This window comes from Nothobranchius furzeri, chromosome 14 (assembly GCF_043380555.1).
Source record: "Nothobranchius furzeri strain GRZ-AD chromosome 14, NfurGRZ-RIMD1, whole genome shotgun sequence".
Classification (NCBI taxonomy): Eukaryota; Metazoa; Chordata; class Actinopteri; order Cyprinodontiformes; family Nothobranchiidae; genus Nothobranchius; species Nothobranchius furzeri.
The window spans coordinates 33,209,914-33,326,904 of NC_091754.1; the positions used below are offsets into that span (position 1 = coordinate 33,209,914).

Genomic DNA, 116,991 nt, shown 5'->3' on the forward strand with positions numbered 1-116,991 from the left:
TCCCTTCTCCGCCAACCTGGGGCAGCTCTGTTCCAGTACACGGCAGCTGATCTCCTCCTGCTACGCGGGCATCTCTCTGTTCCTCCGCCGGTAGCATTACAGCTCCACCCAGAGATCGTCCTTCCTGCCCGCCGGAGATACATCCATCACGCTGCTCTATCGCGAGAAGTGGAAGGTGCTGCCTGTCTCCACTCGTGCCTTCAGCTCCATGGAATCTTCTGTTTTTCAAATACCCGGTCCCACTCCTACAGTTATTGCCCTGATCTACCGCCCACCCAAGCCCAATAGTAACTTTTTAAATGACTTCTCCTCATTACTCACCCAGCTCATTACCCTTTCCCCCAATGTCATTCTGCTTGGTGATATAAATATTCATATGGACAACTTGAACCACCCCCTCACCAGAGACCTCCTCCTGCTTCAACAGCTTCCTTTTTCAAACATATTCTAATTTTCCCATGCACATTAAAGGTCACTCTCTAGATCTAAACTGCTGCTCTGGTTTAACCCCATCTAACTGTCCTGCTAATGATGTCCATATATCTGATCACTTTTTTCTGTCATTCAACATCCCCCTCTGGTCTTTAAGAACTAAGCCTATCCGTCACATCTCATTCCGTAATATCAAAAACATTAACCCAGATACCCTGTCACCTATTATTAACACTATATCCATCCCGAGTTCTGCTTCTCCTGACCATCTTGTTTCTCATTATAACTCCACACTCAACAATATCTTGGATTCTCTTGCCCCAGTCAAAACTCTCTCCGTGTCCTTTACTCACTCTGCCCCCTGGTTTACCCCTGAACTCCGATGGATGAAAGCCAAAGGACGTCAACTCGAACGCCTCCATAAACGAACTGGTCTTGCAATACACAAAGAAATGCACAAAACTCATCTGCTTCAATACTTGAACTCTATTAAACATACAAAATCTGCTTTCTACTCTGGATTGGTTTCCTCCAATGAAGGCATACACACACCCCACCTGTATTCAGCTGACTCATGTAACTCTTTAATAACCTTCTTTACTCAGAAAATTGCTTCCATACACCAGCAATTAATTCCAAGCTCTCCCCCTGAGATTCTTTCCCTCCACCTGCCATTTTGTTCCTTTCTTATTCCCACCTCATCCGAAATATCTGATCTTATCTGTAAATCCAAGCCCACCACATGCTCTCTCGACCCCCTCCCTACAGTTTTGGTTAAAACATGTCTCACCTCCCTTCTCCCTCTCATAACCGCCATAATCCACTCCTCCCTCTCTACCGGTATTTTCCCCTCACTTTTCAAAACTGCATCTATTACTCCAATATTTAAAAAAACCTGGCACTGATCCCAATAATTTCAATAATCTTCGTCCACTCCATGCTCATCTCACCCTCAATAGCCTCTATGAGCCCTTCCAGTCTGGTTTTCGCCCTGGCCACAGTACAGAAACTGCACTCATAAAAATCACTAACGACCTCCTCACTACTGCCGATGCTGGACAGCTCTCCATCCTCATCCTCCTCGATTTGAGATCGGCCTTCGATACCATCTCTCACACCATCCTCCTCCGTAGATTGTCTTCCCTTGGCATTTCTCATAACCCGCTTGATTGGTTCCGTTCATATCTCTCTGGCCGTACTCAGTTTATTCAACTCAAATCCTTCACTCCCCGTCCCTTCCCTGTCACTACCAGCGTCCCCCAAGGCTCTGTTCTCGGTCCACTCCTTTTCGTCACTTACCTTCTTCCCCTGGGAAATATTTTCCGTAAATTTGACATCCATTTTCATTGTTACGCGGATGACACCCAGCTCTATGTATCCTCCAAACCCTCCTCTTCACTCCCTCCTTTCTCCCTCACCAATTGTTTATCTGAAATCAAAGACTGGTTCACATCAAACTTCCTCAAACTTTACAGTGATAAAACAGAAATGCTACTTGTCGGCACTAAATCCTTACTATCCAAAATCCACAGCTTTACACTTCCTGTCGACAACTCCTTAGTTTCCCCCTCCCCTCTGGTCAAGAGTCTGGGTGTCATCCTCGACTCCTCACTATCCTTCCAGTCCCACATAAACAATATTACCCGGTCTGCCTACTTCCATCTACATAACATTAACCGCCTACGCCCCTCCCTCACTACTCACTCAGTCGCCATCCTTGTCCACAGTCTCATCACTTCCCGTATTGACTACTGCAACTCTCTTCTCTACGGTCTTCCTCACAAATCCCTCCATAAACTCCAACTTCTCCAGAACTCGGCAGCCCGCATCATAACTAGAACTCCCTCCTTCCACCACATCACCCCTGTTCTTCAGCAGCTGTTCTTCTTTCTGTGCTAAAGTCCTAACAAATGAATCCATATCTAGGTCTAAAAGTAATTTCCCCCCCTCTCCTCAGCAGGAACTAGTCTGCATGAGATATTGTTCAAGGTCTCATGCTCTGCTTCTAAACTGTTTTCCTTTCCAGCCCAAGAGAAGAATGAAGACAAAGAACTCTTTATTTTTAATAAATCAAAGAACTCTATTTTTAATAAGCTAATCAAACAAAGTGTTAGTCAATAACAAAATGTGAACCAATTTGTGAAATGAAAATATTAATCACTTGATATTATAATCCTACAGAATATAATAAGTAATATAACTTTAAATGTTTCCACTAGGACTGATCTCACGTAGCGTTAAGAGACGACACGTTGTTTTACTGATCCAATCAGAATCTGCCAGATCTGACGGAGGCGTGGTTTTGGTGGTGCTTGGTAAATCTGTCATTTCATTCGACCATAAACCAAAACATCCGAAGTATAAAACTATGCCCACGTCATCTTTAACGCCAGTTCAAAGCGTTCTAGAGAAGTGTCGGAGTGGCCAATCCGTAACTTTACTCTTCAGCCAAAAGAACCAACGACAAGCTGGATAAAATCTGTTGCTGTTCCAACTGCTGCAACGGTTCCTTTCAGAATAAAAGTTGAACCAACACGACCCTGTTTTGGGTCTTGCTAGATGCCAATAAATTGTCGTGACCCGGAAGTATCTCAAGACTGGACTGGTCAGCGGCCGCGTCTGTGCTACGGGCTTTGGCTCCAGAAGGGTCCAAGCTGGACCTCTACACCTGCTGATCTAGACGGGGATTTCCGATAAGGGTATGTAGGCCGACAGAACTGCATCTTAATGTGTTTATGAATCTCCAAATCAAAGCTTAGCGCGAAGACATCACCTTCACTTCCCATCAGAACTAATCGTTTCTTCGGATTTGTTGGTTCTGAACAACATTCCACATTACACCATTCTCCGTCTCACTCACCTTAGTTACACCATACATTTAGTGTTTAAAGTTAGTCTAGTTTTAATTTGTTTAGTAATAAATCTTTAAACTTTTAAAACTCGACTCGACTCTCCTGTTGTCTCTGAGTGAATATGAAGTTGTTACATAATCCCTGCAATAAAAAGTTCCAATCTTCTGGTTAAACAGTACCCACAGATCCATAAGATTGATTTCATATTTCCTATGGAATCTCATGTCTTATGGTTCATTAAATAGATGTAAATTAACCCTTTACAGTGCGTTTACTTAATTTTTGAGGTTTGAAATTTCACAGTAAAATGAAAAACTAATGTTTTTGTGTCACCAGTACCTTTGTAATGTTTTTGGACTGGAGTTAAAACATTCTCACAGAAATATGACCTTATGAGAAACTATTTTTAATTGTCCTTTCTTTCACTGTGCTTTAATAATGCAAATGCAAAGATTTCACTGCAGGCCACCATAACATCTAAAAAAATTCCTCCACAATACCTGAACAAATTAAAGTTAAAAGAGGACTTCGATAGGAGTCTTGGAAATGAATGTAAGGGCTCAAAAAGATTTTAGAAAGCTACAGCTGAGTGTTATTAGTCTACTGCTCTTTTTATTTTCAGTCTTAATCTTGTGTGGCATTTTTCTGGTCCGATGTGTGCAAAACAGGAAGTCAACTTTTATTTTGAAAACATAAAAATGAAGGGCTAAAATGAATTTAGGGCTTAATCCTTATGTGGAAGATATCAAAATACATGTTTGAACAACTGGAACAAATTTATTTCATTTAAGTACATCTAGCCCTGTTGATTACTGATATAAAGTAAAAATGTCCACTTTCACCACATCTCAGTCTTAAACATCCCATAATTGCAGCTGTGAAACATTTGCCCTCATCTGGGTTTTCTGGTTCTGGACTCAAAGTGGATCCTCCGCCTCACAGCAGCTGGGAAGGATAGTTCACAAAACAACGAAACTCGTTGGACAGGTTTCTGTTGTGTTTGGGCAAAAAGCTGCACATTCTTACATCCAGCAGTTGTTTGGCGAGAACCTCCATGATGGCTCCTGCAGACACAAACAGAATGTTGATAAATGTCAAGAGATCTGACTTTTGCAAACACAAATGCTTGTCATCCCACCTGTGCACAGCAGCACTTTGCCTTTGCTCAGGTACTGGATGGTCTGGGCCACTTTTCTCAGGCACTCCTCAGACAGGTAGGGGGGGTCAGCGAGGACGATGTCGAAGCTCTGCTGGGCTACGCTGGGAGGTAGAGCCAGCGGCTCGTTGTAGTCGTAGAAGATGAAGTCCTCTCCATACGTGGCAAAGCGGCGGTCGTATTCGAACACAGAAGCACACACCCCGTCAGAACCAGCCATCACACCCTGCTTCAGCTTCTGGTACACACTGGGCGCGCACACACACGCTATCCTGAGAGGAAACACAAACGCTGAACCTGGGACAGGTGTGCTTATTATAGTTCTGCTTCCTCCTGGATTCTCCAGGTGGAATATTTTTATAAGGATGCTTGGATTTTCACTGAGTTTATTTTGTAGCGCTGATTGCCTGTAATAAAATACCTGAAAAACAACCAATTTGTGAGGGAATTCAATGTGCAAGATCAGCAAAATCAACAGGACAGCATAATTAAAATACACAAGTTTAGATCAAATTAAATTCAGATTAAAGGGTGAGCAGTTACAGTGCAGAGGGTGCAGCACAAGAAACGATCATTCATAGGCTAATGAATACATGAACATTTTCAATTATGATTTAAAGGTTACTATCCCAAACCCTAACTCTTCAAATTTGCTGATTTAAATGATTAACAGTAAAACAAATATCTCCTTGGGCTGCATTGTGTATTTACTCTTTCACTTGGTGATAAAAAAGTTGAATTTCAGGGTTAGATTATAAAGCTCCTCTGTCACCAGGACACTAGAGATGAGCAACAAGGACCTGCTAATATTTTTCAGTATACAGGGAGTGCAGCATTATTAGGCAAATGAGTATTTTGTCCACATCATCCTCTTCATGCATGTTGTCTTACTCCAAGCTGTATAGGCTCGAAAGCCTTCTACCAATTAAGCATATTAGGTGATGTGCATCTCTGTAATGAGAAGGGGTGTGGTCTAATGACATCAACACCCTATATCAGGTGTGCATAATTATTAAGCAACTTCCTTTCCTTTGGCAAAATGGGTCAAAAGAAGGACTTGACAGGCTCAGAAAGGTCAAAAATAGTCAGATATCTTGCAGAGGGATGCAGCGGTCTTAAAATTGCAAAGCTTCTGAAGCGTGATCATTAAACAATCAAGCGTTTCATTCAAAATAGTCAACAGGGTCGCAAGAAGCGTGTGGACAAACCAAGGCGCAAAATAACTGCCCATGAACTGAGAAAAGTCAAGCGTGCAGCTGCCAAGATGCCACTTGCCACCAGTTTGGCCATATTTCAGAGCTGCAACATCACTGGAGTGCCCAAAAGCACAAGGTGTGCAATACTCATAGACATGGCCAAGGTAAGAAAGGCTGAAAGACGACCACCACTGAACAAGACACACAAGCTGAAACGTCAAGACTGGGCCAAGAAATATCTCAAGATTGATTTTTCTAAGGTTATATGGACTGATGAAATGAGAGTGAGTCTTGATTAGCCAGATGGATGGGCCCGTGGCTGGATTGGTAAAGGGCAGAGAGCTCCAGTCCGACTCAGACGCCAGCAAGGTGGAGGTGGAGTACTGGTTTGGGCTGGTATCATCAAAGATGAGCTTGTGGGGCCTTTTCGGGTTGATGATGGAGTCGAGCTCAACTCCCAGTCCTACTGCCAGTTTCTGGAAGACACCTTCTTCAAGCAGTGGTACAGGAAGAAGTCTGCGTCCTTCAAGAAAAACATGATTTTCATGCAGGACAATGCTCCATCACACGCGTCCAAGTACTCCACAGCGTGGCTGGCAATAAATGGTATAAAAGAAGAAAAACTAATGACATGGCCTCCTTGTTCACCTGATCTGAACCCCATTGAGAACCTGTGGTCCATCAAATGTGAGATTTACGAGGAGGGAAAACAGTACACCTCTCTGAACAGTGTCTGGGAGGCTGTGGTTGCTGCTGCACGCAATGTTGATGGTGAACAGATCAAAACACTGACAGAATCCATGGATGGCAGGCTTTTGAGTGTGCTTGCAAAGAAAGGTGGCTATATTGGTCGCTGATTTGTTTTTGAATGTCAGAAATGTATATTTGTGAATATGGAGATGTTATATTGGTTTCACTGGTAAAAATAAATAATTGAAATGGGTATATATTTGTTTTTTGTTAAGTTGCCTAATTATGCACAGTAAGTCACCTGCACACACAGATATTGTATCCCCCTGAAATAGCTAAAACTAAAAACTACTTCCAATAACATTCAGCTTCAATATTAATGAGTTGTTTGGGTTCATTGAGAACATGGTTGTTGTTCAATAATAAAATTATTCCTCAAAATTACAACTTGCCTAATAATTCTGCACTCCCTGTAAAAACTTGATCCAAAGCCCCCCATAGAGCAGGTGTGCAAGTGCCATTCTGCAGGTTTTTACCTTCCGCCCTCTCCGGCCTCTCGCATGACCTCCTCTGCTAGCCGCGCAGCCGTGTCGTCACTGTACCAGAACTGGCTCATCCGCTGACAAACACACAGGTGTCAGCATGAACTCATCTGACTTCATCAGGGATGGTAAATACATAAAGAGTCAGATTTTCAAAATACAATGCAAACACCAGTAAAAGTTTTAATAATCATTATTGAGCTGATAAAATACCCTGTACAGTTAACTAAGTTAAAGAAAGCAGTGGGGAACCACTTCCACAGACCTGGGATCAGCCACACACATCCAGAGCTCTAGAGCCCAGTAAACCCACCCAGTCCTCCTCCACTGCTCCCACAGCAAACGGATCTGAGGGTGTTGCACTGTGATCCGGACTCGTCCTGGTCTCATTGTAGAACTCCTGCAGGGCAGCCAGGGTGTGAGCAGACAGGGTGGGAACATCATCATCATCACTGTTGCTCATGGCTACCAGGAGGAAGAGGAGGTGGAAATGAGCTTCTGCAGTAGCTGAACACCCAAAACATACAAAAAACAGAATAAACAAGAAGTAAGATTTATTAAAATCAATGATTTTTACTGCATTAAAATGTAAAACTCTGACACGTATAGAATTATTAATGTTTGACTGCTTATGACTTGAATTTGCAGGTTCAGGAAGAAAACATTCTGTTGTAAATGATTAAAAAACAAATAATCACTAAGCTATAAAATAATAACTGTTGTTTTTCATGTTTCATCTGACCGAACACTATCTTACATGTCTGTCATCTAGGAGTTATTTTATTTACACGATGAACCAATAAATGGCTTATTTTATCGGATTCTGAATAAATGCTTCCATAGACGGACGTGTTGCTGAGTGAAAAATCAGATACAAATCATTTCTAAACGTAAAAAAGTTAAAATACGCAACAATTTATCAACATACCTGAGAAAACCTCTGCCCGCTGTCAAAACACGTGAAGAGTCGCAGGAAGTTGACGTAATCTTCAAAACTACGGCTTCCGCGGTAGGACAAAAGAGCACATTTGTAAATAATCCTGCCGTGAATAATTAAACCCCCGGATTAGATGTTTGTTCGGTCACTTATTTGTTTTGCACTTTCTAACACGTTCAAGACACCGAAATGTGTGATACCATAAACACAGAAATGTAACGCGAAAATAAAATCTGAAATAAAACGCCCTCTAGCGGCTAGTTGGCAGAAGCCGAGCCTCTCAAGCCTCAACGTTCTATTTGTATTTATTTGTTTTGGAAGTTATTTACCAGTAAAATACGTCAAATTAAAAGCATACCTCTTCACAGAAAATAGAAAAAAGCAAGAAAATTATCTTTTATATAGCGTCTCTCAAGATAAAAATCATGAGGCGCTTCAGAAGAACAAAAAAAATCTAAATATACAATAAGAACATCTTAAGAAATTATTTAAAAATATGGTTAAAAATAGAAAAAATAATGAGAAAATGAAATACCATCTATCTATCCATCCATCCATGTGTAAAGTGCGTTACAAATAAAATCCACTATTATTATTAGTTATTTGAAAAGCTCTCCAGAGATTACCTAAAGATAAAACTCATCTTTAAATGCAGTATAAATGAGAGTTAAGATCTAACCCGTGTTTACGTGGAAATCTCTGGCAGTTTTAGGAATAAAAGCTCTAAATTCAGCCACAGATTAATCTCGTAGACACATCTGCACAATAAATTATCATTAAACATGAAACTTTAAAGCAGAGAAAAGACGACAGCAGACCAGACATGTAAAGAAATGTCAGAGTCGATAATATTTTATACAACAATTTTTATGTACACTTTTACACTTCAAGAACAAAACAGCCATCTAAAACCAGTGGGATGGGGCTCTAACAGGGAGGTCCGTCTCCAACATAATGCTTCAACAAGTGGCTCTGCTCCTTTTATTTGGTTTGTTATTGCTGTCCTTAAAACAGTCTCTGCTATATCCAGTGTTTGTTGAAGGGTTGTTCTGTCCATGTACTCCTGTAGAAAAATACTACTGAAATGCACCTGCTGCCCAACACAGGCCAGATTTGTGTCAGGCCTTTGAGTGAAGGCAGGTGGGGTTAAACACGAAAAAAAAAAAAACATAAAAAAAAAAGAAAAAAAAAAAAAAGAAAAGCTCAACACAGCAAAATTGCTCCCTCTTTAGTTGTATTGGTAAATTGTTGAACTTGCCTTCTACCGGCATTCTGAGTCATCCCTAAACAAACATTTCTGGAGGTTTCTGTCTGAAACAACAATTTTAACACTGTATATATGCATATTATATACACACACCATATAGGGAAACAATCTAATTTTGGTTTTCAACAAGCAAACACCCCCCCTGTGCTGTGCGGCTGGGACACCTCAGAGAGAGCCAGACACATCTGTTGTCATGGCAACTCCTTGTGCATGCATTTAGTGTGCATCTGCAGAAGTCCTGGTGAACGGCAGGCACAATGTTGTTTGTTCTTCGATTGCTGTATGACACGATTTATTCATACGCAACCAAACACAACAATCAGCTAAACAAAGGCACTCTGGGAAGGACAGGGGTGTGTGTGTGTGTGTGTTTCACAACACTGTCAAAAATAAATAAAAGGCCGCTGTGTTCATGTCAAATTACCACTACATCTTTATTAAAACTGTCATGATCAGGTGTAAAAGGAGGGGTCTGGAAACAAAAACGAACAAAACCCCGGGTGGAATCAGGCAAAAGTTCAGTCCAGTTCTGAGTCCGGTCCTTATTTCATACAGAGAAGGCCGCCCACGTTGGCCACAAACTCCTCTAGGCTCTTAAGGAAGGCTAGCTTCTGCTTCCGGTCCATGGTGGGCGGCGTGCTGCTGTCCGTTAGCTTGCTGAAGGCATCAGCAAGCCGCTGGTGGATGATGGCGTCCCTTTGAGAAGATAACAACGTTTCCACCAGCCCAGAGTACTCCGCCTGATGGAGCAGGAAGATCAAGTTTTAAATCAGGTGAACAACCTTTAGCCGTAAACTTCTGCCGACGTGGGACAAAAACCAAAAGCTAAAGTGAATCTTGTGACAAACGGCTTTGGTTAAAAACAGGTACATTGTTCACATTGTGTTTATAAATTTAAAGCATTTTAAACAAATCACACCGTCTTGTTTAGATGTCAACATGTTTATGACTCCGTACACGGAGCTTTAACTTTATAGCTAACGTCCCTGACTAACTGCTGCAGGGATCCTATCAGGTGATCCTTAACCCTCTGGGGTCCAGGGTATAATTAGCCATTTTTGACTAATTTAGAGTTTTCCATCGTATTTTCAAAATAAAAACCATAAGCACTGCCTTATGTGTTATCAATCTTTTCAGCACAACCTGGACTTTATGAATTTATACTTATTTTTTATATTTGGACATAAAGGGGTTGCATATTAGACCTAAAATCACTCAAAAACATAAAATCCGAATTGGAAAAAAGTTGTTTATTTTACTGTGAAACCAACAAACATTTATGACAAATGTTTTTTATAATTTAGAATGGTAATCTAGACTGTACATTTATAAAAAATATGAATACCGGGTACATATAGCAAATAACAAATGTTTACAAAAATTATTAGCCCTCTGGGGTCCAGGGTGTAAATCACCGTTTTTGACTCATTTTGGTTTTTCTTTTGTATTTTCTAATAAAAACAATAAATATTGCCTTATGGGGTATCTTTTTTTTTCAGGACAACCTGGACTATCTGAATTTATACTTATTTTATTAATTTGGCAATAATGTACATGCATTTTGGAGTGGGGAGTGGCTCTGTCTCACACCGAGATCTGACAGCTGCGCGGCTCCGCCCACTCCTCTTGTTGGATCTCTGAGGAGCTGCATCTCTACCTTCATCCTCTACCTCATCATGACCCAGCTCCTCTATGAGGAAGGATGGATCTGCCACATCATCAACATCCTCGCTATTTGCCTCAGACTCCGGCTGTGAGTCTCCGTCCACTTCCTCTGCTTCCAGTTCAAAAAACAGCCGTACTATCTGAACTGCCTGGTGGACATTTATCCTTCTCATCATCCTTTATATAAGCCTAATAAAAGCCTACTAAACTGCAGAGACAATATATCTGTCCGGATCGCTCCAAAATATGAAGTTTACCGTCAACATCTGTCTAATTGTTTGTTGTTACTCCGTTCGCACCACTCCTTTCCTCGCGAAGCGGCTTTTTGCGCACATCTCGTTACTCGTGCGGCCTTCCTCTCTCTCTCAGCTACATAATGATACTTTTTATCAATTGAATATGTGAGACTTCCACCAACAGCAAAAGGATCTCATGTGTTTGTGGGTTTTTTATGTTCACAAGCACATTCCCTCTCACGGATTACTAAACTGCTGTTTTGACAAGTTATCAGATTGTCTAAAAATAGGTCGTTTTTTAGTTTAGTATAACCCCGCTTTTGCCTATTAACAAAATTTAAAAACTGGGGTGTAGTTTATAATCTCCTTTTTAAAGCTGAATTGAAACCAAAACTCAGGGAGGCGGAGTCTTGCTGCTACAGCGTCCCAAATCAGACCTGTTCAAAAGACGCGGATACACGTCTGTGGACCCCAGAGGGTTAAACGTAGAAAACATCCTCAGATTAAGACGTTACAAATATTTATTCTGCTAAGAGAACACAGATCAGTCCAGACAAAAGCAAACATCAAGTATTTCTTATTTCATCATCCAACTGAAATTCTTTAGGATCGGCTACGGTATTACCGTATACACGCGGTATTACAAAATAGCGACTGTGTCAGTTCCAATACCGTCATGAAAAACAGCTGTGCGACTGACCAGTTCCTCTATCCTCTCCATACTCCAGCTCTGCAGGGAGAGCGTGTTGGCTGTGTCAGAAAACGACCTCCAGCTTACAAAGTCAATAAAAACCACAATTCTAAAAAAGCTGGAGGCCAAGTATGAATCTGATTCAGTGCGCAAATTAATGCGAAAATGCACTTTCCTCGATCCTCGTTACCGTGGCAGATATGAGCTTGATGACAACGCACTGGCTGAAATCAAAGCTGGATTACAGGCTGAGATCGTGAGCTTAGAGGGGCAAACAGCACCAAAAGCAGTGGCCATCCGAACCATAGAGGAACGAGCACAACCTGAACCCCCACGCAAAAAGATGTCTCTGGGGGCTCTCCTGCAAAAACGAGCCGCTGACGCTGCGCCGGAGGGTCCCGTCAGCGCAGAGCAACGAGCTGGAGCTGAAATAACAGCGTACTGTTTGGAACCTGTTATTCATGGGGACGAAGACCCTCTTCTCTGGTGGAAATATGCTGGCAGTCATTTTCCCCAGACGTCACGACTGGCCCGGAGGTATCTATGTATTTGTGCCACCAGCTCACCATCGGAGCGGGTTTTCAGCACCGCAGGTAAAGTTGTTGGTCCACAATGATGCTAACTTGAACCCAGAAAAAGTAAACATGCTGGTTTTTCTGGCGAGAAATCTTAACTAGATTTGCTGCAACGTGCTGTAATGTTCACACTCCTGTGTGTGTGTGTGTGTGTGTGCGTGCGCACGCGTGTGGCCGTGTGACGGAGTTTTCTTTTTATAATTTTAATGCAGTTGTTTTGGTTGCAATACTTTTTATAATTTCAATGATTATGGTTATTCAACGCTTGTTGACTGTTACGGCTTATTTGCACTGTTTCACGCTGCTCGTTGATAAGTTGTTCACTTGATTTGCGCACAACAGCTGTCCTGGGTTTTTACGTTGATTTATTGCTGTTGGACTGTTGACTCTTTGCACTTGTTTATAAGCTGCGTTTTTTGTGTTAATAAATGTTGTTAATAGTATGTGAGTTGCGTTGTTATTTTTTTTAGTAATTGTTTGGTATTCGGATTCAGAAAGGTGAAGGTCCACTTGAGGCTTACGTCATACTTTTTAAGTATTCACGGTAATACCGTATACCGGGGTAAAATTAAGTGGAAGTTAGACGATATTCAAATATGGATACCGCCCAAGCCTGGTTCACACATAGGAAGCCCCCAGAGAACGCGTAAACCCAGCAGAAGGGCGTACAACGGGACCAGCCTGGGTCTGCTACCCACCTGATGAAGGCACACGAGTGTGTAGAGGGCTTCTCCTGCTGCCACCGTCATCTCCGTGTTGTGTTTCTGCAGGACCAGCATGTCAAACACCAACTAGACACACAAGAGCCAGCCAGAACAAACATTTAAAACCCACTCGCCAATTAACACGTCGTGTTTTTAAACGCAGAAAAAACCCCAGCATCAGGTTAATCTACTGAATCAAAATGTCTCCAGGTAACAGAACAGGTGACTCATGGAGCAGGTGTGAGGGCTACCTTGAGGAAGTGGCGGGTGGCGATGAAGAGGGGGGAGTCCTTCTCCTGGTTTTTGGCACACTGCTCAGCCAGAGGAGACAGCGCCTCCAAACACAGCTGGCTGATCTCTGAACTCATTCTGAGGACAAACGTTAAGGAGCTCCAACCACAACAATGACCCCAGAAGAACCAGCTGCTCTTCACAGGGTGGGGGTCAAGAGACTAGACACCCTGGATCTCTAAACAACAGGAGGAATAAAACCCTGAATCGAGCAGAGAGAGAGGATACGAGGTCATTCCTAGCTCCAGTGAGAACATGAGGCTCTTAAAAAGGTCTTCTGGCAGCTGTGGGATCTTCTCAGGGAAGATCTCACAGATGAAGGTGATGAGCTTGTAGTACTGGTTACACAGGGAGGGGAACTGGAGCATGAAGAGCACAGGGTCAGTTTAACACGGTACTGCTGCTGACTGAAAGCAGAGCTCACCTGTTAGGTGTTGGTTTACCTTCAGCAGGTCCTGAGACATGAGGGGAAGAACGATGTTGACTCCATAAAGAACAACATCGGCTGCAGAGACGGTCCGATTTGACGCTGGCGCTCCCTGTTCCTGATTTCTAAACACCTCGTCTTGAACACAGAGCAGTTTGGGCCGAGAATCAGAATCACAGCTTTATGAAATCCTTCCAAAGGCAAAGGAAACTCACCGTTGTCACTGAAGTCTATGAACTCTTTGGACAGCAGGTTAGTGAGCAGCTCCATGATGAGCAGCAGGTCCTGGTACTGGTCCTCCTCGGCCGTGGCGTCGCTCCGCTTCCTGCCCTGGTTGTTTTTGGAGTAGACCTGCAGCAGGGTCAGACACGCTTCATACAGCTTCATGGACCTGGTCTGAAACACAGAAAGCTTCTGTATTTAGACGCAAACATCATGGTCGGGGTAAGCGCTTCGGCGGCCTCGCTCACCTCTCCCAGGTAGCAGATCTGCTTGTGAGCCACTTCCACAAAAACCTCAATGATGAGGTTGATCGTCTGTGGTGTGTTGCTGTAAACCTGGGAGGCACAAACACAAGCCAGCTTCACTTTAATACTCATTATAAAGCTCTAATCCAGCTCCATCTCCGACACCTAAATCCCACAGACCCAACCAGAAGCTCCGGTTCTGTCTCACCTCCATCAGGCCGATGCAGCTGGACAGGAAGTCCATGAGGAAAGAGAAGAGAGACGCCACGTTGTCTATCTGCGTGGCCTCGGCGATGCCGCACAGTGCCTCCAACGTCGCGACAATTTCCTGTTTGACAGCTTCTTCCTGGCTGATCTGAGCAAAGTTCTCCTGGTTGATGAGGTTGAGAAAACGCTGCTGGAGCGGGTGAAGCACCTGGACACGTGGGCGGAGTCTTCATCAGTGAAACCGCTGTTATGATGGACCGTTTTAACAAAGGCTGCTGCTCTTCCTCCTCGTCTGCGCTCAGACTCAACATGAACTTGATGCTAAGAACGAGTTCGGCGCGTTCCTGGTTTACAGCCAGAGCCAATCAGGACAGAGACGGGATCTCCTAACAGAACGTGCAGCGGCGTGCCTCTAAACTAACCGTCCACATGCATGAGTGAGTTACCTCTGCCCAGTATTGCTGCTTGGTGTCAGAGTCCATGTTGGCGAAGCCCCCCAGCACCAGAGCTTTCATCAGGGACCTCTGCACGGAGCTGGACAGCAGGTGGAGGGGCGGGCTGCGGCTGGCGAACTGCTTCGCCAGGTTCCACCAGCTCTCACACTGCACCACGATGTTGGCTCTGATCAAACGAGGAGGCAGAGTGTGTCGGTCTCATGTGAAACACACCCAACACTGCACCGGCAGACCCAACCCTCACCTCTCCCTCTTCTCCACCAGCGTCACCAACAGTTCCACCGTGTCGTTAGTCAGCGCCGTCTCCGAGCTCCACACCGACAGGTTGTTGATCACCTTCTCCAGCAGATATCCCACAATCCACTGGGCGCCCTCTGTGTCAGCACCAAATGCTGTGCTTAAGGGCATGCTGATCTGGACGGCAACAGAAAAGATGAGGATTAATAATTGGAAGACAAACAGGGTACCTGCAGGTTTAAGGGAGCCAAATTTAAGACTTTTTAAGACCCTTTTTTAAGGCCACTTTGACCAAATTTAAGCTATTTTTAAAATTAAATTTAAGCTATAATTTACAGCTATTGCCTGGAAACGGTGCTAACCACGTCGCAAACGTGGGATTAGCCATCCAGTTACCATTAAACTTGCACTTCCCCATGGCGCAAGCTCCCACTAGCTTAACCAGCTAATGTGCTCATCTAAAAATAGCCCCCTTTCACAACCAGCTGAATGTGTACGGTTCCGCTTACGCCAACATCATACACAAAAAATGCTGAACACTAACTAGAAATTCACGAAAATTTTATAGAAATGAAAGCATCTTGTTTATTGGGTCTTTGGTAATTTAAGACCTTTGGAAACTGTATTTAAGGATTATTTGTCATTTTTAAGGATTTTCAAGGCCTTAAATTTGGAAAAGCTAAATTAAGACTTTTTAAGACTTTAAGGACCCGCGGATACCCTGGACAAATGTCTCACCTGAACTGTCCCGGCTGTATCTCACGACGCTGCGGTGGGAACGTACCTGCTCGTAGAGCTTCTCATCCAACAGCAGGTACGTCTTGGCCCATCGTCTGAGGAACCACACGATGTCCTTTCCCATCTGCGGACTCAGAAGCTCCGTCAGGCTTGCTCTGGTTGCCCTGGACTCGACCTCCGATGTCCTCAACACTGCAGACAGCAGCCTGGGACAAATAAAGCACAAAACTAAAAACACAGCCGGGTTGTTCAACAAACCAGATTATAGGTAATCCATCTGTGACAGATTTTATATTTTGTTTTCATACATTTGAAACTAAATCGAGAACCACAACAAAAGTCCAGAGGAATGTTTAAGCGAAGGCCACCAGTGGAAGTTCATCTCAGCCCCGCGTTAAACCAACGACCTCTTCCAGCGCAGACCCACAGGCGGTCGGTAAAAGGACAGAAAAGACGGAGAGCTTAGAGCAGCTTACGGCTCCATCCTTCTCACCCGGAGACCGTGCAAAGTTTCACATTGTCTGCAGAAAACAAAACCACGCTGGCATTTACGGGCCGAGGTCGGACGCTCGTTATTAGGAAACCTGATGCCGGCAGCCACTCGCCTCCGCAATCCTCTGTCATCACCGTCATCTCCCCCCCACACACACACACACACAGATGCACACACACACCTATATAATGAACAATCACCGGGGCACGATGACCTTCAGCAGACATTCAACTGGCTGTTTGCGGGTTTCTGTTGACCGAGTACGAGAGGAGCATCCAGAACGACCTCCAAAGTCCAGAACATCACAGATTTTAGGCACCAGAGCAAAAAATAAACCTGGATGGTTCCAGAAATTTAAGATCTACTTTGTGGGCTTGGTTAAATTTAAAGGGACTTTACGGACTTTTGAATTTTTATGCTCGCGATTGCCCCTTCAGGCCAAAAGTGTAACGGCAGCTTCAATGGTAGGCTCGTGCACGAGGCGCGCATGCTGTACGTGCACACTCCTTAACGAAAATAACAGCTGAGACAGTCCCTTGTATGTGTGTGTGTGTGTGTGTGTGTCCTGGAGGACAGAGGACAGGAGAACACGCAGCTAATTAATTAAATAATTTGGTTCTGTACCTTTCTCTTCAGCACAGCCGACAAAGGTTTATGATGGGTCAGTCGTCCTGCATGCTCAGATCATTCCCTTCCCTTGCTTGAAAAATTGTTCCAAAATGAAAGTTGAACCCACATCTTTTTTATCTGTGAATTCAATGCCGTTCGGCGAGTCTCAAATCAAAATTTGGGCATCTTAATGTAAAAAAAAATACCATTAATGTAAAAAAGAAACTCTAAATTAACTATGTTCACACCCAAAATCGAACCCAGGTCTTCTGCACAAGAGTCCGACATCTTCCTAGGTGAGCTAAAGCGCCAGTGACATATTTTATATCTGTAACATTTATATCCTTGATGACAGCTGAAACAACGTTCAAAGAACGGTTCGGAGCGAAAATGGCTATTTTGTTGCTAATTTGCAGGAAATATCTAGAAGAAAGTTCTACAGAAAGTAGCTAAGGGTCCTCAGAAATGTAGCTAGGTTTGTCACTAGGCGTTAGGAACAGCAACAAAGTGGCACTACCTCTCTCTCTGCTGCTAAAGCTACGGATAGCAAATGCTACGGGCTATGCCTGAGCGTGAACGCGCATGAAGCAGCCTGCTCGACCCGAGCAGCTCTCTTTTTCTGTGATTTTACAGAAAAACAGGCAATCACAGTAAAAATGCCAGGGCTCATTCTACAGGACCAGGGCATTGCAGGAGAATGTATGAAGACATTTATTATTTCTATACATGTTTTGGCTGTCAAACTTCCATAATGTCACTTTAATAATGTGAGTATTTTTAGTGTGGAGCTTTCACTAAACATGGAAAACAAGTGAATTTGCCCACTGTGGGATGAATAAAGTCTATTCTACGATAACGTTTCGGGTTACTTCATCACAAGGCCTGATAACGTCTGAACAGCTGCAGATGCGTTTGCTATTCACTTCCTGCTAAAGCAGACAGACAATTACTGCGCGGGGTACAAAATGCTTTTTTCTCACTTATCGAACTCTGGGGAATAAGGCAACGGACAAAACTTCACTTAGGGGTGGAACAAACGCATCACATATGTGAGGATGAAATCATCATTCAAATAATCTGGCCCTTCTGGGATAATTTTACAAATTAAAATAAAGAGGTAATAATAAAAACATACAAACAGAATAAATCAGTTCATGTATAATAGAGATGCTGTTTGATCAGAAGGATAACTTGTTATTGAGTGTCATGGCTAATTTAAATAGTGTGAATACATAGAATAATATGCTTCTAAAGATTAATGGAAAGTCCACCGGCTAGCTCCGATCAGCAACAACGTCTGTGTGAGGAGCTTTTTGGGAATCAGGAGGGATGAGCTCCGATAAGAAAGGAACTCTGAATACAAACGAGCTGTAGTCCTGGTTTAGGAGGCTTGTTGGTTAAAAACGGAGTCAGCAAATGAGTGAGTAGACTGTTGTATTAGCCAACAGCGGTAGTGAAGCCCAGCCCAGCAGAACCAGTACCTGATGACCGAGTCTGTGCGGTTGCAGCCCGGTATGGAGGAGGCCTTCTCCCCCGGTGAGCCGAGGATCTGTAGCGTTGTGTTGATGTCCACCTCTGTGGCGTGTTTAATGGAGAACTCCATCACCTCAGAGGGGACCAGAGGGGTCTCACCCTGAGGGTCGTATGCCAGCAGATAGCCTAGACATACACACACACACACACACACACACACACACACACACACACACGCACACGCACACGCACACGCACACGCACAAAATGAATTTCTTATTTTTGAACATGTGATCTCCCCTCTCTCATCTAGAATGTAAACGTTTATCATGTCCTGCTGCTTGTTGTGTTGGTGTGTAAAACCAACATTAGAGTGGTTTATTAGGGCGGCACAGCCAGTCTAGAGAGGGAGGTCATGGTGAGAGATCCTCCCCGTCGTGTTTTTTAACGATGCGGTCACTGTTTCACAGACCTGGGTGGAGTTTCTGCTTTCTGTTCGTGTTACAAATAAAGTTTAATCAACGGTCTGGAAAGTTCCTTATGAGCACAATAAAAACATTACTATTGTTTTCGTTTAGTCACACAACTCCTTGTTAAATCAGTTTATGACACACACACACACACAACCCGGTTAAGTCAAACACAAAGTCTGTCTCGCTGCTGACCTGAGACCAGTATGAGCCAGTGGATATCTTCATAAAGGTCGTCTAGGACTTTGCGATCCACTGATCCCAGGTCAGATGAGGCCATTAGGTGCTGCTGGGTCCTCTGGAGCTGACCGTGTAGTCTGTTGACGCGGTCCTCCAGCAGGCTGCAGCGTGATGACAAAAACACAAACACCACTTTTTTTAACACGCATCAGAAAACTTAGGATTTCTGACCGACTGTTGTTATTGTTGCTGCACCAGCAGAAGGGCAGCTCTGTACTATTTCACTAACCTTGTGAGCAGAGGGATACAGTGATCTGCAGCCACACGCCCCAACATGCCGATACTGGACAGCTGATCTGAGAACAGTTCTCTGTCGTCCTCCTGCAGCTCATTGATCTCCTCCTCATCGTGGGAGGAAATGTCATTCACTGACTGAGGGTTGACAGGAACAGGTCGGGGTTTAATAACCACAGCTAAGCAGAATCAGGGCTGAGCCGGCGGTGAAGAACCTCACCAGATTGCGAGTGCCGTCGGGAGCAGCCAGGTGACACTGGATGTACGAGTTAAAGACCTGGATGGCCGGCTGGACGAAGCAGCTGCGTGGAAAATGTTCTTCGTCCTGAACAAGAGTGAGCCACGACTCCAGCAGCTTGTCGTAGGCCTCCATGTAAACCATATCGTCCTTATCCAGCTGAGGAAAGAACAGAACAGCAGAGGGCTGGTGGGCGAATGGCGTCACAATAACACCAGACAGCAGAGAGAGGGTATAAAACAGGCAATCTAGGAATGGCTGATATGGCCTAAAATCCATTTCACCATATGACCTGAAGCACGTGCAACAACAATATATATCACCACCTTTTCTTCTGTTTATGAACATTCTTATGAACCAGATAAATTGCAGCAGAACAAATATTTCTACATAGTGTAAAATGCCTTTTAAATAATGGTTATTGTGTAAAACTGATTTAAAAAATACAAAACCTTTCCTGTAATTTTTATGTTGTTTTGATTATATTTCCAAATAAAGACACAAAAATGTTCATAAAATGAACAGAGGCAAGGCAGCTATATATATATGGTATATATACCATATATATATATATATATACCATATATATATATATATATATATACCGTATATATATACACCGTATATATATATATATATACCGTATATATATACCGTATATATATATATATATATACCGTATATATACGGTATAAATATATATATATAAATATATAAATATATATATATAATATATATATATATATATATATATATATATATATATATATATACGGTATAAATATATATATATAAATATATAAATATATATATAAATATATAAATATATATATATATATATACGGTATATATACGGTATAAATATATATATATACGGTATATATATATATACATATACGGTAAATATATATACAGTATATATATATATGGTATATATATACGGTATATATATATACTGTATATATATATATACTGTATATATATATACCGTATATATATATATATATATATATATATATATATATATATACTGTATATATATATATACTGTATATATATATATATATATATATATATATACCGTATATATATATATATATATATATATATATACCGTATATATATATATATATATATATATATATATATATATATATATATATATATATATATATATATATATATATATATATATATTCTGCTGCTCCGAGAATAATTATAAATTTATGACATTTTCCCAAATCTGCAAAACTCACTGGAAGGACACAAACCGAGGACGATATTTTCCTGGTATAGGGTTTATTACTCAAGTAAGGGTAAAAAAAGTATCTGATTAGAAGGCTACTTGAGTACTGAGTATCATCTGATCTAATATTTTTAAAATGATGACATCAAACAGACAAAAAATAAGAAGTTATGGGCAAATATTGGTATTTTAAAGGCTAAAGGGGAAAAAATGTAAACAAATAAACAACATAATTACAAAATAACACATTTTAGGCAAACTTTAGACACAAACTGAGGACGATATTTTCCTGATATACAGGGTTTATTTAGTTGTCTGAAAAAGTAACACGTTTAAAAAAATACCGCGATAATACCGAAAACCGTGATCATTTTGGTCACAATAACCGTGAGGTTAAATTTTCACACCGTGACAACCCTACCCACACCGTACAAGACCTCTGAAGAGGAGAAACCTTCAGGGAAGCTGGTTGGAGACACTGAGCAAAAGTATTGGGAGGAGTTCTGCTAGATGCTGGTGGCATCAGTACTCACCACTTCCTCCAGGGCAGCGCTGCGTCCAAATGAGCAGGTGAGCAGTGTGAGGCAGTTGATGAAGGAGGTGAAGAGGTCGCTGGGCAGTGCTGTTAAAATGCTCCGTGGAAACATAGTGATCAGATTTGAGATTATATTGGAAATGCCCACAGCTTCTGAGTCTTCAATCTCAATCCTGAAAACACAGAAAATAAAGCCCAACCTCAGAAATAAGAAAACTCCATGACTGTCAGAAAAGCCTTTTATTTTCTGCTCTGAGCCATGTTTTGGCCTGAAGAAGGAAAGTTTCCAGTGTCCAGACTGAGGCTGAACCGGGGTCACTTTCCAGTTTACCCACTGGTGAGTAAAAGTTGGAAACTTCAGTGAAAATCGATCCTTGCCCCAAACTCGTAGGCAGCTTGACCTGAGAGCTTTTCCCCCCACACAGCTGCACCGGAGGTCGTTTTTACGGTTTACTTTAATGCTTGTAATAAAACATTAAATGTTAAACATGTTTACTGAGTGAAACTCGTTAAGCTTTGTTTCTTTACATTTAGTGTGATTGAAGCTGAAGAATCACCTCTTTCCGTTTTTGCTGCAATAAATGGTTCAGAACATTTAAAGCTCTCATTCACTTGTTTTTTCAGCAGATCTGCAGGGTCTCTAGTATAGACGGGATGTCCTGTGAGTCACTCTGTGGGGAAAAAAAAGCTCTGGCGCTACTGTTTCAGAAAGTGGAAGATAGCTGGAGGAGAAAACGGCAGGACCTGGCATCTTACTCATCCTTATTGATGATATTCTGACATCTCACCTCTGATGGGCCAACAGCAACGTGACTCTACCACTGACTCTGTATGCGCTGCAATTCTGATGTTTTATCTCCACAAATAACACAAGTCTGGAGGAGTTCTGCTGTGTGGCGGAGTTGCTAATGCTAACAGTTAACTTCTACTAGCCTAGACGAGCTGTTTCCTGGATGCTAAACCAACAACAGCCTTCCCTGCTGCGAGCCAACATGGGTGAGTTCATGAATGTTTAGTGACAGTGTGACGTAGATCTGTCAGGCTTTTCTAGTCCTAGGTTTTCACTGTCTATTTTCTATCAGAGGCTAATGCAGGAGATAGGTGTAGGAGACTTTTTTATGTCCAGGCTGCATCATATTTCAAAAATAACAAGTGAACCTACTCATTAAATGGACTTGTCGGACTTTTTAATTTTTATGCTCGTGATTGCCCCCTCAGGCCAAAAGCGTAACGGCAGCTTCAATAGTAGGCTCGTGCACGAGGCGCGCATGCTGTACGGGCACACTCCTTAACGAAAATAACAGCTGAGACAGTCCCGTGTGTGTGTGTGTGTGTGTGTGTGTGTGTCTGTCTTTGTGGCCCGGAGGACAGAGGACAGGAGAACGCACAGCTAATTAATTAAATAATTGGGTTCTGTACCTTTCTCTTCAGCACAGCCGACAAAGGTTTATGATGGGTCAGTCCTCCTGCATGCTCAGATCATTCCCTTCCCTTGCTTGAAAAATTGTTACAAAATGAAAGTTCAACCCACATCTTTTTTATCTGTGAATTGAATGCCATTCGGCGAGTCTCAAATAAAAATTTGGGCATCTTACTGTAAAAAATATACCATTAATGTAAAAGAGAAACTCTAAATGAACTATGTTCACATCCATAAACAAACCCAGGACTTCTGCATGGGGGTCAGACATCTTACAAGGTGAGCTACACTCTAGTAATATTCACAGTATCTGTAACTTTTATATCCTTGCTGACAGCTGAAACAACGTCAAACCAAAGAACGGTTCGGAGTGAAAATGGCTATTTTGTTGCTAATTTGCATGAAATATCTAGAAGAAAGTTCAACAGAAAGTAGCTAAGGGTCCTCAGAAATGTAGCTAGCTTTGTCACTAGGCGTTAGGAACAGCGACAAAGTGGAACTGCCTCTCTCTGCTGCTAAAGCTACTGATAGCAAATGCTACGGGCTATGCCTGAGCGTGAACGCGCATGAAGCAGCCTGCTCGACCCGAGCAGCTCTCTTTTACTGTGATTTTACAGAAAAACAGGCAATCACAGTAAAAATGCCAGGGCTCATTCTACAGGACCAGGGCATTGCAGGAGAATGTATGAAGAAGACATTTATTATTTCCATACATGTTTTGGCTGTCAAACTTCCATAATGTCACTTTAAGAACACTTTCGGTCTTCTTAGCTACCTTAGTTCACTAATCATTCTCCAAACTGCTCACACATGTGTGCACTTTCATGAGGCTAATGTTGCAGAATCAAAGCAGAGGTGGTGTGTGACGTGAAGAAACATGCATACACCCTGCTGTTTTACAGACATTTCACAAACATCTTGTTATTAAACACACCAGGCTGATCAAACCAACGAGTGGCATTAACCTGATAAAACTGTTATCCCACTTTGAGTGCAACCACTCTTGAGAACTGCATCACTGATTGTGCTGGTTTTAGATAAATGCTACAAATATTTTGAGAACACGTCCACAAAAATCTAAAAGCTTTCCGTCTCCTCTGTGTTTAATCTGCCACTCTGCCTCAGTGACAGAGCAACACAGAGAAGCCTTGCTAAACCCTATCTGATGGGGCTAAATTGCGTGCAGAACTGTTCAATCACTGCAGATCGGCCATCCCTCTCCACATGGTTTTCCGATGAGGCAACTGGAAAAAAGCTCCAAGAATAGGTGATTACAGACGTAGCAGGAGAGCAGGGAGGAGGACGGAGAAAACGGGACAGCAGAGGAATAGAGACCACTTCTCAGTTAGGTTGAGAGCCTGATACTCATGCATGCTGAGGGTGGTCAGATCAACACATGACTGGCTGAAAAATTAACCACAAATAAAATGACTTTCTTCACACACTGGCCTCAAGAGCCTTTTTAAAAAGGAAATAAAAAGCTGACAGATGCTTTAACATCTGTAGGAGACATCTGTAGGAGACAACGGCTCAGGAAAAATGCAGGATAAGTCATTCACTTTGGAGACATTCTGACATAAAACCCACGACTGACACCATTATGTTCTGGTCACAGTTATGCTAGTATGTGGATCTGCTAACTCCACTTGTGATATGTCAACAGTGAAACCTCCCACAAATCTCTGCTAATGCATTCTCCACAGACACTTCCAGGCTGCACAAGATGGAGCAACAATCAATGGTTTCAGGCAGGAAACACACTCAACACACCTTCGAGAGAAGTTCTACACAAGCAGGAGGCCCTTTGACAAATTCCAGGTGGCGCTGACTTAAACTGATGTCAGTAGGAGATAAATATACATGAGACGCTAATTCTGGAGATCCAAAGTCCTGTTATTAGTGACATCACATCCTGGTATGGCCTGCTGTTGAAAGTGTCCTGAAAGGAACTTTCAAATTAAATTTATTATTATTGTTGTTATTATTATTATTATTATCATCTAGCAGAAGCACTGGATGTACGTCTATAACTGATTATTGTTTGGAGTCAGCCCTATCCAAGATGGCTGCCACAGAAAAGCAACATTATCTACAAAAATGGCTACAAGTCAGTTAATTTAAAAACATTTTGTTTATGAAAATGTTGAAAGCTTCATGTATGTTTGTGTGTGTTTATAGACATGCAAATGATGTAATCATCAATCAGCACGGACACCACGGCACCTTCATTTCCTACTGGCATCAAACTAAACCATGTTATTTGTTAATTCTGAATCAGCTGCTACTGTTATGTTTATTACATTCTGCAGCTATTTTTAGCAGACGTTAATTATTGGTTAGGATGTGTTTCGGTCTTTACTTTAAACCTGATCTAGGAAATATGCCATAAAAGAAAAAGTTTTACTGCAATCTAGCCTAAACTTTCCAGTACTGAAATGGTAATTGACACCATTTTATAGGTTTAGTGGATGTTTAACCATCAACCACAGCACAAAGTGCAACAATCCCTCTTCAGTGTTTGTGTAATAATCTGTGAATGTTTATTCTACTGAGTTTTTACAGCAGACCCACGTTTGAATGGCTGCTAATGAAGGTTATTTGTTTTAAGGAAACCAAACAATTTGATCTACTTGAGCATAAATTTGGTTTCAGAAACATCTGGGAAAAATAAACCTGTGGTTCCTCTATTTACTTTATTTGTCATTGAACTGCAAGACAACTTTCCCATGATAGAAGAGGGTGGCATTAAACGAAGACTCAACAAGCAATTAGTTCCTGTAAATAAAGCTGAAATGGTTCAATATGCGTCACCCTCAGGTTGACATCGGCCTCCATCCCTTGTTGTGTCTCTGAATTTAGTCCTTGAGCTACATGTGGGCTCAGAGCTGAAATAAAAACATGAGCAAACTTTGAATCCTTTCTTATTTAATCTCCGAGTTGCCTCACAAACAGCCTCCTTTTCTGTGATGGTTGAAGGTTTAAAGATGTAAATCAATATCGGAAAGGCTTTCACCTTAAAAGCACCGTGCATTTGAGAGAAAAGCTAATTCAGGGTACGGCAGCTCACGCTGAGCAGTCTAACAGCCCCTGCATTCGTGGGGCGGCTGCTTTCACTTGGCAGGTTTAAATTAGCCCCATCAGTGTGTGTGTGTGTGTGTGTGTGTGTGTGTGTCAGAGGAAATGACTTGGTGGATTTGCAGATTATAAAACACAAGACTTGTCAAACTGTCAAAGAAAAGCATGAACAGAATAAAAGTGACTTATAATAATGATATTAAAACTAAGTGAGGATTTATTTTTCCAAACAATGTAATGTATGCTGGTCTGCGTGTTTCAGGGTCTTGTTACAGGTGATGCGTTGAAAGGCAGCGACAGAAAACTCAGCAGACAGACAACAACAGGTAAACCAGCCGTCTTCAGACCGAACACCAGGACCTGCATCAGGAAAGCACCTTGAACAAACCTGACATAACAACAGTTGCTTTTAGGAAGGTGAGATGTTTGATAAAATTCCCCATTCGTTTTTCCACAACCAGCCCAAACATGACACCTGCCACCACCGGCCTCGTGCTGGACATGAGGCGTTTCAGCCAGGACCAAAGACGCTATCCAATCATAAATAACCCACTTCATCATCATTTCCACATTGTGTCGAGCTCTGTGCAACCAGGATCAGCTGACAGCTCATGAACAGAACGTAAATGGGGAAAACACTTTTCTACGTGCAATACTGAACGTATAAATATCCCATCCTGTAAAGGGTGTGAGTACGCCACCATCACTCACCCGTTAATCATGCTGAGCAGCCCTTCCACCATGTGGGCCAGGTAGGAGATCTGGGCACTTTCGTCTGGGAAGATGGGCCCATGCATGGAAGCCAGCTGGGCCAGGCACTGAAGGGAGTCCTGGGCCATGTCTGAGTCCTCCCGAATCTTCCGGTGTATCTGAAAACCAGAGAAAACATTCACGGCTCTGCTTTCGGAATACAACATGCAGATCTCTCAGAGTTCAATAGTCCTGCAGCTTAAATTGTTAGGATGAGCAAAAACTAGAGGGAAAAGTCCTGCAGTATCATGCTGCCTGAAGGCAGAGTCATACATCTGCTATGATCCAGGAAATGTGTAAACATCTCAAACAAAGTTGGTCCCTCTAAAAACACAACTGTGGGTTAGCCATATGAAACCCTGTCCCCGCAGCAGAGGTCTGCCAATGACCAAAACTCCAGCTGATTCCCTAAAAAACTCAGATAAGCCAGAATAGAGACACACCTTTTAAACATAACATGTTATTAGCAGGAATGAAAAAAATATGCTATTAAATTTACTCATAAAACAAATGGGCAGCAGGTTTTAAAATACAGACCTTCAGTCGGACACAAAAACTCAGACTTTTAGATTTGTGACAGAAAGTAAAGTAACTGTAATCCTAAAGCAAAACCCTTGGTGGTAACAGCTAGAGGTGGCTGATATGGACGATATCACAATTTACTTTTTGCAGAATCACAACCATGATTTTCTTATGATCTTTCCCATTTAAAGGGACATTATGGAAGTTTGACAGTCAAAACATGTATAGAAATAATAAATGTCTTCTTCATACATTCTCCTGCAATGCCCTGGTCCTGTAGAATGAGCCCTGGCATTTTTACTGTGATTGCCTGTTTTTCTGTAAAATCACAGAAAAAGAGAGCTGCTCGGGTCGAGCAGGCTGCTTCATACACGTTCACACTCAGGCATAGCCCGTAGCATTTGCTATCAGTAGCTTTAGTCTTTGTCGCTGTTCCTAACGCCTAGTGACAAAGCTAGCTACATTTCTGAGGACCCTTAGCTACTTTCTGTAGAACTTTCTTCTAGATATTTCCTGCAAATTAGCAACAAAATAGCCATTTTCACTTCGAACCGTTCTTTGAACGTTGTGTCAGCTGTCATCAGGAATATAAATATTACAGATACATAAGACATCACTGGCGCTTTAGCTCACCCAGTAAGATGGCGGACTCTCGTGCGGAAGACCCGGGTTAAAGTCCCTTTAAACAATTCAGATGTTTTGGAAGTTATTTACCAGTAAAATACACCAATTTAAAAGCATACCTCTTCACAGAAAATAGAAAAAAGCAAGAAAAGCAAGAAAATTATCTTTTATATAGCGCCTCTCAAGATAAAAATCATGAGGCGCTTCAGAAGAACAGAAAACTCTAAATATACAATAAGAACATCTTCAAAAATTATTTAAAATATGGTTAAAATAGTAGAAAAAAATAATGATGAGAAAATGAAATCCATCCATCCATCCATCCATCCATCCATCCATCATCTCAGTTAAGAGCTAGAGATACATATCTTAAATGTCCCACAGGCAGTTTTATTAATTATATATTTATAATTAATGCTAAATTATTTAAATTCCATCTAGAGGTGGCTCCTATCCTATCATCCACAATATTACCAGTAATAATTTCTTGTCCCGAGAGATAAGTTTATCATGTTAAGCAAAATTTAGGAATGCATATTGGTGAAATTCTAGCTATACGATACGTATCACAATACAGGGGAGACGACACGACGTATCACAATATATTGCGATACACTCAGTCAGACGATATTAGCAATTTTTTTTAGACTGAAATTATTGTAGAAAATAAAAAAAAACTGTCTAAACTGATACGTAACATGTTTAACGTGAGGTATCTGAACCATAACAGAGGGATTTACATTTCAACGGTGGAAACAAAACCCATTGCACACTGCTGCCAACTAGTGGTCCGCGTTTGAATTGCACCAAAAGAAAAAAAAAACACACAAATGTTTGCATGTAAATTCTTCCAAAAATTCAATACACAGCTTTTATATATTTTGTTATATCGCCGAAAAAAATTTGCAATATGTTGCCATATCGATATTTTCTTACATCCCTAGCTAAATACATGATGTATTTGCATGCACTACTCAGAGGATTACACTCCCAGTATTTAGGCTTTGCTGCTGTCAGTAGCTTTTTCCCGACTATGCGATGGCGGGGTTTGGCCCGTCTTTCTTTACACAAACAAAATAAACAGAACTATGGTTGGCAGCCACAATAAAAAGGCTCGCTAAAACACAAATGAACGTCCCCAAATTATAAAAGCCATGAAGCCAAATGCAAAGTTTAGAGCAGGACATTAACCCTGAGGTTTTCTGATTGAGCAGACGCGTGAGAATACATGTAACGACTGCTCAGAATCGACGCAAACTAGCGGCTAACCGCTAGCGCTATAATGATGTGCTTCTTCAATCAATGATTCATATTTGTTCATGTTCGCATCTTAATGCATCTATTATTAAAATATTTTTCTCGGCTCTACTAAGCACCCCAGCCAAACAAACCAATACGCTGCCAAAAACTTGATCCGACTGGTTCATCTGTGTGTCTGTCAGGCTGAGAGCTATGACCAACAGAAGCAGCTTAACAAATGGCATGACTCGGCTGAGAGAAAAAACCAAATGTGAGCCCGTAGACATGTCCAGAAACAAAGGCAGACGGGTGATGAAATGCAAATAGACAGTTCTACGATCTCCGAACTTCGGCAGATTGTCATCACTTTACAATCCTTAACGATCTTATATCGTCACATCGCACGGCCCTAGTAACAGCTTTAAAAATCAGTCACCAACGCAGCCAGATGTTATTTCATTCTTAATAGTAAATGATGGAGTCATTCATTAATGGTACTGCACACCTTTTTATGGTGCTCAGAATATTACATTTAGGATAATTTATTTAAAAAAAAACTTTTTATGCGGCTGAGCAGGAAATCGTTAGTTTTAGATAAAACGTAAACTTTTATAGCCATGGGGGACTTTCTGTAAGCATTCTACCAAAAGATGTTTAAAACCAATTCATTTTGTTGTCTGGTTTTAAATAAGTAACATTTAAAAACAAAGCTGCCCTGTAAAAAAACTGCTCAAAATAGAAAAGCCTTGGGTCAAAAGAAGGCGAACCTGCCTCATGCTCCTCTCAACACGAGTCAAACGCCATCAGCTGACAGCGAGCAGGATTAATACTCACTGGTTTAACAAACAATCACACCCAGAAAGAAAATCCAGTAGTTGTAGGTGTGAGAGTGATCCAGTCTCAAACAATCGCTGCACTAGTCTGAGCTCTCACACAGACTTCTGATGAACAAACACTTGATGTGGACTCATAGCAGCTCTGAGCTGTCCCTCACAGGTCCAGACTCACTCCAGCAGGACAACAGGCATGGTGGGTTGTCCTAAACACCAGCACAGCAGATCCGTAGCAGTAGAGTCGCAGCAAATCATCATAGCAACATGTGTTTCCACTATACAGATGTCCCGAGCTTACATGCCTCCCTCCTTCGAGCCCTTCTCCTCCATCTCTGTCCTCTCCCGTGTCTTGAATTGTCATCCTACTAAATCCACAGCCAGTGTCACTTCACCAGCTCGTCACAAACCCACGTCTAGCCTCATCCAGGAGGCAATCAAACTTTCAGCCTCCTTCTCCTCATCTGCTTCCTTTAAGATCTTCTCCCCTTCTCAGTTTCCCTGCTTTGAATTCTTTGTTGCTGCGTCTCCTCACTCCTCCTCCTCCTCTCGTTCTCCTGCTCTACAGCTGTGGTTCCCTGCTGCCCAGTTGGTCTCCAGCCACACTGCTGCACGCTAGAGCCTCAGATGCTAGCGTGGTGTAGCCACCACACTGCTGCTCATTTTCTTCCAGAGCGTGAAGTCATCCTCTGGAAGAGCTCAGCAAGAGGACAGGGGGGAGGAGGAGAGGGTAAAACTGGTGAGGGAGGGGGAGAGAAAGGAAAGGGGAGGAGTAGTAGATCAGCGCAAGGCCAGCTGACTGAACAGCGCCCGCTCTGCAAGGCAGCTGCTTCAGCGAATGAGCCATACCATGCCAGTAAAGTCAGCCGCCTCCAGCCTGACTATAGTTAGAGATACAGTGTGTGTGTGTGTGTGTGTGTGTGTGTGTGTGTGTGTGTGTGTGTGTGTGTGGTATGAATGGAGTAACAACACATGAGATAAACAGTCTAAAACATTTTTACCATTTCCAGTTGGAAAAGGCAAATAATAAATAAAACTAAACCTAATGACAGATTCTTTTCAGGACTCTGCTTTGTCTGAGATGATCCATCATGTTCACCTGAACCTACCCACCTTATTTTACATGTTCCTTATGGAGACACGATGATGTAAGCAACATCTGGTGAGATACCAGAACTAGAGTATACCCATTCATTTACATGGTGAGGTTTTGTTGCTAGTAGCAGTTTATTTGACCATTTCAAGAGGATTTTTAAAACGATTGAACCCTGAAAAATGTACTTGCATGGCTTGGGAAGATGTCGTACTTTTCGCGGCAGTACGAACAACCAGAGAAAATTGAATTTGTGTCAACAAGAGCGATGTTTATACCACGCAACCTGGAGTAAGAGAGTGTGGCTGCCAGCGTCGGCGCAGCTTTCACTGCCTCCCCCAGAGGGATGTGGCTGAAAAATCTTAATTTGAAAACCACTAGAAACTTCAATTGTGCATTCCTTTCCTTTTATTATGAAAAACCCAGGGAGGAACACTTGCATCCAACTTTGTTGTTGGATATGACAAACCTCCGGAGAAGAGACGCTGGGTAGTAAAGAGATTTGACACCAGTCTCAAAACAACAACAGGTACGATTTTATGTACAATTCTCTGAATAGTTTTAATGTAATGCGCGTTTAGACTGCTGTTGTTAACCTAAAAGTGTCCTCATGCAGTTTGATGTAGAAACTAAAACCCCGGCTTGTTACTATGTAGGTATTGATAAGCCTCGGAGCTTTAAGATTGTTTATTGCCTTGCTGTAGCTAAGTAGCTAAAATGCTACTGTTTGTTAGCCTTGGCTAGATTTTAAGACTGTTTCTTAAAGGGACATTAAGGAAGTTTGACAGCCAAAACATGTATAGAAATAATAAATTTCTTCTTCATACATTCTCCTGCAATGCCCTGGTCCTGTAGAATGAGCCCTGGCATTTTTACTGTGATTGCCTGTTTTTCTGTAAAATCACAGAAAAAGAGAGCTGCTCGGGTCGAGCAGGCTGCTTCATGCGCGTTCACGCTCAGGCATAGCCCGTAGCATTTGCTATCAGTAGCTTTAGCAGCAGAGAGAGAGGTAGTGCCACTTTGTTGCTGTTCCTAACACCTAGTGACAAACCTAGCTACATTTCTGAGGACCCTTAGCTATTTTCTGTAGAACTTTCTTCTAGATATTTCCCGCAAATTAGCAACAAAATAGCCATTTTCGCTCCAAACCGTTCTTTGGTTTGACGTTGTTTCAGGTGTCATCAAGGATATAAAAGTTACAGATACTGCGAATGTTACTAGAGTGTAGCTCACCTAGTAAGATGTCCGACTCCCATAAAGAAGACCCGGGTTCGATTCTGGATGTAAACATAATTTATTTAGAGTTTCTTTTTTACATTAATGGTATATTTTTTTACAGCAAGATGCCCAAATTTTTATTTGAGACTCGCCGAACGGCATTGGAACACAGATAAAAAAGATGTGGGTTCAACTTTCATTTTGTAACAATTTTTCAAGCAAGGGAAGGGAATGATCTGAGCATGCAGGAGGTCTGACCCATCATAAACCTTTGTTGGCTGTGCTGAAGAGAAAGGTACAGAACCAAATTATTTAATTAATTAGCTGCACGTTCTCCTGTCCTCTGTCCTCCGCGCCCCGCCCCCCCCCCCCCCACACACACACGGGACTGTCTCAGCTGTTATTTTCGTTAAGGAGTGTGCACGTACAGCATGCGCGCCTCGTGCACGAGCCTACTATTGAAGCTGCCGTTACGCTTTTGGCCTGAGGGGGCAATCGCGAGCATAAAAATTAAAAAGTCCGTAAAGTCCCTTTAAACAACATTAGGCAGGTGCAACATTTGGACACTGCTGACTTTTTATTGATTTCAAAATCTTTAGAACTCAGGATTGGATTGGTAAACTCAGTGACCCTTGACCTCCATACACAGGTGAATCCAAAAGTAACTTGAGATGTTTTTAGAGCTGACTATTTGTTTCTAAATAACTGTTAGCATTAGCCCAATGTTAGCATTAGCTTCTAACCTTCTTTTCTCCATATAAGAGTAAAAAAATGGCTTCTTAGGGGTACAAGAACTAACTACTGGGGCGCTCCTTTAACTGGCTTCAGTTCTTTACACAACTCTGAGGTTTTCTACAAATGATGGCGCAGCAGTGTTAGCTAGCACAGACTTGGCAACTAAATGGCTTTTTTATGACTGGCTCTAAAACCAGGAAGTATGCAGGCAGGACTGATTGTAAACAAAGACAATGTCCCTCTTTGGCCTTTTTAAAAGGAGATAAACTGACAACCTCCAGTGGGCTGAGAATGAAATCTGTTTCCGTTTAACGTTCCTTCTAATAGGACTTACACATTGGACTGTTTTGTGGTTATTACACATATTGTTCCTTTAATAAGAAAAAAAACTGTTCAAAGACCAACAACATTAATGTTAAGTTTAACGACACATGATGTTTGATACCCGTTGAAAGAATGACTGTGGAGACGGGGAAGGATGAAAGCTGATGAACAGAACAAGCAGCAAGAAGATGAAGAAGAAACAAACCAGAACACCAGAAGAAGAGGAGTACAGAAGGAATACAGAAGGGGGAAAGCGGGGCGATGGTGGGAAAGCCAAAGCCTGGTGCCTGGTACCTGTATTTATATAGGTGGTGGGGGGTGTCATCTTTCTATTCTTACAAATCAACCCCATCTTTTCTTCCATCATCTCTCTCTGATTAGGTTAGTGTCTGCCTGCAGCCTCCTGCTGCAGCCCTCTACACTGATTGTGTTTACTGGATAAACGCGTAACTCTTCAGAGCACGTACACAAACCGGTTCTCCCAGAAATTACAGTAACAAAGGAAAAATGAGATGTGCCACAGTGGCTGATGGGTGAGACACCACTGGACTTTATTGTGATAACTTCCTCCGTGGTAAAATAAATCTTGCTATAATGACAGCGCTTAGACCATTCGTCCTCCAGAAAACTGCCTCTACCATTCACCTCCTCTGAATTACATTTTTCCGTTTCCCCTAAAAGAATTGACCCCTCTACTCATTTCTGAACACCAGTACCTTTATTTTCTTCTTATTTTATCCAGTCTTTCTGCTATTGTTCCTTCATACCCATAGCTTTCCAACCAACATGTATTTTCTGAATCCCAGAGCCATAACGGTCCGTAGATGAAGCGAGGGAGGAGATACGGCCTCTCTAACAAATCCCCCGGGGCCAGAGTGACAATTTGTTGTACGGAGCATCTCTTCAGCAGTAAAATGGATGCTACACAGAACAATAATTACCGAGGACAAGCTTTTGTCCTGCCAGTGAAAAACAGATCTCAGCCTTGAGTCTAGGCTGATACCATCAATAAGGGCCCCAGTATGATCTCACTGATTCGTTGAATCGTTGCAATTACTATGAGTGAACATGCAGCTTAACACAAACCGCCTCCTTCCATAACAACCTCGTCCATTTAAAGGAGACGTCACATTTCTCATATTGTTCTTTAAAATTCTCATAATCATTTCTACTAAAACACCGCAGTAAAAAAGCCTTTCATTTTCAAGTGACTCTTGGAAAAAACAACGCCTACGACAATCAAGTTCCTGTTTCTAATTTGTGTAATAATTAAATAACACGAACAAGCCAGACTGACTGGAAAAGTAACATGTAAAGGCAGGAAATATTAGGAAGACTAAATGACAAATGGTGTTAAATCGATTTCCTGAACACAATTTGAGCCTCATGGCTGCAGAAACTGACAACAGTCTCTTGTTAGCTCACAATGCACACGAGTGGAGGCACACAGGAGCTACATCATGGGAGGCTGACAGACATCCACCCTCTGGGGGACGGAGACTCCCTGGAGGCCTTCTGCAGGGCGACGTGTGTTATGCTTCAGTCACTGCGGCTGTTAACAGGGGCCCCTAATCCTGGGACCGGGCTCTAAGCTCACCACTGGTCGGCTGTGGACTGTGAACGTGATGGCGCGTGTCTGTATGCACCCCCTTTACACACACACACACACACACACACACACACACACACACACACACACACACACACACACACACACACACACACACACACACACACACACACACACACAGGCAGCTGACAGGAGCCTTACAATAACAAACCGTTGGGCTACTAGAAATACCGCAGCTCGAGATGAAACTAGATGCCTGAACAAAGAAACCAACACAAAACACGTCCTCCACATTCCAGCAGCAAAGACGCCCGACTGAAAAATGACAAACATTTTTATCTAATGCCAGGCAGTCGCCACGGTAGTCCAATCAAGCCTGATTAGGGCTCTGTAGTTTCTGTAACATGTGTTACGTCGGTTATTCACCAAAACACAGCATCACAACGCTTCTCGCCCTGTAGTATGAATATTAACTGCATGTAAATGTACTTCTTACTGGTTACTTCAGATACTACAGATATACAAAGGTAATCAGGCTCTGTTAGGTTCAGCAAAGACTAAGAAGTTTTCCTGTTGCCTCTGATTGTTCGAGCTATTCCAAAGCTCCACACACTAAATCACAAATCAATAATCTAGCTACAAAAACAAACACCTGAGGCTAGGTGTGTGTGATACAGTCTGCTAAGCCACAACGACCTAATCCGTCCCAAGCCAGGAAACAGAAACGAGTCAGCTGGATCCTTGTAAACATGTGGAATCCTTTCAGAAGGCTCAAACAATTAAACGAAAAACTAAATGAATAATTTCTGCTCTAATCTCAGTCCACGGCAGTCTGGTTTCACCATGGAGAAGCAACCCTGCAGGGATTATACCATAAACAACTTCTGTGTGTCGGTAGAAACCAGCTGTGAAACAAACTGGACTGGAACAAATGAAGAACATTAAACAATCAGTTAAAATAATGACTCCTCTTCCAGAACTACAGTAACTTTCTGTCCTCTGGTGCACGACGTCCTGTTAAGCCTTTTACAGAAATAGTTTTTGTCTGTAGTGCGTTCGTCTGTCACTGGTGTTCAAATCAGAAGTTTGGGACACCATCTCTAAATAAGGACACAGACATTTACAGGGCATCTGCAGGTTTAAGGGAGCCAAATTTAAGACTTTTTAAGACCCTTTTTAAGGCCACTTTGACCAAATTTAAGCTGTTTTTAAAAATAAATTTAAGCTATAATTACCAGCTATTGCCTGGAAACGGTGCTAACCACGTCACGAACGTGGGATTAGCCACCCAGTTACCATTAAACTTGCCCTTCCCCATGGCGCAAGCTCCCACTAGCTTAACCAGCTAATGTGCTCATCTAAAAATAGCCCCCTTTCACGACCAACTGAACGTATACGGTTCCGCTTACGCCAACATCATACACAAAAATGCTGAACACTAACTAGAAATTCACGAAAATTTTATAGAAATAAAAGAATCTTGTTTATTGGGTCTTTGGTAATTTAAGACCTTTGGAAACTCTATTTAAGGATTATTTGTCATTTTTAAGGACTTTTAAGGCCTTAAATTTGGAAAAGCAACTTTAAGACTTTTTACGGATCCGCAGATACCCTGCATTTAGTATGAAAGCTGAGATTTCAGGACAGCTTAAAGACTTAAAAAATTAAAACGAACATTTCTTTCATTATTTTGGGTCATTAAAATACTTTCCTCTAAAAGTAACACAGTGACACACTGAGGGCCGATAAAGACGAGCAGATTAAATCACAGCCCTGAACGGTGGTGAGTCTAAAGTTTTCTACCTCTTCTGTCCACGTACAACTACGGCTAACATCATCCTGCTCTTTTATTACATTTTCCTCTGAATACAGTTTGTTTCTCTGTGCTGAAACCTCGCCGTTTCAGAAATATTCAAACCTACCTGTCACTTAGAATCACCCCACAATCAAAGTTAGATTAGATGGAGTAAAGAGTGCATGAGGTAAAAAATAATACAACAGCTGTGTGTGTGTGTGTGTGTGTGTGTGTGTGTGTGTGAGTGAGTGAGTGAGTGAGTGAGAGAGAGAGACAGAGACAGAGAGAGAGAGAGAGAGAGTGAGTGAGTGAGTGAGTGAGTGAGTGAGTGAGTGAGAGAGACAGAGAGAGAGAGAGAGAGAGAGTGAGTGAGTGAGTGAGAGAGAGAGACAGAGAGAGAGAGAGAGTGAGTGAGTGAGTGAGTGAGTGAGTGAGTGAGTGAGTGAGTGAGAGAGAGAGAGAGAGAGAGAGAGAGAGAGAGAGAGAGAGAGAGAGAGAGAGAGCGAGAGAGTGAGTGAGTGAGAGAGAGACTCTAATCTGGAGAAAGAAGAGCAGAGGCTGAAGGAAGAATGGGATATCTGGCAGGTAAAAGATGGAGCATCCTCTGTGGGCGGAGGTTAGATGGAAGAAGAGCTGACCTGTTTGTTCCACTCTTCTATTCCACACCATGAGCTTGGCCAGCATGAGCCGGCTCTTTGAGCACACCGAACAAAAATACACATTTACTTCACAGAGCAAGCGCTCTTCTGGATGGTAACACAATAACACAAACTACCCATAAATCCCTTTGATAGTGCGTTCACAGAACAAGAGCAAAGTTAAGACGGGCCAAACAGAGGAGGTGACACCGAGGCTCCACTCGCTCCGCTCAGAATAAATAAACCAGAACTCAAGAGGTCGGCACAAAATAAAATAAAATAAAACACCAGCAGCACGGCTGAGGCAGGGGTGAACAGGGAGAAGAAATGAGGAAGTGATGGATACTCACAGAGAAGAAGAGATCCATGACGCGGGTGTCCAGCAACGCTTCCCTCCAGGACTCAGTCGGCTTCAGCATGACGTTCTGCGTGGCCTCGAACATGGCGATGTAGTGGCGCCCCAGTGATCAGCCACCGGTTAAGGCCAACAACGGCATGAAAAACAGGAGGAGGGAGACTCAAAGAGCAGCTCCTGTCAGTGAGCTCCTTCTTAGTGGCTCTTCTGGTTTCTTGTGTGGCAGCAGCAGATTCCTGGTGGACACTTGCTAACCAACTCTTCCTCTCATTAACCCCGTCAATCTCTCACACACTCACCCTCCTCCTCTGAGCTGCTTTTTTGTTGTCTCTCTCTCTTTCTCCCTCGTCAGCTCTTTTTTTAAACAGCAAATCCTTCCTTCTTTCTCACCCTCTCGTCTCCCCGACTTTCCCCGCCGGTGCCCCGACTGCTCTGACACCCTCAGTGCTCCTTGTCCCTCTGCTCACCCCCTCTTCCACCCAACCCTCTCTCATCTGCTTCCTGAAGGTCTTAAACACACAAGACACAAGCTTTTGTCAGCCGATCCAGACGCCACTCCTCTGCAAGACGTCTGAGACTCTTAGCTGGCCTGAACCCCTCCCTCTGCTCTCTCCTCAGCCAATCACCAATCATAGACTCCTAAACATCTCTGAAGTCTTCGTCTCTCAGCATTGTTCTCACACCGCCTTGAGTTTAAAACTTTCACAATGACCCAAACAAACTTTCTCAGCACCCTAACAACACACGGCACTCATTTAAATGTCCTCAACACCCACAACAAGCCTTCCCACAACAAGCCACAGAACACAATCTCACACTACAAAGCCACAACACTTCCTGTCGTTATTCAAAACTTCTAACCAACAACCAGCTTTCCCTAAGAGAAAGAGCTTCACACACCCACAACACACTGGGTGATGTAATTCTATGGCTCTTCACAAAGCCTGCTGTTCCGTTTATCCAAACGTCTTAAAATGGTCAAACAAAAGGAACACACACACACACACACACACAAAGGAAATTTTCAACCACGGTGGACAATAGAGTTTTATTCTATTCTATTTTAATCTGGACATTAACTTACTTTTCCCCCTATTTTTAATAAGGGGTAATATTAATGTCAAAACGTCTTTTTTCCCCTTTTAAAAACAGAATAATAACCTGGAGTTCAAGTCCAACACAACTGACAAGCAGTTAATGCAAACACTATTTTATAAACCTTTCCACAGCTGCTGACCTGACTGCCAGAGATGCAACTTCCTGCTGCTCAGCTCAATAAGCAGAGAATCTCATGTAAATAAACATTAAATCTGAAAATGACAAAAGGTTTTCTTTTAGTCGATTCACTCGGTACAACGAAGCTACTATGGGACATCACGTCCTCGTGTGGCCTGGCTGAAGACACATCTAATCACCTATAAATGGACTGTGTTTGATATAGCACCTTCTAGAGTCCTGGAACCCCCCAAGGCGCTTTACAACACAACCAGTCATTCACCCATTCACACACACATTCACACAGTGGTGGTGATGAGCTACGATGTAGCCACAGCTGCCCTGGGGCGCACTGACACAGGCGAGGCTGCCGAGCAATGGCGCCACCGGTCCCTCAGACCACGGCAAGCAGGCAAGGGGGGTTAAGTGTCTTGCCCAAGGACACAAACACAGCGACAGACTGAGCGGGGCTCGAACCGGCAACCTTCTGATTACGGGGCGAGCACTTAACTCCTGTGCCACCGTCGCTCCACCTATAAGGTGGAGCGACGGTGGCACGGTGGAACGTGAATTTCCACCTCTGAGGCCGATTCGATTCGTAGCTCGATTTGCTGCCACTGATACGACACATTAATGATATGGTGAAACCTACGATTCGGTTCATTATTGATTTGAAAACGATTTTCGATTCGATACAAATCACGATGCGATATGAAACGATTCAACACATTAAAATGAATTTACAAGCTCAAATATGGTTTTTAAACGTTATCACAATGTTTTCCCTCTCCTCTATGAAGGATGTATTTAATCCTCTATTGTTTATCAATAAATTCAACATGAAAAGACAAACTTTATCAGTGATATCTACCTATTATACATATTTTTATTTCTACGAATACTTTGAAAAAGGAGGGTTGAAATGAGGTTTAGACAGTCACTCTGCTCAGAAAAATCAACAGAATCAGAAAATAATTAGCGTTCATCTTATAATTATTAGGATTTAATATGAAACACTGTAAGCATCTGAACATAACTTTTAAATATTGTAATGATCCATAAGGGGCTATTGTGAGAGCTGCTGTAGCCTAATGTTACTGTTCCTTTAAGAGAAACGTTAATGTTGGAGATGCAGGGAGATCAAATCAAATCAAAGATACTTTATTAATCCCAGAGGGAAATTAGAGTATCAGTACACACAATTCAGAGATCAGACATACATGGGCAAGACACATGACAAGAATTGGTGACTATGGTCATTCGCAACCATGAGTCGCGCCACCTTAATAGAGATAAGAGGGTTACATGAGGATTGGTTCAGGTGGAGGGAAAAAAAGGCACTTCAAAGTTACCCTCCCACCAGGAGGGCAGCTTTGCTCTGCAAAAAAACCCCACCTCAGACAGACAGATATGTTGTGTTGTCTGAAGTCTGTTGCATAAGTGTCCACTAGGTGGGGTGGTGGGTTGGGACTATCCCAACTTCAGATCCTGCAGCCACGATGAAGCAGCGCATGTCACCTCAGTGTGGATAGGGGAAGGAGCATTGAGGGTTGGAGGGTTGCAGTGACCCTGGACGCTTCAGCGGCCTTCCCGCAGTCCTGCCCAGGCTGGGAAAGGAGACAGAGTTGAGTTGCCATAGTGATGGCATATTCCACATACCTTCTGAGGGGAGGAGTTTTTGTTGGAGCCTTGCAGGCTCAAGGACGCCAGATTCTGATTAGAAATTGTTTTGGGGCCAGACAGAGATAATTTCCTCTCTGTCTAACAGTTTTTTGGTCCTCATCCTCTCAAAATCCCATAATGGATGTTAATCTATCCCAATCCGTGCATATTCGTCTACTCTCTCCTTGATGGCATCCATCTTTTGTGCCAAAGAATGTGCCTTACGATTCATCTCAACAATTATTTGAGTCTGTGAATTCACAGCGCGGTGCAAACCATCTCTGAGCTCCGGGATCAGGCCAATATTCCTCGACAGCTCCTTAATTTTCCGGTAAGCCAGGTAGCCTCCAAGGCCAATGAGCAGGAAACCTGACACCAACACCACGAATATTCACACGTCTTCAGAGTCCTCCACAGACAGCCGAGATAAACAAATCAAGTTCCACTGTTTCCAGGAGTCCATGATGTGTCCAAATGGGTCTGTACCGGCAGGACATCCGGGAGCCCCTTCTCCCATTCTCATTGTTGAAAAAAATTTATCAATCGTGTTGAGAGACCAGCTGACGAGATCCATTTAAATGTATTTCAGTTTCCAGTTTCCAGAAAAATGCAGAAGCAGCCATGCACCCAGCACACAGAGACAAAGGCCTTGAGGATAAGATATGGAGGAGAGGAGGAAAAAGTGTCTGCACCCACCAAGAGCCGGAAGAAGAAGGATGTAAGATGTAAGTTTATCGAACTTCTCTGAACCACTGTTAAGGGCAAAATGTCCTTCCTTCTGGAGTTTTTTTTATATCTGCACAAATGTTACGATAATAAGGAATTTTCTTAAAATTACCTCACAAAAAGCTTCAGGTGCACAGGTCAATAAGAATGCTCTTAAAAATGTGCTGCTGCAGAAACTAGAGACCGTAGAAACACCGCGTTTCATGGAGAAGTTTATTCATTTTGGCTATTTGAGACAGGAAGCATGAACGTCAGTTAATGTTGTCCCAATATGCTCCCACTGTGTCTGCGCAGTACGTGTCTTTAGCTGAAAGAGACGAAGTGTTCAATGAGCCTAAAAAAGGGAAGACATAGTAGGTAAACTAAGAAGTAATCGATATAACCATGGTTTTACTGACGAGAAACACGCATGGAAAGATACATTTTGATAATGCCATCGGTTGTAACCGATGCATACCGAAGCTACCGGTGCAGTCACATTGCTAACGTCACGAACGAGCCACCGGTTTAGATCGGTGAATCTCTCCATCCCTAATAAATACCCAGCATCCCTGTAATTTCTCAGTTATTACGCTCTTACCTCGCTGAGATCACATCTATTGGTAAGCACGCAATTGAAAAGTTAGCTTAACTGCTCGCTGGTGTTGACTCTGCTGCCTTCTGGCTGGCGTTCACCCACTGAGCGTTATCTTTTCGTGGCTCTTTTCTTCCTGCCTTCATTCTTTTGTCGTTTGCTTCTAACACTCCACTCTGTGTCTCGCCATTATGTTGTAAACCTGCTAAGCATAAACCTACTTCTTGTCCCTGTGCTCAGGGCTGTGGGTTCTTTCTTCATGTGAAGGACCTGCACAAAGTCTGTTCTGTCTGCCTGGGAATTCTTCATGCTAGTAGAGCACTTTCGGACCCAGTGGCGTGCGAGTTCTGTCGCCACCTCCGCTGCCCCACGCTTGAACAGCATGTTAATTTCTTCAACATCTCCTGGGGGAAGTTGTGGCCTTGAAGCAGGACCCCATGCTCTCCAAGTTGGTTTCTCCGGCTTCCCATGATGATGGCCTTTCGATCAAAGTCCTTGTTGCTAGCGGGGCAGATCAAATGGCTTACTGAATCTGACCTGGAGGAAGACACACCTTTGGCTGACTCTATCCAATGACCTGGACCGAGACAGAGCTTCCTACTTGGATGAACCTGCCTCCTCCAGCAGCCTGTTTGGACAGTCCCTTGATGCTATTCAGGCTAAGTTCGAGATGCAGAAGAAGCAGACGGATGCGCTGCGCTCCATCATCCCCAGGTGGATAGTGATACATAAGGCTCCCGGAAACGATCAATGGGCTGTCTTCTCGACCTCCTCGCCTCAGAGGATGGTGAGCACTGCTGCTGGTCTGACCCAGCCCTTGCCCCCCAGCCAGTCCGTCGGAAGAAAGAGACCTCCTACGGCCTCACAGAAATGCTCTGTGAACCGTAAAAAGAAGCCTCAGTCATCCCGATGTCAGGACCAGATTTTGTTCAGGACTTGCACCTTGCTGGACCTCCAAGCCTCAGATTTCAGCGGTTGAAATGTCCACGTTCGGTTGCTGTTCAACCCTTAGTCCCAAGACACTTTGTTTACTGCCCCAACTGGTCAAAAGTTTCACTGTTTCCACAGTTTTGCACAAGGTTCCAATAAAGACTGCAGTTTGCACTAAAAACACCGTCGATTTGATGTGTCTAAACACTATATCTCAAATTGGTCACATAAAGCTGTGTCAGTCCACTCTGCTGGTGACCGACAGCTAAATTTTCACTACAAACCCTGTCTGCAAACATCTTTGAGCGAAGCAAGAGAGGCTGTTTTCTCCTGTTCTGGAAAACAGCGTATTTCAAGTTTGTAGACACGATGGTCAGAGCGTGTCATATGCACGGTGCTGTGTCGTCCCGCTCTGCTAGAGGGCAGCGTCTCCACCATGACAGCACTGAGCAGCCATCTTGTAGCAAACCTTCCTCTCTGGTGCACATGCGCTGTGTCTCCTTGGGTTGAACGAATGGTTGCCGTAGGTTACCGTTTACAGGTCTGGGTCAGACCAACTGTGTTCACCGTGTTTGTGCAAACGATGGTGAATGATGATGCAGAAGTCAGAGGAAATTTGAATGCTATTAACAAAAGGAGCTGTTCAAGTGGTCCCCCTCAAAGGTTGGTACAGCCTTTGCCTTTACTTTGTTGTCCCCCAAAAAAGCGAAGGGCTTCATCCCATTCTGGATCTCCCCGTGTCAAACAAGCATTTGCACATGTACAGACTCAAAATGTGAACACTCAAGCAGCTGCTCAGCCTCGGGAATTGGTTTGCTACGATTGATCTCATGCTTCCATGTGGGGATTCATCCCTACAGGCAGTTCCTGCACTTTGCGTTCGAGGGGAGAGCCTACGGGTATATGGTTCTCCCTTTTCCAAATGTGTGGAAGCTGCATTTGCGTTCTCGCCTACTTGGACGACTGGGCTCTGGTAGAGAGTTCTCGTGTGCAGGCGAAGGCTCACATCTCCCAGATTCTTTCTCACATTCAAGCCTTGGGTGTCTCCGTAAATTATAAAAAGAGCTCCATACTTCCAAGCCAGAGTTTCTCCTTCCTCAGACTAGAAATATGCTCTCGGTTGAGAAGGGCACGCCTCTCGGACCACTGGATTGCCGCCCTCCGCTGCTGCATGGCCTGCTTCCGCCTGGGAACCAGACTGTCACTCCGCATAGTCTTACAGCTGTTGGGCTTGATGGCTTCCTCTATAGCTGTAGTGCCTCTCGGCCAGTTAAAGATGCTGCATTTCCAGCATTGGGTCCGCTCTCACGTATTTGTCCCTCAAGTCATTTTAACTGGAAGTTGACCGTCATCAGGGCCTGCATAGCAGCTCTTCTACCGTGGAAAGAACTAGGATTGCTTCACTAGGGTTCTCAAATTGGGAGGGTGTCCGAAAGCTTGGTAGAGACCACGTACACTTCCCTCGGAGGCTGGGGAGCTCTGTGTAAGGGGATGGCGGTGTGATGGCAGGATCTGCCACACAGGGGAAAGTTGAGTGATTTATCTTTGCAATACATTTATTTACAGTTAACTTTTGGTTACAGATATGAACATATAAAAACAAGTTTGATTTCTGCTTATTTGTGTAATGTTAATTTTGTTTGTCTTGAGTTGCCAGTAATTTTCCATTTCCCTGGGGACAAAGAGGTGATGTGGCAGAGGAAGAAGCCAGAGCTGATACTTCTTGAAAGGCTTCTACCTACTGACTGAAAATGTGTGTGTGTGTGTGTGTGTGTGTGTGTGTGTGTGGGGGGGGGGGGTGTCTGATTTTGGTCTTGCTTTGTTATTGTTGGTTTTCCATTTATTTAAATTAGTTGCTAATTAATTGTTTAATTTTCAGTAAATGTAACCTTAATGACTAGTCAATTATTCCTATACTGTTTCAGTCTTTAATGTTGTATCGGTGGCCCTTTCCCTCTTGTTTGTAATGGACTGACCAGCCAGTATAAAAACCTCCCTTGTGTTTCCTGTAGGAGGTCAGTTGGTGTTTTGTTTGCTAAGGTTATGTTGCTGTAAAGCTTTCTAGTTAATAATAACTTTCTATCACTTGTAAGACGCTTTGGACAAAAGCGTCTGCTAAATACAAAAACATAAACATAGTTAAGTTGACCTCTTTTAGGGGCCCCATTTTGTCATTTTTGTTAAATTGGGAGAATAAAACCCAGATTTTTCTGATTCCTTTTTCCCGTGGCTCATTTAAAACAGTTCGGTCCCCGACAGGCGGTGAGGGGGGGCATGGTTCCCGATCCAATCAGGGTTCCACATCAACTACCTGGAACTGTCAGCCGTGTTTCTAGCCCTGAAAGGGCCGCGTGTGCTAGTGTGCACAGACAACACAATGGTGGTGTCATATATAAACAAACAGGGAGGAACACGTGCTAATCCTCTACTGAATCTGACTTATACATTGCTACATTGGTACAATCTGAATCTTCTATTTCTCAGAGCAGTTTACGTCCCCGGTTGTCTGAACCATGGGGTAAACTTGCACTCAAAGGGAAGACCCCTGTCAAGGGAACGGAGACTTCCCCCCCGAGGTGGTGTTTGGTAGGGCAATGGTGCATCTGTTTGCGTCCAGCGAGAACACACACAGTGCCTGTCTTTTAGTGAGGTTTCTCTTGGCACTCAATCTTTCTTGGCACTCAGTTCCTGAAGGAAGTTAGGAGACTGGGGCCTGTTATTAGATCTTCTGTCCCTTAATGGAACCTCATTTCAGCACTGGAGGCTCTGTGTGCCATTTAAGCCTTTTGAATTGGTTGACATGAAATTTCTGTCTTACAAAATGTCCAAGCTCTTAGCCCTGACATCGGCTAAGAGGGTAGAAGATCTTCATGATCTTTCAGTTCACCCGTTCTGCCTGCAATTTTTAGCAGATGGGTCTCGGGTCACCCTGCGTCTAAATACTGTATATATGCCCATGGTCATCCTGCTGTACTACGGTTCTATGACCATGGAGCTTTCAGCCTTCAGTCGTCTTACTTTTGCCTCTGAAGAGCAGAGGAGGTTGCATTGTCTGTGCCCGGTTGGTGCTCTACAGGCTTATGTGGACCACAAGCGGATTTTCTGACTAGCAGACCAACTATTTGTGTGTTTCGCCAAAGCCTCCAAAGGTAAAGCTTTCTCGAAGCACAGACTTTCTCATTGGTGATGTATATAATCACTGTTCCCTGAAGAAGAGGAATGAGGTACAACGGAGGGCTGCCCCCTTCACAGCCTGGCTTCCTGAAGCGTGGCTATCAAACTGATAAATGAAAATTATGCAGAGTGTTTATAAGTGGGGGGTGGGGTCACTACACAGCATCACACTCATTTGCAATACAGGCAAGATTAGATGTGTCTTCAGCCAGGCCACACAAGGGTGTGATGCCCAATAGCAGGGTTTTTTCCTGCGTTCAAATTTGCATGGCGGACGCCTCCAGCTATTTTTGTGCCACCCCAGCCTGATTTCACTCTGCCCCCAGCTATATGGATGTTATTTTAACTGCAGTTGCAGCGTTGCGCCACTACAGGGATGCTGTATCAGCAGTGGTGCACCGAAAAGCGCTAAAACTGCTGCAGAAAAAGAAGATCAAAAATTGCTTTTCTTGCTAGTTGGTACATATCTATGGTTGGTGCTATTGTAGGCTGACCATATTTCCTCTTTCCCCCTGACATGTCCACTTTTCACTCTCTGTCTGGGGGGTTTTCTACACCGATCAAAATGTCTGGTTTTTCATCCAGGAGCAGGGATCGAGTTATGGGGGGCTAGATATCTTTCAGGGAAAGATCCAGTTTCTATATTACAATATTTATGGACTCTCAGCGTAGCCGGATTCTGTTGAGTGGAGAACGCAGAGCGCTGATCGTTGGTGCGCCAGCTGCGTCCGGCGCACGATCCATTCTCAAGGTGCCGCAACAAAACATTATTATTAACACCTGATCGTTCTGATCTGTTTATATCTTCTGGTACGCTGTCTTTTAATCGTTCCTGACGCGCTCCGCTCATCGTGTGCTGCGGTGATTTCACCTCACTGACGGAGCATCGAAATGTGCTCTCCGCTTTGCGGTCAGAAGATCCCTTTGATCTGCTTAGTTCAAAAGTAACTGATGAGGTGAAAAAGTAAGAATCCAGCCAGCAGTTTTTCTGGAGTTTAGAGGAGATGCAGGAAGATGACAGACAGGACAGGAAATAGTTAAATAAAAACAAGAAAACAAAGCTTGAATGTAAGATGTAGGTAGATTTACCTCCACTACACGTCTTTACCTGTATAAAACAATAAGTTATACACATGTCATATTTATACATCTGATACAATTCAGATCACCTTCAAAACTCAGTCACACACCCAGGGCCGTTTCAAGGCCTTTTGGGGGCCAAGGCTAAACGGAACTACCCTTACCCTAACCCAGGGGTCGGCAACCTGTTCCCATCAAAGAACCATTATTACCCGTTTCCCACAGTAAAGAAAACACTGGGAGCCACAGCAGCCGCGGCGTTGTGGGCGGGGCCTACCATCAGACAGCAGAGAGCTGCTTTAACCAATCACAACAGGTGACAGCAGCCAGTACCGGTCGCTCGTGTACGTCAAAGTTATCTTTCATAAGACTATAATCAATAAAACGATTTATATAAAATGGATCCAGAAGTTGTAGCCCGTCTCTGCCTACAATATTTTGATATTTTTCACCCTGTTGGTGGTTTTACTGAGCAGGTGCCACTTTTGTCATATGTTTCTTTTTAAAACATGTTTAGACTGTTCAGAATACAAATCCAGGCTCTGTCACGTTTGATTGTTGTAATTAAACTTTGTAGGTGGGGAAGGTCAGAAAAGGATCCGATCATTTTGTTTTCCCCTCATTTACAGTGACGGAGATAACGGCACAGTGCGCCTGGCTCTGGTGTTAATCAAGTTAAATTATATCTCTTTCCAACAATTTTCACAAGAAAACAGAACAGTTAAAAGCAGGGCTTGTGTTGACCGGACAGTTCCCGTATTTGGCCGTTTATTTTGACGGAGAAAGAATTGAAAGAATGACCCCGACGCATGCAGACGAACTGACACTTTATTCGTTTCGCACATCGCAGATGTAGCTAAATCACTCAAGAAAAGATTCCCATCTGAACATCTGAGCTGGACACTGCTCAGCGCAGCTCACTGTCAGCGCGTACGTATGGTGCACAGCGAGCTGAAGATGTGGAGAGGGGCTTGGTGCGCGTCGCAGAACCAGAGCGCATGCAGGAAGATTCCTCCGACTGAAGCGAGACTTGTCACTTAGAAAATGTTCCCTGGTTATGAAACTTTGGCTGAATAGCGCTTGTTCCTGTCTCCAATGTGGCGACACATCCAGGAGCCTGTCTGAGGAGAAGCCCAGAATCTCACATCCTCGTCAGTTCAGAAAGCGCAGATATGATTATGCGAAAGCGTGACCCGTCAACCCGGTCTCACAGTAAGACCGGGTTGGAACTGTTCAGGTTTACGCAGACAATCTTTACATTTAGAATTGGCATACAGATGGATGGAAGAGCCGCGGGTTGCCAACCCCCGCCCTAACCCGTACATAATAGACATGCCACCATTACACTGTTAGCAGCAGAAATTAAATGTTACCATTTCCAATACAAATGCATGTTAATGAAATGCTTTATATTTTACTGGATATATTTATGTGTTATTTTGACTAAGATGAGTGTCATTAATACAAACCCAAAGTGTTACTGAAATGTAGGTCAAATATTTACAAATATTTTAACTATAGATATTTAATATCAGATGGGAAAAAGTGAACTAAACACCAATCTAATGCACATCATTGAGCCTTTTATAATATTTTGCCTTTAAAAAAAGAGAGGCAGTTGAACGCACAGAATATGCATGTGCTGGTGCATGGTCAGGATGGTACCACCTCTGCCTCAGTTTGAGCCAGGAAAAACCCTGAATAGTACTTTTGTTGTACCTCGTTCCTCTCCTTTAGGGAACAGTAGTTATATAGATAATCTAACATGTTTTAAAGATGAACATGCACTGCTATGATATTTAGGGGATTTGAGCCGTTTTAAGATGTTGGCGAGAAACTTTGGTCTTTGCTGAGTTCGGACTAGTGGTTAGCTTGTCGGTCTTCCGGAACTTAAACCATTTCTCTGAACAGAGACCGTTCAGGAAGCTATCTAAAAGGGGGTAAGACAGTAATTTGTAGCTTTAACACAAAATTGTCATACTTTACAGCTTTGTGCTTAAATCAGTTTGGGTTATCTAGACATCATTAACCACAACATAAATATTAATTTTAACTTTTGAACTTGTGCAGATTAACTTTGTTTCTTGTGTTACAAAACCAAACACACATTTCTGTCCTGCAGCCCAGTGACAGAATACGGAAACATCCAGAAGAATGTCCAATCAAAGCCAAACGGCAGCAGAGGCCAGAAAGGTCACACATTCCTCCTATACCAACCTCCCAGCACGCAAGCACACACACACACACACACACACACACACACACACACACGGCACAGCTTTTGGCAGAAACATTGGCACCTGTGTACGGGTGTGTGTGTGTGTGTGTGTGTGTTTGCTCAATGCTGAGATCTGAGGTCAATTAAAAATAGTCTGTTTGAAGCAAAGCACTGACAATAAAACCTTCTACAGAAGATTAAAAATAAACTAAGTAAAAAATAACTTGCCACAATAACTTTAACAAATCAATATAATTCTTAACTCTGAAAGCTTTCATCTTTTACCCGAAGGGTTTTGGTTTTAAAGCAAATCAAGTTTTTGCTGCTTCTCCCTTCTTCTTCACAATCTGAATTAAACCACTTTATATAAAAGCATTCAACCTTTCTAATGAACTTGAAACTCATAAATGTGGAAGAAAAATTGTCTACATGTGGGATCCAGTATTGTGAGAGGGATGTATAGCCTATGGTCCTTTTCCACCTCTCAGCTTGGCTCGACTGCTCTACACGGTTTGGGTGGTTTTCTATCAAAACATAAAATGCTTTAGAGCAGTGATTCCCAGCCAGGGGTACGCATGACCCTAGTGGTCTGTTTGAGCATTACAGGGAGTACGTGGAAAAATTGATATTTCATTACCCAGATGATGACAGCATTTGCCCTGGTGTAAAAAAAAAACATTGTGCTGTTTTGTGTTGTTTAAAGGGACTTTACGTACTTTTGAATTTTTATGCTCGCGATTGCCCTCTCAGGCCAAAAGCGTAACGGCTGCTTCAATAGTAGGCTCTTGCACGAGGCGCGCATGCTGTACGTGCACACTCCTTCTTAACGAAAATAACAGCTGAGACAGTCCCGTGTGTGTGTGTGTGGCCCGGAGGACAGAGGACAGGAGAACGTGCAGCTAATTAATTAAATAATTTGGTTCTGTACCTTTCTCTTCAGCACAGCCGACAAAGGTTTATGATGGGTCAGTCCTCCTGCATGCTCAGATCATTCCCTTCCCTTGCTTGAAAAATTGTTCCAAAATGAAAGTTGAACCCACATCTTTTTTATCTGTGAATTCAATGCCGTTCGGCGAGTCTCAAATACAAATTTGGGCATCTTACCGTAAAAAAATATACCATTAATGTAAAAAATAAACTCTAAATAAACTATGTTCACATCCAGAATCAAATCCAGGTCTTCTGCATGAGAGTCAGACATATTACAAGGTGAGCTACACTCTAGTAACATTCACAGTATCTGTAACATTTATGTCCTTGATGACAGCTGAAACACCGTCAAACCAAAGAACGGTTCGGAGCGAAAATGGCTATTTTGTTGCTAATTTGCAGGAAATATCTAGAAGAAAGTTCTACAGAAAGTAGCTAAGGGTCCTCAGAAATGTAGCTAGCTTTGTCACTAGGCGTTAGGAACAGCGACAAAGTGGAACTGCCTCTCTCTCTGCTGCTAAAGCTACGGATAGCAAATGCTACAGGCTATGCCTGAGTGTGAATGCGCATGAAGCAGCCTGCTCGACCCGAGCAGCTCTCCTTTTCTGTGATTTTACAGAAAAACAGGCAATCACAGTAAAAATGCCAGGGCTCATTCTACAGGGCCAGGGCATTGCAGGAGAATGTATGAAGAATACATTTATTATTTCTATACATGTTTTGGCTGTCAAACTTCCATAATGTCCCTTTAATGAATGCTCAAATAAAGTAATGCATGGTAATATATAGTTGATATCAGATTATCAATGATCTATTTAGGCAAACCGTGACTATGCATGACTTTTGTCAAGAAGCTTTAGCTTTGGAGAGGCTGCTGCTGCTGCAGCGAAGAGCGAGTAGATGAAGGATTGCTGATGATGGGGTAATGTTGGTTATACGGACCTCATGTGGAACAGAGAAACATCCTCCAAAAATAATTCTGCCGATAGTAAAGATGTATCTGCGTTAACAGCTCGTTAACACTAATTACCTTAAATGCTTTTAGTTTTTTAAAAACACAGGCTTCCTAACTTTTGGAAATCTCCCATGATTTAGTTTGAAAAGTTTCCATCCCCCAGTTGCTGTTTCTCTTTAAAAACACAAGTTTTGTGCAGTTCTCTCTCTTTTTATTGCTCTCACTGCGACCAGTAAGCTCCGCGCGTCTGACCTTTAAAGGGGACAAAGAATCTAAACCATCATTTTCTTGTTGTTTGAGAATAAAGACAGCTTGTGTGGTCAACGTTGCATGCCAAATATTCATAGCCATGTGCGACTTACTTTTTATGTAACTTAGAAAGTTTAAAAATGCAAGAGAAAATCGTCTTTACTGAGAAATCGCTCATAAAGACGTCACAATGTGGAGCCCTTCCTCCTCCAATCTGCAGTCTCCAGCGTCTGAGGCCTTCTGGTTTAAACCAACCAATTAGTAAGCAGCTCGTTAGCATATTCATGTACTGGCCAAGTGGGTAAACCGCTCTTTTCACAAAAAGGCAGATTTAGGGGGGTTAGAATGGCCTTCATCAGGGTTCCTGGGACAGACGAAAGCCAAAAGAACATTTCTTATGCTTCTTAAGAGATTGAAAGCAGTGTTTTAAATAGCTGATAAACTGTATTCTTGTTCCCTTTAACAACCCCAGACCCACTGATCAGAGCGTAGTATAACCAGGGGCAGAGAAAAAGAATAAACCCCCAACCTTATTTAATACTGTTGACAAAAAACGCAGCAAAGCATCATTTTCCCTGCAGTTATCCACTACTTAAGCAAAACTTAACTTCTATGGAAAAAATAAAAAACCTGAATTGAATAAATGAATCAGGAAGAAACTTTATTTCTGTTTATTCACTTTTCACTTCAGTTCAAACGGTTTACAATTTTGTGTTTTCATCACATTTAGCTTGAACTTTATTTAAATATCTTCATCTTTATTAATGTCATGCAGATTTGTAATAACATAAAAACTACTTGAAAGGTTTATTTTTAAAATAAGTTGTTGACATTAAATGTTCTTTAATCATTTTTAGAAGCATTTGTTCTGCTGAAATTCATCTGGTATGTGACAATGTGAAACCAGTCATTTTGACATAAATAAATAAAAATAAATAAATAAATAAAAGACAATATTATGATATAGATTTTAGGCCATATGGCCCAATGGACAGAGGGGTGCTGAGGACGAGGGTTAAGAAACAAAACATGAAGGAAAAGTAGAGCGGGGCTGCAGCTGCTACTGAGTGAGGGTCTGAAGCCTCAATCACAAGAATGCGATCCAGTTTCACATTGATCAGAGATCATTGAGCATTTACACCAGCTGTGGTGCAGATGCAAAGCTCCAGAAAGTTTCCAAATGGAGTCTGAACCCTGCATTAGGAGTACTCATGGTATGAGAAAACAGCTCAGGGGGTCCATGAGCCAAAAAAGGTTGGGTTTGGGAACCACTGATTCTAGTGGGTGGGAGAGTGTGGCGGTGAACCGACACAGAAGGAGTATGAGGTGATCTGTACATGACACAAAAACGACAATGCTGAACCTGGTAGTGATTAGGGGCAGGTGGGGGTGTGATAGGTGCAAAATATTGTGAGTTTTCTGATGATTAAAAATCAGATGATATAACAAACTTTCTTAAATGTTTTGTACTTTATTGAATAAAGTATTTTTTGTACTTTAAATATATAAAGCACAACAAATGTATTGATTTTGATTCATTATTCCCTGTGTCTCAGATCTCTGGATATCATACGTGCGGGGAAGGAGCCCCTTTACCCTCTGTTAAAGTAACAACATCTCAGTGATGGCTGAGTTAGAAACTACACTAGCTTCCCATTTGGTACCACTCTGTATCCCTCTGCTGACCAGAAAATCCCCATACTTGATAGTTTTGTGGAGCGGGTAGGTGTTCCAGGGGTTGCTCTCTTAACCTGCTTTACGGCTGTTAGCTGTAATGCTAGCGGTTAGCATTTTCAGTTCGCCGATCGTCAACAAAAAGCACAAGAAGAAAAAGAAGAAGTTTCCTTTTTCTATTGGCCTCATGGCGGAGCCTGGAAGTAAAAGAAATACTACCTAATAGGGCTGCACGATATTAGAAAAACCTGCGATATTCGATAACAGTGCTTAATATTGCGATATCGATATTACTCACGATAAATGAACAAATACTAAAGTATGCAGTGTTGATGTCGTCTGGCGTGTGACGTCTGCTCTGGGTTCAAAGCAAACAAAAACTAATGCATGAATTCCATTACAACATAACAATTTTATAGCAAAAATATGCAGCTGCACCTGCTACTGTATTAGCAGCAAAACAACTAACTGCATGCATGCAGTTTCTCAGTGACTTTAAAACATCACCTCCACCATAAGACTTTTTCTGATGCTCCAAATACAGAAAAACGCCCCTTACCAGGGTTTTTTGAATAAATAAATAAAAAAAATCAGAAAATAAGTTTAAATGTTAAATAATAGTTAACATCACTTAAATGCAACAGCAAATTCTCTCATTGCTACTGAACATTTTCTCCACTTATGTGGTTATGATATAAGGCTGTGAAGTGAACTGTGCTGGGCCAAACTAGGAGAATATTAAGATTTTCTGAAGGAAAGAGAAAAACAATTGTCTACCTTTCAGAAGAGGAACTGGCAAAAAACTACATGGAAAATATGTGAAAACTTTTGTTTTTAACCCCAAATTGAACAAGTTTACCTAGATCTTAAAAAGCAGCTCAGATGATGAAACTGCAACTATGATTCTGATAACAAGCTAACAAATTGAACTAGCTTCTGACTGAGTTTATGTGCAGCAGCAAATCAACTATCCTGATTAACAAGGTTATAAAAGCTCATAAAGGAAAAATCACTTTGATGTGTGGGGGAACTTTTCCAGGACCTCTTTAGCAGGGTGGGACTGGGAGGAGAGTGCTGTAGCCTTTTAGCTGGAAGCTAACCGGAGCCTGGGGCTAACATCACCACCCGGTGGAACACTAGCGACATGAAGGTAGGTGGGTTGGTTCACCGGCACGTGTCGGAGTCAGCCCGGTTTTTATCAGCTGCTTAACGACACCGAGCGGACTCACGTTCAAGCTTGAAAGCAGCGCTGATTCCAGAAACCTCAGCACAAAGTGCGTTCGTTAATCTGAGCCAGCATGACGAACAAGGGGAGCGAGCGGCAGCGGAAAGCGGGGACGGAGCGGAGATAGTGGAATTTTGGGGTAAGGGTCTACGTGGGGGGCGGGTGTATTACGTGAACAGACCCATCTGATTTGCCGCATATCAGAAGGGCTACATTTGATTGGTCAAATAATACTTCCGCGTAAAAAACAGAGCTGGTTTACAAAAAGTTGATGTATGACACGGATGGAAATATTTGAACCAAACATTTATCGCCATTTTTGACGTGCTTTGCGATGGGCCTATCGCACGTCCTGTTATCCCGATGACAATAATTTTTTGATATATTGTGCAGCCCTATTACCTAAGAAATATTGCTAAGTTGCACCCCCTGCTCTCCAGATCCGATCTGACCTTGAAATGTTGATCCATGTGTTTATCACTTCCCACTTGAACTATTGTAATGGTCTTCTAACGGGTTTGGGCAAGTAAGACATGGCACGCCTTTAGATGGTGCAAAATGCTGCTGCCTGGCTGATCTCCAAGCTAATAGAAGATCCAAGTAGGCCAAGTAATCAGCTGTCATGGCATCGTCTTCCACTGTTATGCCGATGATACACGGTTATACATTAAAACAACTGCTGCAGCTTCTTGTCTTTCTGGATCTCTGCTTGCTTCATCAATACCATCATCAGCATCATCCACCAAAATCAAGACAGGTCTGGAGGAGATTAAATGATTAAACACCTCCAAGATGGAAGCCATCATGGTAGGCTAACCCTAACCCCCCACCAGATCCAGTCGTGTCCTATAACTGGAAGTAACATTCCTCTTTCCCTCTCAGTTACCAACCTTGATGTTAAAATAGACTCCCACCTCACCTAGGAATCCCATATAAATCACATATGCAAGGTTTCCTTCCATCATCTCTGCAATATTGCCAAACTTTGTTCTACTCTTGCCCTACTAGATGCTGAAAAACTGATCCACGCTTTTGTCTCCTCTAGACTGGACTTTTGTAACTCACTGCTTACTGGGATCTCTGACAAGAACCTTCAGAAGCTTCAAAATGTCTAAAACTCTACAGTAAGGACCCTGCTGAGAGTATGGAAATATGAACACATTACACCCATTCTGCACTCACTTCAATGGCTTCCTGTCGCCACAAGGATAAATTACAAAATCTCTCTTCTAATTCATCAGTGCTTGTATGGAAATGGTCCTTTCTATCTCAAAGAACTTCTAATCCCACTAGCGTCCACATGCTCCCTTCACTTCATAGATCTAGAACCAGACTGAGCACCATGGGGGACAGAGCCTTCTGTGCCAATGCTCCCTGTCTGTGGAACGCCTTCCCCGACAGTTTAAGGGCATCCCAGCCTACAAACAGCTGTATAAAAGGACTAAAATTTAGTAAAGCTTTTAATCTTCCATAATCATTTTTTTCCTCCCCTGCAAGAGCTTTGACATTTTTATAATGTAAAACGCAATACAAATGCAATCTACTATTATTATCCCACATCACTCTGATGCTTGAGGCCCTGCACTGGTTACCCGTACGGTTCAGAGTACAATTTAAGATTCTGGTCCTCACAAGGCCTTGCATGGATCAACACTGGGCTATATTACAGACATTCTTATTCTGTATAAACAATTTTGTTCTGTTAGACCTGCGGACCTTCACCTACTGGTCATCCCTCACACTAGATTCAGGACCTGAGGGGGCCATTGCCCCTGCCTTGAGGAAAGTGCCTCCTCTGTTGAAGAGTTTATTGTGCTTTTACTGGGTTTTAGTTGTTCCAACAATATTTTATTACTGCAGTTTTATTGCCCTTTTGATTCTACTTTGTAAGAAGTTCATTCAGTCTGAGCTCAAACATCTGACTTTAGAGGAAAATTTAGCTGATGTTCTAACAAGTGAATTTACAACTTCAACTGTTTATAAAGGGGTAACTGGTGTGTGTGTGTGTGTGTGTGTGTGTGTGTATGTGGGGGGACATGCCTCTGGGATGAGTAATGTACACAGAGGGACGAGGACATGTGTCGGTGGTTTTGGTGGGTTTTTAAAAGACGTCACCTGCTCCTGTCTGAACCGTTCCAGCAGGCTCAAGAATAACTAAAGTCACACGTCAGTTTTCCACTGCAGAGACCAGATGGACACATGGGCAGAGAAACACACAACCACCGACCCCACACGGAGACATGTTCATTACCCCAGTCTCCACCAGTACATCAGACTGGTCCTACGATCCCTTTAGCAGAGAAAGTTTTACCTCCTGGTCTGGTTCAAGAAGGTAACAAAGGAAAGATGTGGATTTGAATCTTCCTCAATCTTTCTTTAACCCTCCCACTGTCTTAATGGGTGACCCTGAGAGGAAAGTTGACCATTGAGCAGGATTGATGATTTATCCCTTGAGGTCCACGTGGCAGGGATGAGGAGTGAGCACCACCTCACCCCTGCCATGTGGACCCAAGGGATAAACCATCGCAGAAAGTGAATGCGTCAAGCATAAACCAAGCTTTAAGAGGCTGTGCCTCATACCAACTTCTGAACAAATCCAATCAATACACATGATTTGAAATTTAACAAACTGTTATTTAGATCAGACTGTGTGTACCACATATATGTAACGGAATGAAATAACTGTTTTGCACCAAAAGCCATTTCCCCCTCTCCTCTGACACAGAACTAGTCTGCATGAGATATGGCCTCAATGTCTCATGCATTTGTTATAAACTGTGTCTTTCCAGCTCAAAAGAAAAATGAAGACAATGGACTCTTTCTTTTAATAAATCAAAGAACTCTATTTTTAATAAAGCTAATCAAATAAAGTAATTGCTTTATTATAATGGCTGTGCAGTGGTGCAGTGGTTAGAGCTATTGCCTTGTAGCAAGAAGGTCCTGGGTTCGCTTCCCGGCCTGGGATCTTTCTGCATGGAGTTTGCATGTTCTCCCTGTGCATGCGTGGGTTCTCTCCGGGTACTCCGGCTTCCTCCCACAGTCCAAAAACATGACTGTTAGGTTGATTGGTCTGTCTAAATTGTTCCTTTGGGTGTGTGTGAGATTGTTTGTCCTGTGTGTGTCTGTGTTGCCCTGCGATGGCCTGGCTCTCTGTCCAGGGTGTACCCCGCCTGATTGCCCGTTGACCGCTGGAGATAGGCACCAGAGAAGGTCAAACTGGACCTCGACATTCCTGATCTAACGGGGACTTCCACAAGGGTACGTAGACCAACAGAATGGAGTCTTATGTGTTTATGAATCTCCTAACCAAAGCTTAGCGCAAAGAAATCACCTTCACTTCCCATCAGAACTAATCGTTTCTTCGGATTTGCTGGTTCTGAACAACATTCCACATTACACCATTCTCCGTCTTATCCACCTAAAGCTTGGTTTTTGCTTGACGCATTCACTTTCCGCTTGGTGATGCGGCTCGCGGATGGAACGCGCTTCACAACTCGCAGCGTTTATGGTTCATGCGGCTTGTCTCTGCGGTGAGCCAATATTCTCCCAAACTGTAGGGGGCAGCATGGAGCTCTACAGCATGCATCCAACACTACACCATAGTTGAAGTAGAAATGACTGTTTACAACATGGCATTTCAGCATTTTTCACAGCGTCCTCGTCTTTTCCGACAGTGCGAGCTATTTCCAAGAATTATTAACATGTTGATCACGGTGATCTCTGAGAGCTGAATCACACAAATGTCTGTATTTACGAACCTCTGCCATATTAGTTCTTGCCGGTCCGCCATGTTTTTCCGCGTCCGACTGGCCGCGTGGTTAGAAATTTTCCTAGGTGCGCGTTGCGGAAATTTTGGGCCGTGCGGAGACGCGGTGGAGGGGCGTGGTTGTTAAAATGACGCAATTTCGCCGCGTGGAGCCATGCGAACCTCGCGGACGCGTCAAGCATAAACCAACCTTAAGTTACACCATACATTTAGCGTTTGTTAGTCTAGTTTTAATTTGGTTAGTAATAAATCTTTAAACTTTTAAAACCTGACTCTCTTCTGTTGTCTCTGAATTAATACAAGGTTGTTACAAAATCCCTGCAATAAAAAGTTCCAATCTTCTGGTTAAAAGTACCCACAGATCCATAAGGTTCATTTCATATTCACTATGGAATCTTATGTCTTATGGCTCATTAAATAACATGTAAATTAACTCATTACATCTGTATGCTTCATGTCTTTAGCCGGAAGATTCTTTTACATGATTTCATAACCTTTGGGGCAACATATTACAATAACTACCAACTATTTAAGCTACCACATGTAGTTACTTCAGGTATGACTCAGTTTAAGTTGATTTTCAGTTAAAGAAACATATTTAGGATACATATATTTACTACAGAGGAGTATTGCCGTCAGTGCGAGGAAAAACGTATAGGCGTAGAATCTCATACCAACGAGAAAGCTTCTTGTTATAACCAGATATGAGAGTTGTTTTAACAAGTTCCTCAAAACAATGTGTTTAAAATGATGTAGCAATGGGAAAGGTTGGAAGGGTAAAATGGCTGTTTACTCAGAATGAATGAGGCATTTACTCCAGTTCTTGATGTTTGACCTTTAGGAAGAACAGTAGCAGTAGCGCCACAAAAACGAGGGGAAAACTGCTAAACAACCGTGCTTAAATTAAGAATTTTCACTCACTAGATAACTTCTCCAGTGAGCCTGGGACATTATAGATGTAAAGTGCTAATTACTGCATGGCAAAAAGCTCCTATTATTTATGTATTCAAAAATGAAAAGGCTGGAATAATGAATGCTAAAAACATCCATACCTTCTGTTTGACACAAGAATAACCTAGAAATAGATAACAGGCTGATGTATGCTCTGAGTGGGGTCCGGTATACACTACATGTATTTTTATAACTTTATAAATGTTATTTAATTTGCTATAAACATAATCTATACAACTGAACGTGCTACATCCAGCCTGAACAAACACAGCGTAACCAGCTGGGTGTGGGTACGAATTATCTAAATGTTTCCTCAGAGTTTTACTCACCGAATGAATGCTGCAGACAGACAATGCGTCTGACTCTATATTAAAGTCTAAAATACTCCAGATGGTTTGGGCTTTTCTGTTAGCTTAGCTTAGTCCGGGCTCTGGCGCTAAGCCAAAGAGACGTTGCGATAAGGGCAAACTATTCTTGTATTGTCAGCTAGTTTGAAGTACTTAGTGTACTAGGCCCAACTACTCTAAATCAGCTTGATGTTTTCTCAGCGTTTGCAGTAACAGCGTCAATCATTTCAGAAGCACAAATCACATGAATCAACTCGTCAGTGACCTGAACCTGTTTTAAATAGCCACCCATCTGCTTCACCCAGGAATGTCTACATTTTGAGAGCCTCCATGGCAGAGAGTGTGGATTAACAAGCTTCTCTTCTGTCCTTGATTCATTACTCCTGATGAGGATAGTCCTGCTGCAAAACAAGACATGCCGAGTGTCTGCCCGTGGCAGCGTTATCATAAGGCACGTGGTGGGGTGGGGGGTTTAAGTGATATATCCTGCCACAAGCCTGCCCTGCAGCCTCGCCATGTGAAATAACAGTCCAGGAATACCTCTGCAGCAACCTGCTGCCCTCCCTCTCCTCATTTCCCTTCTACTGTTGAGACTCCATCTGCTAAGGCAGCAGTTGTCATTAATTCTCTCTCTGGTGGATTAAACCAATATTAAAGCAATTACACACCAGCGCCAGGCTTTAGCTTAGGAATCCAAGAGTAAACGTGTATGGATGAAAGTACTAGGCTGAATCAGGAAACGTGAGACAAATGTTTTATCGGGATAAGATGACCAACCTTCAGCCAGAGGAGCATTCAAATGTAACGTAGTTTAAATCTAAACAGCTTCACAAACACATGTCCTAACTGCATCCATCAGCATTCAGAGCAGCTGTTTATTCCCTCCCAACTTTGTTTAGACAGTAGTCGTTAAAGATTCTTCATGCAGGTCAAAGCCAAAGCAAACACTCAGCATCAGCTTACACACTCCTAAGCCTGTCCTTAACCTGAGGACCACAATGCCCAGAATCTGACCTTCCAAGAGCTAATGGGAAAACTGAGCTAGAGACATGCCTCCTCAGCTCAAGAATCAGTCCCAAAAAAGCTGCTGTGGACATGGTCTTGTGCTGAAGCTCGAATAATTGATGAATTGATGAATTGAGGCGACGAGCCTCAGTGGAAGTGAAAACAATGACCTGGAGTCAGTAAACACACAATGAAGTTCACCACAAAACAGCCAGAAACATCTGATTGATATTTTTAAACATGTTCTAAATGCTTTTTTATATTTTTACATTTTTTTTTGTTTCTGTGAAGCGCCTCGTGATTTTTATCTTGAGAGGCGCTATAGAAATGATATTTTCTTCTTCTCCTCTAGAACCTTCCACTAACACATGAGTTAGATGAGTTAAAAAAACAGATACCAGCAACAACATCACACACACACACACACACACACACACACACACACACACACACACACACATATCAAAAGTCACCAAGGCAACTGGGTTATCAATCAGGTCCAACAGCACCTGACTGTCGCCACAGCCTCGAGGCATGACCCTGACCCCCACCAGAGTCAAGACCAGCGGGGATTGACACGGAGCTGAAGCAGTCTCTAGAGTCAGACAGCAGCAAGGAGGAGGGACCCACAAGTGGCACAGTTTGTGATAGGGCCTTCAGCCTGCTGACATATGTGCATGACTGAGTGTGTGAGAGTGTGTGCGTGTGTAACACCACCCCGGATCACAGGCGTGCTAAAGCACTTGTAGACAGGCGGCCACACTCATTCAAGCCTCCCAGCGGTCTTCATCAATCTGTTCTCATTTTCAGCAACAGCCCAGACACTTCAAGACTCCACACACACCGGGTTTCAAGGAGAACGCCACACGACTTATGAGTTTGTAAGCTATTTTTATAGAACGACAGAGTAGCCAGCATTTATGACAAGTCAACATGAAGAAACCCAGAGGAGAACAGCTCTATTTGAAACTACCCCTGCTTTACCACTCCAGATTTAATCTAGGTTACATCATGGATAATGAAAGCTTTTCACCTCACCTCTGTCTAAAAACCTAAAGTAGCTCCAGTGCTTTTGAGAAAATTGACCTGTAGCTGCTTTCATATACCCAATTACTCACAGGACACATTTGATGTATAGATAGAAACCCAATTAGATTGTAATCCAGATGCGGGCTAAAAGCTTCAGGGAAATTGCTGAGAAAAATCTTGGTATTTCATCGATATTATCCCCCGACTTTAATCTGTTATCAACATTCAGACTTTTAACCTAGGACCAAACAGGAAATGGTACCTCTGCAGAATGGAAACTACCTGCAGCCAGAACGTTTCACAACCATGCCAACAATTATGAGCTTCAGATTTTAAAAACCCTTTCGTGCACAACAACTGCTGGTTGGGCTTTATGCGGACACCCAACACTTAAACAGCATTATACTGTTGTCTAAAATCAGACAGCAATCCCTTTTAGCCTTAAAAGCGGGTCTTTGATAAAGCACACAAATCAAAGCAAGAGTGCCGAGCATACCAAGGGGAGCCTTGACACGCCAAGGCAGGGGGTGGTGTTGCAGGAATGATGGGAGGCGGAGGTGGGGGAACACACAGACACCTCTTTGAAAATGATACATGACCCTGGCTGGCAGTGAGCGCCACACCAGATCCCCTCAGACAGGCAGAGAGGATGCCAGGCTGTTGGGATTTCAGCCATAATGAGTCTGGCTGCACACAAACACACAGCAACAACCCAAGTTCACTCAACAATGTAACCAACAGCAAACAGAACACGGATGTGTGCACAAGAGATGAACTACAAAGCACAACTGACAGACAGACAGGCATTCCTGGGCACAAAATATTTGTGTATGCACACGCACACACACGTACATGCACGCATACACACACGCACACACACACACAAATAACTACAAGGATGTCTAGGCCATGCTAGGCATGGAAGGAAGCCCAGGTCACTCCCTGGTGTTGCTAAATGCTCCCAGTCCAAGAACAGGACACAGCTGAACCATTTGGTCCCAGGAAGAGGAAAGCTCTTAAAGGAGGAAAGGATATAATTTGGGGGCAGGAAGTTCCAGCTGAGGACCTGGTTGGCCAGGGCCAGGTAGCGCTGAAAGACACAGGACATCTGAGCATTGAGGTTTTCTCTGCGACTGAACTCCTGCAGGACCTCCATGGTCAACATGAAGATCTGATGCAGGCCGTCCTCCTGGGGGGTGTAAACACACAGTTATGCGACTGCGGGGTGAGTGGTGAGCAGTTATCGGACAGCTGAACACAGTGGAGAGCTAAACAAACCTGAAACAGACGCTTGCAGTTGCCATGAAACTCCATGCTGAGGCCGATGCTGCTGGTCTTACTGGAGCTAGAGAACTCACTGAGCAGAGCTGTCAGGATGGAGCAGGCTAAGGTTTGCTGCACACACAAAAGGATTATCATAGCATGCATCATTAAAATGTATCACATTTAGTGTCACAAATGAAAAATGGTGAATTCATATTATTAACCTCACAAATAAAGCTCGACCTTCCTGCTGATAAAGGACATCACTTCCATAAAAATAAGTGTTTCCTCTCCACAAACTCCATCCTCAAAGATGTATATGGCGGCCATCTTGAACTGAAGTTTAGACTTTTGGTGGCGAGTAATTTCAGGTCGGGGTTTTGATAAGTTTGCACACGAACAACCGCAGCAACAGCAAAGCATGAACTTATTGTGACGGCTCACAAAAAAGTTAATTAGGAGTGAAAATCTGGTTTGTTGAAAAGGTTTTAGATCCTTGTTCAGCGTCATTTTCAAATGTATTTAATAGATAATATTACATTCAAAGGTGTGATATATAATATGACATTATTAGGTTTCTGTCAACATCTTCAGATAATGACAAAAAGAAAATGCTTTTATCATTACTGCTGACAGCCTGAATAATCCATCCATCCATTTTCTGAACCTGCTAGTCCACGCAGGGTTGCGAGGGGGGCTGGTGCCTATCTCCAGCAGCCAACGGGCAATCAAGCGGGGTACACCCTGGACAGAGAGCCAGTCCATCGCAGGGCAACACAAAGACAAACAATCATGCACACACACACCTAAGGACAATTTGGACAGACCAATCAACCTAACAGTCATGTTTTTGTACGGTGGGAGGAAGCCGGAGTACCCGGAGAAAACCCACGCATGCACAGGGAGAACATGCTAACTCCATGCAGAAAGATCCCAGGCTGGGAAGTGAATCCAGGACCTTCTTGCTGCAAGGCAACAGCTCTAACCACTGCGCCACTGCACAGCCAGCCTGAATAATCAGATACCTAATACATCTGAAAGATATATCAGCTTTCTTTATTCATAGCTTAAATTAAGAAATAAACGAGGAAGACAGCTTTCTGTAACAGCCATGCTTATTATTTAGATTTTGAAGTTTGTGAATCCTGCATCCATTCATTTTAGCGATTATGCTTAAGACAGGAGACATAAAAGGATGTTACGTATTTATTTAAACGACGTTTTTAGGATAACCACCTTCACACAGCACTGTTAAGGATCTGGTTGCTGGAACTAAAGGCAGCAGTGCCATCTACTGGGTTAAGAGGAGACTCCAGTTGAACACATTCGGTCTATTTGGAGACATTTTCTATGAGGCGTAACCTGAATGAAGCTTGAACTCGTAGCATTTGTTCAGTGGGTAACAGTAAAAGCTGTTTAATGCACGTTTCAGCTCCATGGCTCTTACCACTGTGGGGTTCCCGCTGCTGATGAGCTGTCCCACCTCATGGAAGATGCTTTTACAGTTGATGCTTTCATCCAGAGAGCCTCTCTTCACAATGACGGCCACGGCCAGCAGGATCTGTTCACGGACGTACTTCTGCAGGCTGCAGGGAGACGCACACAGTTGGTCACTGAGCCGATAAAGCACAATGATGAGTGGGCAGGGCGGGACAATACAGGCCAGAATAGAGCACTGCTGCATAGTGACAACTTGTTTTCTTTGGATTTGATCAACTTAGCTCTACTTTTATGGCACCCAAACTCACTATGACACAGAGACAATTGCCTGAAATTTGTTAACAAATCTAGAATAAACTGCATCTCTGATGCCTCTTTTTTTCTTTCCTCTGGTCTGACTTACTTGGGTCTATGCAAGACGTAGTTGAGGAGGAATGCACGGAGAGACTCGATGCTGGTTTTCTCCAGAAGAATCCACTCCCGCACCACAGCCTCCATGATGGCTGTGGCTGCCTGGAACAGCACATAGTCCACCTTACTGGTCTCTGGTGAGTGTGTGTGTGTGGTGGTGGTGGTGGTGGTGGTGGTGGGGGGGGGGGGGGGGGGGGTATGACGACATAAGAATGAAAAAGTAATGAAAAATGAAAGCCATGAGTTCAAGCTTATTTAAAAAAAGAAATTCATTAAAACTCCTTTTAAACTTTCAAATGAAAAGAATCCTACCAAGGATGTGTTTGCAGATGGCAAACGGGGATTTGCACTTTCTGAAGGAGAGGAACACGTGTTCAGCATGCTGTCTCTGTTCTGTGCTGACCATGGACGGCGGTGCCTGGGAAACACAAACAGCAGCTACAGATGAGGTCCAAACATACGGAGTTTTAAAACAAGTGCCAATGAAATATTACAAAATCGTTTAAAAAGTCTCATAAAAGTGCAGCCAAACAAATAAGATCAAAATGTCACCTGCTGCTAATAAAGTATACTAGTATAGCCCCGCTGTGTGCAGGCTGACTTCAGATTTAATCAGATGTTATTCAGAGCCTTCATTCTGAACATGGATGTGTGTGTTTTGTTCTAGGTTCATGATCCTCTCGGTGAAACCTCTGGTCCATATGACCTGCTGTCCTGCAGTGTGGAAGTAATTTCTAGCCTGCCAAGCCATCCTAGATATGTAAATGCCCATACACAGCTCTGTGGGCTAGAACCTACAGTTGTCTTTCAGACTGTCTCCGCACGCTATTGGATAGCATTGGACCAATCACTAGCAGCAACAATCTGATGTATTCATTGCTACAGGGCCATCAAATAATAGAACGTCAGGAAGAAACAAATACATCCAAACACAGCTGAAAGTTAATGCCACACCTTTTTCAAGCCTAATGAGTGCCTATGGAGAGAAAAAAAGTGTCAAAAGATGTGTGTGTGTGTGTGTGTGTGTGTGTGTGTGTGTGTGTGTGTGTGTGTGTGTGTGTGTGTGTGTGTGTGTAGATTTGTGCATGTGTATCTAAATGTGTGTGTGTGTGTAACTAAAGATTTGTGTGTGTATAACTCTTGATTTGCAACTTGTGTTTACATTTGTGTGTGTAACTTCAGCTCCGACACACACAAATCATTGAAAACACACACACACACACGAATCACCTGGTAAACACTGACAAACTACATTACACGCAGATCAGTTTACAAGTACAAAAATCCTTTAGAGACTAATGGGCCATTCCCATCTGTACCGGGTCGGCCCGGGCCGGGTAGCCCCAGTCGGCCCCAGCCTGGCCCGGTTGATTCCACACATCCTTGTCTTAAGCCCATGTGGGCTGATTCTACCCACCAATCAGAGGCTTGCTCTAATGGAAGGTGTGAATGGGCTGATTCTACCCACCAATCAGAGGCTTGCTCTAATGGAAGGTGTGAATTTCTTGTCAGCAGTGGGCGTGTTGGCCCTGGTCGGCCTGAAGCAGTACCCCTCGGGAAGAGGGCCGAGAATGAGCCTTGGTTGGCCCGGGAAAATTCCAGGCCACCCAGATATGTAAACAACCTACGCTACCCGGCCCGGGCCGACCCGGTACAGGAGGGAATGGGGCTTATTTTCTCACCTGACTGATTTGTGCGTTCATGGTGCATTTGAATGTTTGGTGTAAGCTGGGAATTTTGAGTTTCCTTTGGATTTAGTCTAAATTTGTGTTGATGGGAAAATATTTTTTTCTGTGGAAAAAAAATATTATCTCAGGATCCTGTAGGTATAAAGGTAGACCTACTCTTAATTTTTAATCACCTAAACTGTTTATTTAGATATATATGCGTTTATGAGTCATGAAAACATGGTCAAAGGTTTAAAAGAAATGACTAATAACTGGCAGAGTGGTTCTCTGACTGAAAAAACAGGCTTCAAACCGGGAGAAGACACAAGAAGATGGTGCAGTGTCCTGGTGATCTTTCCTCTGAAGTAAGTAAAAGTAAATCCAACATGTTCTGCAGTCAGGTTATAATGAGACAGCTATTATTTTAGACCATTTAAGATGTTTTATAGGTCTGAAAGATTGACACGCCGTCCCCAGACAAGGAAGTGGCTCTTAGGCCCGTTTATGTGTGCGGAATAATAAAAACTATTTAAATGAAAACTAATGATGGGTGTTTCGACCACGCCAGTCACAGATTTATGGTGGTTCTTTCCTCCTGAAGAAAGGGTTTGAAGTTCACTGAACTTACAGATTACAGGCATTTTCCCTCTGTTTTTCTCTGTGTCTGGTTTGATGACGTCACTTTCGTGAAGCGCATTTGTACTTCTGGACTTATTTTCACACTAAATATAAAATAGCGTTTCCCCCGTTAGAAAATAAGCGAGTTCTTGGTATCAAAATGTCTCTTTAAAATTCACGGACATCATTTGTGAAATCCATGGCACATAACAAGTGGAATTAGAAAAGAGCATTTTAGCACTGTTGACTTGCATTCATTTTTTTTTCCATTTCCGGGGTCCGAAAGTAGATGGGTGTGACACGCCCTATGACTCCGTACAATCTTCTTGTGCCTTCTCTTCTTTTAAACCCTGCTTTTTTCCAGTCAGAGAACCACTCTGCCATTTATTAGTCATTATAATCCTTTGACTACGTTTCCATGACTAATAAACACATATATGTCTGAATAAACAATTTTAGATGACTAAAAATTAAATGTTGGTCTATCTTTATAACTACAGGATCCTTAGATACTGTATTTTTCTATAGATAAACATATTTGTCCCATAACACAAGTTTAGACTAAATCCAAAAGAAAAATTGGATTTCCCAGCTTCCACCCAGCATTCAAACGCACCATGAACGCACAAATCAGTCAGGTGAGAAAAGTGTCTCGAAAGGATTTTTGTACTTGTAAACTGATCTGTGTGTAATGTTGTTTGTCCGTGTGTACCTGGGGATTTGTGTGTGCATACTTAATGATTTGTATGAACTGAAGGTACACACGAAAATGTAAACACAAGTCACAAATCAACAGTCACACACACACAAATCTAGACACACACACACACAAATCTAGATACACACACACAGATCTAGACACACACACACAAATCTAGACACACACACACACACACAAATCTAGATACACACACAGATCTAGACACACACACACAAATCTAGATACACACACAGATCTAGACACACACACACACACACACACACACACACACACACACACACACACACACACACACACACACACACACACACACACACACAAATCTAGATACACACACACAGATCTAGATACACACACACAAATCTAGACACACACACACACACACACAAATCTAGATACACACACACAGATCTAGATACACACACACACACACACACAAATCTAGATACACACACAGATCTAGATACACACACAGATCTAGATACACAAACACACACACACATAAATCTAGATACACACACACACAGATCTAGACACACACACACAAATCTAGATACACACACACAAATCTAGATACACACACACACAAATCTAGATACACACACAAATCTAGATACACAACACACACATCTAGATATATACACACACACACACACACAAATGTAGACACACACACACACACACAAATGTAGACACACACACACACACACACACAAATGTAGATACACACACACACAGATCTAGATACACAACACACAAATCTAGATATACACACACACACACACAAATGTAGATACACACACACACACACACACAAATCTAGATACACACACACAAATCTAGATATACACACACACACACAAATCTAGATACACACACACACACACACACACACAAATCTAGGTAGATACACACACACAAATCTAGATTCACACACACACATCTAGATACACACACACACACACACACACACACAAATCTAGATACACACACACACACACACAAATCTAGATACACACACAGATCTAGACACACACACACACACACACACACACACACACACACACACACACACACATACACACACACACACACACACACACACACACACACACACACAAATCTAGATACACACACACAGATCTAGATACACACACACAAATCTAGACACACACACACACACACACACAAATCTAGATACACACACACAGATCTAGATACACACACACACACACACACAAATCTAGATACACACACAGATCTAGATACACACACAGATCTAGATACACAAACACACACACACATAAATCTAGATACACACACACACAGATCTAGACACACACACACACAAATCTAGATACACACACACAAATCTAGATACACACACACACACAAATCTAGATACACACACAAATCTAGATACACAACACACACATCTAGATATATACACACACACACACACACAAATGTAGACACACACACACACACACAAATGTAGACACACACACACACACACACACAAATGTAGATACACACACACACAGATCTAGATACACAACACACAAATCTAGATATACACACACACACACACAAATGTAGATACACACACACACACACACACAAATCTAGATACACACACACAAATCTAGATATACACACACACACACACAAATCTAGATACACACACACACACACACACACACAAATCTAGGTAGATACACACACACAAATCTAGATTCACACACACACATCTAGATACACACACACACACACACACACACACACAAATCTAGATACACACACACACACACACAAATCTAGATACACACGCAGATCTAGACACACACAGACACACACACACACACAGATCTAGACACACACACAGATCTAGATACACACACAAATCTAGATACACACAAAAATCTAGATACACACACAGACACACACACAAATCTAGATACACACACACAAACACAAATCTAAACACACACACACACACACACACACACACACACACACACACACACACACAAATCTTGATACACACACAAATCTAGACACACACACAAATCTAACACACACACACACACACACACACACACACAAATCTAGATACACACACAAACACACACACAAATCTAGATATACACACACACAAATCTAGATTCACACACACAAATCTAGATACACACACACACAAATCTAGATACACACACACAGATCTAGATACACACACACAGATCTAGATACACAAACACACACACACACACACAAATCTAGATACACACACACAGATCTAGATACACACACACAAATCTAGATACACACACACAAATCTAGATACACACACAAATCTAGATACACAACACACAAATCTAGATATATACACACACACACACACAAATGTAGACACACACACACACAAATGTAGATACACACACAGATCTAGACGCACAACACACAAATCTAGATATACACACACACACAAATGTAGATACACACACACACACACAAATCTAGATACACACACACACACACACACACACACACAAATCTAGATACACACACACAAATCTAGATTCACACACACACATCTAGATACACACACACACACACACACACACACACACACACACACACACACACAAATCTAGATACACACACACACACACACAAATCTAGATACACACACAGATCTAGACACACACACACACACAGATCTAGACACACACACAGATCTAGATACACACACAAATCTAGATACACACAAAAATCTAGATACACACACAGACACACACACAAATCTAGATACACACACACAAACACAAATCTAGACACACACACACACACACAAATCTTGATACACACACAAATCTAGACACACACACAAATCTAGACACACACACAAATCTAACACACACACACACACACACACACACACACAAATCTAGATACACACACAAACACACACACAAATCTAGATATACACACACACACAAATCTAGATTCACACACACAAATCTAGATACACACACACACACACACAAATCTAGATACACACTAGGGATGTGAATCTTAGAGCAACTCACAATTTGATTTGATTCAGATTCTCGGGGTGCCGATTCGATTCAGAATCGATTCTCGATTCTTAATTTAAATCGATTCGCAATCAGTATTAACAAAGAGTGTCAGCTCCAGGATGAACTACTTTGTTGTACAAGTTAGTTAAAGCTATGGGACATTTTTATTTTACTTTAAACTGGTCATGCTCCAAAAATGCTAATTTACAATGTAAAATAAAGTGATTCTAAAACTGTAAACAGAAGCAATCTTTTGACCAAAAGGCAACATTTATTTTTGCTCACCTTGTAAAATATAACAAATCTGTAACTATTAACAGTAGCTTTGAAAGTAATATGGTCAAATACTTTTCAAGTATGTGTAGAAACAAATTACATGAGTAATCCTGAGTACTCATTTATCAACTTAGAAAATAAATATGAGAATATCTCAAATTTCTGAGTATGGAAAAAATTACATTCAAGTGCCCTCTTATCAGCAGATTCAAACATAAATCATCTCAATTTATGGGACCACAAATGTAAACGGAGTACTGACTCCTAACAAAGTAGGGTTGTCACGATACTAAAATTTCAAACTCGATTCGATACTGGGGGAAAAAACTCGATACTCGATTTCGATACTATTTGAAAACGCCAATTTATTGAACAAGTTTATTCAAAAAATAACATTCCTCAATTTATATTGCAGAAATTAAATGTTAAGAATTAAGTGTGTAAAGTGCTTAAACCTTTCAAGTGTCAGCATTTTTTAAAACGTGCATATAAAAACTGGCGAAAGTTAACACTTTAAATCATGAATTGTCTCACTATATATACACTATTTGCAGAGTGATGTTTTGCTGCTTAAACTCTGTTTAAGGTGCATTTTTGTCATAAGATGTAATGCCATATGTTTTGTTCTGTACTTTTGAACAACTCTGTTGGTCACTAAAGGGAGAAAACGAATTTCTCCACAGTAGGACAAAGGTACATCTACCGGTAATCTTAATAAAAACAGATTGGCGCACGGCAGTGACGTCATTAAAAGCGCCAGTTAATTAGCCGCAGCTAGTCTGTTTACGCCTAGAAATCCCAGACTCGCTCCAAACGAACAGGGGAATCCCGTTAATGATTCCTAACAAAACCTTTCGACATGAAGATGTGTTTTGGTGCAGATAATGTCTTATTTTGAGGCTGCACCATGGGTGCCCGTCTGCACCCGTTATATGGATATACACTGACGGCGATTCGCCGGTGGATCTAAATACCCCGGGGAATCCAAGTAGCACCAAAGTTGTCAGCGTGAGTAAACAAACGTACTGCATGCTAGAAATTAAGTCCGGGTTGCAATAAACGGGAGTTTTCCTTTAAGCACATAAGCGTGAATATACAACTACGTGTCGGACTTGGTATGCTAATTAAGTTGGGCTGTGAAGCGCCTCCCAAATTCGCTGTTTATGTTTTTGTTTATTTATTTGGTAGACAAAACTTGGATCGGAGACATCTTGCTTGGGAAATTGCAATGTAGCCATGTGGCGTCTTCTTCTTGTTTGTCTGGGAGGCGGAGGCTGCTTTACGGCATCTGGCTGTCGTGCGTGTCGGTGTACTTGAAGAAGGCTGTGTATAATAGTCCATAATATCGATACCACAGGGATGGAATATCTAATTTAGATACCACTTAGAACATCGATATCTAGGTATCTCAAACCTGTAACATCTACATGCACAACACACAAATCTAGATGCACAACAAACAAATCTAGATGCACAACGCACAAATCTAGATATGCACAACGCACAAATCTAGATATGCACAACGCACAAATCTAGATATCCACAACACACAAATCTAGATGCACAACACACAAATCTAGATGCACACACACAAATCTAGATGCACAATGCACAAATCTAGATATCCACAACACACAAATCTATATGCACAATACACAAATCTAGATGCACAATACACAAATCAAGATGCACACACACAAATCTAGATGCACACACACAAATCTAGATGCACAACACACAAATCTAGATGCACACACAAATCTAGATGCGCACACACACAAATCTACATACACACACACAAATCTGGATGCACAACACACAAATCTGGATGCACAACACACAAATCTAGACACACACACAAATCTAGATGCACAACACACAAATCTAGACACACACACAAATCTAGATGCACACACACAAATCTAGATGCACACACACAAATCTAGAATCTACGTGTTCTGAAATGACAACCTTCTGCTAAACTTCTTTGCTCCAAACCATCATTAATCCACTGATTGCTCCAAATGAGCTGTTCACTGATTCTTAAAGCTACTTTGGCAAATCTGCAAAACAAACTAGCTTGAGACATTTTTAACATACCTCAGTCTTAATGTTTTAAATATAATTAGCTATAAATATTTTTGTAGAAATAAAAACAATTAATGAAGTGGTTCTATCACATTTGTCAAAAAAACGCAGCCAATAACATGGCTCGGTCCGAACTGGGACTGTAGCGACGCGTCAATGGCGTTGACGACTCAGTTCTAAGAAACTGTTTATGTCAAATCCGGTGGTCGACACACCACACCCATTTTTTACGTCCCCAGTAGTCCATAAATACAGTAGGGAGGATTCTGCCTGCTTTTCCTCTAGTTCACCCTCTTCTCTGCCTTCACTAACATCTCCACCAAACACCAAAGACCTGGAACAATGTCCACTACCAGATTCCCTTCTTGTTTGGGCCGCCTCGGTCGCCCGGCAACGGACAACAACTTCCAGAGTCAAAGCTGCTGCTTCGTCTGTAGGAAAATCAAAGGGATTAGCGTTTCTCCCTTCATACGGGAGCTTCTTTCAGACATTCAAGAAGAACTGTTTTTGCAGTAGCAGTTTCTCCTACACGCCGGTCTGTTTGTTGGGTCTTTTTGGTTAAAGTAAACTTGCCTACTTGAGCTCAGCGTTGGTAAAGCTACTGTTAGCATTTTTGTAGCTTCTTGTGTTTGGATCGTATGTTTTGGTTTAGAGTACATCTTTTGTGTGGAGCAGATATCCCTTTTGGTGACTGCTGTGGGTTATTCGTTTAGTTTAAAATATTGCCTTGAGTTTGGTTTAACCACCCAGTTTGAGTTTGTACCTTTTGCGATCCTTATTTTTGTCTTTAAGAAAGTAATCGTCGACCAGTTTTATTAGTGGGACATCTTTGGTAAGCCGATTATGGATAATTATGCATTCCTTTTTGCACATGAGCCAAACTCCTCAGGAATGGAAGGGTTGTAACACGAACGTGACTGACCAAACAGAGCAGCATGGAGAACAAAACCACCTCTCAGGCTCAGCAGCCTGCACTTCCAAGCTCTTCATGTCACCAGAACACAACACACCTCAACAAAATAAATGTGCTGTTATACAAAATGGAAGGCCTGTAGTGTTTATTCTTTTACAGAACCAGTTTATACATTTTTGGGAGTATTTACTTCCGTTCTAAAAAAATCATCAATGTCAAATGCGGTAGTCGACGCACCACGCCCACTTGTTACGTCCCCAGTAGGGATGGGTACCTTTGACATTTGAATCGATACTGTGCCAATTCCCGGTACCTAAGAATCGATACCGGTACTTAACGGTACAAATTTTTGATACTTTCGAGTGTTTAATAATTTTTTAAATCACTTATTTAATTACATATATTATTTTTCCAATATATAACCATATTTGATAAATATCATGATACAACTGTTTGTATTTTTTCATCGTAGTGTTGTATAATATTGTTCATTATGAAAACCTTTAACAACAACTGTTTTTAAATTATGCAAAAACAAACCGAGCTCCATGTACTCCTAATCCTCTTCTACGCCCTCTGGAATAACTCTGATGAGGAGACCGTGTATTATGAACTACAAATGAAACTAAAGCAAACGTCGATACCGTACAACAGTTTGTATTATAATATTGTGGTGTTCCACAAACTAAACCCAGCTCCATGTACTCTGCTCTGAGTGCTATATTAGAGGAGTGTGGGAGAAACAAAACTCCCAGGGAATTGATGCAGGTGGCTAAAACACTGAAGTGAAAATGTACACCCAGTATTTTTGAGACACTACTCATGTAGAAAGCTATGTTCCTTAAACCTCATGGAAAATATTTTGAAAACAGCAGGCGCCTGCACAAACAAGTTAAATGATTGTTTTAAACACAAAACCACCTCTCAATAGAAGCCCTGTCTTAAAATAGGACAGCATGCCGAGCGCGGCAAGCATTTATGATTCGGTTCAAAGAAAAACGCTAACAGCACCGGAGCTTGTTTTCCACTCTCAAACATCTCCTGTCTCCCTTGTAATTAAAAGTAACAACAAAACATATCAGAAACTCTCTGATAATAATAAAATACAAACCAGATCAAATACACCATGAATGAAAAACAGAACAACCCAGATTTTTATGGAGGAGCGTCTCCATGATACCGCTCAGCAGGAAAGTCACATTCCAGACCTAATTACACATAGGAGCAGCTCTGTGGCTGAAGACAGCAGAAACGGCCTTACCCCCCCAACACACACACACACACACAACAAATGCACACCTCAACCTAAACGTGACATGTCCTAAACTATTATCAGAAGGACCTAATAACCTGAAGCGGGTGTAATCTGCTATCAAATAAAAATAGTTTTGTAATGCTTTTTATCTAAAACAGAGTTTAAGAGACCAGCTGTACCAGTTATTTCAGTGAGGGAAAACTTCATGTTATCCTTTTGATAGATTAATAAAAACTGACATCTCTCCGGTCCACAGAATGTATCGGCCTAAAACCACCACACTCATCAAGCACAAAGCTACAAAACCCACCCAAACCATGCATGGTAAGCAGAACAAAATGATGCACTGTATTATTGTGACACGTGTTTTCTGGCTGTTGTGGTCATCTATGTTATCAGTCAAGAGTCAACATGAGATTTATTGTTTTCCAGATCTTTGATCAATTAGCAGAAAGAGCAAATGTGGCTGAGTCTCAGTCAGTATCTTTGGGGACACCCTGGACAGGTCTCCAGTCCATCACAGGGACACAGAGTCCAACAACAACCATTCACACACTCACCCACACCTAGGGACAATTTGGTGTCAGCACTCAGAGAAAACCCATACATGCACGGGGAGAGTATACCAGTTCCCCACAGAACGACAGCAGTCGAGGTTTGAACCTCCAACCTACTTTCTGCAAGGCCACAGTGTCACCCACTGCTCAACCATGCAGCCCAATATCACAAACACTGTAAAAAGTAGAGATTTTCCTCTTCCTCTCTGATATGGTGAATGAAGTTGTTACACACCTCAAATCTTCAGATCAACACCTACTGTCTTATAATGCCAACTAGGGATATATATATATATATTAGGGATGTGTATTTTTGAAATTCTGGCGATACGATACATATCACGATACAGGGGAGATGATACGATATATCACGATACATTGCGATACATTCAGTCAGACGTTACAAGCATTTTTTTTACTGAATTTATTGTAAGAATGTTCAATAAACAGTCCAAACTGATACGTAACATGTTTAACATGAGGTATCTGAACCATGATGGAGGGATTTACATTTCAGTGGTGGAAACAAAACTTGTTGCACACTGCTGCCAACTAGCGGGTGGCGATTGAATTGCGCAAAACGAAAAGAAAATACACAAATGTTTGCATGTAAATTCTTTCAGGAATTAGATACACAGCTTTTGAATATCGATGTAATAATCTCAGGAAAAAATATCACGATATATTGCCATATCGATATTTCCGATACACGGCTTTTGAATATCGATATAATATTGCTGGGAAAAATATCACGATATATTGCCATCATGATATTTTCTTACATCCCTAATATATATATATATATATACATATATCGGTCGGCTGACATAATGTGCAGATATTTACCATTTTCTATACATTGGCCAATATTTGTCCTCAGTAACGTCAATTTAAAGTCGGGCATGTCTTTGGGCAGCCCAGTGCAGTTGCAAATTTTTTATTTAGAAGTATATTTATGTTCATTGATAACATCTGCATAATAAATGCTCTAAATTAACTTTATTCAAGTGTCTGACTTTAACACTGAGCAGTGCACAAAGTTAAAAAGTATAGCAAAGGAACTTTTTCTTCCAGGTGGATCATCTGAACCACCTGTACTCTTAACTGTCAATCATTTCTGGTGAACCATTAACGCAAGGCCGTCGTCGTAAGTTGCTGGGTAGTTTTCACTTCCTGCGCATGCACAGAGCGAAAGTTGGGCTCCCCACAGATGTCTCCGTCGCCGGTTTTCTGCTCGACGGGTAAGCTAAAGTTTGGCATACTATTTGGAGAAATTAAATTTAGATTACAGCTAGAAGAAGATGTTGGCTGCAAAGCCGGCAGCTACTTGTAACGAGGATAACTGGACGTTCTTTCTCATGTGCATTTTTTCCCCCCCAAAACGAGGAGAGGGTGGTTCTTTCCTGAAATTCAGAAACATCCTCGGCTACATCTTTAAGATAGAACATTTAGTTTAATTCAAAAGGTGATTCAGCTTCACAAATCTGGTGCATCAGCTGATGTTTTTACAATTTAGCATGAAAATAAGGTGGAAAATGTCTAGATGCTGGGCATGGGCTGACCATCCAAACCAATATCGGTTGACCTGAAGTTCCAATCCAACATGGTAGTAGTGATGTGTTCTGACTGCACAAAACAATTAAAATCACCTGAATAAACCACATGAAGCTCTATAAAGCTCCACATAACTTTTTGCATTTTCTCTCAAAGGAGATTAACTAAATTGTATTTAATTGTGTAGATTCACCAAGTAAAGATCTACTAGAAAGCTGACATCTGTAATAAATAAATGCATTGCAATAACTGATCTCATGGCCAGCTCGATGAGAATATTCTCAAAGGGAAGTTGAAAGTACATCTTATGATACACTTCACACACAGCTGTACCCAGCATCATGCTTTTCTACAGATTAACTAAATCTCACTGATGAGGAGTTGGACTCACTGTAAAGACAGTTGCTGCATTTGAATAAGTTAAACAGAAGCTCATCTTCCTACGACAAACAAAAGCAGCTTTTCTCATCGTTTCATTATTAGAAAGTTGAGTTTTAGTTTCAAACCAGCATCAAGATCATAAAAGAGCTACATCATCCCACACATGGCTAGCTACCTGCTCTGGGCCGGTTTTAGGGTCTAGTTTGTTCCAGCGGATGGGCTAATGGGGAGCTAATGAGGTATAAGGAGGTGATGAGCTAAAGCTACCAGAGCAAACCCAATCCGTGTGTTTATATGGAGACGAGAGTCCAGAAAACTTGATTTAACCAAATAAGCGCAGAACGGCTGAACTTTCTGGAAAACCAAGTGACAATCGCTTTAAAAGCGTCCAGTCGTGGGCTAAATGTAAAGGATGGACGAAATGTGAAGATAAATACAGAGCTGTTGAAACTGGAGGACAAAAGTGGATTTTATGTAGTTTTTTTTTCCTCTTTCGGGATGGAGCCAAGCGAGGCGCTGCGCCACACATCGCTCACAGCCGTTACTAACATGAAAACATTTATAACTAAACACCCTAGAGAATCCCTGACCGCCAAACTCCACCAGAAACGGGGTTAAAATGTGTGCGGTATCCCCGCGGTGTCTGTAAAACAAGAATGAATTTCTCACCATTAAAACTTTAGCAGCATTTTCCAGTTGTGTGATCACTTCTGGTGCACCGAGCGCCGCCATCATCGTCCCTTTCCAATGACGCGCCACGCGCTCTCGTCACGTGACCTGATCGCGCCGCTGCTTGGATGCTGTTGTGCCGGAAAAAGCACCATCACCAACAAAAACTCACCCCTCGGCGCGGGAAAAGTCATTTCGAGGCAGTTTTCGCTTTGTGGGTCACATTTATCAGTTTACTTTCATAATACACATGTTTCAAACATGAGCAAGACACCTCGTTTCCTTGACCGTGTCTGAAACTTTTCTTATCAAGAATACCAAGGGGTATATATTCTCATGAAATGCGTAAGGCTCTTCCCACGGCAAGGGTACCTTTTTCGGCTAACATCTGTTCATTAGCATAAACCGGGTTTATAAAAAGCGTAGTCGGACTAAAACCCATAAAACCGCGCTTTATCATGAACAGAAGTTTTGTTACCAATTCAGATTTTCATTAGAGCTAAAAAAAAAAAACGTAAGAACAAACAATAAAAAGGTTTAGTAGAACTCTTCATAAAAACGATTGTCACTTCCTGTTTGACCTATGCCCATGTTTGGAACGAATAAACAGTGAATATTTCATGATCAGTTTACAACTAATATTTTAAACCAACTTTTTGGATGATAAGCACATCTAATACAATGGCAGCTTCAGTGTGATGTTTTTATATGAATGCACACAAGTCAGAGTTGGTTAATTTAATTTATACATACATTTTACACACAACCAGAACAACAATTAAAGCATTTATACAATTTCACTGTTCATACATAATGTAAAAAAGAGATACCTGTTGAAATTACATATATAATACTGTGTATTCATGGATTTTTACCATTAGTGAAACTGAAAAAAAGGGGGAAAAAGATACAAAAAATATGTATATCTGTATTAAATATAAACTAATGAGTAACAGAACTGTATCACACGAGGAGAAAACCAAAAACTGTGGAGTAGAAATACAAAATGATATAAAAATAAGTCACACCAGGAAATCAAGACAAAAAAAAATCAGATTGTCATTCTCCAAAATTAGAATCAGAAAGCACATATCCAAACACCTCTCTCTCTCACACACACACCCACACACACAGCAGAGAGATGTTTCCCCCCATGGGGAAGACCGTCCTCATCGGCGTGGGTGGGAAATGTAGTCAAAGCAGCATAAGAGAAGCAGGAGCGACGGAGTGAAAGACAAATGTGATGTGTAGGAGTGACGGAGCAGCACCAGCGTTGTGATTGGCTTGTAGCAGACATCTTTGTTTGGTAGCTATGTTTACACGCAGAACATTGGCTTCCGTCCAGTTTAACGCATTTATAAATAACACCGTTGTAACGGTTACTTCGTAATGAGTTTACACAGTTCTCATGCAGCCATGCAACAAATCTGCTTCTCCATCATGAAAAGACAATATTCTCTAAGGTTCACCACGCAGCAAAACTGATGTGAGAACAAAAAACTCAGTTGAAGCAACACAGAAAGGGTTTGGAAACACCTGCACGCGTTTCCACCAGAGCCCTCAAGTGTAAAAACTACCAATCATCAGTTGTTTTAACAGTCCGGTTATTCTCTGCTTCTTCAATTTCTACTTGCTGACTAAATAGTCACCAAGGAGAACAAGAGGAATGAGTGTTGTATGTAAACAGCGAGTGAATGAAACATTGAGCATGCTCCGTCAGCCTCCTCGCATCAGATAAAAGGAAGAGGTCTGTGGAAAAGGGATAGAAATAAGAAAAGCATCTTTTAAGATTGTGCTGCATGATAGAAAACACACATTTATAAAAAATAAAACATTGTCAAGCAAAACCACACATCACCCAGAGAACTGACTTGCTTTAATAACCCACAAGTGAAATTCAGAATACTGCTGAAACAGTTGGATATTGTTTCATAAAAAAACAAAACAAAAAAAAAGGTTACTGTTTGATTGTCAAGAAGCATAAAAATGAACAGATGTAAGCATCGTCTGCAGAGGCGCTCAGACACAGAGCATGGCACACCTCTAGCAAAAATAGACCCAAAACTAATTAGCGGTCATTTTGGATAAATAAAAGAGAATGCACCACTTTTAGAAGCTTTGTATATTAGATTAAGCTTTTCATGTCCCATTAACATATCTAGAAGCCATCCTCTCTCTCTCTCTCTCTCAAAAACCAGACATATCCTGTCCTCAACAGTCAGGGCCCGCCCAGCTGCAGAGGACCAGGAACCCACCTCACATCATCATCAGTCGTCTCCTTCGTAACACACAAGGCTCACTTAGAAAGGCACACAAACACACTTCAGCCAACATTTCTTTAGACCACAACAACAAAAGAATGCAGCCAATAGCAATATGTAAATAATATTAACCACAATATCAAGCAGCATGGTGTAACTGAAGTTTAACACACACACATAAACCATAAATATACAGTTCAGGTCTAAACGTTCAAAGGGATAAAATGTGTTTAGAACTCTATACACACATAATGTAGTTTTTGTATTGCACTTAGTGAAACCGTCACGTTTGGCTGCTGTAAGGACAAGTTCCTACTGCCTCTGTACAGGAAATAGGTGAAGCTGCAGCTGCAGGACTGATCTTTGCAAAGTAGCTGTACAATTGTGCATCTTGGTGAAAAATTGCATATGTGTGTGTGTGTGTGATTAGATTTCAATCTGAAGCATCATCCACCCCAACAGGCTCAGGCCTGCACAGCTCTGGCTCCCATTCCTTGAGTTCTCAGTTCTTTAACTTTGAGAGAATAAAGATCACAAAGTAAACAAAATGGATTATTTAGGAGAGAAGCATAAATGTTGTGATGTTACAAAGCACTGATCCGTCAGGAAACTGCTGATTTCCAGCACGTATAAAGTCTGTCTCTTTTTCTTAGCCAAATCCAAAGTCAGCACTGAGAAAGTGAATTAAGTGTGTGTAACAGACACCAGAAACCAGCATGAAATCTAACTGCCTTTCCTCACTCAGCACGGACGACACCGTTTAGGCAGGCATGTGTGCTTATGTATCTTTAGCTTATTTTGCAGTAGCTGTGAAAGAGGCACAACTAACAGGTAAACTGGTTCCACTCCTCCTACTGCTGTGTGCCATCCTAAAAAAGTAAAGCAGCTCAGACAGAACAGGAAGTAGCTCCTGGTCCAGGTCGCTGAGGAGGGGTTTCATTCACCCGTAAGACCCACAGCTGGAAGGAATGAGACGAGAAACTGCTGGAGGAACCAGAGCCGGTCCTCACACTAAACCCAGACATCCGTGCAGCTCCAGCATCGTTAGCCAACTGATTCTGGATCAGCCTCCTCTCCCAGTTGGTCACATGCAAAAGGTCGCTTCTTGGTCCCGGATCACAAGAGTCAAGTTATCCATGAGGAGTGCACTACATACTCCACACGGTGGTGATGTCATCCATCCTGCTCCTTTATAATTCCACAACCCAGGTGTGTGTGACACACACACACACACACACACACACACACACACACACACACACACACACACACACACACACACACACACACACACACACACACACACACACACACACACACGAGAGGAGGGGGAGGAGCAGTGTTAGATACAACCTGTTGCGGTAAAGCTCTAAACATACACTGGCTCACATCCCTCCCCTTGCTCTCCCTCCTCCTCCTCCTCATCATCTTCCTCCTCCTCCTCCTCCAGACCCTCCTTGTCCTCCTCCTCTGGGCCCAAGCTGGCTGCTCCGCTGAAGCCTGGTGACACCTCGTGAGCCTCGAGGGGTTTCGGGTAGCGGAAGGGGCAGCCATTGTCATCAAAGAACCTGCGGAAGGTGAATTCGTAGAAGGCGTGCTCCGGGTGCTTTCCGTGTGGCGAACACAGTACGTCCAAGGCTCGGGTGCTGTCCCCGCTGTCACTCCATGCTCCTGGGCCTCCTTCCTCCTCCACCGGGTCAAAGTTAGACGTGTCCATCGGGTGGGCGATCTTGGGACGGTAAGGTGCCAGTTGCTGCCGCAAATTGCTGGAGAAATCCACCTCAGCAAAGAAGGGGTGGGCCTTTATCTCTCCGGCACCGTTGGCACCCAGGCGGTCTTCTGCAGAACAGCAGAGGTGACCGATGATGTCCACAGCCTCTGGGCTCAGTTTGACCTGCGGAGGCACCTGTAGTGTGCTTTCCCAGTTTATGACCTGCAAAGACAAGTCCGGAACACACGTCGAGTTAAAATGTTTAAACATTTCATCCTCAATGAGACAAAAGCACACCACTGGGAGGGAACCGAAGGAGATATCCTGAACACTTTACCAGGAACTACTGTCAAACGTGGTTTCCTTTAAAAGTGCAATTAAACCGTCTTGGTTAGTTAGACAAAACTAGGTTTAGGGCTGGCTGCATCAACAGCACATACACAAACGTTAAACTACAGATCCATACAGCTGGTTCCAGGTTTGCTGACAAACACCCATGAAGACAGCAGCAGATGCTGAGGGTTGCTACATTACCTTGGTCTAGCGATTAGCAGATCTCTCAATTCCTACCATCACTTACTGACATGGATATGACCTCAATAATCAGATTATTACATGGAGAGAATAAAAAAGATGTATTTCCTTTTTCTACCAACCTTAATCTGAGTCTCTGTAGGCGTTGAAGCGAGGAAGGGCGGCTGTCCCACCAACATCTCAAAAAGGATCACTCCCACACTCCACCAGTCACACAACTGAGTGTAACCTACACACACACACACACACACACACACAAAAAAAAAAAGGACACCCAAGACCATAAAGATCACTTCTTTTCTTATCCTGTCACTAAATGACTGAATAAACCAGGACTTGGTATCATGTTCCAACCAGTGGGGGCTAGGGTTGTCACGGTAACCGGTGTAGCGGTAAACCCCGGTAAAAAAGTTGACAATAATAAAAACCGTCTTGTTTTTAAAAACATATATTATCTCGGTGGATTACCGTGGCTGCGGTGTCAGCGCGGTGACCCTTACCAGCCACCGTATCATCTGCTGAAGTTGCCGGCGGCACATGCGCACTTTGTTGTTTACAACCAAAACTTTCTTGAAGCTAAAGCTGAAATAATGGCCAAAGGAGGAGACAGCAGCACTCAGGGCATTTATTATCCCTCAAAGAAGACAAAGGGGGAAGTACGGGCATATTTTGGATATTTGAAGAATGCCGAGGGACAGCTGATAGAAGACGGCTATCCTGTTTGCAGCACGTGCAGAAAAAGTGTCTGTGAAAGGCAGCAACGCTTCACATCTCATGACACATCTGCGTGACCATCACCCACAACTCTACAGTCAACACAAGGCAAGCTAACGTTTTAGCTAAAATGCGTGATCCGAAGATTTGGGTTGAGGGAGAATGCAACGAGTCGCTATATAAAGCAGCCGCTGCGCCGCTACCTGCATATAAACCGTGTCGCGGACACCCCCATGTTGAAATGACGCTACGCATTACGGGGCTCCCAGGGGCAGATAAGAGTTGGTCTCTCTCCGAGAATAATCAAGAATTTAACAATGATTACTGCCTGATGACATTTTCCCACATCTACAAAGCTCACTGGAAGGACACAAACCGAGGACAATATTTTCCCGATGTACAGGGTTTGTTTAGTTGTCTGAAAATGTAACACGTTTAAAAAAAATACCGCCTTAATACCGAAAACCGTGATAATTGTGGTCACAATAACCGTGAGGTGAAATTGTCCCACCGTGACAACCCTAGTGGGGACATGATGGCCTTATGTTAAACGGGTCCTTCCTGCCTCGGCAGCCATCATCCTTCAGACTGACCTTTGCGCAGCAGAACCTCGGGTGCGATGTAATTAGGCGTTCCCACCAGCGAGTGAGCCAGGCAGCGCTGATGAAGGCGGTTGGAGTGCTGCTCCAGGGTCATCAGCCGGTCGCCGCAGCGACAGTTGGAGACGTCATCCCAAAAGTCACTGGGCTCCATGCTGTCCTGCCTTACGTGACTCCCTTGAGGACAAAAGAGTAGAAACAACCATTCAGCATCATCTGGTTCAGACACAAACTCAGCAGCAGAAGCCCGTCTAGACTCTGTAGCTTCGTTGTCCCTGCGTGCTCGTTTAAACAAAACCAAATCTCACGTTCTCACTGCCTGCCTGACCTTTCTGGTAGTACTTGGAGTTGTGTGTCCAGCGGAAGCCTGTGCAGAGACCAAAATCAGTCAGCTTGATGTGCCCGTCCAGGTCGATGAGGATGTTGTCCGGCTTGATGTCGCGGTGGATGAAGCCCATCTTGTGGACGCTCTCGATGGCCAGCGTCAGCTCGGCCACATAGAAGCGTGCCAGAGGCTCAGGGAAGACCCCCATCCGGATGAGCAGACTCATCATGTCTCCTCCGGGGATGTAGTCCATCACAAAGTAGAGGCTGTCTCTGTCCTGGAATGAGTAGTAGAGACGCACCACCCACTCGTTATCTGCCTCTGCCAGGATGTCGCGCTCTGCTTTCACATGGGCCACCTGCACCAGAAACACTCGTTAGGACTTCTCTGATTGATGCTCACCAATCACTAATTCATCAGTAATAGAGTAAATGCATAATAAATCACCTGGTTGCGATTGAGGACATCTTTCTTGCGCAGTGTTTTCATGGCATAAAGTGCGCATGTGTCTACTTTACGCGTGAGGCACACTTCACCAAAAGCACCAATACCCAGAGTCTTGATTTTGACAAACATGGACTTGTCCATCTTGGCACGGCGCAGCCTGTTGTAGTTGGACTCTTTCTGGTTCAGCATCTTCCTCATCTGCTCCTGCTCTGCCTCCGACAGGCCAGCCTGGGCAGAGAAGAGGAGGGTCAAGCTGAAGCCAGTGGTCTGACCTGGGTTTGTCATTTTGTGCCAAAAACACGACTGAACTGGTTTTAAATGAGCAGTAAGCTCTGTTATCTTACCTTGGACATCTCTTGCTCCAGCTGAAGCCTGCGGTTGAGCTTCTGCTGGTAGGTCTTCATCACGTTCTCTATGTGCTGCTCCATGTAGAATTTGAAGGCGAAGGGGGAGTAGGATTTGATGCGAGACTCCCTCTTTTCTTCGTTCCGTCCGTTCTTTCTGACAGGCACAGGGGACGTCTGGATCTGCTTCTTGTCCTTCACCGTCTTCTCTCCCTTGCTGACCTTTGTCTTCTCTTTGAGCTGCTGGCCGTCTTCGGCCTTTCCACTCCCCCCGCTGCCACTGTGTGTGCTTCTGGTAGCGGGATTGCTCGGGTCTGGTGCACCTGCTCCCTCCAGGACCCCAGGCTCTCCAGCTGCTCCAGACATGAGCAGATTTTTCGGGTAAGGTGGAGGAGGACAGCGTGGCTCTTGTACAGGATCTAGTGGGTAGGTCTCCTCCGGCATGTAGGTCAGAGGTTCTGCTGCATCCTGGGCTTGAGCAGTCATCCAGGCAGGGTGGCACGGTCCCACTGCAGTCTTGGGCTCTGGTCTCATTACACGGATGCTCTTGACTGGCTGCTGGATAGGTGGGGAGGTTACAGCTGTGATGGTGTTTGGAGGGCCCAGTGAGGAGTCCTGTTTCCCAGCAGTGGGGGGTGCAGCCATCGTGGGTCGGACAGCGTTTGGACCTGCAGAACGACTGTTGAAGGAGTTAGTCCTGCTGGGCACACGTACTTCCCCCCGAAACGGGCCCTGGGGCTGGGCTTGCCTGGATGGAGGGGCCCCTTCAGGAACTGGAGGCCCCCCCCAATGATGGTCATACAGGTCTAGGTTGAGGCTGGCCCTGGAGGGGGTCATCTGGGCCAGATCTGAGAAGTCGGGGCCCAAAGCTGCCACTCCGCCCGGGGAGCGGGACATCATATGGACCGGGTGGGATGTGGGGCTGGCTTGTCGGGGGTGGGAGTGAGGAGAAAGGTACATGTTAGTGGGGTATCCACCTGCTCCTCCCCCCGGCCCATTCTGAACCATTCCCCCTTTCCCCTGCATGTTGATGTAGTTGTCTGGAGGGGCCATAGGTGGTGGCTGCATCTTGTTCTGGAAAGAAGGAGTCCTCTTGACTCCGTAGCCTGCAGGCTCCATCATGTGCTGCCTGGGATGGCCATAATCATAGTGTGGCCCTGGAACAGGGCCCCCTGGTGGCTGTGGCTGGAGCTGCAAAGGCTGGCCCGGGACGTTGTAGCTCATCATGGGCCCGTGCTGCTCCATGCTGCCAGGGTAGCCCTTCTGCTGAGCCCCTGGGGGGTACATGGTGCTACCCGGGTTGCCTTGGGTAGGCATCACAGGCGGATAGCTGCCCATGCTAGGGGGCCGACCCATTGGATTCCCTATTGCAGCACCCTGAGCTGCACTGGAAGGGGGCATCATGTAGTTCATAACAGGGGGGGCACCCATGTAAGGCCTGGTCATCTCCCCCTCAGGTCCATAACCTGCAACCCCGTCATACATGGAAGCCCCCATCTGGTGATAAGGAGGCATGGCACCTGCCTCACCTGGAACCTCTAAGGTGGGCCGATGGTCCATTGTGTTTTGCATCCCTGCTTTACCTGCAACATGGAAGGAGGTCACAGATGTCATGCTCAACAAAAACGTCTTCTCATCATCCAGTAAAAGCTGTAAATAATAAGCCACCAGCTGGGTGTTCATACCCGGCGACGTCTGTTTAATGACACGAACAATGAGCTCGTTGTGAGGGTCAAGGTAGCCCATTTTACTGATGTACTCCAACGCTGCTTCAATATTCCTGCTGCCCGTCTGCTTCAGCGCTCGCACCGCCATTTCCTAAAAAACACAAACATGCTGAAGTCCTAAACACAACAAAGCTAACAGAACCATCAATGAGGTCAATGATCACAACGCAGGTGATTTATTTAGATGTAATCACTCGGACAAAAACAATTAAAGGTGATCAAATACGGCAATATTTTACTTAAAGGGACTTTACGGAGTTTAGAATTTTTATGCTCGCGATTGCCCCCTCAGGCCAAAAGCGTAACGGCAGCTTCAATAGTAGGCTCGTGCACGAAGCGCGCATGCTGTACGTGCACACTCCTTAACGAAAATAACAGCTGAGACAGTCGTGTGTGTGTGTGTGTGTGTGTGTGTGTGTGTGTGTGTGTGGCCCGGAGGACAGGAGAACACGCAACTAATTAATTAAATAATTTGGTTCTGTACCTCTCTCTTCAGCACAGCCGACAAAGGTTTATGATGGGTCAGTCCTCCTGCATGCTCAGATCATTCCCTTCCCTTGCTTGAAGAATTGTTCCAAAATGAAAGTTGAACCCACATCTTTTTCATCTGTGAATTCAATGCCGTACGGCGAGTCTCAAATAAAAATTTGGGCATCTTACTGTAAAAAAATACACCATTAATGTAAAAAAAAAAAAACTCTAAATGAACTATGTTCACACCCAGAATTGAACCCAGGTCTTCTGCACGAGAGTCCGACGTCTTATTAGGTGAGCTAAAGCGCCAGTGACATCCTTTGTATCTGTAACTTTTATATCCTTGATGACAGCTGAAACAACGTCAAACCAAAGAACAGTTCGGAGCGAAAATGGCTATTTTGTTGCTAATTTGCAGGAAATATCTAGAAGAAAGTAGCTAAGGGTGCTGAGAAATGTAGCTAGGTTCATCACTAGGCGTTAGGAACAGCGACAAAGTCGCTGAGTTGGCATTACCTCACTCTCTGCTGCTAAAGCTACTGATAGCAAATGCTACGGGCTATGCCTGAGCGTGAACGCGCATGAAGCAGCCTGCTCGACCCGAGCAGCTCTCTTTTTCTGTGATTTTACAGAAAAACAGGCAATCACAGTAAAAATGCCAGGGCTCATTCTACAGGACCAGGGCATTGCAGGAGAATGTATGAAGACATTTATTATTTCTATACATGTTTTGACTGTCAAACTTCCATAATGCCCCTTTAAATGACACCTGAATGAGCAGAAGCACAAATGTTTATCTGCATAAAGATCAACCAGGCTCAGTAAGAGCTCCCTCAACAGACAGAGTTAAAACCAGCTTAGAACAAGGTCTCCACATGCAGGCGGTGGCTGTTTTATCCCCTCTGAATTTAATTATACACCAATAAGAAATAACACATTACACAGTACTCACAGAATTTACTGCTCCATGTTGATATGCATGTATTCTGTTGTCTTCATACATTTTTGAGGACATATTTGCAGACTGAAACACCAGAGCTGCCTTCAGCTCCATGAACTACATGTTTTTGTCATGGTGGTTAACAAAAAAACACCAGAAAACAAGACAAACAGCATGAACTACGTGACCACACCTAGAGGAGGAAATCCTCTCCGATGGCTTTATGACCTCACTGTCCCGATATGTCAACGCAGACCTCGGCCATGCTGTGTGACACCAGCGCTCCTGCTGCCTGTCCCAGCCCCCCACCTACTACAGGTGATATCCCAGCATGTATAGCGGGAACAGAGACCTGTGATTACAGGTTAGAAAACATCTAAAACATGCTTACGGGCTAAATTATTTAGGCCAAATGATACTCTAGATCTGGGGTGACAGGAAAAGGCCCAAACTAGTCAAATTCAAAGTCCCCAAAGACCTGCTTCAATGAATTTATGGTGCGTTTTTTTTTATTTCTACTGCTCAAAAATGGCCTCAGATCAGTAAAATTTAATATTACCCATAAAAAGATCTGAACTAGATCTAAAGGCTGTTGGAGACAAATTTCCAACAGACTAGAAAAGCAAGCAGGGGCAACAAAAAAGAATTCAGAAGGCCGCAGACAGCCACCGGGCCGCACTTTGGACAGGACTGCATCCGATGGAACGTGTGCATGCCTTATTCTCCAATATGATCTTAACAGATTCTCCTTGTAATAAACCACATGTGGCCACAATGTTATGCAACAAATCTGTCCTCTGTGCAGGACAAGAGAGCAACAGATGGCGGGAGACGATTTGTCCCAGAGGAGCAGTCTTCTGAGCCGACTGTTTCTCAGACAGACTGCCCATCAGACCCACGTAGCGCCGTGAAAACACAGAGGACATGGACCTTCTGTGTCCATCGCCGTGGCTTGTACCTTTAAGTCTCTGAGCCCAGACCCCCCACCCCCGCACTGTTTATGTGCTTCCTGTGTGTACACGTCAGTGTGTGTGTGTTACATTCCTGTGTAGCCCAGGAACAGAACTAGCTGCCAGAGCCGCCCATCACATTTTGTCCTTTTCTCTTCAGTCTCTGTCCTCGTTTTCTCTGAACCTGTCCGGTCGGACCTCTGCTTGGTTTAAATGTTCTCATCAGTCTGTATTAGATAGATCACAAAGGAAAAGGCTTTTATTGTTACCCTGAAAGCCCAAACTGGGGAACAATAGAGAAAATGTTGCACTGATTTCTACTCGAGCAGATTTTGTTGAATAAAGCCTGAAAAACACCGATTTAGAAGCTGAAGATATCAGCTGCAGCGAGTCAATAACGACTCTGAACCTACGACAGGATGTACATCAGAACAAACAGGAAACAGCTGAAAGTTAAAGTCAGGCTCCACCCCTCCATGTAAACCTCATGGTGTTTTGGTGATAAACTGTTCTCGGATGGAGGCGCTTCATTTTCACTGCAGATCACAACTACTCAGTTCTGTAAACACAACTGTGACTTCAGTAGACATTTTACATTTAGGATAGAAAGCCAGCTATAAAAAGCACAGAAGACAATTTCAATTTGTGCACATTTTAGCTCATCGTAGAGCTCATTCTACTGAAACAGCTCTTCTTAGGGTCTCAAATGACCTTCTGACTCACAGTGATGCAGGGGACTGTTCTGGTCTGGTCCTGCTGGACCTGACTGCAGCCTTTGACACTGTTGACCATCACCTGCTACTGGAGAGGCTGAGAGACTGGGTAGGCCTATCAGGATCTGCTCTGGAGTGGTTCTCCTCTCATCTCTCAGAGCGCTCCTTTTCTGTGGCCGTCTCCACGTTTAGGTCCTCCACCACCTCTCTTACCCATGGTGTCCCACAAGGTTCTGTGCTGGAGCCTCTGCTCTTCCTCCTCTATCTGCTTCCTCTTCAGCACATTCTGAGCTCCTTCAAAGGAATCTCCAACCATCTTTATGCAGATGACATCCAACTGTACATCTCCTTTAAGCCCCATGAGATGTCTAAGTTGCAGCTGTTACACACCTGCTTAGACTCTATCAAAACCTGGATGGCTGGGAGCTTTCTTCAGCTGAATGAAGATAAGACTGAGATCCTCATCTGTGCCCCAGACAAGCTGGTTCCCGAAGTCAGAGACTCTCTTGGTCAGCTTGCTTCTCACACCAAACCTTCTGTCAGAAATCTTGGCATGACCTTTGACCCAGCTCTCACCCTGGATTCTCATGTCAGTTCTCTTGTTCGCTCTTCCTTCTTCCATCTCAGGAACATTGCTAAGCTGAGTCCCATTCTGTCCTGCTCTGAACTTGAGACAGCTATCCACACCTTCATCTCCTCACGCTTAGACTACTGTAACTCTCTTTTCACGTGTCTGAGCAGAACCTCCCTGAACTGTCTACAGGTGGTTCAGAATGCCTGTGTTCGGCTTCTGACCAAGTCCTCCAAACACACCCACATCACCCCGCTTCTCCTCCAGCTTCACTGGCTGCTAGGATCATTTCAAGATCTTGGTTCTGGTCTATAGGGCCTTACATGGACAAGCACCATCTTACATTGGTGATCTTTTTAGTCCCTACACCCCCAGCAGGTCCCTGAGGTCCAGTGATCAAAGCCTACTGGTTGTGCAGCGCACCAGGCTAAAGACCAAAGGTGACAGATCATTTGCTGCTGTGGCCCCCAGACTCTGGAACTCTCTCCCCCTGAGCCTGAGATCAGTGGACTCAGTGGTCTCCTTTAAAAAGCAGCTGAAGACTCACTTGTTCAAGCTGGCTTTTGTATGACCTTCTTCACCACTCTCTCTTTATTCTGCTCTCCCACCTATTCCACCTTCCTCAGGATCTACTGATTTCCCTCTTTCCTGTTCACTCTCTCTCTTTCTTAACATTTTTTTAATCACAATTGGCCGTTTTTGCTCATTTTAAATATTTTTAAACATTTTCTAAATGCTTTTTTATATTTTTACATTTTTTGTTTTTGTGAAGCGCCTCGTGATTTTTATCTTGAGGCGCTATAGAAATGATATTTTCTTCTTCTTCTTCATATCTGCATAACTCAGCTGGGTGATAGCCAGTGCTAAGGTGGTCTGATAGTGGCAGCGGTCTCCAAACATCAAAGCCACACTGGAGAGTTTTTAACACTTTTGCTTTCAAACTGGTTCCAGTTAGCCTAGTGAACTAGACCAAATTCTTGCTTTGCAAAGTTTGGTCTAGGAATGCTCCACTGGAACCTCTGCAGCCCCCAGCAGCATTCTGGCTGGCCAATCACAGCTCTCTAGAGGGGTTTCAAACACAAAGAGCTGTGATTGGTCCATAATGGTGGGCCAATCATAGTGCTCTATCTGCTTAGTGAACAAATCACAGAGCTTTATCCGCTTTGTGGGCCAATCAGGGCACTCTGTATGCCTGGTGGGTGGGATGATGCAACAGAGTGAAACAAGATGGCGACAGCTCGTTTGAAACGGCTTTTACATCAATTTTGGATTATTAGAACTTGGGCTTCATTAGGAGCAGATAGATGTATTTAAGTGCTTTTTTAAAGAAAAAATTATGTGTTTTCTCCTTCTTCAACTGCGGACCGCCTCATTTACTGATAGCTGTTGCGGTGAGTATGTCACATTCATTGTCCAGTAGCATGCGGAGATCATTTGAAAGACAACGGTAGAACCCGCCCCACAACCGAGAGCCGTCAATGGAGCGTTGCCAGACTAAATAATACATTTATTTAGTCTGGCTTGCCAGGCTAGGTTCCAGTGGTTCTTCGGCCACAGACCTGAACAACTTCCCATCAGACATCACTCTGCAGCCCTCTGCTGACTGGACCCTAACCTTAACACCTTTTTTAGCTCAGGTAGGAACACTAAAGGGGAGGTCTCTACCTCTACCACAGACTGATGGTGACCTGGCTTTGTTGCTTTCGGACTTGTAATATTTTTTGTTAAAAAGTGTGGATCTTTTACTTTGTGGCTTATTTGGTATCAGTTTGCTTGTGTTAGCATTAGCTTGTTGTTAGTGCTAGCTACAGCAGGGTGCTTTAGGGTTGTTTACGACAGTTTTACTTCTACTTTCAACCAGTGGGAGGGATTAGTGGGAAATGTATTTAGTGTTGCTTTAAATCAGCTGTGGATGCTTACAACACACACACACACACACACACACACACACACACACACACACACACACACACACACACACACACACACACACACACACACACACACACACACACACACACACACACACACACACACACACACACACACCTTTTGGCAGTGGGTGATAAAGAGGTCATCTACATATCAAACCAGGCATAAGTCAGTTCTGAGTTAGAGATCCATTTCCAGAATCAAAGTTGCTCTGTTTTCACACTGTGTGTGTGTGTGTGTGTGTGTGTGTGTGTGTGTGTGTGTGTGTGTGTGTGTGTGTGTGTGTGTGTGTGTGTGTGTGTGTGTGTGTGTGTGTGTGTGTGTGTGTGTGTGTGTGTGTGTGCGCGCGCGCTGTCAGGAGGCGGGTCCACCGAACCCAGTTGCCATGTTGACAGATGTTCCTCACTCACATTCCTTAATGCAGGAAGCAGGAATTCAAGCTATTTGCGATGTGGACGGGCCTTCTCCCTCTCAGTATCCAGGCCACATTTACACTCTTGTCATAATGGTCTGAAGGCTGGGCTAGCTCATCATAAGCAGCCTTAACATCTATGTTACACTCACTCTTTGTCTTCACACTAGCCTGGAAAACATTAGCAGGAGTGTTTTTGATTTTCGCCAAATTATTGACCCAGTTCTAGAACACATTCCAGTTCTGGACCCAGGAAATCAAAACCACATGTAGTGGAGATAGGACTCGCCAGTATCAGAGTTCTTCACCCTTTTCCTAAGAAAATAAGACGTGTCCACAGGGATGATTGCAGGGTGAGCCCAACACACCACCAACATATCTAGCCTGTTGACCTCCGCCATACATTAAATACTGTATCCTACTCTCACGTGTTCGCGGTCTTTTTATGCTCAGGAGTTACAGAAAAAGGTCCACAAAACCTCTTGGATGACAGAAGTGCGCAGATAGAGCAGCCCTCTCCATCCCCTTCCTTTTCTTGTCATCTCATCGCCCGGCATGCCACCCCCACCCTCACCGCCTCCCAAAAACAGTTCCTCCTTCAAAAATAAATAAATAAATGACGGGATTATGCAACAAGCCACATCGGTGTGTGTTCTGCAGCTGGAGAAGCATAAAAATGAGGAAGGCAAGGACAGCTGATAAGAGTCAGGCTGGAAGCGTTTCAAGGTGACAGACTCCAGCTGTTTGATGGTAGTTTAATAACAACATTAATAATACTAATGCTGATGGGTGTCCCAGGGGCTCGAAGCATGAAAAAAAAAATGAAAAAGCTACATTTACAGAAAGAAAAGTGAGTGAGATAAACTTCAGTAACACGTGTTTAGTGGTGGAGAGAGTTACATGTGCGCCAGCCAACCGTAGCATTAGCCTGACATCAGGTTAAAGGGACTTTACGGACTTTTGAATTGTTATGCTCGTGATTGCCCCCTCAGGCCAAAAGTGTAACGGCAGCTTCAATAGTAGGCTCGTGCACGAGGCGCGCATGCTGTACGTGCACACTCCTTAACGAAAATGACAGCTGAGACAGTCCCGTGTGTGTGTGTGTGCGTGCGTGTGTCCCGGAGGAAAGAGGACAGGAGAACACGCAGCTAATTAATTAAATAATTTGGTTCTGTACCTTTCTCTTCAGCACAGCCGACAAAGGTTTATGATGGGTCAGTCCTCCTGCATGCTCAGATCATTCCCTTCCCTTGCTTGAAAAATTGTTCCAAAATGAAAGTTGAATCCACATCTTTTTTATCTGTGAATTCAATGCCATTCGGCGAGTCTCAAATAAAAATTTGGGCATTTTACTATAAAAAAATATACCATTAATGTAAAAAAGAAACTCTAAATAAACCATGTTCACACCCAGAATCGAACCCAAGTCTTCTGCATGGGAGTCAAACATCTTACAAGGTGAGCTACACTCTAGTAACATTCACAGTATCTGTAACTTTTATATCCTTGATGACAGCTGAAACAACGTTCAACGAACAGTTCGGAGCGAAAATGGCTATTTTGTTGCTAATTTGCAGGAAATATCTAGAAGAAAGTTCTACAGAAAGTAGCTAAGGGTCCTCAGAAATGTAGCTAGGTTCATCACTAGGCGTTAGGAACAGCGACAACGTCGCTGAGTTGGCACTACCTCACTCTCTGCTGCTAAAGCTACTGATAGCAAATGCTACGGGCTATGGCTGAGCGTGAACGCGCATGAAGCAGCCTGCTCGACCCGAGCAGCTCTCTTTTTCTGTGAAAAACAGACAATCACAGTAAAAATGCCAGGGCTCATTCTACAGGACCAGGGCATTGCAGGAGAATGTATGAAGAAGACATTTATTATTGCTATACATGTTTTGGCTGTCAAACTTCCATAATGTCCCTTTAAGGTTAGCCTAGCTTAGGAATCGACAACCTGAGGCTGCTTGGATCTTCTACAATGGCTCTTCGCTCTGGATAACATTACTTTAAAAACTTAGTTTTAAACATAGATAGAATAAAAAAAAATTCAAATTTAAGCAGCTTTTGATTTTGTTCATGTTTAAATTGAACAGAATGACACTAAAAACACCACTCTCATATCTGTTGTTTACTTTTTTTACATCATTCTCCAAAAATATCAACAACCCATTGAAAATAATATATTTTCTCTTTTTGCAGACACTCACATTCAATATATACAGAAGAGATTAATACGATTTTAGACTTCTATCTCAGAAATCAGAGAAATAAATCTTTAGTGGCCCTGGTCTTCGTCTGTAGATGAATTAATACCTTCTTTGTTTAGAAGGTTTATCCTGGTGGACCGAGGGGAGTTGTACACAGTCGACAGGAACAAACGGGGACAAACACCCAGCAGCGCTGTCCTACAGACAGACCAGCGACAGAGGAAGAGGAGGTGGAGGAGAGGCGACGTGTTGGGTGGAGACTGGACTGCAGCAGAAGGAACTGGTCCGCCCTGCTGCCATTGAATGTTCTTTTCCTGTTTGTATTGACTGGACCCGCCTTGCTCTGGTCCGTTCACAATGGTGCAGAAAGAGGTCACCGCTGCAGCAGGAAGTGGAGCCTGCGAGCGTTTCAGATTCATTTCAAACATATAACCGAAACTGACCCTGATGCTCAGATTGGTTTTCAGGACAGCAGCATTTACCTTCCCCTGACTTCTGTAAAGGTCGGTGGAAATAAAATGTATGCTGACACTAATGTTTAACTACCTCTTAGAGAAAGAGCTGATTACCAAGACTGCTTTTGTCCCCTGATCCTCCAACGCGGCACCTCATGGTTCCAGATGTGGAAACAAGATGCAGCGCAAACACTGGGTCTTTGTGGCAAGCTGAAATCAGTTTGTAGGCTCTCCTCCTCCTCAGCGCCGTGCACGGGCTTGAGCGGAGCATTCTTCACATTCCGCGCTCCATCACAGGGGTTTGAAACCACAAATGTCCCAGATCTTAACTGGACTAACAGGACAATCTGTGATTTAATCATCTGCTCTGGTCGGGCCCCAAACGTGCTCCAGGCGCTTCACTGTTACTTTAGTTCCCAGAGAGAAGATCCTGAGGAGATCTCAGAGGTTTCTAGTTGCTGTTCAGACCAGAAGTAGGAACTGGAGCTCGAACTGTGTGGCAATGATTTTAGACAATAACAGACATTTAAGCTGATGAAAGACTGGTCCTTATGGGGATGCCCGGTCTAATACAGGGAGTGATGAGCAGCAGCTAAAAGGTTTCACTCATGGGAAGTCTCCTGACTCTTCCGGGCCTGCTGGATATCCTGAAAGTGGGAAGAAGGGTGAAAAATCCCAAACATCCCGATTGAGAAACCCACCTGACATTTCAACACTGGAGCTTTTACTATGTAACCCAGTTACTACTTGGCAGGAGAGACTTGTATTGTGTCGTACCCAAAAGCACTAGGGTGTTTTATTTTCTAATTCCTGACTGAAGGAGGCGGAGTGGCTCCAGCAGAGGGAACAACATTCTGTTGTGAGAAGATGGCCACCCCGGAGCATTAATGGGACGTACTACCAATCATGCGATAACGGAAATTTAGATTTTAAAGACCTGCGCCCTCATTTATCAAGCTTGCTTACGCACAAAACGGGGTCGAAAAACTGCGTGAGCAGCTTTCCACGCAATCTTTGGGATTTATGAAAGAAAACTTAGTGGAAAAATGCACAACTTTAAGTTGACTAAGGACCTGGCTTACGCACATTTTGGACATGGAGAGCACCTGCAGTGCTGCTGCTGAGAAGGATAAAATTATCACTTGTACCGCTTCGTGCTCACACAGAACAAGCCTGTGCGTACTCCATGTTGTATCGGTCACAAACCTACTTGGCCTAAGTACGGTTTTAGTAAGGATTCTACGCAATGTTTGATAAACGAGACCCCTGACCATTATGACTTCTAAGTGGATCAACTCTGAAATAAACAGGTTACTCTTGTGCAGCTGGATGATGCAGAGATATAAAGTATCAGCAGCTTCCAGCTGCTCCAGACCAGTTCATGGAGAAAACATGGATGACTCTCGAAGAGCATCTGTGCTTGAGGTGCAGTCCTTTTTTCTGACTTCAACCTGTCACTTCTAAAACTCCAACCATGGTCAGAGTTTAAAGACACCTTTATCAACCACATCTTCCTTAGCATGAACAGTGAGGCTCACCTGATCACAGCCGGCGTTGACGAGCTCCTGCAGCATCTGCCGGTTCACCTCCTCAGCCTCTCCTGGCCCGTTGGCGAAGGGCATGAGGGACCTGCGGATTTCTCGCAGAGCGTTCTGGTAGTTGTTGAACTTCTGTGGCGGGCGGGGGTGCTGCTGCCGGCTGGTGGCGTCTTTCCCGCCCTTGGAGTCTGCGCTCCTGCTGCCCTCGGCCCGGGAGCCCCCCCCAAGCAGAGCCTGGCTCACCAGCTTGGCCGGCTGCTTCAGGCCCTCCTTAATCTCCTGAAGCCGCTGCCGCGTGTTGCCCACATACGGGGCAGCTGGGAAAGTCTTGGGCCTCATTGCCAGAGTGCCCAGGGCAGGCACCTACTCTAAAAGGGAGAAGCTGCACTCACCCAACTACACCCTCAAAAGCACCACCTCCAAGTGTGACCTAGATAGTCTCCAGGACAACAGATCAGAGGCAGCGATGGAAGGGACCTCCTCAGTTGTTTGTGTCTCACTTTGTGTTTCTAATTCCTGGCGGGGTGGACGGACGAGAGGCGAAGCGGGATACTACAAGCATTCCATGGTGTGGCTTTCAAAGCTCAGGTTCCAGCTTATTCCAGGAAACGCAGCTGAACATGTGGGTCCTGCAGAGCCAAACCATGATGATGCCAATCTGCTCCTGTGGAGGGGAAGATCACGTTAGAACGTCGTCATTACCATCTGACCTTTCTCATCACCAATGCAAAAGGAGCAGAATCCATCTCAACCACAAGAATGTGGTGCTTAGACTGGGAGTCAGTTGTAGCTGTGGGACGGAGATCATAACAGGAGATTAAAGGAGGCAACCCTCAAACGTTCCACTCAAATGTAAGGAGAAAGAACGGGAATTTGAAGCATGTTGCCAGTGGTCACCAAATGTCACAGCTTCTTCCTGGTACCAGTTTGAGACTATTATTACCTGGAAGCCAGGGAGTCAAATTCAGAACCTACAGTGAATAACCTCAAGAACGTCGGTGCTCATAAAACCCGACCGCAGCTGCAGCGGCTGCATACTTCAGCAGTGTGGTCATCCGTGAACACCCCTCTGAGAGCACGCCGCTCCAGCACGGCCCACCCCGCATCAGCCCCTCTGCCGATCAGACGCTTCACACCCCTCGGCCGGCAGTCTGATCCCGAGGAGCGTGCTCCACATTCTGCCACGACAGCGTTACTCCTCCAGGGCAGCTGGGGTGACATGTGGAAAATGTGCACATGTTCCTGTCAGGAGGCTCACATGACGATCCAAGAGGAGCCTTTATCCAAAGAGTCAAAGAGGGAGTTTTCACTGTCCAGCGACTCAATTCTCACAATGTTTTCGCTTTAATGAATGACACAGATTGAGTATTTCCACAGAATTATGTCAGAGTTCTCCACTCCTGGTCCCAGAGAGCCCCTATCCAGCATGTTTTAGTCATTTCCTGCTCCAACACACCTGATTCAGCAGGTCATCGAGCTCTAACAAGCCTGGAAATTGCCCACTGAGCAGAGAAACCGCTGGAATCTGCTGGATGGGGCCCCTGGGGGACCAGGACTGGACAACTGTGGATAAAAATATTTCAGTCTGTAGACAATAAAGAAACTCCATGTAGTGAGAATGCACCTCTAGAAAACATGTCCATCATGAGTTTTATAATAATATCAACCACACGACTCAGAGCTGTGGAGGACACACCCACCCGCCTCCTCCTTGGCCCTCTCCATCCCTTTAGGCCATTTCTAGGAAAGACACAGTCCCTTCTGTTTGGACAAATATGTTTTTTATTTTAAATATAGCTGGGCAGCGGGGTAATGTTGGGCCAAGCTGAGGAGAAAACAAATCCCCATCTCTGGGATCCGTCGTCTCCATTCCTGTGATGCTTTGAGTTCCGCGTCGGAGCGATGAAAATTCCATTCCACGAGCAACTAGGAGTAAAACACCACCACTGAATCATGGGACAGCTCGCTTTGCCCAAAATAAACCAAAACCATCTTATAAATGGAGGGACTGTGACATGGATTAGGGATTTGTCAGGGCAGTAAAAAACACAAACTTCATAAGATGCAAGAAAAGCCCCCAGACTCAACCCCACACTGGATGTCAACCGGAGACTTTATTTAAAACATACCATACTATACAGCACTGCACATTTGAATGACAAGTTTTTATTTTCTTATGCAAAAAGTTGTATAAGAAAATAAAAATAACTTATTTTGTCATGCAACTCCATGAATCGGTGTTCTATGTAGTCACTAAAACGACCACTAGGTGTTAATGTTAGGAACAGAAGTTTAGTTTGAACGAAGAAGACAATCTAAGGCGATTGTTGTTTTCATCGATGAGTGATGATCCTGAGCTGAACCGGTTGCTCCTTTAACCTGAACATTTGATTTTATATCCAAGTCAAAAACTTTGGGAGTGAATGTGTTCTGGAGTTTCAGCCCACAAAAACTACTCAGGTGTAGCTCACCAAAATAAAACAGCATTCAATTAAATTCAATTTTATTTATATAGCGCCAAATCACGACAAGAGTCGTCTCAAGGCACTTCACATAATAAACATTCCAATTCAGCATGATAAGATCGTGTCTAGCCTGCAGGACAGAGTGGAAAAAAATAACCATTTTTGAGATGCAATTTAGGGACTTTTACAAATCTAAACATCACAGTAAAAACATGTTGGATCATGAGCGTGTGTTTAAAGGCCAAGTACGCTCATGTTTGCCAACACATTTGAAGGGCCTCTAGCATAACTGAATGCCTTGTGAGTTGTTCTGTTGATAAAAAAGCTCTAGCGCTCCCGTTTCAGGAACTAGAAGTGAGTCAGAGCAGACGGCTGGATTTGGAGTCTTATTTCCAGATATTCAGTAGAGCTGAACGATTATTTGCATATGCAATTAAATTGCCATGTGACAAAAGGAGGTTTTCTAATAGCAAAGGCTGTGATTTGACTGGCAGCGAGTGGTTAGCACAATGCTAATATACATGGAAAAACCCATGGGGACGCTAATGCTAATATCGCCAATTACATTCTTACAAATTACGAATTAGGAACGTGCCAAATGATTATGGTGTGGTATGGGGGCCAAAATTAAGACTACTTCCCAGCAGCAGGAGGCTATATAAATTCTGAAGCAAACTATCGACCTGATTAATGATAAGCTGGCGCCGGTAACTGAGAGGCTGGTGCTGCTAACTGAGAAATAGCACCTTTACGGGCGTTATTACTAAATACGCTAGGGACTATCAGCCCTCGGCTGGTAATTGACTGGTTCACACACTCCCTCTGCTGTCTATTAGCATGGAGAGGCTAGCCATTAGCTTGCCTAGGCTGGCCACTAGCTGGATTTCCTACCCCCTTGACGGACCATTAGCATGGATAGGATTGCGTTAGCATCGGAGAGGCTAGCCATTAGCGTGCCTAGGCTGGCCACTAGCTGACTAGTGACTCTCCGAGACATGCTAATGGCTAGCCTCTCCGATGCTAATGCCAACCTATCCATGCTTACTCCCAAATTCCACTACCTCCGCTCCGCCCCCGCCTTCCGCAGCCGCTCGCTTCCGAACTCAATTTTTACTGGTACCCGCTCTACAACGGCTCCGCTCCGGTGCGGAGACCTGAGGTGGGCAAACAAGCATGCGTGGGATTTTCGAGATCTTGCGATACAGTCCGATCAGTAAACGCGGAAGTTAGATCCAAACACCCGTTGTGTGGGAGAAGCATCGAAATGAACTGTTTAATCTGCCCATTATTTGTGTTGAGAGATCAGCAGTGTTTGGATCAACAAAGTGTGACTACTTTGATAGTGGAAACTGTATTTATGGCTCATTTTTGTGCAATCAAAGTTCAACCGCCATTGATAGTTGTTAAAAGTTGTTAAACCTGTGCATATGAAACAAAAAACGCCTTTTGTTTATCGATTTATTGTGAAAAACGGAAGTTGTGCTTGCTCCTTTTCCTGTTGGGCGGTTGTGATTTCTGTGCATTTACTGCGGAGGTGCTCCGGCGTCCGGCAAAAATAGGATCGATTCTATTTTTGCCGGACGTCGGAACAGAGGGCGGCGCGCTGCGCCGCACTGCTGGAGCATGGCCGCAGTAGTGGAATTGCTCTGATTGACTACAACGGGACCGATTTTGCTCCGGCGTTCGTGTCGGAGCGGAGCGGAGGTAGTGGAATTTGGGGGTTACGGTCCGTCAAGGGGGTAGGAAATCCAGCTAGTGGCCAGCCTAGGCACGCTAATGGCTTGCCTCTCCGATGCTAATGCCAGAATCGTTCAACTCTAATATTCAGACATCTCGCCTCTGATTGGCTAACAGCAACGAGACTCAACCATGACTCTGTTTTCTCTGCAATGTTGATGTTTTATCTTCACAAATTACACAAGAAAACCCAGTACATACATAACAATTTCTCAGTGAACTTGGGGTGTTTTTCAATGTCAAGGCATCTGTTCTCCGTTTGTTAGGCGTTTAGCTTACTGAGCAAGGATACACGGAAAGTGCCTTCTCTTGGTCAAAAATGACCCAGAATACAGCGCGGTATCATCAAAAGGATGGTGGACCGGGAGCTGGCAGCTACTTCAGGGGTAAATTTCCAGTTTAAACGTAAGTCAACTACTTGTAGCTGTCAGACTGATGCCTAAAATGTTTTACAGATCTAAAGCAGTTGTCTATGGTTAGTTGCAGCTTCGGGGGCTAGCAGGTAGTAAATCGCTTACATATTTAATTTAACCAATATATGCACAATAAAAATGTACATCTATATTGAAAATTATACCTATGTAATGTGACCGTGTCTCACGTGATGTGACCGCCGCAGTCACGTGAGGCAGGTCTGTTCCATTTACCAGTTTTCTTTGACCAAGGAAGAACGGTGTCTGGCCTAGCAAGACACCGCCTTTCTAGGCCAGGCGACTTGACACTGAGACACACCCTTAGTCCTTAAGGGCTGTTTCCACCAGGACTTCTTTAGACATGACACACTCCAAGCCTAATCACTTCCTGCCTGACAAGAAAGGCCGTTTACAGAAGAAAGTTATGCTGATGGTGATAACTTCATACCTAAATCTTTGTTTTGTTTACATGACTTTACTGTGGGTGAAATGTACGTGTCCTGGTTTATTATGAATAATTATGTATTGTTTAGAGATCATAATGCTAAATTAATGATAATTCTGATAAATGCAGCCATATAATGCTCAGTGTGCGTTCAATACCAGGTTTACATAGTATGACTGTGTCCCTTACAGTATGCTGCATAGTTCTAGAACCCAAGTTCTTCATTTTTTATTTGTGGGTTTTAGTGATCAAAGGTTACAATAATAGCTTACTGCCTATGTGTATATACATGTACCTTCGTTATGTTTCTTCTAAGTATTCTCTTAATTGTTGGTGCTGCTGTAACAAGTGAATTTCCCCACTGTGGGATTAATCAAGTCTATTCTATTCTACTTAAACCAGTAGCTAATGTAGAAGTCACTGCAAAACTAGAAATAAATAAATAAAACCGATTAAATTTTGTGAATATATTATGTTCTAGTGTGGTTGCATCATTTTTATGTTGCCAAATAGCAACATAAAAAACTAAATGTAAACTGTGATAAAACTATAATTTCAATGTATAAAATAAAGCCTTTTTGTAATCTTCGTTACCATAAAACATCTGTAAACATCTGCACTGCTGTGCGGACCAACCTTCAGATCCAGCTGTGGTCTGCCTGTACTCAAACACGTGTACAGATGTGATGAACAGCAGCTCTGATTATCTGGTTAACTTCACAGGTTTGGAGAGCTGCTTAAAAGTGACTTAAAGCGTAATTGTACGAGTGTTTGGAGATCAAAACATCTCATAGCTGAGAAGTTCTGGATCGCTTTGTGCTGGTCTGATCACAAAATCCACATGTAGTTGATTTTAGCACAAGAGAACGGCGTTTGACAGCCTGAGCGTCTAAAACAGTTGCAAACACGTCTGCAGTCTGTGACCCCCGGGAGGTAAAAGTGTTCAGGAAGCCCTGTGGCCTTCGGCGCTGTACCCCGGGCATCGGGGCTGAGGCAAGGAGCGCATTCCTGAGCAGGAGGGGAGAAAAAACCACACAGAGGCAGCCCTGTTTATCCCGAACAGGCGTTAAACACACAAGGTAGCTGGAAACGTTGGGGTTTTAGTGTCCTTGCAGCACAACACGGCTGTTGAAGTTTTTCCTCGACAAGCAGTGAAAATAAGTCGCACCACCACTCCCCTCCCCAGAAAAAGTAACTCCCGACTCACCATGTGATAGAAGTAGCGAGAATACTCCGGATTACAGAGTAAATTCCGTTAAACGGCGTCTTCTGAGGTCCGGGTAGCGCGCAGACGAACCGGAGAAGCTCAGCAGAGAAAGAGGAGCGGGGCAAATCTGGTTAAATAAGCCTCCATTTTCTGCCCTGACTCCAGGCAGGATCAGAAATTCGGCACTAAGTTGGACACTCGCTGCATTGTTAACATTCCACAGGTCACGTGACGTACCCGACGCACGTCAGCACCAAGATCGTTTATTTCAAAGAGCGTTCACACCTGCGGGGTGGTCCCAAATGCTCTGCTCTAGGAGTGCGAATCGGAAGTAAAACAGAACAGCAGTTAAGACAAAAATAAAATTCGTTTGCGGTGTATTGCAACCTTTTCATATCAATTTATTTGTTTACCTAAAAGTATGTGCATGTAATATGTAATCCAATAGTTAGGTTGTGACGATTATTAAACATTTCCAAACAAAAGTTTAAACTGAAATGAACGAAAGCTTGGGGTAAAGGGGTTATTTCAACCATCGACATAAATATGATTTCAACACACGGCTGTATTTGAACCGATGATTTGAACTTTTCTAAAACAGCAAAGGAGTGACGCATCGTCCCTTTGACCTGCTCTCTGACGCTGGAGGCGGAGCCTCCTCTGCAGCTTTTTCTTTCATAAATTAAAACAAATGCATGCATTTCATCAGCCAGTCGCTCCTTTTTAAACCAAACCAGTCAAAAACAATTCATCAGGGTGAAAGCAAAACAGATCAGAAACTCCACCGAGGAGGCAGCTCACCAGATCAATCATGCTGAATGTTCCCATATTTAAGTTATCAATCAAAGTAGTTACTCACGAAAACTCAGCTGTTGGTTTCTTAAAAACTGTCTTTCACCAAATAAAAATAAACAAACCCAACGTGGTCACATAAAGGCTGTAAAAAACTCAGATGAATAGAAATTAAATAAAACACAAGCATGTTATTTGTTTTCTAAAGATGCTGCTGTGATCTGGCATTCTGAAGACGTTAAAACAGCATTTTACGCTGTAGCTCGTGTGATCAGCTGAACAAAAGTTACTAAAGCCTAGTCAGCATCTGCCTGTTGACGTAAAAAGAAATAAAAAACTGTCAAAAACTAAACATTAACTGGGTCCTTTCAAAATAAAAACATTTGCAATCCCCTAAAAGTCATTCTGTTCAAAGGCAGAAATTATGTTTCAATAATTACTGTAAAGAACAAAGCGTAGGACAATTTTCTAAAATGTACTTTTAATGATTCACCATAAATGAACATTTATTCAAAAATCAGTCCAAGTGGAGCTGTGAAAGTAAAATAAACAATCATTTAGACATTTAGAAAACTAGCCATTAATTTTATATCATTCATCTTTAATACTTGTTATTCATCATCTACAGAGCTCCTCTAGTGTTTGATATTAAGGGACTTTATGATGCACATTTACAGCTTAAACACAAACTCCGTCTCTGCTGAAGTTCCTCAGATGAGACTTCTCTGTGCGTCTCTAACTCTGAGAATCAGGTTTTCTGAGTCCAGACAGGATTCTCTCAGGCCTGAGGGCCTCCGTCTTTTGTTTTGGGTCACCAGGTTGTAAACATCAGCGTCAAAAATGCCTTCCACATGTTACAACCTCCCGAGCTCCTTTAGACAGACGATGTACACAGGAGATTTGGTCCCAAAACCGACGGCCTCCCGCAGCTCTTCATCTGTCAAACCCTTCATTTCTCCTGCAGAGGGCGCCAGAGAACAAGAAAAGATGCAGCCATGTTATCCCAACGTAAAACCCCAAACTTCACTCAACTGTTTGTTAGCTAAACTCAGATCAGATTTAACCACCTGGGGGTCTGTTGTTTGGACAGATTTTCACCTGCGTACTAGAGATAATCTGATTTCCTACAAAAAGCCATCATATGTGTGCAGTAACGACAGTCCCACAGAGGACATCTGTGTGATCCACATGAGCGTCTCAAAAATGAGACAGTTGAGAGAAAAGACCTAAAAGTCACTGGTTCATTGTATAGACCCATAACACGCAGAGCTAAATATTCTTGTAACTTTGATGATGATTATGGCAACAGATAAGAGCCTTTGGCTGTGCTGAGGTGATGGAGGCAGACTGGCTTTATAGCATCCCTCAGGCCTGGTGTCTCATCTTTCTCTGGACAGGACCCTAAAGATTCTATAAGGGGGTTTCAGGTCAGGCCAATCACGCCCCGTAACACCGCAGTCATGGAGGAAGCATGGCATGTTCTGTACTTACAGAGGACCAACACCAGCAGATGACGCAGCGCTTTGATGACGCTTCACTCAGAACTCGGGCTGTCACGGTGTGGAAATGTAACCTCACGGTTATTGTGACCAAAATTATCACGGTTTTCGGTATTATCGCAGTATTTTTTTAAACATGTTACATTTTCAAAATAAACCCTGTATATCAGGAAAATATTGTCCTCAGTTTGTGTCTAACTTTTGTCTAAAATGTGTTATTTTGTAATTATGTTGTTTATTTGTTTACATTTTTTCCCTTTAGTCTTTAAAATACCAATATTTGCCCATAACTTCTTATTTTTTGTCTGTTTGATGTCATCATTTAAAAATATTAGATCAGATGATACTCAGTATTCAGGTAGCCTTCTAATCGGATTCTTTTTTACTCTTACTTGAGTAATAAACCCTTTATCAGGAAAATATTGTCCTCGGTTTGTGTCCTTCCAGTGAGCTTTGCAGATGTGGGAAAATGTCATCAGGCAGTAATCGTTGTTGAATTCATAATTATTCTCAGAGAGAGACCAACTCTTATCTGCCCCTGGGAGCCCCGTAATGCAGCGTCATTTCAACATGGGGGTGTCCGCGACACGGTTTATATGCAGGTAGCGGCGCTGCGGCTGCTTTATATAGCGACTCGTTGCATTCTCCCTCAACCCAAATCCTCGGATCACGCATTTGAGCTAAAACGCTAACGTTAGCTTGCCTTGCGTTGACTGTAGAGTTGTGGGTGATGGTCACGCAGATGTGTCATGAGATTTGAAGCGTTACTGTAGCCTGGCAAGCCAGACTAGATAAATGTATTATTTAGTCTGGCCACGCTCCATTGACGGCTCTCGGTTGTGGGGCGGGTTCTACCGTTGTCTTTCAAATGATCTCCGCATTCCACTGGACAATGAATGTGACATACTCTTATTTCACTCTGTTACATCATCCCACCCACCAGGCATATAGAGTGCCCTGATTGGCCCACAAAGCAGATAAAGCTCTGTGATTTGTTCACTCAGCAGATAGAGCACTATTATTGGCCCACCATTATGGACCAATCACAGCTCTTTATGTGTTTGAAACCCCTCTAGAGAGCTGTGATTGGCCAGCCAGAGTCCTGGTAGGAGCTGTGGAGGTTCCAATGGAGCATGCCTAGACCAAACTTTGCAAAGCAAGAATTTGGTCTAGTTCACTAGGCTAGCGTTGCTGCCTTTCACAGACACTTTTTCTGCACGTGCTGCAAACAGGATAGTCGTCTTCTATCAACTGTCCCTCGGCATTCTTCACATATCCACAAAATGCCCGTACTTCCCACTTTGTCTTCTTTGAGGGATAATAAATGTCCTGCGCGCTGCCGTCTCCTCCTTTGGCCATTATTTCGGCTTTAGCTTCAAGAAAGTTTTGGTCATAAACAACAAAACGCGTTTGTGCCGCCGGCAACTTCAGCAGATGATACGGTGGCTGGTAAGGGTCACCGCTCCGACACCGCAGCCACGGTAATCCACCGAGATAATATGTTTTTAAAAACAAGCCGGTTATTATTATTGTCAACTTTTTAAGCGGGGTTTACCGCTACACCGGTTACCGTGACAACCCTACTCTGAACATGAAGCAACATGGATCTAGAGCCTCTCCACTATTGCTCCAGACTCTGGGACCTTGATTTCCAAATGTCCCCCAGGTCTTGTTGTCCTAAGCCCAGGTGAGATGCTTCTGGTGCGGTCTGGTTCAGGAGGGTCTGGACATGAAGAATGTGACATCCGTGTGTAGGATTGATCTGTGTGTAGGAGCTCGTGATGCTCCTGGGGAAGCTCCTCCAGGTTCCTGAATGGGTTTTTCTGAACAGGCCTCTCAACACTATGGTTTCTCCGGTTGCAGCTTCTCCTACCACCACTTTTACTACTACTCAGCAACATGCTGCACTCTGAACAAGAAGCTTCATTAGCAACAACCTTTTCTGGCTCCCCTCCTCGTGGACAGTGACCGTCTTCTGGACACATGTCCAGTCAGCAGTCTACTGAGCCAGACTGAGACAATTTAGAGGCTCAGATAACTTTGCAGGTGTGTTCTAGGTACTTTAACTTTTTCTACAGCATTCTAACGTTCTGCGACCCTGAATGTTGGGTTTTCTAATCTGTAGCCAGAATCATCTCGATTACAGTAAATAAGACATTCTTGGTCTAATGGACCTATTTGATGTACGAGTTTCACTCACTGACATGAGACAGTTAACATTTTCACAACATTGTAACTTTTGGAGACGTACCTGTACTACGAGAGCTGCTTATGTTTCTACGTGCACAACAGAACTCACTTTGATGCTCTTCCAAAAATCTGTTGATGTTGGAGATGACCTGGTTGAGGCTGCTCAGAGTCATGCTCCTCAGGTAGCTTGGTAAAGTCTGGAACTCGGTCTGTGTCACCGCAGACACGCCTTCTGCTCGTGAAACGCGGCTGAAGGAAAAAAGGAGGACTTAAATTAAACCACTGATTCATAAATTATAAGCCTGAGAAGAAAAAGCAACAGATTAGGAAACAATGATGGTAAAACAGCTGCTCATTAGTCATAAAGAAGAAAAAACACGTCAGACACGATGGCTTTTTGAAAGTGAAAAACGATCAACCTAAACTCTTGAAGGTGCAGACCCTTGTATTTAAAGCTGCTTTTGACTAAACCTTTTATTTTCTTTTTAACTCAAATTTTTAATCTTTCATCCATTTATGAAAATGTATAATTTTATGACTTTATTTTTTCTGATGTTAATCTAATTCTGTTTTCAGAGCATTTTGATTTTATGATGTTAATCTATGATTTTATGACTTTGTTTTATTTTGTTTTGATCTATGTGAAGCACTTTGTGATTCCATGTCTGTGATAAGTGTTATAGAAATAAAATTTACTTACTTACTAATTTAAATGTGTATTATTTATGTTCCTTAATAACATCTGCGTAACAAATGCTCAAAAATTTTTCCAACTAAAATTTCCTTTTATATTCCAGTTCTGAATATTTAATACTTAGTCAGTTTACTGATTTGTTTGATTAATTTAGTCTGATGTGTGACTTTAACACTGAGTAGTGCATAACATTTAAGTAGGGATGCACTGATACGATACTGGTATCGGTATCAGTGCCGATACAGATACTGATACCAGTATCAGTATCTGTAAAAGTGAACAGATACCAGTACAGGGTATCTGCAGGTTTAAGGGAGCCAAATTTAAGACTTTTTAAGACCTTTTTTAAGGCCACCTTGACCAAATTTAAGCAAATTTTAAAATTAAATTTAAGCTATAATTTCCAGCTATAGCCTGAAACCAGCGCTAACCACGTCGCGAACATGGGATTAACCATCCAGTTACCATTAAACTTGCACTTCCCCATGGCGCAAGCTCCCACTAGCTTAACCAGCTAATGTGCTCATCTAAAAATAGTCCCCTTTCACAACCAACTGAATGTGTACGGTTCCGCTTACGCCAACATTGTACACAAAAAATGCTGAACACTAACTAGAAATTCATGAAATTTTCATAGAAATAAAAGAATCTTGTTTGTTGGGTCTTTGGTCATTTAAGACATTTGGAAACTCTATTTAAGGATTATTTGTCATTTTTAAGGATTTTTAAGGCCTTAAATTTGGAAAAGCTAATTTAAGACTTTAAGACTTTTTAAGGACCCGCGGATACCCTACAGTAACTGATACCAATGCAGTTGCTTGAAAGTGACTTCACTGTAACTTGTCATTTCTGTTCACGTAACATTTTAGTTTTGTGATCATTTATATTAACATTTTTTTTATCTACCTCAGTCTTTTCCTATTGAAAACAGAGAAGAAAATAAAACCTGCATTCCAAATCATTGCATTTTTTTGGTATTGGTATTGGTAATCGGTATTGGCGAGTACTCAGATCCAAGTGTCGGTATATCGTTTGGAAACAAGTGGTATCGTTGCATCCCTACATTTAAGATTTACCAGTTGGTTAAATTCAGTGTTCAAAAACCATTTCAGCCTCAGAAATGTGCATCAACTGATGTTTTAGTGATATTTGAACATGAAAGTAGAAACGTCTAGGGATCAGCCATGACACTCGGCCATCGGCTGACCGTGACCACTACATATCGGCATTGGCATCAGCAATAGGGCTGAAGAAAATAATCAATTAATCGATGCACCGAGATGTGGACATAAACATTTCTGAACCATAGAAGAAGCCCATCCTTATCGATTATAATGGAATGCAGCTTTGTTAACACCAGCATCGGTGTTGAGCCAAAATTAGTCAGAGTGGGGTCGCATGTGTGTGTCCCTTCACATTTATCCAGTAGGAAACACCGGTCCCCCTTTATGTGGTGTTGCAGGGCTGCTCGTTGGAGTTCTAACCCGAGACCAAACCTGACCCAAGTAAACCCAACAGGTTCAGTCAGATTTGGGCCGGTGAGTCGCTCCTGTGCTCGGACAGCAAGAGAGAGAGTGGTGCAGTCTCTTATCACTCAACAGAGAGGACGACGCACCTTTAAACATGCATTATTATTTCTCCTTGCTGTTTTAAGAAGCAGTTAAAAAGCCCAGGTTCTGTTGGGTTTAGCGTCTCAGACTGAATGTTAGGTTGTCACTGGTTTTTATTTATTTTTAAATGTTTTTGATTTTCCATCTTACCTGAAAATGTTATTAATACCCTTCAGCTCGGTGTGTGTGATACCAGGATCAATGATAAGCTTTCTTTAGTTATTCCTCATTTTAAAAAAGAAGTAGAGAAAGGTGCCTTTTATGTTAAAGGGACATTATGGAAGTTTGACAGCCAAAACATGTATAGAAATAATAAATGTCTTCTTCATACATTCTCCTGCAATGCCCTGGTCCTGTAGAATGAGCCCTGGCATTTTTACTGTGATTGTCTGTTTTTCTGTAAAATCACAGAAAAAGAGAGATGCTCGGGTCGAGCAGGCTGCTGCATGCGCATTCACGCTCAGGCATAGACCGTAGCATTTGCTATCCGTAGCTTTAGCAGCAGAGAGAGGTAGTGCCACTTTGTCGCTGTTCCTAACGCCTAGTGACAAACCTAGCTACATTTCTGAGGACCCTTAGCTACTTTCTGTAGAACTTTCTTCTAGATATTTCCTGCAAATTAGCAACAAAAAAGCCATTTTCGCTCCGAACCGTTCTTTGGTTTGACGTTGTTTCAGCTGTCATCAAGGATATATAAGTTACAGATACTGTAAATGTTACTAGAGTGTAGCTCACCTTGTAAGAAGTCTGACTCTCATGCAGAAGACCTGTGTTTGATTCTGGGTGTGAACATAGTTCATTTAGAGTTTCTTTTTTACATTGATGGTATATTTTTTTACAGTAAGATGCCCAAATTTTTATTTGAGACTCACCGAACGGCATTGAATTCACAGATAAAAAAGATGTGGGTTCAACTTTCATTTTGGAACAATTTTTCAAGCAAGGGAAGGGAATGATCTGAGCATGCAGGAGGACTGACCCATCATAAACCTTTGTCGGCTGTGCTGAAGAGAAAGGTACAGAACCAATTTATTTAATTAATTAGCTGCGTGTTCTCCTGTCCTCTGTCCTGTACAAGTAAAAGTATTTGCCTAAGTTTTCACTCAAGTAAAAGTAAAAAGTATCATGAATAAAATGTACTCAAAGTAAAAGTTACTTAGTTAAATTTTTGTCAGCGTAAGGATGGCTACATCTAAATAGTGCTAAATCACAATGCCAGTTCACAATTCGCTCGTGTGCGCGCACACGCACGCGCACACGCACACACACACACACACACACACACACACACACACACACACACACACACACACACACACACACACACTGCAGCATGTTAGAATCTTTTGAATGACTAATTTAGCTACATTGAACTGCTTCTGTAATAATTTAATCTCTTATTCTGGAGTAAAATAAAGAAACAAGCTAAATCATCACATATCTGTGGCATCAAGAAGCATCTTCTGAGTTCAGACACAGGGATGGAGCACAATGTTTACACCTGAACAGCATCAGGATGTTTTAACTCACAGAGGCCTGCAGACCTTCTGTTTTATGAGCAAAGCGCTGAGAATCCGCTTGTTATGAGCGCTAAACATTATTTTGCCGCTTCCGTGCGGAGCGGTAGGGAAACACATTTCAAACATGGAACCGAGTCTGGTTAACGAACCGAGTGGAATTGTGATGACGTCACACCGGTGCAGGTTCCAACCCACAGGAGAGGAGGGAGAGAGGAGGTAAACAGGGAGTGGATCACAGGGACTGAACTGATGTTTTTGAGCAAAACTGTGGTAAAAATGGCTGTTTGTCCTCATTATCAAGTGTACCCCCCCCACACACACACACGGTTTAGACGCGGCGCTCATGCAGGTGTCTCTTCCTGTTCCGACGTTGCCACATGCAATACTTTTAATTTATTAAGCCTACAATTTATTTTTACTCAGTAACGGATATGATTTAAAATGTAGCGAATTACAATTGTTTTAAAAAAAGTACTCAAGTAAAAGTAAAGATTTTAAAATCGACTTAAAAAGTATAAATACACAAAAAGCTACTCAATTACAGTGACGTAAATGTAATTCATTACTTTCCACCTCTGGCAGCCTGCTAAGGCCCAGATCCTCACTATGTTTTACCCGTGTCTGTCGTCATCTGGCTTCACATGCATGTTCGAGGGTGCACTCTTCGTCTTTTTCATCTGAGCCAAGGACACAAGCTACAACACAAAAGACGAAATGATGTCAGGAACGTGTGGTGGTGAGGATGAATCAGCACATTTAACAGATTTTTGTTTTCATAGCTTTTAAACGTTTAGCCGGTCAGAATGAGCAGAAAAATAAAAGTCAGTGTAAAAGGAAACAGAAAACGATCAGCAGCTCTTACTTTACAAATGTCGCCAGTAACAGAGCTGAGGTCTGGCATCTCAGGGGTGCTGGGCTCCTGGTAGTTGGCTCTGACGCGAGGCGTTCCTAAGCTGAACTCCTGCGTGGGTCCATCTAGCTCCAGCCTGTTGACGGCGCGGTCTTTTCCTATGTTCTCTTTTCCTCTAATCTTCAGCATCTTCCCATTACTCTGCAGGAACACACACACACACACACACACACACACACACACACACACACACACACACACACACACACACACACACACACACACACACACACACACACACACACACACACACACACACACACACACACACACACACACACACACAGCTGTCATTTTAATAAAACACACCTGCAGCTGCTCAGTTTATACACTGAATCGATTTTCCCAGTCAACAATAACCCAGCAGGTTTCGTGGTTTGAGTTGTGTTTGCAGGACTTATAAGACTCTCGAATGCCATCTGTTGGTCCAGTTGTTTTAGATTTTGGGAGGTAGCCTGCAGCTTGGAGACAAAAAACTGTTTCTTTGGAAGTCTTACGTTTTGCAGAGAATTTCCCAAAAATGACTCCAAGTTTGGCAGCTCTGGCATCTGCTTGTCCTCAAAACCAACAGATATTTCGGGCACATTGCACTCCCATCTTAGTTTGGATCCGTTACAGCTGGTTGGCTCAGGCTGTGCACTCTGCAAACAGAGAAAACACGTTATCTAAGCTGTTATTTATGTTCACCCGACTGACCACCGGCTCGTCCAGAGACAAAGATGGAAAATGTTCAAAAGTCCCGCACCTTTTTGGTGCTGACCAGTCGGTTCACATACGGGGTTTTAAAGGCTGGGACCTGGGGGGTGACCGGGGGGTCACATGTCTGACCAGAGGACTCTGGGTCGTACTTGTCCTGCTTTGGTGTGGAGTAGTGAGCGTTGGGCTTTTTCATCTTAAACCCTGGGGTCCAAAGCGCAGACTGCAACTTGCCAGCTAAGGACAACAAGAAAAGCTTAACTGTGATCACCTCTTTTTAACAGCACAGGTGTGTTGTTTTATGCACTAATAACATTGTATGCTCCAAACTGTAACGGAATGAAATGACTTATTTTTCCCTCCTCTGCACAAGACTAGTCTGCATGAGATGTGGTCTCAAGGTCTCATGCATTCCTTCTAACCTGCTTATTTTCAGCTCAACAGAAGAATGAACTCTTTTCTTTTAATTAATCAAAGAACTCTATTTTAATAAAGCTAATCCATCAAAGTGTTAGTCAATAAATAAGATGTGAACGACCTGTGAAATAAAAATATTAATTACTTTATTATAATCCTATAGAATATAAAGGTACTGTGACTTTAAATGTTCCAACAGGACTCTCATTTCATGTAGCATTAAAAGACACGACATTGCTTTCACTGATCCAATCAAAATCTTACAGATCTGACGGAGGCGTGGTTCTGATGGTGTTTGGTAATTTTCATTCGACAATAAACCATAACATCCGAAGTATAAAACTATGCCACGTCAGCTCTAACGCCAGTTCAAAGCGTTCCAAAGTGACGGAGTGGCCAATCCTGATCTATACTCTTCAACCGAAAGAACGACGACAAGCTGAAAAAAATTCGTAGCTATACCAACTGCTGCAACAGTTCCTTTCAGAAAAAAAGCTGAACCATCAACACCCAGGCTCGGGTCTCACCAGACGCCAACAAAGTGCCGTGACCCGGAAGTAACTCACAGACTGGACTGGTCTGAACCGCTGCTTTTCCTACCGGCTTCGGTTCCAGAGAAGGTCAAGCTGGACCTCAATATTCCTGATCTAGACGGGGACTTTCTGAAGGGTAGGTAGACCGGCAAATAGCGTCGAATGTGTTTATTAATCTCCTAACCAAAGCTTAACGTGAAGACATCACCTTCTGTTCTCATCAGAACTAATCGCTTCTTCGGATTTGCTGGTTCTGAGCAACATTCCACATTACACCATTCTCCGTCTTATCCACCTTAGTTACACCATACATTTAGTGTTAAAGTTAGTCTAGTTTAATTTGTTTAGTAGTAAATCTTTAAAATTTTAAACTCGACTCTCTCTTCTGTTGTCTCTGAGTGAATACGAAGCTGTTATCTAATCCCTGCAATAAAAAGTTCCAATATTCTGGTTTAAATAACCTCACAGATCCGTAAGGTGGATTTCATGTTTCCTATGGAATCCCACGCCTTATGGCTCATTAAATAACATGTAATCTAATTCATTACAAAATGTATGTTTTCTTCACAGCTATTCATGTTGAGAGCATCAATGTTTTCAAATGTGTTTCACAAAATAAAGTTTAAAGAAAACCAGACATGACTTTAGATGTCGCCTCCTAGACGGATTTAGAGCTAAAAGGATGAGATCATATCTGATATTGCTACAGCAGGAATAAGGTTTGTGCTTCTGCTCCAAAACAAGAAGAAACAAAAGCTGAGGTGGTAGAGAAGCACCTGGAAGTGACTGAAAACAACAACTGGTTTGATACCTGCTGTCTGCACACCCTCCTTTAGAGATGGTGGTACGACTATGTCTGGTGGTGACCTGTGGAGGAGAGACATGTAGCAAAGATGTAGAGCAGCGCAGCTACTGATCTGGTTGTTACTGCTGGAGCTCAGTATCGATACATTAAGTAATAAACCTTTTCTACCTCTGGGTCTTCAGTAAAAGATTCATGGTGAAGTCATTGTTCAGAGGCATGTTGTGCTCCGAGATGCCAAAATCGTGCATCTGAGGTTCCTGCAGCTCTTCGTCGTCCATCCTTAGGGCCCGTTTAGGAGTTAGGGGCATGGGAGGCGACGCCGGTATGTTGAGCGAGGGGCATGGGAGGCTCATCTTAGGCATCGGAGGGACATCAGAGCACCAGTCTGCCCCAGCTAGAGCTCTCTGAAGCTGCATCTTAGACAGACCAAAATCTGAGAGCTTAGGGGTTTGCATCCCATCAGTGAAGATGGGCTCCATTTTTGGAGGTGATGAGCAGTGAACCCCTTCATCTGTCTCCTGACCGTCACCTTCAGCAGCTGCTGAGCTGGGTTCACCCTCCTCTATTAGTGCTTCAGCCTCTGCCTGCTGTTTGTTCACCTCTGCGGAAGAGAAAGTCCAACTTACAGCAAACTTTCTGGGTATTTAGTGGTCTCAGTTAAAACCAAAGACAAACGAGTTTTAGTAATTACTCACCGCCTGGTGTCTGGAGCTCCGTACAAACTCGATAACCATAGATCTCCAGGTGTGTCCTGACAGCCTGGATGTCTTTAGTAACCTTCTGCTCCATCACTCTACAGGCATGGATGAAGTCACTCACTTCCTTCTCTTGTGCTTTCTGTTCAGTCAGCTGACCCCGGATCTGATCCTAGATGACGGACCAGAACAATAAAGGTGCTTTTACAGCTAACTTTACAAAATAAATACATACATGTAAGAAAATACATTTAAAGAAGCTTCATCTATATTATTTAGGAAAACTGTAGCCAATGTTTTTATCCTCTCTAGGCTAGAGTACTGCAACTCCCTCTGTGTCCTTAATGACTCGGCTCCAGCTGGTCCAAAACGCTGTTGCCAGATTTCTGTATGGAGCCCGTAAGTGGGAGCACGTCACTCCCCTCCTGACAGCTTTGGACTGGCTACCGGTGAAGAGTTGCATCTTGTTCAAAATCCTGGTCCTTGTTATTCAATCCCTGTCTGGATCAGCGCCACCATATTTAGCCTCCCTGCTGACCCGTTATGTCCCCCGCAAGATCGCTACGTTCAGGTCAGAGCGACCTTTTGATGGTACAACGATCAAAGCGTAAGTCTAGGGGTGATCGTACCTTTGCAGTTCTGGGTCCTCGGCTTTGGAACCAACCAACTCTCATAGGAAATCAAGCCGTCCACATCGCTGCCCACTTTTAAAGCAAGGCTTAAGCTGTATTTTAGATCTGTTTAGTTGTTTTTATTCACATTTGAACGTTTTTGATAACCATTTTTATTGTTTTTAACTCTTTCTTTGTTTTTAAACGTTTTTATCTCTGTATTTTATTATAGAGCTGGTTTATTGTGCTGCTTCTCAGCACTATGTTCAGCACCTTGGGCCCTCTTGACTGGGGGTGGGAAGAAGAAAATATCATTTCTATAGCGTCTCTCAAGATAAAAATCACGAGGCGCTTCACGAAAACAAAAAATGTAAAAATATAAAAAAGAATTTAGAAAATGTTTAAAAATATATTTAAAATGAGCAAAAAATAGGCAATTGTGATTAAAAAATGTTAAGAAAGAAAGAGAATAGGAAAGAGGGAAATCAGTGGATCCTGAGGAAGGTGGAATAGGTGGGGAGAGCAGAATAAAGAGAGAGTGGTGATGAAGATCACACAAAAACCAGCTTGAACAAGTGAGTCTTCAGCTGCTTTTTAAAGGAGACCACTGAGTCCACTGATCTCAGGCTCAGGGGGAGAGAGTTCCAGAGTCTGGGGGCCACAGCAGCAAATGATCTGTCACCTTTGGTCTTTAGCCTGGTGCTGCACAACCAGTAGGCTTTGATCACTGGACCTCAGGGACCTGCTGGGGGTGTAGGGACTGAGAAGATCACCAATGTAAGATGGTGCTTGTCCATGTAAGGC

At 43.1% G+C, this 116,991-nt stretch overlaps 4 protein-coding genes across 8 annotated transcripts in view; all 4 read right to left on the reverse strand.

The window, feature by feature from the left end:
* Positions 1 to 3,521: 3,521 nt before the first annotated feature.
* eef1akmt1 (EEF1A lysine methyltransferase 1) lies at positions 3,522 to 7,887 on the reverse strand. Of its 3 annotated transcripts, XM_015965857.3 has the most exons (6): positions 7,797 to 7,887; positions 7,182 to 7,375; positions 6,863 to 6,945; positions 4,423 to 4,712; positions 4,311 to 4,348; positions 3,522 to 4,229 (listed from the first exon to the last, which is right to left on the reverse strand). In XM_015965857.3, the coding sequence occupies exons 2-6, from the start codon at positions 7,329 to 7,331 to the stop codon at positions 4,221 to 4,223; spliced, it is 570 nt and encodes a 189-aa protein (XP_015821343.1). In that variant the 5' UTR covers positions 7,332 to 7,375; positions 7,797 to 7,887; the 3' UTR covers positions 3,522 to 4,220. The 3 variants fall into 3 exon arrangements, with proteins under 3 accessions (XP_015821343.1, XP_015821341.1, XP_015821342.1); XM_015965855.3 differs by having other exon boundaries at positions 3,522 to 4,348; XM_015965856.3 differs by having other exon boundaries at positions 3,522 to 4,348; positions 7,182 to 7,333; positions 7,797 to 7,864.
* A 1,531-nt stretch (positions 7,888 to 9,418) lies between these two features.
* Positions 9,419 to 78,388, reverse strand: xpo4 (exportin 4). The gene is made up of 24 exons (XM_054746613.2): positions 78,095 to 78,388; positions 64,628 to 64,733; positions 64,308 to 64,449; positions 63,912 to 64,050; positions 62,480 to 62,596; positions 62,237 to 62,390; positions 37,487 to 37,599; positions 26,510 to 26,667; positions 21,302 to 21,476; positions 19,505 to 19,681; positions 19,280 to 19,422; positions 19,006 to 19,151; positions 18,349 to 18,526; positions 15,812 to 15,971; positions 15,035 to 15,204; positions 14,782 to 14,956; positions 14,337 to 14,543; positions 14,132 to 14,218; positions 13,877 to 14,057; positions 13,678 to 13,799; positions 13,463 to 13,593; positions 13,195 to 13,312; positions 12,938 to 13,030; positions 9,419 to 9,812 (listed from the first exon to the last, which is right to left on the reverse strand). The coding sequence occupies exons 1-24, from the start codon at positions 78,158 to 78,160 to the stop codon at positions 9,615 to 9,617; spliced, it is 3,456 nt and encodes a 1,151-aa protein (XP_054602588.1). The 5' UTR covers positions 78,161 to 78,388; the 3' UTR covers positions 9,419 to 9,614.
* Positions 78,389 to 81,582: 3,194 nt separating this feature from the next.
* On the reverse strand, positions 81,583 to 97,511 carry lats2 (large tumor suppressor kinase 2). Of its 2 annotated transcripts, none has more exons than XM_015965847.3 (8): positions 96,949 to 97,511; positions 86,715 to 86,847; positions 85,030 to 86,612; positions 84,686 to 84,913; positions 84,242 to 84,596; positions 83,908 to 84,090; positions 82,723 to 82,829; positions 81,583 to 82,288 (listed from the first exon to the last, which is right to left on the reverse strand). In XM_015965847.3, the coding sequence occupies exons 1-8, from the start codon at positions 97,285 to 97,287 to the stop codon at positions 81,725 to 81,727; spliced, it is 3,492 nt and encodes a 1,163-aa protein (XP_015821333.1). In that variant the 5' UTR covers positions 97,288 to 97,511; the 3' UTR covers positions 81,583 to 81,724. The 2 variants fall into 2 exon arrangements, with proteins under 2 accessions (XP_015821333.1, XP_070400178.1); XM_070544077.1 differs by lacking the exon at positions 96,949 to 97,511 and adding an exon at positions 87,241 to 87,366.
* Positions 97,512 to 104,730: 7,219 nt separating this feature from the next.
* Positions 104,731 to 116,991, reverse strand: part of ska3 (spindle and kinetochore associated complex subunit 3) — a 13,021-nt gene continuing 760 nt past the window's right edge. Inside the window, exons 3-11 of one of the 2 annotated variants that reach the window (XM_015965853.3) lie at positions 115,577 to 115,748; positions 115,050 to 115,482; positions 114,888 to 114,943; positions 113,176 to 113,363; positions 112,928 to 113,071; positions 112,383 to 112,571; positions 112,136 to 112,215; positions 107,806 to 107,945; positions 104,731 to 104,965 (exon numbers count right to left, since the gene is read on the reverse strand). In XM_015965853.3, coding sequence (XP_015821339.1) covers positions 104,862 to 104,965; positions 107,806 to 107,945; positions 112,136 to 112,215; positions 112,383 to 112,571; positions 112,928 to 113,071; positions 113,176 to 113,363; positions 114,888 to 114,943; positions 115,050 to 115,482; positions 115,577 to 115,748 — 1,506 coding nt within the window. In that variant the 3' untranslated portion in view covers positions 104,731 to 104,861. Of the gene's footprint in view, positions 104,966 to 107,757; positions 107,946 to 112,135; positions 112,216 to 112,382; positions 112,572 to 112,927; positions 113,072 to 113,175; positions 113,364 to 114,887; positions 114,944 to 115,049; positions 115,483 to 115,576; positions 115,749 to 116,991 lie in introns of both variants that reach the window. The other variant, XM_015965852.3, reaches the window with a different exon arrangement.

Excerpts from the sequence above, each read along its gene's own strand:
- eef1akmt1 (XM_015965855.3), bottom strand. The coding sequence starts at position 7,331 with ATGAGCAACAGTGATGATGATGATGTTCCCACCCTGTCTGCTCACACC. Across the intron at positions 6,946-7,181 it reads GAGCAGTGGAGGAGGACTGG|CGGATGAGCCAGTTCTGGTA; the intron begins GTGGGTTTACTG and ends TGTGTTTGTCAG. Across the intron at positions 4,713-6,862 it reads GAGGCCGGAGAGGGCGGAAG|GATAGCGTGTGTGTGCGCGC; the intron begins GTAAAAACCTGC and ends GTTTCCTCTCAG.
- xpo4 (XM_054746613.2), bottom strand. The coding sequence starts at position 78,160 with ATGATGGCGGCGCTCGGTGCACCAGAAGTGATCACACAACTGGAAAAT. Across the intron at positions 15,205-15,811 it reads ATGAGAAGCTCTACGAGCAG|ATCAGCATGCCCTTAAGCAC; the intron begins GTACGTTCCCAC and ends GTTGCCGTCCAG. Across the intron at positions 14,957-15,034 it reads CTGGTGGAGAAGAGGGAGAG|AGCCAACATCGTGGTGCAGT; the intron begins GTGAGGGTTGGG and ends TCGTTTGATCAG.
- lats2 (XM_015965847.3), bottom strand. The coding sequence starts at position 97,287 with ATGAGGCCCAAGACTTTCCCAGCTGCCCCGTATGTGGGCAACACGCGG. Across the intron at positions 86,848-96,948 it reads TCAACGCCGGCTGTGATCAG|GAAATGGCGGTGCGAGCGCT; the intron begins GTGAGCCTCACT and ends TGTGTTTTTTAG. Across the intron at positions 84,597-84,685 it reads ATGTCCTCAATCGCAACCAG|GTGGCCCATGTGAAAGCAGA; the intron begins GTGATTTATTAT and ends TTTCTGGTGCAG.